Source organism: Pipra filicauda, unplaced genomic scaffold (assembly GCF_003945595.2).
Source record: "Pipra filicauda isolate LSUMZ 115617 unplaced genomic scaffold, ASM394559v2 scaffold320_size837821_pilon, whole genome shotgun sequence".
Lineage (NCBI taxonomy): Eukaryota > Metazoa > Chordata > Aves > Passeriformes > Pipridae > Pipra > Pipra filicauda.
In genome coordinates this window covers 283,799-427,977 of record NW_024104444.1, presented here as the reverse complement: position 1 = coordinate 427,977, position 144,179 = coordinate 283,799, and the positions used below count along the sequence as shown (strand labels likewise).

The 144,179-nt window shown below is 42.7% G+C and overlaps 1 protein-coding gene across 5 annotated transcripts; it reads left to right on the top strand.

Annotated features, from left to right (window-relative positions):
• Positions 1-48,564: 48,564 nt before the first annotated feature.
• Positions 48,565-116,963, top strand: KCTD1 (potassium channel tetramerization domain containing 1). 5 transcript variants are annotated; one of them, XM_027745995.2, is made up of 5 exons: positions 48,565-48,885; positions 83,343-83,521; positions 110,831-110,975; positions 113,233-113,538; positions 116,783-116,963. In XM_027745995.2, the coding sequence occupies exons 1-5, from the start codon at positions 48,820-48,822 to the stop codon at positions 116,939-116,941; spliced, it is 855 nt and encodes a 284-aa protein (XP_027601796.1). In that variant the 5' UTR covers positions 48,565-48,819; the 3' UTR covers positions 116,942-116,963. The 5 variants fall into 5 exon arrangements, with proteins under 5 accessions (XP_027601796.1, XP_039239647.1, XP_039239648.1 ...); XM_039383713.1 differs by lacking the exon at positions 48,565-48,885 and adding an exon at positions 48,912-48,978; XM_039383714.1 differs by lacking the exon at positions 48,565-48,885 and adding an exon at positions 49,286-49,361.
• The last annotated feature ends 27,216 nt before the right edge of the window (positions 116,964-144,179 follow it).

Here is a 144,179-nt window from a genome sequence, read left to right as displayed (position 1 = left end):
GTAAAACCAACCATATATGCTGGAGCCCAGTTAACATGCAAGGTGCTGTGCCACATAGCTATACATTTTCTTTTGCTCTCCAGGTTGTCAACGCAAAGTTGCTGCTGTGAGCAATGAACAAGCCAGTGCTTCTCTGTTTCAGATACAGATGTAGCCTTTGCTGCTCTGCAGGAGGATAAGCCCCAACAGGCAAAAGCTAAACACTCTTTTTTTATTATTTTTATTTTTTATTAATCTCAAGGCAATTTAATGTAAGCAAAAAGGTGCTACAGTCATAAGGAAGGTATAAGTCATAGCAGAAGCCAATGCCTGGGGGTCCTGAAAGATGAGCTCTGGCAAAACTCATCCCTGCTGCAGTGGATGTGCGATATCCCCAGCTCTCCACTCAAACTCTCTATCTCTGTCTCCAAGAAGAGGCATAGAAAGCATCTTGTGCCAGTGCCCTCCCTGTCCGTCTCCCTGTGTTTCCCTGGGGAACAAGGATGGACGTGCACCATTGCTCCAGCCCCTACAGGAGCCATGGAGGCATGAACAGGTGTCTGTCTCACTACCTGTGCTTCTGCAAGGGGTGACTTCTGGCAGAGCAGAGGGGCCAGCGACCAGAGCAAGGGCTGATATCCCTGGAGCAAGTGCAGCTGTTGCTGCCACACATGTGAGTGGGCACCCATACTTCTTTCCCCAGGGTGTCTGCCTCATTTGAGCAATAAAGCAGCTTCATGAAATAACATCTCTAAAATACCTTGGGATCCTTACACAGAAAGAACTAGAGAAAAGATGTATTTGTAATAAAAATTTGATGGGTAGCCAGGTGCATTAACATCCTCTAGTCACCCTCAGAAATGCTGCAGTGTAAGCAAAACAGGGCCTTGCCAGCTGTTTTTTACTAGCCCCTTCAGCATGCACACACGCACATACACACACCTGGGAGCTCCAAACTGCAGCTAGACAGGCCATTTGCTGGGGGAGGAAAACACAGCCTGTTGGCCCTTCAGTCAAAATTGCCAAGCAGGAGAAGCTGCAGCGAGTTCGGCTGCCTGAAAACCAACATCCATGAATGGTGGCACCTCTGGGAAAACCCTGGTGTTGTAGTAGAAGAGTAGATTACCAGATGCTCCCAGTCTGGCTCGGTACTCACATGAAGCAGGGACCTGGAGGTAAATTACTCTATGCTCTCTTTCTTCTTCCTCTGTCCCTCCCAAACAGGCATATTCTAGCAGGTAGAGAGGCAATCTAAGCTATCAAAGATGATGAATGATTAGTACTTATTCCTCTTTGAAGGATCTGCACTGTCTTTTATTGGGGTGAGAGGGGAAGAGAGGTGTGGTTGAGACTTTTGCACGTGCCCTTTGCAGACTTCAGGGTGATTTCAAGGGCAGCTTATGGCACAGGATATTGACAACAAAAGAGCCCATCTTGAATACACACCCTTAACTCACTCTTAATTTATATGCAGACCAAGCAGCAACATTATTGTTCAGCTGGGGGCATATTTAATTGCTGAATGTTCTGCAGATGTCTTGCAGGCTGTATAGATAAAGGCATTTAAGTTGCTGACTTACAACAGCACATCTTTCTTCTTTTAACATAAAAATTCCTACCTTCTTTGATGGATGTGGAATTTTTAGGACTGAAATCCTGTACTAGTCCTTCAGAATATTTTAGCAAATGTTAAACTTCCTGATACTGTGAGGCAGCAGCTAAACCCTGATGTCTTTTCATTGGGGAAAAAGATCAGCTTCATTACCACAAAAGCAGTGCTTTCCCATGATACGAAACTGAGGAAGGTCTATTATTGTTTGTTTAAACCCAGCAGTATGACTTGTCAGGCTCTAGCCAGACGCCGAAGCGATTGCAGTTTATTTAAGTGCAAGCAGTCTGCTCAGCGCTGAACAAGATGTACAAGGAGTCAGGAGCCTTGCCTCAGGGTGACTGCAACCCAAGGGCAGTTGTGCAAAGCATTGCTGGTGCCAAGGGTCCAGCACAGCTCCCCTTCACTGCAACTTTGTGAGGTGGTAAGCAATCCAGGCTCAGCCCTATGAACTTAAAGTTTTTGTCTATTGCAAGTTCATATCTTACACTTGAGGACTAAATACTGCATATTGTCTCTGTTTTCTTTTTTCTTTTTTTTTTCCTTAATCCCTCCTAACCTTCAAGAACAATCAGATTTACAGACGGTTGTCCCATATATTTTTTTAATGACACCTACAATATCCTTTCCGGCTTGTGCCACACCAGGACACCTCCATCCTAGTGACATAGGTGTCTGACAATTTGTCAGGGAGATAGCCATAAGTTAGGCAGAAAACTGGACTCCATTAAAAAAACATAAAAGCTGGGAGGAGGCAACTTGATGTGGCATGGCTCCTGGCAATGAGGAAGCATGAGTGCATACTGAAGCTTAGAAATAGAAAGTGATGTCCTCATAAAAATATGGCTTTAGGCTGGTGTGCCACTAGAAATTCTTCTGTCAGTTTAGAATATTTAGCTCTAAGGTATCTCTACTTTCAAATGGATCTTTTGATGCAAAATAGGCTGCGCAGACGGAGATAGTGTTGAAGAAGCGAGAGTTGCATTCGCTCCCAGTTATGCTTGGTAAAGTGAAGATTTTTAGATAGGTTTTTTGATCCCAAAGCATGGAGAGGGCAGGTGGGTTACCTTACCAGTGTGTTAGGTCTCTGGATTCTTCTAACTGAAATCTGTTACTGATGCCCGGGCAGCTAAATAATACTGAAAGTTTCAACACTGCTGGTTATCAGGGGAACCTCTTTAGCCTAATCTGAAAGCTCAAAGCTCCAGGCAACTGATTTTTTTTGCATTACAGGCTCTTTTGTGTGATGTTCCAATGCAGTATATCCAATCAATGAAGCCATATCACGCATGGTACCATCATGTGGATGTTTATTCCCCATGTTTTGTATTTGACTTGTTAAACTGCAAGAAGAGTTTGGGGAATAAACGGGAAAAAAATAAAAAGCAAACTCCTCAGCTCCCCTCCTGCAGAAATTTAAAACTAGCGAATACACAAGTCTCAGTGCTCCAAGAGAAATGAAAATGAGCAGAAAGTGAAAATAAATACATATGTATACACATGAACAAAACATGAGCCATAGTCATGGCAATCTGGGCTCCAATGTGCCAAACAAAAGGGGTTATTCCTCCAAGCAATTTTTGTGTCGTAAAATTTAGGACACAGCAAGGCTGGTTTATGATCACACTGTAGATTCCACTATAAAACTATACAGTTTCAGTACAGTAAATTCCACTGGACAATTAAGGCAGTCTGGTTTGGAGGATTTTAGAATAGCATCTTCTAAAAACAGTAATGTTAAGGATAGTCTGGTTGGAGAGAAGGGGTCAAGACTAATTATCAGGATACTCATTGTTCCTTTCTTCTGTAATTCCTTTCACACATACCCTTCATAATTTAAGTTCATTTGGGGAAATTACCAGAATTGTAAAGATTCTTTCCACATAGATTTTTTTTTAACATAACTCATAATCGGCCAGATCTTCAGATGAAATAAATCAGTCCAGACCATTTAATTTACAGTGTGCCTGTGTAAATAATGTTAAATTGATTTTATTCATTAGGATGCCAAAAATAAAGGTATGCAAAAAATTTTCCATGATGAAAATTCATTTACAGAGGGTCCTGATGCCTTCTGAGGTTTTGGCCTGGAAGAGCAGGAGCAGCTTATAAAAACTCCATCATTTTATAACAATTTTTATTTAATTTCTTGTGAGCTACTTCACTTTGGTAAAAAAGAGCTCAGCTCAACTCAAACCAATGCTTACGTTAACTGCATTTTTTTCTGTGTTTACAAGATATTACTTCCAGTCTGGTTTCTCCTGCCACTCTGTTCTGAAGCAAGCCATAAACCTGCATTTCCGATGCTGTAGTCCCTGGTCAGTGAGATAACTGTGACACAGTCATTTTCTCCCTGTCTTTTCACACAATCTCTCTCAATTAAGAACTCATGTTTGTATCAATATCTGTAACAATGGGGCATCCTAAAAAATAAAATCATCTTACCACTATTTATACATTTCCATGGAAGCAAAGTGGATACACAGTGGCCTCAAGCTCAACTAATACTGCTGTCCCTTTCTTGCATTAGCGCCCTGCAATGTGAAACTTCACAATGAGTTCACAATAATTTTCTTGATTCCTGGAAGATTTCATCAGTGCAGTTGTGACAGTGAGGGATGAAGCAACACTTACACATTCACACTGGGTATATTAATCTCATTTACAAGGGAAGTGTTATCCAAAATTAAAGGTATTGTCAACTTAGTAAATAAATCACTGCTGGAGTCATCTGGATGTAATCAGATGAGACCTCTTTTCTCTCTTAAAGGCTTTGGTGTCAGGGTAAGAAATCAAAAGGCACACCAAGAGGTGTTGATTAAATTCAGTCAAGACAAGCAAAATTTTCCTTCTTACATCCAGCTGTCTTACTCTCTGTATCTGCATGGTTCAGATCTGTTTGTCCACATTTCAGCTATTTTCAACTCATGTCATTTGTAAGCAGGAGGTAAGAAGGTAAACCTAAGGAGACAATGACTGCTATTCAGGATACTCAGTTAAACAGTGAAAAAGCAGTACTCTCCAGATAGGAAGACAGCAGAAAAGCAAAGAAATACGTGATTAGGAAACAAGGTGAGCCAGCTAACCTCCCATCCCAGTGAAGCAGAAATGATGGAAAGGCCTGCTCTGGTCTGCAGGGAAACTGCAGTCCCCAGGAGTCCTGGAAATTGTGCCAACACCTGACAAAATGTGCCGGGGGCAGCAGAGCACTGTCCACCTTTTGGAGTCCTCTCAAATCTGAAATGAAGCTCAGCACAACCAAACCTAAATAAAACTGCAAGATTTAGGTATTGTGCTGGTTTAAAGGTAAACCAGCAGGGGAAATGAACCCAACTCAAAAGAGAGATTATAAGTCAGAATAACAATTTAATAAAATAATACAATAAGTACGATTATACAGACAAACAATTGGTCTTAACCCACAAAACCCAAATGTATAACCCAGCACCCTGGGGCATGAACAGAGTGGTGTTCGTTGAGCCCCCTGAGTCCAAAATAAAAGGAGAGGGGAAAACCTGTTGGTGGGAGTGCTGTTGCAGTCTGGTCAAAAGTGGTCATTGCAGTCCGGTCGAGGGTGGTGGTTGCAGTCTGGTTGAGAGTGGTGATCTGCAGTCTTCCTCTGGATCCCATGAGTGGTTAAAAAAGTCCCAAGACCCCAAGATTATATATCCTCCAGTTCAGGTAGGAATGCCCAGTGCCTCCCTCAGGGCGGGGAGTTCCACAGTGGGTGTGAGGGACAGAAACATTCTCTTATCTCGCAGGCCTCTTAACACCCAGTTTATAGCCCGAGGAGTCAGGCTGCTCTGGGCAGGTGGTGTAAATGGTCTATTGATAACAGTTTCTGGGAAATGGCATGGAAGGGTATAGAATACACAGTTTTGGGTTACACCCATACAGTGATGAACTGGTCCCAGCTGCTCTAACTAGGACAGGCATTCACCCCGTGAATGCACACGGCATAACAAGGCACTAAGAAACCAGAAAAAAAAATAATAATAATAATAAAAACAACCAAATAAAATGTGTAAGGGCTGCGTTTATTTAAGCATCATAGCTAAGAGATTTATGAATCTAAGTGTGTTACAAACCCTATGCTCAAATGCTGTAACAAGTGACATTAGGAGGAATGCTTTTCATAGAGTCAAAGGTAATCTGGCACAGAATTACTTACAGAATTCAGTATGGCAATGGCAGCAAATATTTTACCTACTCCCAGCTTATTTTGCATGTTCATGCATGACTGGTTGGGTGACCATTTTTCTGAAATATCATGCTCCAGACATTCTGGAAGCACCAGCATTCCCACAAGCAAGGGTTTTCCGTTTTGCTGCTGTTCATTTTCACTTTGTGCTGGGGGAACATAACATGCATTTCTGTCAAGTTATAAGGTAGGAAGTATGCTCAAATGAATGGCCATCCTAACAACAACATCAGAAATAACTAATTTTTCCAAACGGCAAATTTTAATGGCCTCCTTAATCAGTGTAATAACAATATGGAGGCTTTAGGCTTCAGTTTCAAGCATTTAAACATGTGCCAAGTATCATTGCACTTAATGAGACTTAAGTCTCCACCCAAGTGTTTAGCTAGTTCAGTGACAATACAGGAACTGAGAAGTAAATGTACACTGATTAAGTCAGACCACTGATAATAAGATTTCAGAAAATAGTGACTGAGTAAAAACTTCTGAGCGTAAAGTTTAAGAGTGCAAAGAGTGCAAGGGAATAAGCAGGCTGAAGGGCAAAATAAAACCCTTAAAACCAGTGACTGACCTTGTTGCTATTACAGAATCACGGAATAGAATAATTTCAGCTGGAAAAGACCTTTAAGATCATCGAGTACAAACAGTAACCCAGCACTGCCAAGTCCACCACTAAACCATGTCCCTAAGTGCCACAGCTACACATCCTTTAAATACCTCCAAGGATGGTGACTCAACTACTTCCCTGGACAACCTGTTCCAATGCTTGGCACTACCCTTTCAGTGATGAAATTTTTTCTTATGTCAAATCTAAACCTCCCCTGGCACAACTTGAGGCCATTTCCTCTCATCCTATTACTTGTTACTGCGAGTGCAGACTGATTCCCCACCTCACTACAACCTCCTTTCAGGCAGTGGTAGAGAGCAATGAGGTCTCCCTTGAACCTTCTTTTCTCCAGACACTCTCAGTTCCCTCAGCAATTCCCCATCAGACTGGTGCTCTAAACCAGCTTTGTCGCCCTTCTCTGGACATGCTCCAGCACCTCAAAGTCTTTCTTGTAGTGAGGGGCCCAAAACTGAGCACAGTACTCAAGTATTGTGAGACATGTCAAAGCAGAAGCTGATTGGCATCTCCAGGCAAAAAAGAAACAGTAAAAAGTAATCGAATACCATTAGACTGGTGTTTACAATTCTCTCCACAGTCTGCCCAGCAGTCTTTCTGATTTTCTCAGTTTTCTTTAAAAAATAAATTATTTTAGGAAACTCAGTTGGAGAAAGCCATTCTGAAAAGAGCATTGATTGTATAGTTCATCATTTTAAAATTAGGAAATGCAGAAGCAAGGGGTTTATGCACACCTTTGACTCTACTGCTCACAGATAGATATGTGTTTATATATGCATACAGATATACACAGAAGAGTATTCAGTACTACTGCTCCTGTAAAGGAGTTCTTGTAAAGCCAAGTAATGTTTAAGACTTCAAAAAAATGGTAACATAACATATTTATTTCCAGTATTAAAAGTAATATGAGATTTCAGTATGTTTGTTTCCACAAGCTTACACTTTGGATCTGTGATATGATCCCCACAGTAAAATTAATTTAGAGATCTAAATAGAAATGAGAAGTACAAATCTGGGGTATTTAAATCTATAGGAGCATTGTTATTGACTTCAGTTTGACAAGGAGTACAGTTGTCAGGAAAATTATTTTTTCTTGGGATATACAAACCACTGAAGTACAACAAGTAACTCTCTGAAAAATCCAGAAGGGTGGTGTGTGGTACACATCTATTTGTAAGTTCCTCATTCCCTGAAGTGCTATGATACAAAAAAGCCAAGAATTCATTACAAGGAAGTTTGCAACTTAAATCTTTCAGTTAGTAAAGTTTTGCAACAAAATTAGTTAAGAATAGAAGATTTAAAACATACATAAAAAGAAATCCTGCAGCTGTATAGCTAAGACTATAGAGGGAAGTTATTGTATCAACTTTATTTCAGAAAGAGATTGTGCCTTTGTGATCTTACAACATAATTTCTCCTTGAAATCTGGCAAGCGTGCAAGTTCCTTTCACTAACGTAAGTCATCTGCACCAATATTGTAGAGTTAAGATGATTTATTTGGATTTCCTTCAAGCTTTTGACAAGATCCCTTGCAAAAAATCCTGTAAATGCTATACAGTAGAAAAGTAGTGTTGTTCTCTGTTGTAAGAAGCAGACCGGGAGACAGGAACTCCTGAGTTCTCATTGTATTTCCTTTGATCTATATGCCCTGTTCATAATATGCCTGACATTTATTCCTTCTATGGCTTTGAGCAAGCCATATAATCTCTCTGCCTCGTTTTCCTATCTTGAGGGGTACTGCATGGATTAACTAGTCAATGTTTGTAAAGCAGGTGAAAGAGTATTGACCCAATTCTCCCAGGGAAGCAGGGATACTCAGCTTCTTGGGAAGTCATGACCAATAAATTCTAAGGCGTGCTATAGAATATAAATACCAGAAGAAAAATCAACCCAGCCTTAACACAGGCTCCTTCTAGTTTAGTTCAGCTTGTTCCTGAAAAAGGCTGCACACACCAACTCCCCCCCCCCCCCAACTATTAAAGGATCCTAGGACATGCCCAGGGGTGTTTGACAGCCTTCAGGTTTTGGGCGTGACTGCTGCTGAGAAAGAAGGAGAATGGGGTGCTCCTGAAGAGGAGACTGAAACCTCTCTCCCCAAGTGTTTGCACTAGTGAACTTTGAGAGGAAAATAAACAATGAGTGAGTGACACTTGCTGATGGTACTCATTTGTCCCATGCAGTTGAAGAGCACTATGAGAAGCCTGAGATTAATTGGAAAGTGTTGGTATATCCAGAATTCGGGGATGACTGATGATCAAATTAAATTTATCTTGGATGAGTATAGGGGAATAAACATTGGCAGGGTTTCTTTGTGACCTCATTGCTTTTACTTTGATTTAAGTTTGGCTTGAATTTACTGCACAGTCACAACCAGTATGTTTTCATGTCTATCTGTATGATAGTATAGGGAAATAACTGAGGATCACTCCTAAGCATCGGTGTGGGTGGTTTAGCTGACCATTGAATTAAAAAGGCAAAGTGAGAAAAAAATTCTTTAAAACTAAGACAGAAATCAAAAGAGATAATATCATGGCCAAGCCGTTCAAAAGTGGCAGAAAATCACTAGGCAAAGGCAAAGGAATACTTTCTCAACGTTTGTGACCTTTCCTGATCATTTTAGAAACTGCTTTTCTCTGTTGACCAATGTCATAAGAGTCAAAGTGGCATCTGCTGCATTAGCAGCATTTTCTCCCAGGGAAGAGAAGGGTGGGATACAGAGGGATAAGCCAGCTTCACCAGTGTCAATGAATCTGCAGTAGTTGTTTTTCACTTTGGAGTAGCTTTTTGTGCACACAGGTATTGTAGTTAGAGCGAGAGGAGAAGGCTGTCTACTGCCTTGATGCAAGCCCTACTCCTTTCTTTACACCAGCAACTATGCCAGTGACATCAAGCCACTGACTCTTTGCCAGCACTGTTTGCTATTTGTATCTGTCAGGGGTTCATAACACGGATGTGGCCTTGGCAGCAATGCTTCCTTGCCGATGTGTGCTTACTTGTGAGTTGCCTCTTTTATGCCACTTTCCTTGAACTGTCTTTGGATTTATATTTGGTGATCATCATGTCCTTTCTTTTCTAGGATCTCCCCTTTACTATGTATATTCCATGGTTTTGTTGCTCACAAGAAGACTGAAGACTGGGAGAAATATCACAACAAAACCCAGAACAGTCTAGCAGGAGGGACTTCTCTCAACATCTGTCTTCACTGGTCAGGATGGAGAAAGGTTGCCTGGAGGTATGAATAGCACAATTGCCTTTGCATGAACTAGCACAGCAATTTTCAGTGACTGTGGCATGAGAGGGAGAGTTTTGCCAGATGAGTGTTTTTCCCTGGCAGACATTTTCAGCCTCTGCCTTAGGAGATGACTGTGTTTATTTTCACAAGCAGTCAACTAAAATCCTCTTTAACTTGTAGGTCTCTTCATGTCCCCCTAGCAGCTGTGACAGGACCAGCAGGGCATGGATTAAAATATCAACAAGCTTCTGGTAAGCCACCATTTTTGACCAAGAAATTAAGAAATAAGGATTGTGATGAGGCCACAAGGTTCATACCCCTGAACTGCTATCGTTACCCAAAAAACTACTGTTTTCTATCACTACCCAGTGTCTACAGGTTTCTTACGTAAAAAAAAGGTACTGGGACCTTACTAAAACATTACTAAAAAATTACAGCTGGGATATATATACTATACATGGAACCAAGAAGAAAACACATAGTACCTTAACATTTATGCACCTTTCCTCCCTTGCATAAACTCATCCATCAAGTATGACCAGAGTAGCCCAGCTCCTACAACTCCCTGCAAACCCAGGAAATGACAATGATGTAAAATCGGTATGAGGTGAAAAACTGCTGGTTTTCAGGAAGTGGCTGGGAGAAAAATATTATTGATTTAAAAGTGGATTTCTCCAAATTATTCTAAACTGACAAGTACCACTGCTTTCCATGTATTCCAGTTTCTACAAAGAAAGAACAAGAGAATGCTAGCAACACCAGTTTTTCAAAGCTCATGTATAGTGTTGAAAGCATAAGGTAATCTCTGTCACACAGAAATATAGTACAAATTGTAACACGCTTTTGTTTTGGAAAGGGGTTGTTTCAGACAGTTGCTGCTTCTTTAGCAGAAGGTATCTCCTTCAAATGTCCTTTTGACAAGATGTACTTGCTCCACAATGAGTCTAGAAAATTAGTCTGGTTCTAAAATCTGCAGATCACTCATTACAATCAGTATCTGTAAGTCTAAAACCTTGGAACATACTGTTTCTGAAGGGTGGATGAAGTGATAGCCCTGTTCAAATTCTGTGATCTGCCCCTCTCTTTATCCAGATCGGCTACAGACCAATATATGCACTCATAGACTTTGGGCTACTCAAAACACAGACACGAACACAGATTTCACAGCCTGAGTTTCTCTTGAAGCTGCATTATGTATCCCTCTGAAATATTTCCTCGGTTCAAACGGATGGTTTATTGGGTAGAAATTCATACTTCAAATAACAATCTCGATGTATTGCCATATGATGCTGATATCACACATTTTCTGGAGGAGTGTGTTTAGAAATACATCTCTATTGAAAGAGAGTGCTGTAACATCAATGTCAATTTTCTTTCTAAAATCTCATGGTACGGTTGAGTAACACTTCTGAGAATGGTAGTTTTAATGTTAAAAATCCAGGAGGGAAGATTCCTGGTGTGTTTTATTATTTAACAACACCAAATACTTCTGCTCATTGTCTCTGTGTATATAGGTGTGCTCAGGGAATCATTTTTATACGTAGGAATGCGGAGAGATTCTGACACCCAAAGGATGCACAAAGAGATACACTAACATAAATTTCTATGGTGCCCTGAAGGTACTTCTGTTGTATTATAGGGCTTCTCATGAGCAGCTTTGGCTCGGGCAATAGGACCATGAAGTAAAACCGAGTGTTTCTGGACTAGATGAACTGGGAATGAGGCAGATTATACTACCTCTAGAAACCATATTTTCTGTTATAGACTACTGAAATATAAAGTGACAAAACCAAGTTGATCAAACATTTATTTTTCTCCACATCGATCTCCCTTCTCCCCCAACATACACACACACACACACACACACAAGCACACTTCATCCACTTTTCCTCAGTGTAGTCTTTAATTAGAATGAGTGCAGTGGTTAAATCGGAACGATTTTAGAGCAATTTGTACAATCTCTTGAGCTACATTATCAGTTATGCCCCGAATTCTGCATGCTCTATCGGAACGCTTAGACCAACTGAAGTTCCTTCCATATTCAACTCTGCTGGTATTTCGCATGAGCCAGCCCAGAAAAGCTTACCATCACCATAAGAGTGCATTAATCCTTTTGTATTGACTAATCTGAATAAAACATCTGGCTTGGAGAGAGGAGAGAGGTTTCTAATGTGCACTGGGGAAATTCAGTCAAAATAAAAGGTAGTAGGAGAAGAAATTAACTCTGACTTGCCTCTGCCCTCACTGGTTGTACAGAAGGAGTCCTTTCTCACCTATTTTGCAGCAAAGACAGGTTTTCTGTACAGAAATATCTGAAGGCAGGAAACAAAGCCAGTTTGGTACTACCCTGTTGTGCCCCCTGGGAAGCCTCTGCAATCACCAAGCAAGCAGAAGAGCTGCTTCTCAGGGGAAAGAGTAACTGTGGAGGGAAGAGAAAAGCAGAGAACATCAGAGAAATGCAGAGAATTTCCCGAAGTTCATTATAAATGCATATGCACATTAGGAGGCAATGACACCAGGGTTCACATTTTCAATCCTACACACTCAAAGGCAATATTCTAACCTTTTTAACCTATCCACAAGTGTCATGATTTGTTAGAGGTCTTAGCATCTCTAGCTCCCATCTCTGGCAGAGGGATTTAGGAGTGCTGAAGGCTTCTGAAAGACACCCACAGAAGAGCCCCAAAAACCTGGAGAGGCTTTCTGTGAAAGTACTCTGTGATCCCTTGACTACCCACACAGCCTGTAAGATTATCCATAGCTTCACAAGGGAGCAAGAAACTCCCAGGAGATTTCTGTACATTAAAAATTTATGTTTCTAGAGAAGGGAGTTCACTCTGGGAGTTTTCATACCAATGATAAAATTACATAAATGAGTTTCATGTCCCACTCTAGTGATGCTGTTTCTCCTTAAAATAGCTGCTCAGACTCTGGTGTTACTCTCTGAAGGAGGCAACTGAATGAGCTTGGAGTACAAGAGATCTTGGTGCTGTGATGCAAATAGAGACAGCACCTCCTCTTACAGTGACTAGTAGGCACAACTGTCATATCTGGGCATCTGAGGCCAGAGCTAAGAGATGCACAGGGAAATCCATCGCTCCTGTTTCTGTATGCATTTGCATTGCCTAACACAGGGACAACCACACAACCAGGGATTATAGTAGGATGTGGAAATAGTTTTGTTCAGCTTCTTTTTTTTTCTTTTTTTTTTTTTTGTTAACTAACAGCAAAAGGACATAAGTGCAAACAGGATATAAGGACTACTTAGAAACAGGGTAGAAGCACCTGCTGCTGCCTAAGTTGCCTTCCTATAGCAGACCTGATTCCCTGTTATTCTCACAAATGCAGAAGGGATGCTGTTGCTTAGGCTACTTCACTGTTTGGTATGGTTCACACTGTTCAATCCATTTCACAGTTAAATAACAAAATCTATTTCTTCAAATACTGCATCAAAATGTTACTGGTAATAAAGAAAAAATACATTCTTTTTAACATTCCTTGGGGAAAACAAATCTGGAGAAACTGTGTTCATAAATCTCCCCCTTCAAATGCAATGCTAAAAAACCTTTCTATTTTTCTAGAAGAAAAAGGAGCCACTGACAAAATATAGGCAACTGTTGCTAGCTTTTTGTTTCCACACTGAGCTGCTCTTCTTCATATTTTTGAAACAAGACTGCTGCACATACGAATTTCATGGACTGCAGAAAGGAACATTTAAAAGAAGGTTAAGCTGACATGGGGGCCTTCCTGAGAAGAGCCCCTGTACTTGTTTCCAGACAGGATTACAGCTAAATCAGAAATAACGCCCTTTAGCAAGTGGACACATCTGCAGCCACTGGAAAACCTGCCTCTTCAAAAGCTGCAATTTTCCAAATTGGTAACATTGACAATAATATGTAAAAGCTACTATAGTTTTCTAGAGGCTAATTATGAACAGGTGATGATTTGAGGAAAAATTCAGAAGTCAAATATTGAGCTCAGTTTGAGCTCATTAAGGTTGCTATTCAGCATCAGTAAAATATTCATAATCTACAAACACGGTGTAGTTTATATAAACCTGTTTAAAAAAAGATAACTCCAAGTAAAATGGAACAGATTTTGATTTAATGTGTTCTCTTTTGTATGCAAATTACCTCCAAGCAGTTAGTAAAGGTAAACGTTGCTAACTTATTTAGATATATGTGGCAGCCTGTATGGGTTATATTTATATCTTGTGAACTCCACCAATGTCAAAAATACATCCCTAAATCAGAGTTTGACCACACCAGCAGTAAATTCAGGCCAGAGTTTAGGCAGCGAAGGCTGAGGATAGTGCAGACTGTGAGAAGAAAGAATAAGCAAAGACAGGGGCTCTCTCCTCTTCTGGGGAAGTACTATGGAAATGTTTACTTTGCATGTGAAAAGAGATGCAGATAGTACTTCAGTGGAGCAGTTAACACCGACTTCTTTAAGAAAACCTCGATTTTATTCATGTGCCTGTATATTTTGGACCCCCTTGTAGAGGAAAAACCAGGCTGCAGTACTATCTTGATATAAAAGTGGACAAGCGGAGGCAAAAATATCTACCCAAAAGGGCTTGCAACTACCCCAGTGGGCACTTGGCCCTATCCCACGAATGTGATGTGAGACATCAACCGTGATTTTCTGACTTGGTGATGAAAGTTTTACCAAACAAGCCTTCTTGAGATAATATTTTTTTTTTACTCTGTCTGAAAATACACATTTTCTTATCAAGTGCTGACATCATCTGATAAATTCTTTGCTACAGGTAAAAATAACAGTACAAGGATGTTTTTCACATATTTCAAGGGTACCACAATGCTATTTTTCTTCACCGTTCACCATAATAGCCATTTGCTAGTTTGAAATTAAAATTTGTTCCTTTACTGATTATTTTTCTCTGTATTATGCAGGTTGCTAATGAGTGCCAGGCTGCTGGCATGGCTTTATTTATTTATTAGAAAGAGAAGAGCACTGAAGCATTTAAAAGTCACATACACAGAGCCATAAAAAAATTTTTTTGTGGTGACACATTGTAAGACAGAAATAAAGTTAGGTCAAGATACAGGTGTACTGAACTTTGCAAACTCTTTATTTCATCTGGGTGGAAAACTGAGAATTTTCTTTACTGTGTTGGAACTGACAAACCATGAGAATCTTTAAGTTGTTAAACCAGCTCTAAGTAGTTTAAAATGACTGTGCTCAAGCTGCATAACATTAGTAAGGGTTGCAATGATCCTGTTTCACACAAACCCAGCTGGGGAAGGCATATACGGTTTTCCTCTTGCGTGCTACTAGTTTTTGGAAGAATATTAAAAATAAAATTTGAAGACCAAACCGCGTTGACTGTTTCTTGGGTCATGTAAGTGTGTGATTACTTAGTTTTTCCTTTTAATTTCTGTCAGCCATTCCTGGTTAATTAACCTGTTTGTTCTCGCATAACAGAATGACAAGGCATTTGTAAATGGTGTGATTCCTTTGTGAGAAGTTCTACCACGTTATTAGGCTTATCACTTAAATAGAAGAGGAAAGACAAAAAGAATGTATTGTGTTGGATGTGTTTTTAAGCAAGAGAATTAGTCATTCCTTAGGCTGCAGCAGCTGCCTTAGGAGAAAAAAACGATTGTTATATTTTGCATTACTTTCTTTAAAATACCAAAAACATGCCATAAAAAGCTAATTGCAGATATTCTCTGGACACGTCTGGTTCTATTCAGGGGCTTTATTGGGCAGTTTTGGCCTCACTGCCTCGTCTTTCTCCTAAGAAATGTCAGCAAAGTCCCTGAATTAATGGACTGTGAAGTGCTTAGAAACATACCGTTTCACAAAAGTATACGGCGGGGATGTGACACTAATGGGAGGTGACCCGTGGGTTTATGACAAAAGAGTCCACTCTAACAACAACAACAACAACAACAACAAATTAATACGGCTTCTATGCACAGTAGCTTTGAACAAAGCAATATACAGTGGAGTGGGAGGTGAAGAAAAGTAGAATAAGGAAAAACTGATCAAGAATAAGATTTGTAAATTATCTGGTTATCCCCGGGTTTGTCATCTTCAGGAGAAGAAAGCTGCAAACTCCAGGGTAAAGCAAATTAAAAAGACAAGGCTCCATTGTAATCGGGTAATTGGAGAGGGAAACTTAGTAGCATTTGGAGCGATGTTACATGAACTTAAGTGGTAAATTCCTGGATTTGCTTACACAGATTTATTTTCTTTTAATTTTGCTGCTTAAAAAAATAATATACATATAAAAAAATAAAAAAATGCAGTGCAACTCCTTCAATCTTTTTGCAATTCTGCATGGTTGAACATTTGAAATGAGTTTGTGTATCACCCCCAGGCATTGATTCAGACTTGATTGGGGCAAAGCAGACTCCATGTGCTTATTTTTATACACGTCATTTGGGAAGTTATATAGCCAAGGGAACAGAAAATGTGTTGCTCCACTGCCAAATTATCCCATATCCCTCGATCAAAACGGGAGGTGATCCTAATCAACAAGTTGTGCGACCTTAGTGCAATGGCAATGTCAGGTCAACTCGGGAAAGTGAAGAGACAGATCTAAATACAAATAAAAAGAAAGAGAGAAACAGAAAGAAAGAAAGAAACAACCAACAATCCTTATAATTATCATCATCTGCTGCTTTTCCCTCTTCTGGCAAAGAAACACTCCATCCATTTGCAGAAATCGCCCGCGGAAACGTTACATCAAAACTAATCACAACGATTAAAATCAGCTTTTCTGTGCAAGAGGAGAGTAAAAAGCAAGTTGGAGGCTGGAATGAGACTGTTTTTTCCAGCAAAAAATCTGAAAAAAAAATACACTCGATATATATATATATATATCTTTCTATATGCACGTTTCGAAGGAGATCAATTTTATGCCCGTGTGATCAGTTAATTTAATTTAACTTTTATTTCGGAGATTGATTCAGACTGGAGGTAGAGACATGAGCTAATTGTATCCTGATCCTTGCCTTGAGGGGTTTCAAAGCCCTGGAGCAACTATTCTCTGTATTTTGCTCTGTCTACCTTAGCCAAGCTATTGCATTTCTCTCTGGTGTAGCGAGGAGAGCAGACCGCTGCCGGGAGAGAGAAATATCGGAAGTGTGAGTTGGGAGGGGGTGAAGGGGAGAACGAGAGGGGGAAAAAAAAAAAAAAAAAAAGGAGGGGGGAAATTAAAAAAAAAAAAAAAAAAGAGAGAGAGAGAGAGAGAGGCACACTGTCGGCTCCGATGTTCCAGGTAAGGGCTGCTCGGGATTGTTGTTGTTTGCAGCGGAGGGTGCGGAGGGACTCGGGCGCCGCTCTCGCTTCCACGCATGTGCCGGGCGCTCGCTCCCCGCGCGGGGACGCGGCGCGGCCGCCTCGCCCGCCGCGCTCCCCCGCGCAACCCCCGCGCAGCGCCGCGGGGAGGCGGGCGGGAGCGGGCAGGGAGGGAAGGGGGGAGCCAGGGAAGGAGGGAGCGAGCGAGCGAGGGAGGGGGCTGCGCGGCGGGCGGGGGGCGCCTACTTTCCCCGCCGCCGCTGCGAGGGGGACTGAGGCGGCGGTGTGTGCGGGGCGGGCGGAGGGGTGCGTTTAATTCAGAGGCGTGTGTTTCCGCGCGGGGGTGCGCGGCGGGCATTGTTCTCCGGCGGGCTGCAGGAGGGGGCCGCCATTGTGTCTGTGTGTGTCTCTGTGTGTGGGAGACCGAGAGCGGGAGGCACCTTTCCCCCATCGCCGCGGCCCCTCCGGAGCGCCCCGCGGCGCCCTTTGCTGCCGGGGCGGCGGAGGGAAAAGGGAAGGGCGGCCCCGCGGTCGTTCCCTCCGCACGCGGCCCGCGGGGGCCCGTCGGGACCGGCCGCGCTGTCCCGGCCCCGCTGTCCGACGCCGGCCTGGAAGAGGGAGCCGGGTCCGCCGGCTGAAAAACCTAAAAAAAAAAAAAAAAAAAAAAAAAAAAAAAAAAAAAAAAAAAAAAAAAAAGACATAAAAAAAAAAAAATTAAAGCCGCCCGCCGCCTGTTTCCAATCAGCGCGGTACAAGTTTATGTGAGCGTGCCCCGCGGGCACCGAGCGTGCTCGGACTGCTCGAGAGAATTAAAGATGGGCGAAACGCTCCCCTCTCTCTCTCCTGAGCGGCGGGGGCTGCCGAGGCACCGCGGCTCTTCCCGACGCGGGAGGGGAGGGAAGGGAAGGGGCAGCATCGCCTGGGGCGCCGCGGGCATCGCCCGGTGTGCGGGGAGGGGGCAGCACCGGGCGGGCTCTGGGGCTGGCGGCTCGAGTTGTTGTTCCCAGCCACGAGCCCGGAGGAAAGGCAACTTTCCAGCTCCATCCTCCCCCGAGCGGCCGGAGCCGGGAGCCGGGGGCCGTGGAAGGGGGCTGGGCGCTGCGGGCGTGCGGAGTGGGGAAACTCCGGGATGACCCAGGGAAGTTGGTTCCTTGTGCACGCCGAGGCCAGGGGGAAAAAAAGAAAGAAAGAAAGAAAGAAAGAAAGAAAAAAAAAGTGTCAGTTTAATAGTTGAGGGTTGGGTTCGGCAGCGCCTGCGGAATGATGCTCGGCCCGCGGAAGGATGCAGGCCCCACGGGTCGGAGGCGCTTGACGAAATTTACCCTCGCCTATTCAAAATGACTGCGGTGATTTTGGTGTATTAATTGCGCCCGAAGCACAACATAAAATGTTCTAGCACACACTAGAGGTCCCTCTCAGAGCTGTCAGACGTTAGGGTGTTTTCAGGTTGGGTTGTTCTTTATTATTTATTTTTCCCCACTTGACCTGTTTGAACAAAATCGACTGTTCCTTCAAATGCCAGCGCAGCGTACATTATTCAAATAAGGGTGAAGAAAGATTTGCGACTTTTTTGTTTGTGCCCTTGTTTTTTGGGCATCGGTGGGTCAGTTAATAAGCTGTGCTCTTAAAATAATGTAAATGCGATTAATTTCATGCAGTAATTTATGAGTTTTGTTTGAAATATCCTCACAGTTTGTTGTTGTTGGGGCCAAGTTCCAAATCTCGTACTCGGTTTTCTCATGTGAATCCTGCCACAGAAGTAAACAGCATAAAACTTGAATAAGGATTTCAGGCTATGGCTTGTGGTTGTTAAAAGAGAAACATGCAAGCAAGAAAAAAACTAAGTATTAAGATTATAAAGAGTCAATAAGGTCATGGAGGCGACTAAAAATGATTGATCCTCAGGAATTTCCATATCCAGACCATGTTAGGGAGCTAACTAGTCCCCCCAGTCTTCATGTATTACAAGCAATATTATCACCATTTTACGGATGGAGAAACTGAGAAATAAAAAGAAGGTCACTGACTTGCCTGAAGCCATATAGCAAATAAAAGATAGATCTGGAATCAGCTAGGACAGATTTAGATCTCTTGCTGATTTGCACTGCTATAACCATTGATTTCAGTGGAATTCTTCTGGATTTAAGTCATGTTTGGACCTTATGTGTTGCTCTGTCCCTTAGAAACACTGACTTAACATAAATTTGGTGTACATCTAATTTTTAAAAGACAAATTACTGTGAGACTTTAGGACTCTGTTGGTTTTTGATTATTCTTATTTTTCCCCATACCAATTTCATTTGTCACATCAGCATAGTTCCCTGATTGGGGTTTAGTATTTCTTTTTAATTAACAATTTCCTCATGTCTAGTGCCTTGTTACTGGTTTCTGAGAAATGCATCTTACTAGATGTCTCTGAATGAAACCTTGGGTTTGGAACACCCTGAGAACAAATGATTTTGCATGAAGAAGACTTCCATTCATTGCAGATCTCAGGCAGAAATGAAAAATTGCATGAACATTGTGTAGTAAAAAGAGCCAGTCTATCACCCATGTAGAGAAAAGGGTGCATGGAGAAGTCTTGCTCACATAGGCTTTTTATTGGATTAGGATAAATTTATGTATGGAGAAAATGCGATGTGAAAGGAAATATTCACTGATCATAACAAATGTTTGTACATTATTCAAAGTGGGGTCTCTCACAATTAACAAAATACCAAATCTGCCAGTCACAGTCAGATAGCATTTCACATGAGACCAGCTGGAAAGGAATGATAATTTTTGCTTTCTGTATTCCAACTACTTTAGAAACATTTTCAGGATACCATAAAGCAGACACAGATGCACAGATTGTGATTATGGTGCTTTACTCTTCATTTATTAATGTGTGCTGGTATATACAGACTGCCACCACTACAGCTTAATATAAAGTTCCTGCTTTTGTGTAACTACTCATCAGTTGGATTTAGTAAGGTACTGGTACTTCAGGGAGCTGATAGCTCCTCATTGTTGCTAACATCTCTGCAGTGAAGGTCTGACCTCACATCTTAATGTGTGGGGAAGCAGATACAAAACATGGTTGTAATTTAAGACTATTCCACCCCCTCCAGTTTGAGTTTATATGCCTGAAATAGAAAGCATTTAGGTGGGAATTAACCCCAGAAAGTGCATGTGGTTTGTTCAAGACCACGTACTGGCTCCCTGGCTGAGCAGAATTTTAAATGGCAGAGCTTTAGCCCTCTTTCTCATGTTCCATGCAATAAACTACTGTACCTCACTTCCAATATGTGTTCAACTCTTCTCTGGTACTAGAGAAAAAATAATGTGATCAGAGGCAAATTTTAGCAGAGATGCCTGCTGTTACTTATTTTGGATCCTTTTACACTGTTGCAGCAGAGCCAAGTTGGATCTCCTTCCAGGAAATAAATTTAGTTAGTTGTTTTTTTCTGACAGAAACATAATTCTTACTCTAAATGGGATCTTTTCTGTTGGTCTGTGTTGCACTTATGTTTTCTTTTTACAGCCTGGGTAAAATTCATCTCTGGTATAGTGCCACTGACTTCTGTGTTGTTTCACAAAGAATTAATTAGCCTTTCTGTGTTAAAATACAGATTTCTGTTGTCCCACTTTCCACAGAATACAATTTCTTTTCTTTTTAAGAAAAAAGTTTGATGTTCGAAGGAGACAAATATAAAATGCACATCTTCATTTTTATTTGTCCATCTTTTCTACTTGTGCAGGCAGAGCTATCTCTTCTTTCTCTACTTCTCTGGTAAATTAAAATGAATATATATGTTTAGAGAATGTCTATAGGTGGGCGAAGGGAGTAGCTACTATCTCCCTAGCTGATAACGCCTTCAAAAAAAACCTTAACATATGTGCAAGCCATTAGCACATTCCACATTGATGAAGTATGTTGTAGCTTTAATAATCCCGGGTTCTCTAATGTGTATTTTAAATCATGCGTTTCATCCGGAAATCAAATAAACAACATCCCATATCCAACTGAACCAAAGCTGATGCTGTAGAACGTTCAGTAGTTGTAAGCCCCTGTTTATGAAATGAACGGCTCACCTGATAACCTTCACCTGATAGCTCCTCTTCTCGCTGCCTACCCCCACTGGCGATGGAAGTTACGGTTTGATGTGGTTGGCAGGTTAGCGCAAATGCGGCTTTGCAGGTGGTTTGTATGTAGCCGAACTCTGCCGGTGAGGGATACAAAGCTTAGGAGTGCCTGTTGGGGCAAAGGACAACTCATCCCGACAGATTATTTAGTGGCTTTTACTCAACTGGTCTTCCTTGCCCAGTTCTCTCATGAATAAAGAACAGTCTTAAGAAAAACAAAACAAAAAGTAACACTCCAACACCCTTGGAGCAGGGTTGCTCCAAGATGATAGGGAAATGAGTTCTGTCTCACACAGATTAATAGCTCTTTCTGCTTCTCATTCTCAAACAAGGCCTTTACAGCTGTGGTTGTTCCCCCTCAGCCAGCATTTATGACTCAGTTCTGTCTCAGACCTCAGGTTCAGTATAGGCATGTATAGGTTTTCCCTTATTTTCACTGGTGTAATTCAGGATGATTTGCAGGACAGCTAACATGCAGGGCTGTAACTGGTAGTATGCAGGCTTAGGTGTGTGCACCCCACTTCTGACTCTGATTGTGGTTGCCTCTACCAAGCAGGCAGCTGGTATGGGAACAAAACTGTCTCCTACTGCTGTAGTAGGTTTTGCCAGACCTCGCCTGTCAATTTTTAGTTCTCACGGAAGAACTGTGAAGCCACGTTGTCTTTTGGGGAGGCAGAAATGATGGGAGGTTGTCTCAGGAGAGGTATCCCCAGCAGACATGAGGAAATGCTAACACTTCCACGTAAAGCACAAATGAAACAATCTAAAGCACAGTGTGCATCCCCAAGCATTCATCTTTGAGAAAGGTGAGGTTAAGTGGAGCTGCAGCTAGAAAGACGATTGGGGAATGGAAGGTCTGTCTTTTGAAAGGAGATTAGAAGAGGCATTAGCAATGTGTAGTCTGGAAAGTGATATGACTATTCCCTGTAAAGACACAGGTAGTGAATCCCAGAGGGAAGAGAAGTAGCTGTTCAAGCTAAATGGCAATAAACATGGATATAAACTGGGACTGTTTAGCCAATAGTTTCTAAGAAACATTATCTGGAAGATTCAGCATTGAAAGCGAGACCTTAAATTTAGTAATACTCTGCTTTGCACATGTCTTTAAAACCAGGCCTACTTGGAGAATATTTACAAGAAAAGCACTGCTGGTACCTCAGTGACATTAGTTGTGGCCAATAGGCTACTGTTGACTGAGTTTTTTCATCAGTATTTTTGTCAGTGGAGAAAACGTTTAGTTTTTTTAAAGAAAATACACTTTTTAATATATATATATAAATAATTGCTCAAGAAGCAATTTCCATACCTGAAAACCACTATTTATTTTGAATGTTCATTAGACAGAAATTTGACAAAGACCATCTCATAGAAAATTAAAAAAAAAACCCTGAATTTTTCCCAGAAAAAAATCCTCAGTCATTGTCTGCTTCTATGAGCAGTGAAAATTTTGCATAAGTTTTGTCAGTGGGAGGAATTTCTGATTTGGCCTTTAGATAGGATCCTTAATTTCTTCTCAGTTCCAGCTGCAAAATTATTTCTATAGTTCTTAATTTTTTTCAAGTTAGACCTTTAATGCTTACAGGTTTCCTAATATTTTATCTAGTGGCATTCATTTTATTTTCAACACACTCTATAAGGAGAGGAGAGATTTAGTAAAGAAACCTGAGCAAAGAGCCCTTTTCCCTTTTTTTCTCACCTTCTTAAAACATTAACTTAAAAACATCCTCTCCATCATCCAGTCACCCAGCCAGCTTTCTGCACGCTTGTTTGCTTGTATACCCATCTTATAAATCCTGGTGGGGCAGCACCATCTCTCTTGCTGCAGCAGAGCATTGCAGGTATTCAACAAGTAATTAATAATAACTCCTGCTATCAGTGTTGCCAGGGGAAAGAGAGGAGAGGAATGGAGAATAACTCCAAACAACTGTTGGAAACCAAAGTGTTGGAAACCAAAGCTGCTAAGGTAGAGCACTTTGCCTTAAAACATATTTATTTTGCTCTGTGAACTGAACTTGGCTGTGGCATTAGATGGAAGAGGTGCATATCACAGTTAACAAAGGGAGTACAAGCCCATCAGCATGATCACAAAGCTGTCAAGGGAAGGACAGAAGAGTGCCTTGATTGCTAGGACCTGGAGAAAGGAATGAAATGGGGTTCTCTAGCTAAAATACCGATGCCAGTCTCCCCAAGGTGTCCTGCTTTCTAAATAAGCCAAGGCTTACCTAGAAGTTTAGTTAAATTGCCCTAGAAGAAATTGATGGTCCATCCAGTTCAGCACAGGGGACCAGCGCCGTATAATTCAGAGATGGTTATCATTTCTGTAGCCCATTATGCACCCATTACACCAAAGCTTTTCTAAACACTGAAGAGAGATAATCCATGCGATAAGGACCACTCACTCGAGGTAAACAGACGTTCCTGGCTTGTCAGCAACAGGCAAATTTGACACCATTTGTCTATAGCAGCCTGTTCTTCTCTAAGTGGTATGGCAAGAAAGGGGTTAGAAAGGCTTAACATCTGTATGGGAGGGGGCCTATGGTGATATCAAGGCAGCTGTCCCAGCTGATGGCTGTGGGGGAAGGCATGAAGACCATTACAGAAGAAAATGAGGAAAGGGCTGACTAGATTGGCAGAGGACAATTTAAACCTTGATTATCAAAGGGAGCTCAGATGCAAGGAAGTTACAGAAAGCCTTGAAGTCCAATGGAGTGACTCTAAGAGAGTCAAAAAAGAAAGCTGGGCAATTAGGGCTCCATTCGGTGTAGACAAACAAAAGGCTAATGGTTTTGCCCTAGACATCCAAGAGATGGTCATTGACTAGATCAAGGTGGAATCTTACATGGATCTGCAACTTGGCTCTGGAGAAAGAGGGAAGGGGGGGGGGGAAGGTGGCTACAAATGTGAGCTCAGGGACAGAACGAGACAGTGCAACCTTCCATATCCTCCAGATTTTCCTTACAGTGGCTTCTGGTTCAAAGACAGTTTGGGATTCCTGGAGGCAAAACGAGGACAAGATTTTTGCCACTAACAGAAAACTGAATTTCTAAGGCTGTTAATGCTGTTCCAAGGAAGAGACTTCCTGAAAAATATGTAGGCAGGGGTATTCCTGTTTTGGGGACGTATGAGAAAGCAGTTGTAGTTTTTGCTGGGCCTTCTGCATGTGAGCAGCTGAGACTCAGGAATAAAAAAGTTAGCTCTTTCTCAGGGAGAGAGGTGGTTCTTTCAGGGGAAAAATGTAGCTTTGAAGAAGTATTTTCTTTAGCTCAAAATTCTGTATTTGTTACTGGCTATGTACAATCTTTCCTTTCTTGAAGTATTTACATCAGTGTCCTGCAATTGAGAGTTCCACAAGTTGCTGAGAGATAAAGGGGAGAGTGATATCCTTATCCATTTATAAGCTAATGCTTTTTTAAATTCCATTAGGTGCCCTCTTGTTTCATGAAGGGCATCTGATTTCTCCTTCACACCATTCATTACTTTATATACCTCAGTTCTATCATTTTTACTTGTTTTCTTTCTAAATGAAATAGTTCTGGTCTTAATCTTTTTGTTTAGAAATACCCCCACGTCTCTAATCATTTTTGTTGCCTCTGGCTACCTAGTGTAGCTATCTATCACTTCCATCATTGCGTCTCACTGGATCTTTTAAAGCTAGTTCCAAAGTCATCAGCGTGAAAGAGACTGAAGGATGGTCTTGTGGTTAAAGTACATCACTGAGACTCCAAAGTTCTGCTTCCAGATCTCCTGCCCTATGACCTTGGGCTAATCACTTGGCTGCAGAGATCCACAGTTTCCCTTTTAGTCCCAGAAAATAGTGTGGGAAAGTCTCAAGCAAAATATGAAGTGTTTCTCCACGTCTGGATGGAAATTATTATATATGCACAGCCATAATAAATGTAGTAGTTTTGATTGTTTTCCACAAGGCAGCTGCATATGTGTTGAAATTTGTAAGTTCTCCTGAACTGATTGTATGGTGCTTGACTGTTTTCTATTTGTTACACTCCTCTGATATTAGGTTCCAAACAAATTCAATTAAGTAATTTCTCTTTGTTATTTTATGGTGAACTTCCTATGGAAAGTATGAGTTACAAACAATTTGGGCCATACAGACACATGACTTTCATGCATCCTTGGGGACTTGGAAAGTCAGCACAGTCCTGATGAAAGTGAAAAACATGATCACATTCTGACTTTTTACACGTAGGACACAGCCTGTTCCTGGGAGGTGCTGTGAAGCCCTTACTCCCACTCATACTTCCCACATGTGGGATCAAGACTAAGGTATTCCTGGCTTATCTCCACTCTAAACGTACTAATTATCCACAACCTGTCAAAACTCTTACAAGGAACATAAGACTCACCCATCTGGTTCCCTCCTCTGACGTTTGCAGCGAGGCCTGACTGTTACATATTTCTAGCACCTCTATCACTCTCCAAAAACCTGCATCAAGTCTGGGGCACCTTACTGCCTGTGTGTGTCATTTGGTGCCACGTTGCTTCTGGCACACAGGAGTCTGCAGCACTCAGGCTGGATGTACATGCTGTCATGGCCCCACGCTCCAAGGGATCGCACAAGCAAACGCCTTCCCAAATGTCATCGCTTGCTGCAAAACAGTCGTGTGTCGAGCACGGGGAGGAGAGATCTTTGAGGTGTCTGAACTATAAAACTTTTTTAAAACTTCTTGTGCAACAAAAGGTGCTGGAAGAATACACTTTGATAGGATGCTACTCCAGCAGAACAGCAAAAGCAAGCTGCTTAGATATTTGTAGCATAAAACTAAAGAAAACTACATTCTTATTGAAACTGCCAGTTTTCTTGTTTGTTTGCTTATTATTTCCCTTGCCCTGTAGCTCCTTTTTTTGCCTTGATGTCCCTCTTTCCTTTTGTAAGCAGACAGTCAGCTACTGCTCTCACAAATCCCCTAGACAGCACTGCCTGCTCCTTTTGCTGGTGAGCTCAAGCCTCTGCACATATTCCTGCCCTGGGAAGTTCAGTGCTCTTGTGGTCTCTTTGAAAAAGAGCCAGTCCTGGAAGACTGTCCTGATAACCCCAGTCAGGTCAATAGGCTTGTTTGTGTGATTAAGGATAACATATAAGGATGCTCAGGGGTGTTGGGACATCAAGAATCTTTGCAGCTTTAAAAAAGGAAAAGGGTGGTGTGGCCTTTGGTGGGGCTTGGAGTGTTTTGTTTCCCTTATGCCTCATAGCTGGCATTTTGTCAGAGCCTTCTGCTCACTAACATTCCCATGACACATGAACACACTCAAAGAAAAATTTTCTGTGAGAAATCAGTTGGCTTCATTAACTTTTCAAAGTTTAGAGCTGTGGTCCTCTTTGCCCTTCTCCACGGGTTGCTGGCCCTGCCAGATTCTAATTGCTTATGTGAACATTTGATAAATCTCACTGTGGACTACATCTACTCTTTCACCCAAGCAGTCATCACGCACATTTCCCTAACACTTTGAAATTATGCCTGCCAAACATTTTCTGATGTAAAGTTAAAAGTCATCTATTACTGAAGTGATTTTTCAGCCCTTGTGGGCATGTTTTTCTTTTTTTTTTTCTTGTGTAATTCAGATAGTTTCAAGCTCTTTTAAACAGGCTGCCAAGGGTCAGTTTCAAAAAAATAAGAATTTTTTTTCATTTTTTGTGCCCTAAAAAGTATGTTGGTGCTATTATTCTCTTCTACACACCTCCTTTTAAAGCTGAAGTCTAATGAATGTAATGTTGCCTTACTGCTACAGCCACAGAGAGCTTAATATGAAACTGGAGATTGCTTCTTCTTTTCCTGTAGAGGTGTCAGCCCTGCCACATACATCAGGAGGGACACTTCTCCCATAGCCACAGCCAAATAGGCCCCATACTACCATGCTGAAGTTGATCACACTCTTTCTGAAGTGACAACTGCTGTGTGTGGTGGCACTCATGCCTACTGTGCTCCTCAGACATCCTAACTGGGGATGTGGCTTGAAGGGTGCACAGTTCCCACCTGGCTGCCCCACACCGACTTGCAGGGAAGGGAAGCAGATTCTTTGCCAAAGCAGAACTGGGGTGGGACTGGATCAGGCATCCAGATTTGAAACACTCCCAGATCCCCCACTCTGAGCTGGACCTGTGTGGATTTGGTTGCATCTTTGCAGTCCAGTGATTTGGTGTCATTCATGGCCAGCCTCTAAATGCAAAACATTTGTTCATATTCAGAGCATTGCCTGGCCCTTTCCTAATTTTTAATTTCTGTACGGATCATACTCCTCCTTTCAGTGTGTGAGCAGAAGGCAAGATGTTGCTTCTTTCCTGCCTGATCCTCTGGTTTCCCCCCTTCTCAGTGCTCTGGGCATTTTCCTTTAAATGCCTCAATTTTTCCTCTAGGTTCCAGAGCTATGCACGGATTTTGAAACCGATTAAAGCAGTTTGTCCTACCATGGCAGGGAGATGCTAAAACAAAGCATGTGTGTCTCTTGGTCTTAAACCAGAATTTTTCTTACTCTTTTCTCAGTTTCTTGTTTAGCAAACATGGTTAAACAGGATTGTGGTGTAAAAAAAAGCAAAGCAACTCTTCGCTTTCTAGAGAGCACCAGCCTGACAACACATCCAGCTTTTTTCCAGAACCCTGCTAGTGCCCTTGAACTTACTGAAGCATGCTACAGCATCAAATGGTCTGACCGATCTGAATTTGTCATTTCCCTTCAAAATGCCTTGGCAGGACCTTTGTTTGAAATTGCATTTGCCACTTGTTTCTGTCACAACTGCATTTCATGGAGTTTCTAGAAGTGTAGAGACTTGGGTCTGGGCCAGTCCTAAATAAAGAAGCTAATACAAATACTCCTCCACCCTGGTGAAACACAAGAAACACAAAACATCATATAAAGCCGTCTAGGGTGGAGATAGAAATCTAATAACAAGATAACACTTAAACTGCACTGCAATTAAAATATAATCCTTTAAATTTCTTGGATTTGGAGGGAGGAGAGGGTTGGAAAGAGGTACAGAGAATAAAAGGAGTCAGAATTGAAGGCATTACAATCTTTACCCTCAACATGGAACTACTTAAGCATACCATAATTGCATCACAGAAGGTATGCATACCCCGAAACCAAAAAGGAAGTAGGAAGACAGGAAAAAACAAACAAAGTACGATGAACCAAGCAGGTAACCTTCAGGAAAAGGAAATCTAGCCCTGGCTAACCCAAAAGAAAGGAACATAAATTGGCAAGGGAAAATGAGAGATGGAAAATGGGAGAACTGAGAGGAAATTTCAAATGCAAAGAGACACATCTCTACAAACAAATGAGAAATTTAAATACCTGAAAGAGAATTAGTGGATTTGCTGGATCAAAGGGGCAGTTAAAAATTACAAGATACAATTATAGAGACTGCATTATATCCTCTCATCAGTCTTTGTCGATTGAAAATACATTCATTCTCTACATATTTTATTTAATTACCATAGATGGGTGCCTGTCAAACATTGAGGTATCAGAAGAGAAACTCCATGATTGACATGCTAAAATAACAAACCTCCCAGAGCAGATGGCATCAATCAAGGCTGATAGCTGTTAACAAAATCATGCAAGTTTACCTTAAAAATAGACTATTCTGCTGTACCAAATCACTGGAACACAGCATGTATTTTACTTTAAAATCAAGATCATCTCAGCCAAATGAAAAAGAAAGAAAGGTTGAAATACAAGTTAGCAAGTTCTAAAATCTGCTTAATGCTAAGCATGACTGATTCAGTGACAGTGAAGCATGCCTATTTTAACTTCCTAAAAAAATCTTGAAGATCTCAATGAAGCTGTGGGTTATGCAGAACCATTTAATATAAATTTTAAAGGAAATCTCAGAAAGTCGTTGATAGGTTTTCTCAGAAGATATTGTTAAGAAAATCTAGTAGTCATGAGGTGAGATGCAAAATTCTGCCCTAGCATCTGTTTTACAAAAGAAAGCAAGTGCTGCAGGAACGAAGAGTGAAAAGTTGGCAACGAAGGGAGTAGAATACTTTGATGAATTGTCAGAACAATGGGTTGGGACATATAGAGGTAAAAACATTGTGAAAATTATCTCACTCCTTAGTAGCCCAGGGGAAAACAAGACTCTGAAATACTTGGGGACCCAAATACACTTACATAAAGAGGAAGATGGCATTAATTTTGTTGCTTTGCCAACATGGAAAGTGCCAAATATGAGTAGAAATATTTTGTGTTCTCTGAAAACACTCTCAGGTTATGAAAAACCTCTTGAAACCTCTTGTTTTCTGTGTCATGTAAGAGCAGAGCTGCAGTGGAAGGGTCAGACTGTGGTGCAGAGGCTCCAGGCAGCACCAGGACCTGGAGGGCAGGGAGAGGGGCCTCCCATAATGCAGCCAGGTTCCTCTCCCTCTGCTGGACTGCTTCCCAGGATCGGGGAGGGGTACAAAGCCTGACCTGCAAGGAGACAGCGTCTGAGACATGTGAACTCTTCTGGTCACACCGCTGAGCAAAAGTTAGAGTAAACACAGAAGGGACACAAAATGCACCAAAAGAGCTGGTTTGTTTAGAGAGAAGACATCATTTACCTTTATAATATTAGGTAAATGATGTAACAGCTGAGAAAAGAAATTATATATTTCATTTTACTCTTCCATAATATTAGGAAAATCTTTCTGTAGCAGTGTTAGTTTGTAAAAAAGAAACTGGTCCTATTCCTGGAAGACTCAGCTTTTCTAAATTTTTGCCTAGAACCAGCTGTAACATATTTCATTTCCATGTATATTTCCTTGCCTTTGCAAACTGAACCAGCCAGGACAATTAGCTCACAAAGATCAGAAACAGAAAAAGTAACATAAAGCCGGAAAGTCTAAAGCTGGTAAGAGGAATTATATTTTGATACTAAATGGAAACTCCCTGATGCAGGAGGAACCAGATGACCTTTAATGGTCCCTTCCAACCCAAACTAGTCTGTGATTTGATGGTTCTGTAATGGACAGCAAATATCATTCAGCTCAGCATAGGCTGGCACAGTAAGGTTCATCTGGGCTGGTCCCTGGGACAGAGACAGGATAGAAGGCTGTGCAAAGACAGGACTTAGTGCCTGACAACAAATCTGTGATCCCTTTTTAAGGAGAACTGTACTGGACCCTTCGTATTATTTTTCTATAAAAATTGCTAAATTTTGTAATCCAGAGGTTCCTTTCACTGCTCTTTTGTATCTTCCTTCCCTTACCCCTGCAGCGATCATGTTCTGCTGCAAAAAGTGTTCAGTTTGGTATGAGTCATTTGAAATGTGCCAGTCCTGGAGTGGGCAAGAAAGAAGTGGAAAGGTACTCGAATAAGGAGAAATCTTAGTTTATAGAAATGAATAGGACATGATTAAAGCAGAGAATAAGTTCCTTTCATCTCACAGCAAATACAATATTTGTGGGATGTCGGGATTATGAATTTCTTGTGAGTGACTGGAGTTCAAAACACTCCTATCTGTAATTTTGCAGCTAGTGGCACTTCAGGGTCCAAGAGTCACCAGAGGAAATTACAGAGAGGGAAATAATTTAGAGAAGAAGCTAAAAGTTTATTACGAGACAAATCACAGTGGAGAAATGGAAGATAAATTTTGTTCCAACTTGCAGTACATGCTTTAGTCTGCAAGCTAAGAAATAATAATATGAAACCTCTCTGCCTAACCTGATCTACAAATAAAATCAATTTAATTCCTCCACCTTTCCCTGGCACTAAAGAGTAAAATGGTAGGTGAATTTTAGGTGATATTGTCAACACTGAATTTTTTTGTTACTTATCTAAAACAAAACAAAACAAAAAGGTCACATTTTGTCCTTTTTAATCAGTGTTCTCAGTGGATGCTTCTGTTCTTGCTCTTACAGAGTATTTTATAAGAAACTGTATTTGAAAGCCCAGGATTTGACTTCTGTTTTATTCTATGCTAACCTGTGAGAGTTTGTAGATGCCAGGCCTTACAGAGGCCACCAGAAAATACGAAGCATTCAGTATCTGATGAACTATCCACAAGCGCTTTTACAGAGACTCCTAGGGTAGCACCTCTTGCTGTGTGTACATGAGAAGGGGAAAGGAGGAAAGAGAAAAGCCACATCACAGTTTTCTGTTCACAAGAGCAGACTGTGTAGTCGCTATAGCTCAGTGCACATCTTTAAATATATTCTGGGTATTAATGAGTTTGGCAGTCATGTCTGCCAGTCACAAAATAGCAATCTGCAAGCTGCTCCAAGAATCCCTCCCTGTGCCAGGGTTTTGTGGAGGTAATCAGAATCTCACAGGATTAGACACACTGGACAAAACCAACTAGATTTAGTTATGCATCGTGAGTTCCCTGTTTCCTAGACTGTCTAGTACATTTGTAAATAGATGCTCTGCTGAAGGCATTAATAAGTGCTATCAATAACTTCTTCAGTCCATAAACTGATCACAGAGTAGGGTAAAACTGATTCCTAAATGGAAAGCACAACTACATCCCAGTAGACTGGCAAACAGAACAGCAGGAGTCACTGTCCTAAGGCAAAGAAATGAATACCAGGGACTGTCCAGAAGTTAAAATTGAGCAGGTGAAACATTCCCTAGTCACTCACAGGGAAGGAAATGGTTGCTTGGTACACCATGCATTTGTGAATGGTGGGAAGGTTATAGCTAGGCAGATAAGCAGGGAGAAGTGCTTCTGTGCTCCATTCTGAGTGAAATGAGAGAAACAAGTTTCCAAACCACACAGATTTAGCTGGACAGTCAGCCATGAAAGTTGTGGATGTGTTTCCACTGTGCTCAGAACCTCTCTTTCACTATGAACAGATGACACCAAGGGTTACTTTAAAACCATGATTATTTGAATAGAATAACCACAAATCAATATAATGATAGTAATGATAATGGCCACCTCTCCCATTGCATTTTTTATGAGCAGATTTCAAAGTTTATAAGAAAAAGAGGTGTTTTACTTTGGATACATTTCAGAGAGGGGAACTGCTGCACAAAAGATGGAGTGACCTATCCAAATTCAGCCAGGAGGCAATTGGCTGAGTCAAGAATAGAAACCAGAGTGCCAGCCCAATGAGGAAGGCATCCTAAAACAAATGGAACCAAACAGAAATAGGAACAAAGTCTTCGCATTTCAGCAGTAAGAAGCACCAACTGCCTTATTCACCACTTCTTTAGAATATTAGCACACACTGTTTTTTTTTTAAGATGAGTATTCAATTAATTACTAAGCTAGCTCTGCCGTTCCTCTACAGGATGAAAACAAACACTTAAACAAGCCTCTCCTGCCAACCCCACCCAACACCTACTCAGTTACAACAGATGGATGAGTGCCACAGACCAGATGTCAAAATGATACCAAATTTGACACTGCACACGAAACTGTAGCATGCTGCAGAAAAGAACCGCTCCCACGGTAACATTATTTAAATGCCAGATTGCACTGATCCCTGTTAGAAGTGATGTGCACATGACCAGACAGCAAAGCCTGTAGTCGCTGCCACAACCTCCTGAAATCTTTCCATCTCTTTTAATAGTCTTGCCTAAATTTTGTTGTCTTCCATGGGTGGGAAGATTTGCAGAAAAAGGATACAGAAATACCTGGCTGGAGTCCAAGAGGGATGAGATGAGTGTCTCCTCTCCTTGGAAGAGTTTGATTACACCTGCTTTTGTAGTGCCTAGTAAACAGGGCTGCTTAAAGTGCTCCTTGACGGCCTTAGACATCAGCCTTGAAGGACAGGTGACCTCTCTTCTGAGAGATTGTCTGTTCCTGAAAGATGGAGAGATCCTGATGTAGCATGGACACGGATGTATGTATGTGAAGAAGGTGTAAAGCTTTGACATTTACATTTGACATTACATAGGCGGTACCTTCATTCAAATGGTTTATATGTTGTATCCATCGACTGCTGTGGGTCTGACGCCTTGCGTGTTGGATAGATGGCTCAGAGCTACTGGACTTACCAAGGAAATTGGTCACAATGACCTGAGCCAGGTGAGTTCCCCTGGAACTGTGGAGCATCCATAGTTGGTATAGAAGAGTTCAGATGAACTTCAGATGGGCCTTTGCAAGCCTAGTTTGACTTCACCCAGAGCAAAAACCTTTGGAAACAGAAACTTGCTCAATGGGACTGGCACACTCATGCGAGGGACTTCTGCCATAGTCTGAGCAGTTCAGATAGGAAATGTGTACAAAACAGTTGTCTGATAAGAAAAGCTGTGTCAAAACTGAAGCTTTCTGCTAGAACTCGTGAAGGGGAAAGGTTTTTCAGTTAAACTGAGTGTACAAATGACCTAGAAGTAACAAAAGTCTTCTGATTTGAGCAATTACATAGGAAAGCCTGAACACCTGGAAGCTGTATGAGAGGTCCTCCCCTCCAAACTAAAAATGGTTTTCCTTTTGTCCTATTGGGGATTTGAAACCTCAAAAATACCTTTACCCAGACTTGCACCTGTAACTGTCACATTGTCCCTATGCTGGAAGAAGTATTTTGCATGCAGGAAAGGAAGTCCAGGGAGATCATGGATGAAACTGTTTTACTAATTTTAAGTTTTAATTGCTGAGTGTCTGTCTTTTTCAGAATATTTAACATTTTTTGAGCATTCTGCTTCAGTTGCATGCAATGAGCTTTTACCTCTTTCACAAATGAGATCACAAATGATTATAGTCAGGTGCCCACAGCATAAAAAAGAGGGTCTTCGTGCCCGCTTTGTTTGGTTTAAGTGACTAGTCCAGTATTCTAACATAGGAACTTTGTGGCAGAGCCAGGGATATAATCAAAGGATATATCTTCAGCTCCAGGCAGATCTGCAAACAAACTGTCAGACTACAGATGCCTATTCAATGAGTCGCATCCATCCTGGGCACTGAATGAGGCAAAGGCCCTGTAGAAAAAGGAGAATGTGATTAGATCATTAAGTGCTAAAGAAAATGTGGCAGTAGAAGAAGCAGCATACCCATGCTGGCTCTTAATCTAATTAGTGGGGAAATGGTTTTATTGTAGATGGGCTGTATGGAAGACTCCAGTGTTGGGTGACTTGTATTAATGTCAAACCTTTAATTTCCTGAGCAAACTTACCATGTTCTCTTTAGTGCCCACAAACTCTCAGCAGCATAAGAGAGTCAGAATTTATCTTCAGATCAAAGCTTAATCATGTTCCTGCTGCCTTATCACGTTCTCTTTATTTTCAGCACATGTGTGGGATCACACAAGGCAGGCATGGCCTGAAATACCAAGGCACTATGTGTAATGTGATAGCTGGATCTTGGCAGAAAAGTCAGGAATTGTATACAATATTCTGTAAGATCTTTGCTTTTTACCACTAAGTAAGTGGTAAAGAATATAATCTGTCTCAAAATCCCTACAATATATCTGTGTATCCCTGCATTTTTGAGAAATCCTGATACTATGTCCATAAGGCATGTTAATTGCTAACTGACTCCAGAACAATAACATGTTAATGCAAGTTCTTTGTAGATATTGGACCTCATTACTATGTTCCTGTTGGAGCAGTGACCTCACTGTTTTGGTTTGTATTGCATCTACACTGTCTAACATGTAGAAATGGAGATACCAGAGATTTTTATACATGAGTATTGAATTCTGTGTGCTTTAGTAAAGGTTTTTTATGACACACAATTTTGTAAGACAAAAGTTGGCAGTATGTTGGTCTAATTCCTAAGATGGAGGGCAGCTTCTGTGATCTGACCAAGATCAAAGTGGTGATGCCCACTTGTAGCTGCACAGCAGTTGGGTGGTGGGGTTTGCATCAGAGAGGTGGCTCATGTAGGTCATCTTCACAGCAATGCAACTGTGCTAACAGTGATGAGACTCTATCAGTACAATTGTTGATCAAAATAAAACGAAAACTTTTCCATTAATCAGTCACATTAGTAAAACTGTCAAGAGTAGACAAGCCCTGATATAGTAAAGGAAGCCTAGTAACAGAGGACAGGAAGGGACATGGGAGGTCTTTTAGAGTTCTGTTGTTGATCATTTTGTACTAGTTGATTAGCAGATCGCTGTAACTTCTTGTAGTAAATATTTTCTTTGTGACAGTTATGTTTGATAAAGTGTTGGAGAGAACAAGGAAAAGTAAAGAGCACTGGGCAATGCATATCAAGTCATACTGATACAAGTTGAAAGAGGAGGCAGAGGAGAAGTTCTGAAAATATATTGGAAGGAGAAAAAGCAATGGAAGTGTAAGGCAGCAAATAGCAAATCGGGGAGTTACTTGTCAGCTGAGATAGCTGAGAAGTGCCAAATATGTGTCTCTGGACTGCTCTGAATTCCCAGTGGAGCCCCCAGTCAGAGTTTGAAATGTTTTCCATCAATGCACTTTCCATTTCATAGTCTGTCCCCAGAGCCAGTTATCTACCCCCTGTCATGCAACAGCCCTTCAGGAGCCCTGGTAGATGGCAAGGGGAAGGGGCATCTAAGGCCGTGGTTTCTGTGGCTCAGAAGACTGATTTCCCTTCATTTAAGGGTTTATATTTTTCACAGTTCTAAGGATGATTGCTCAAATGTTCTTAATCGTGTGTGTGCTTGCCTGATGGGAAACGTGCAAGAGCATTTGGGGACTGTGGCTTTGGTACATGGCAAATGGCAATTAACAGAACAAACTCTGCCTCTAGCAAATTAACCTTGCCCAGAATTCTAGAGGGTTTGGGGCTTTTTGTTTATTTGGGTGTTTTTGTTGGTTTTATTTTGAAGTGACTTTATTTGCTAAAATGGAGGAAATTAAGGTTATAATTTCAAAACATTTGCAAGGATGGACTCCTTCTTCCCTGCCACATGCAGTTATTTTTCAGTCCTCCTTTCCCACTTCTGTTTGCCTAGGCATTGGCCTGCATCCTTTCATGTATATTGCCTCTGATGTCTGACTCATTATGGCAACAGAAATGTTGATGCCAGACCCAGAAGCAGTACTTAAAAACCTGCTATTCGTTCCCCTTCAAGCTCAAAGCTAACCCAGTTTGTGGCAAATGAACGAAATGCAATCATTTGGCACCTTGTCCGTGCATCAGTTTGGAAACATAGGACCTTTCTCCGCTGCTTTTCTGTGTCTTTTTCTGTTTGACCAGGCTGTTATAAAGACCACTAACTCTAGGGTGTGGAGGTTAATGCTTGGAAAGGAAATGACTAGTTTATTTCATTCTTTCTTGGGTTACCAAGCCTCTTCCCTCACCTTCCAGTATATTTCCCAGTGCCTCATATCCAGGAATGAAGAGATTCCTGGATTTCAAAGGGAAAAACAATCAGCTTTTATGTTTGTGATGGAAGATAAATGGATAGAGAAGTAGTACATGGGAAGGTAGAACAGGACTTGAAAATTATTGCAATCTGAAAACTCAAAACCAGAAGTTCAATGAATACACTGTTTAAAAAATAATTCAGGCTTTTTCTCCTTTTTCTTGCTTTATTTTGGAACATCATGTGGTCATGAATACTTGAGATCGGCAAGGACTGGGCACTGTTCTACCCAAACACTAGCAAGAACGCGTGGCTGAAGTCACAGAGATTCACACCACACATGGCTGGTGAAATCAGTACTGGCAGGACAGCAGCGCTTGGTTCTACCTTGAGTAGAGCATCACAGTTGTTTGCCACCATGTGCCCAAGGTGAGGAGCTGGAACCTCCTGAAGAGGCAGGCAGGGTTATACAAAAATGGAGGAACTTTGAGAAAGAGGGGGAGGACCATCCTGTCTTTCCCACAGATATTACCGCTGCTTGTTCAGCTGTTTGTGTGGCCCCATAGGAACAATGGAGCAGCCAGGGATTCTCCCAGAGAAGTGTGGGAAGTCATCCATCCTGAGATACAATCACAACTCAGAGAGGAAGTGGTTTTTCTTTTCTGCTTTGAAGCTGACAGCCATGCATTTTTTTTCCTGCTGGTTTCCAAGGGATTGCAAATGAGAAGAGATAAAGCAGAAGGAGGAGATTGTAGAAGAGATGTTCAGGGTAGCTTCGCTTATCAACTTAGTGTATTTTCTGCACTACTTTTCAGTGTCTTTCATCTTTCCAATCCCCACTAACAGGAATCTAGGAAACAGTTAAGTCAGCTGGGCATGTAACTCTGCTGATTTTCAAAGGAAGGGCAGGTGGTGAAGGAGAGGGTATGAAAGATAGCATGGCGTGGTGAAGGAGAGAGTGGAGGATGGATGAGGAGAGAAGTATTGTCCAAGCTGGGACTGATGTGCAGCATTTCCATTACCTGGGTGTGATGCAGAAGGGAAAGGGGAAAAACTAGGGAGTTTCTCATAGAAGAATAACAGCAGAAAGAAAAGTACCAGGCCCAGGACATTTATCAGCCAGTTTTACCAATTCAAGTCTGCACTGTCAAGAGTGACATCAAAGATAAATTTCTCCACAGTTTCTTTTGATTGGAGTGAAGAAAGAAAAACTAGTATATTTTGTACCTCTTTGGGGGTTATGAAAATGTGAGAACCTGTCTCAAAACCCAACTTTTTGTTCACTTTTGTTCACCCTTGGGGTGAAGTGACCAAGTCTGCTGAAGGGAACTGCAAGATATGTGTTGCTTGGCACCACTGCCTAGAGTCCTTTTCAGTGTCCCAGGAGAAATCCTCTCTTGTCTCTGCAGGCACAGCAAATTTACTTAGCTTTGCCCATGACTTCAGGAGTTTGATTTGAGAGAAGGTTGCTGGAGGTTTTGAACAGAGCTGACCTGAGGCTCTAGCAACACAGAGGCTGCTGAGGGCAGCAGATTGCCTTGAACAAATCAGCTCTGGCCCCAGTTCTATGTCACCTGTGCCAGAGCTCTAGAAATGAGCCTTGCTCCTGCTGCTGCCTTAACCAAGGGAGAGTCATTGCTGGGAGAGGAAAAAAGTCAGATCCCACCTCTTGTCAGCTGTGGGATGAAGGAAATCTGGTTTTACAGCATCATTTTTGTGTCTCTGTCACCTCTCTTTTCTGTGTCAAATGTGCTCTTGCCCTGAACCATCTCTACCACTGCCCTTCACTAGGACAGCAGAGTTCAAATTTAGCTGTGCTACTGAGAATCATTCACCTGTTTTGGGTATAGAGCTCCTGAATATGCCTATATGTGCCAAAGGATCGTTGATGGATCAGGGCTATAGGAATGCTCCCACAGCGACTCTTTCTATCCACTGCGTCTGCTGATGGGAGAAAACTGCAGGCAGCCAGACCACATCTTCCTCTGTTAAATGCTCCTCTCAGCAAAGTTTAGGATGAATTGCACACAGTTTGACAACAGGATGGCTTTAGGGCTCTAAGGGTTTGGCTAATTGCCAACAAAATTAGAGGGCACACAGGGATTGTTGGAGGAAAATATTCTTTTGTAGTCCAACTCCAGTCCTTCAACTTTTCATATAATTCACTATTGTTCCATCTTATTTGGCTTAGTTAACCCAGCCCATCCTGGTATCAAATCTTTTCTGATACAGCTGTGGCAGTGGTTCAAAAGAAGCAAGACAGGATGCTTGCTAATGGAGGAAAGAGCCATCTGTTTGGTCTGGATTTCTGTTTTCTTTTATTTTTCTTTTTTTGGGTGGGGAGAGGTCTTTAATCAAAAGGAATGTCAATGGTGAAATTTTATTTCTCTCTGTTATGACTTCGCAAGTTATTATGTGTCATACTGGTTGTCATGATTCCAAGATGAGTTCCCCTCAATATTGCTGGTTTTGCTAATGTAGTGGGAGATTTTCTAGAGTTCCTGCTCTCTCCTAGAAAATCTTCATGACCCTGAGCTCTATATTAACAAGGGAAGATTAAGGTCTCACATATATCATTGGGGCATAGCAGCAGTCTTGGCATTCTTGCTGTTTACTGAAAATGTCCTTTAAAAATATGATAGTAAGTTGAATGATGGTTGACTACAGAGAGCAAGGGGGCTTCCTATTTCTTCCATGAGGAAACTAAGCCAAATATGTGATGCAGATTATTCTACCGGAATGTTTTTAGCTCTTGTGCCCAGATTACTAATATTTTCCCCCAAGGTGTATACATTTTGCAGTGAGCACAAACAGAGTGGCATGGATCACCAGAAACTCTCAGATGACTGCAAACAGATGAGGCTGAATTCTCCTTTTCCCAGTCTATTTGCTAAGCCTTACTCTGTTGGCAGATTCAGTAGAGTCAACCCAGGCAATGTCAGCCCAGAACAGAAGGATGTTCTTCATGCTTGGTGGCACAAAGAACAGGTGCAACCAGTGGTCTTAGATTCAGGGGTTTCTGTTTTCTTGCTTTTGGAGTTGTTCTTAAAGCACTTTGCAGGATTAGGTAAAAGGTGCTTTGTAATAATAGGGAATTTCCACATGACAAATGTTTCCTCTTCATTATCCAGCCAAATGTCTTCAAACTGGTTATGCCAATACAATTACTGCCCATTTCTGCCTACTGTTTTTGTGACATTTTACACACACTTTTAGTACTGTGTAAAGCTCTTATGTCATCCAAGCCAGAAGTTTTATTAACTTCTTTTGTTTGTTTACTTATTTACATTAGTATGTTTTCAGCTTAAGTGATTTTTTGCTTTCATTTGGTTTTTTTTATTCTGGTTGAAAATCTAAGTTGTAGAACATTCACAACATTTTCTGTTTGTTTCATGTCCTTTCTGCAACACAGAACAAATTGAAAGGAATGATTCTCTCTCTGAGGTTAAAATGAAGGGTAAGCCTTTCATATAGGCAAGCAATTGCTTGCCTACTACCTATTAAAATAATCACTTATGCATAGGACTTTGAGAAACTACTACTCTAGGGCCAATATTTACAACCTTTCATTAAAAAATGTATTATTACTGATGTACTATGTGGAGGAGACTTGCCTAATACAAATACCATAGTGCTTATGTTCAAATTGTGATGAAAAATGTTGCTTTACTTTTTGGAAATGTTCAGAAGGTGAAAGCTCTTCTTATTTCTTTATTTCAAAATTCTTCTATTGACTAGCAGATAAAAAGTAAAAACACTATAAGCTTTCAGGTATTACAAAATATCCAAAAATACTGAAAAGTATTACGTTTAGGTATATTTGTTGTTTTAACAACAGTCACGCAGCTCTAGATAAAGAGGTCCTTCTAGATAAAGATGGTCCTTCAGAGAGCATGCACAAAACCAGAATTCAGCATCCTGTCCTTCTGAGCAGGACGGAGAAGTGGAGTAGTGGCATTTGTCCATGGAATTAGGAAGAACCTTCATGCAAATTCAGAGTTTGTGGCCAAAAAACATGAAGAAATTGAGACCTGACAGAGTTGCCCCAAATGGAGGTAGTTTGTAGCTTCTGTGTGTTGCTGGTACTACTGCCAAGGGCTGGAACTCTCAGCCTGACTTTCTAAAACAGTACCAGGGCTTCTTGGACCTCACACAGCTTAAAAGCCAGGCAGACAGGTACCCCTGCAAGGGTCAAACTTGTTCTGTTGAGCAGACAAAAAGCCTCTGGGCTTGTATCCTCCATACAAAAATATTACAGCAACCCCAGTAAGTGAGAATGACTATAAAAGTCCCAGGTGGACAGGCTAGCCCATGAGCATCCCACCATGTGTTTCTGTCATGATATAGCACCAGAATAATTTTTTGGTATAATTTTGGATATGAACAGGAAGCACACCAGGTAGGTTTCTGTCTGTGGATGCTAATTAGTGCTGCTGACCTCAGTAGGACATCGGGATTTTTCTAGTTTATTCAGCAGAGTGTGGGGTTTTCTCTAGTCGGCCCTAATTAGCCCAGGCACTAGTGGCCAAACTGAAATTTAGAAGCCAAAATCCTGTCCCTCCCTGTTTGGGATCTGACAAACTCATTTGAAGCAATGGGTTAACAAAATGAATCTATAACTTCCTTTCAGAAAGACTGCCTGTCCCCAAAAACCACTACAAATTGTTCCAGATACTTTGATCCCTTTAGCTTCACAAACAGAACTCCTGTAATTCTGCCTCTCCACTTAGATATGACTGAGATTCCTAAGTACTTAAACACCGCTACTTTCTGATGGAATAAAACTAGTTCTTAGGGAATATTACTAAACATTTTAGTGTAAGCCAAACCCAGTATATCTTGCTGCACAAAAGAAAAGCTTTAAAATTTGAGAACTCCAGTGAAAATAGAAGAACTAAGCTGATTAAATGCCCTGTCTAGAGCTGTGCAGAACAATCCAAGTGTAACTGCTGAAAATGCAGTGAAATTGTGGGAGATTTTGGTAAAGTATCCAGAAGGTCACAGTCACATCTAGCTAGTTTTAGAGAAAAAAAAAATGCAGTACAGAAAATGTAAAGCACAGACAGAATGTATTTCCCTTCACTCTTCTACAATGTGCAAGAAACGCCAAAGGTCAGCCGTTCAGAAGAACACCGTGTTCACTAACTCTAATTTAATTATCTACATAAGCAGCCATGTTTGCAAATGCCTAAGCACCAAGCAACTCCCATGGAAACCATATCAGGTGCAAGCCTGTTTAAAAGTACAGCTGGCTTAAAATACCTGTACAACAATTTTTGAATGCAGAGACCTTCTAATAATCAAAACAAAGCTTTTAGTTCTGAGAACTCAAATCTGGATATGAATTTCTTGAAATAGTTCTTGGTGATTCTTTGACTCTTCTAAACATATTGCCAATGAGGTAGCAAAAATGGTTTGTGTAGGATTTGGATGGTGATTTTTTGATAAAGAAATTAGATGAGGTAAAGAAGTCAGTAGAGACTTGTTCCAGAAAACCAATTTAAGTTACCAGCTCAGTTCTCAGAGGTGAGTTTATCTGGGAAATCCCAGGAGTTCCAACCACCTGTCTTCAGAATAAAATCGTAATCATATCTTAAAAATCACAAGGATTTCGTCTTCCTAAAATTACAAAACTGTGGTTCTCCACCTGATTTCCAAGTTTTTACAGAGTTTCAGAGTTGTCTTCCAAAGACTAATTTTCGACCCCTCTGTTCCAGCACTTGGAGGAGGAAACTCCAAACCCATAAAATATCACGAGGCTGTGAGATTTGGCAACCCTGTTATCAAGAGGCTACTGTCAAGGCCAAACCCATAGAAATGATCTTGAAAGAAAGGCCCTGTTATCTCTCACCAGCTCTTCAAACTATCCAACCCCCAAGAAACTCGCAATTGGAATAGGATGCTGGGCTGTTTGGAAAGAGATTAAATTGTTCACAGCTGCCTGGGAATTAACAAGCTTCCTCCTCTTTATGGTGGAATGCAGCATATTTCTGAGCCAGGTGGAGGATACCATGTGAGGTTCTTGTAGGACCTGGAGTTGGCACAAAGAACAACATTTTCAAGTCTGCACATATATCTGAGTTACCAGGGCTCAATAATAATTTTCTGGCAGATTAGTCCTGCCCTACAGCAGGTTTCTGTGATCACTAAAGCCAGAATGAAAGCAATGGGTCTGGATTTCACACTTTATATCCTTCCACACTGAAGCTTTGATTTTAAAAACTGCCTTTTTTTTTTTTTGCTTTGACACTAATCAGCAAGAATGAGTCTGACAATTCACAGGTAAACAGCAGAGTAAACTGTAGGGACAGGTCCACAACAGGCCAAGTGACACACTCCTGACTTGGAGGAAATTATTCAGAATAATTTGATAAACCTTTGCCAAGATTGCTAATGGAGAGATCATGCACTGCAAATTGCAAATGTGACCTTGTTTCGTCCAAGGCAAAAGAAGAACTTATAATTTGTTTGTTGCTTATTTTAACAATGCTTATTGCTCCTAAAAGCAGGGTCTTTACTAACAAATAACAACCTGCTTGTATTTAAATAATTGAGTCCGTGAACGTGCAAAGTGTTGGCTCTAGGATTTTTAAAATTATTTATTTGATGACACTTTTAGTTCTGGGAAAAGAAACTGAATTTTAGCCTTTATCATCAAATAAGAAAACTTCTATTCAAGTCCAGCTCAACTTTTCATGGATAGAAAAAGGCAAAGCTATTCAAAGCACAGTACAACTCAGGGATGGATGAAAAAGCTTTATACTTAAGCATTCTCAACAGTTGCAGAAGTGGTTTGTTTGGGGGGTTTTTATGCCAAACTATAACAAAATACTGATGGTTACCATCTGTAAGAAGGTATTTTTAATGTTGTATTTTCTGATGTTGAAAAACCAAGAGAAGTACATCCAATGCATCTAGCCTTTTTCACTAAACTTTGTAAGTTTTCTTTATATTTTCTCCGAATCATTTCAGTTTTTCTACTTTTCCAGGCTTTACCCTCTATAACTTAATATACAGCAAAATACGGGTGCAAACTGCAAAGAGACCTGAAAGGTCCTCCATGGCTTCTGGCTTTAAACCTTAAATGAAAGTCCTGACAATATCCTGGAGCTTTTTCCCCAGTTTTCACCTGAAATCAGATACAGTGGCAACATTACTTCATGCAAATGCTTTTGCATAAAGCAAAATATTTTTTAATATTCTGCTGTGTGTTTTACAACTTTTTTCTTGGTATGAATCAAATCATGCTGATAAAGGATGTGGGGGATCCTGGCAGTAAACATTATATACTTTTTTTATCACTGTACTCTTCTTTCACAAGACCTATGAATTTATTCCCTTCTACTCAAGCACTGCTTTACAAGTTAGTGTAACAATTCAACAGCAGTGGAAAGGTAGGTCTGGGTGACAGCTTGAGTGGGGCTCTGATGCTGTTTACCAGTACGGTTATACCCTCTGTGGGCTTCCTTTGAACTCACACAATTTTAAAGTTGCTTTAACTGGGTTTATGTCAACCCGGCTGAGATAACTCAATTCAGAAAAGAAAATCCAAGAAGACAGACCATTGGTGCTGGGGTTTTTGCTACATAAATACCTGAAAGGGAATTTCCAAATTCATGATGACACAGACATAATACTGGTGGAAAAGGGGAATAATCAGTTTATTTCAGTCACTAAGTCAAAACAAAAGTATATTGACAGTGAATTCATGGTATAAAGAGGCTTTAAAGCCACTAGTCAAGGGCCAGAGGAAGATTCCCTTTTTCAGGCTGGGCTGAAGGCCAGCTATTGCCCTATGTCTTGAGGACCCTGAGCTCTGAGAAAAGCCTGGTATGAATAAGTTTTGTGGGGTGTAAAGCCCTACCTCTGGCCCTGCATAGGAACAAGTGCAAAGCACACCTCATGGCAACACAGAAACCTCAGAACATGCAATGGGGATGGTAAAAGGAACCAAAATAAAATCCATACAGTACAGAAGAAAGTTGGAAAGTGCACTTCTTCAGAGTCTCATGACATTACATTTTTGTTTGGATTCAGTTTTTTCCTTCCTTTTTTCTTAAAGGAATGTTTAAGAAGTTTTCTTAGCCAGATCTTGTTGTCACATAACCTCTCTTCCCTCCCTGCATTTCTAGACCTCATCCAGCCCAGGGTGACTTCCAGCCTGAACTTTTAGCTCAAAATAAACTTTTATTGGAAGATTAAGATCAGGAAATAGGATTTCAAGAACTCTGCGTCCAATACTGCATTAAGTTATGCTCTATTACATAGTACTAAAAACGCTGTGCGAAGTGAAAACTTAGACCTACAGCACCTATAAACAAGGCTTTGTGGTTTCACGGGGATCTCTCTCTTTGGAGCTCCCTTTCTTGAGTTTCTGGCTTGGTCTTTCTAAATTCCCCTCACCTCCACGTGGAATTTATGGACTCAGTTGAGAAGAAATAAAAAGTGACCAATTATGAGCCTGGATGGAAAGAGCTTTTTCTGTCCATGGAGAATAAACATTATGCCACTAACACACTGAGTTTCTTGGTATCAGCAGTTCATAGAAATGATCAAACAACTGCTAGAGCAACTATAACCAGCTACCACTGTGCCACACAGACCAGCCAATTTGTTTCAAGTGCCCTCATCACCACAGAAGCAAAGATAAACATAAACTGAAATACAGCTAAATAAAAATATTAATATATCTCCTGGCAACTTACCTCCAGCACACTTTAAAAGACCCTTAAAACCTTTATGCAGCACAATGCAATTTATTACCTGCCTCTCTCCAAGCTGTCTGACAATGTAGCTCTTCTACATTTTTGGAAGCAAAAAATGCTTCAGCTGCTTGACACCGAAAATAACGGTAATTCACAAAGTCTTGCCTTTTAATTTGCCAAGCACTGGACATGTGCTTTCTTACAAAGATGATGACTCAGGTTTTCTCTGGTTTATTTTGAAAACGGAGCAATCGGGAAACAAAGCGTGGCCTCAGCAGCAAAATATTGCTTTTGTAAAAGAAAAAAAAAAAAAAAGCAGCAGTCGAGTGAGTAACGGCAAATACCTGTGGGGGGAAAAAAATGGGAGCGTACTTGGGAAATACGCTTTCGATTGGCACCAAAGAGCTTTGCAAGGGGGCTGGCTTGATGCTGCCTTCACATTTCACAACGTTTTGGTAGTAGCTGGTGCTCTGATATCCGCAACTACTGGTAACATTTCATAATATGACAATCTAAGAGGTGAAATAGCTTTTGTATTTTAAAATTCATTATGAACAGCTGCAACTTAGCGCTGATGGATACATCCTCACTTTACTAAATCAATGTCTCCTTTGTTGAGTTATATGAAGCCGTTTGCCATGCCAAGAGAGGCTAAAAAAAAAGGAAAAAAAAGGTAAAATAAAGGAGATTTAAAATCTGTTGAGTACATTATATGTCAGCATTAGCTGTCATATGAAGAAGTAATGAAACAACTAGAAATATCACATGCACAAGTGAAAGAGTAAAATAAAAACAGAATTAGCATTTGAAGTGACAGTTCTGAAATGCTAGAAAAGCTTATCTCAAAACTGCATGTTTCTGGGTGGGAGAAGGATTTCTAGGACATGCTTTTTCCCTAACTGAATTTTCCAAGAGTCCCAAGTGTTATTTGCCTTCTAGTTCTGTAGTGTCAATATGGATTTCTCATACTAATTTCCACATAGCCTGCCTCTACAGTGAAAACATCTTGTGTTTAGAAAACATATTAAGACATTTTAAGAACATGTTTATTACATTTAAACTAAAAGTAAAAGCGTACGTGGAGAAAAAGTTATTTTCTTAAAAAGATGCCAGGTGGTCAGCCTTAGGGTTAACCCACGGAAGCTTGTTTTAAACAACGTTTTTTAAAAAATCTTTTTTAGATGCCTATACTGAATCCTGAGAAGCAACATGCCCAGTGGATTTTCTTTTTTGTTTTTTGGGGAGTATTTCAGTTTAGTTTGTAGTGAAGCCTCATGATGAAACACCTACCAAGACACACCAAGCCATGAAGGTTTAGGTGGCTGTAAGTGAAATAACCACTTAGAGAGGCTACAGGAGTACTAAAATGTGGTAACGAGAACTACCTTCATTATAAACCAACTAATTCCTGGAGAAGGTTTTTTGGTTTTGTTTTTTTAACCTGGGATGCTAATTCTGTGGCATATGAACTGATCTTCAAGTATGCACAAGGAAGGATAATCCTTAGCGAGGCCAGTCTATTATTAGTGTTTTGTGGGTGTTACATCTTCTTTACTGACAGCAGTAATAAAATATTCTCCAAATGCGGACGGGACCTATATGAGAATCAGCCTCAAATCTTGAGTCCTAGGGGAGAATGCAGAATGTTGTCTATGCCTGCACAGAGCTCTCATCGGAATAAACCTCTGATTAGTGATGTGGAGGGTGGAGTAGATGTAAATTTAATGTTACATGCCAACTCACATTAGACAACCTTGTGCAACTCTGGCAGTTATGGAATGCAGTTTGATTACCTTATCTAACTTGAGAGCTTGAACAATAGGATTTAAACTTCTGGAATACAACTGACTAGGCTAAATGTTATTTTTAGGAATGTAAACAGATAGATAAGTTAACATGTGTGTGATTAACTTACATGTATAGGTCATACAGGTGTATATATACCTTCTGTGTGTATCTTCCCAATTATAGCAACTGCAGCACTCTAAACACCTCACTTGCTACTCTGAATTCCCCTTGGCTGCTGAGGTGCTTCCAGTTGATGTGCGTAATATGGATGCTCCGTATACATTTTTCCCCTCCAACCTAACTGTGAGTTCTTTATGTCCTTTATACTTACTATTAGTATACTGGGCAGCATATTCTTCTCCAAGTCTGTCAACATAGTTCACCTCCTGTAATCAGAAAATGGTGATTAAATGAACATCCAAGTACAGAAGCTGTCAACCTGGTGTTCATCTTTTTTTAAAGTTAAAAAATATTCAACTACTGTTTGCACTCATATGGCTCTGAAAAGGTCTTAAAAAAGGGGGCTTCATCTCTTCTACAATCTTTAGACAGAATCAAGATCAAAGGTAAATGTCAATCGTGTAACTTTTAGCATTTATGGGAGCAATAAAGGAAAAAAACAATCTCTCTAGAAAACGTGTATGCTGCAAGCCCTGCAGTTCTCTGTATTCTAGCATAGGTTGTAATAGCCCCTAAAAGGACCCTGTCTGGGGCATTTAGATCTTAACTGCAAGGTCTTGTTCCTTTTCGCTATCTGTTTCAGCATCTGGTCCATCTCATGGGAAGGTCTCTGAGATTCTGTTTCAGAATTGGGTTGCAGATAGAGTAGGGCGGGGAAAAAAACCACCTTATTTATATCCTCTTTACATGCATAGGAAAACAAAATTTCCAGAATTTTACATATCTGCCATCGACCTAACAGAGAATATAACCCGCTCCCAAACTACAGAGCGAGCACAACTTCTGTAGTGTGTGCAACAACTTTGACCTCCACGTAATTACTCCAGGCTTACATCAATGTAACTGTGCCGGGTTTCTCTTCAATTATTTCCCGGGAGTGGCAGACTCTCTTCCCGCATTGCTTATTTATTTCAAACTGGCCTAAGTTGCTCAACAGTTTGGGCATCCCTTCTTTGGGATCCCACGTTTCTCCGAACGGAGAGAGCTGAGGCTGCCCCGGACGCCCCGTCCCTGGCCGTCGGTCTCGGTCACGGCGCTCGGCGCTGCCCAGCACCAGCAGACACCGAGCCCCCCCAGAGGTAACTGCCCCCACGGCTGGGGCCCGGCGCTGAACAATTGCCTACGGATGAGTAAGCAGCAAATGTGGTAACTCAGGCCAGCAGCTCTACAATTAGGGCTATAATTTCAGGTGTAGCCAGCAGTCGTAATGAATATTTATTTAAACGTACCAAATAAAAGAAATCGCCCGGCTAAGTGGCATGGGGAGCTCCGCGGGGTAGTTTGGTTTGGGTAGTGAGGGTGCTACCGGCAGGGAGCCGCTTCGTCCCCTCCTGTCGCGTCCCGAGTGGGACAGGCTCCCTCTCCCCGCGGCGCGCGGCCGTAGGCTTATGCCCTCATTCCTGCCCGAGCCCAGCCTGGCCAAGGACCCTTCCAGGGAAGGAAGGGTAAGGCAGTGTGCAGCCAGCCGAGCTCCCCGGGGGAGAGCCGGGCGGCGGTACGGAGCGCCCCGCCGGCGCGCACGGGGCGGGGGGCGCGGAGCCGGCGGGGGAGAGCTGAGCCAGAGTTCCGCGCCCCCGCCCGCGCTGGGCTGCTTCGGGGCTCCCCTCTGCCAAAGCCCCCGCAAAGTGGCCTTATTGGGTCAGGGAGCTCCGCACCGCGGCGCGGTTGCGGGAACCCCTTCGGGGTTTGCCCCGTCGCTGAGGAGGGCAGCTGAGCAGAGCCCAGGAGCGTCGGGAGGCAGCGGCGGCACGGGGGGGCCGAGGGCCCTCCGGCTGCCCTTAGGTCGGCAGCCCCAGAGAGTGAGAGGGCGGCCCGGAGCGCCCGTCAGCCCCCGAGTCCTTATTTCTCCCTCTCCGCAGCCAACCTCGCCGGCGCTCCCGCAAGCCAAGCGAGCGCCGCGACTACTAACTGGCTCTTCCCGGGCGGACTCCAAGCCGCACGGATGCAAAGCCCCGAGCGTCCGCCTCCTCCCGAGCCCCTCGACCGAAATCCAGGCGCCCGACTAAAGGTGCGAGGTTGGCGGCAGGCGATGCCGCGGCGGTACGACAGGCGGGGAACGGGGCCGGGTCCTCCGCCCGCTCCCCGGCAGCATCCTATCGAGGTCTGAGCCGTGCTGTGGACAAGCACAGTCTGAGTCTTTTGGGTGTTTGGTATTTTTGTTTGTTTTGTTTCGCTTCTCCGGTTTGGATTTTTTTTTTTGTTTTGTTTTTTTTTGTGTTTTTTTGGGGGGGTCTATGCTTTTAAGTTACTGTGGAATGAGGAGGTGCGAGGCGTCGCAGCTGCTCGGTGGCGGTCCATCCCTGATGAAAGAGCCGCTCCGCACACGGAGTGCTTTCTATTTCGGGAATGGGGAGGTGGGACGGGCGCCGGGGGTGGCGGAGGGATCCCTCCGGCCAGGGGCGCACCTGCCCCGAGGTCCCCCGCCGCGCCCGGCGCCCGTGAGCGCTGCTCGACGGGACGGACCCGAGGTGAGCGGCGGGCGCGGTAAGTACCGCTCCCTTCCCCGCGGTACCCCCGTAGCGCGTCTCAGCCTCCTCCCCATCCATGCCAACCCCTCCCGCCCCTTCCCCGCCGCCGCCACTGGGAGCGCGGCCCCTTTAAGAGCCCGGCTTTGCCTCCCGGTAGCTGAAGGTCATTAAAACACAAAAGCGCTCCAGCGCTGCGGTCCAATATAGCGCATGCGCCCTGCCCGAGGACTGGCAGGGAGACGGCAATATGGCGAGAATGCCTGGCAGCGGCGGCGGCGGCGGAGAGTGGAGCGGCGGCGGCGGAGGGGGCGGCGGGCGCGGTGGAGGCGGCGGGAACAATGCGGGGGACCGGCCGTCCGGCCGCGGCGTCGCCCCCCGCCCGCACCGCTACTGCAGCGCCGGCGAGGAGGAGGAGGGCGAGGAGGAGGATGAGATCCAGGAGGTGCAGATAACGGGGGACGAGGAGGAGGAGGACGGAGCCGATGGGGGGCTGCTGCTGGACGAGGAGGAGGAGGAAGAGGAGATGGGTCTGGAGTGGGACGGCGAGGAGGAGACGGAGCCGCTGCCGCCCGCTCCGGGCCGTACGCCGGGCGGCGGCAGCAGCGGCGTCGGGGCTGCCCCGGGGGGCGCCGCGGCGGCTGCCCCGGGGGGCGGCGGCGGCGGTGGCCCCGGGGGGGCGGCGGAGGACGCGGAGCTGGAGGCGGCTCTACTGCTGCAGCGGCCGGAGCGGGCGCGGCTGAGCGAGAACACGCGGCTGGCCACCCGCTACGCCGTGCGCATCTTCCGCGAGTACCTGAGCGAGAAGGCGCAGAGCCCCGACTTCGAGACGATGGACAAGGGGGCGCTCTGCCGGGTCCTGCGCTCCTTCTACGCCGAGGCGCGCTCCAAGAGCGGGCAGCTCTACTCCAAGTCCTCCCTCATCAGCATCCGCAGCTCCCTCAACCGCTACCTCAACGAGCCGCCCTACTGCCGCACCCTCGACCTCACCAAGGACCCCGAGCTCCGCGCCGCCAACCTCACCCTGGCTGCTGTCATCCGCAAGCTGGAGGAGCAGGGCGCCGGGCCGGTGGTGCAGAAGCAGGCCATCACCCGCGCCGACCTCCGCAAGCTCTACACGTGCAGCGTCTTCAGCACCCAGAGCCCCTTCGGGCTCCTCAACAAGGTCTGGTTTGAGACCTGCATGTACTTCTGCACCCGGGGCCGGGAGAACCAGCGGGAGCTGGAGGAGGACTCCTTTGGGCTGGCTGTGGATGAGGACGGACGCAAGTTCGTCTACTTCAAGGCGCTGGGGCCCTACCACAAGTCACGCTCATCCTCATGGAGCAAGAAGCGGGCAGAGAGCAGCGATGAGGAGAACTTGCCCCGCATGTATGAGACTGGCACAGAGTTCTGCCCCTATGCCAGCTTTGTCAAGTACCTCTCCAAACGCAACCCCCTCTGCAAAGCCTTCTTCCAGCGCCCACGGGACCACTGCAGTGAGGGTGACATAACCTGGTACGAGAACAAGGCCATTGGGAAGAACCTTCTGGGTACCCGCATGCAGATGCTCTCCAAGGCGGCCAAGCTTTCCAAGACCTACACCAACCACTGCATTGGTGCCGTCTCCATTGCCACTCTCAACAGTATTGCTGGCATTGGCACCAAGCTGGGAGGACTGCAGCCACCCCACCACCACCCCTCTCCCCACCACCACCACCTCCTCCACCCCGCTGGCGGGGGCTGCTACACCCCTTCTGCCCTCAATGGTGGACCACGGCCCCGGCCGCCCACTGCCAACCCTTATGTGCTGCCCAAAGATGGTGATGCTGCGCCAGTGAAAGCAGAAGCGGCCGCGGTGGCCCCGGCCAAGCGGGCGCTCTACGAGGCGGTGTTCCCAGCGGGGGCTGCGGCCGGCGGTGACGCATGCGGGCCCTCTGCCTCCCCCAAAAGACTCTGCCGCCGCCCCGCTGAGCCCCTGGACGCCACTGCGCCCGCCGTGGTGGTGGTCTCAGTGAAACATGACCCCTTGCCTCACCTCCTCCCCGAAGCAAATGGGCACAGAAGCACCACCTCACCCACAGTAGTTTCACCTGCTATTGTTTCCCCCACACAGGTAATCGGAAAAAGAAAAAAGAAAGGAGAAAAAAAAAAAGTGGCAACCCTTCACCCTGTCCCACGTAGTCTGCACTGTCCCCCTCCTTTCTTCCCCAAGGCTGGGCACCGATGCACACTGCCAGCCTGGGGTGGCTCCTGGAGCCACACTCACTCGTCAGGCACCCAAAGAGCCCAGATGCGAGTTATCCACCTTGTTTGCCCCTCAATTCCCTCACCCCCCCGCCACTGGTCTGGTGGCCACTCACTGCGTGCCTGGGAGTCGGGCTTGAGTGGTGCCTGGGTGCTGTCGTGCTCTCCCTCGGCGGCAGCACCGACGGCTCAGCCCTGCGGGCTCCCCATTTCCCTCCTTTTTCTTTCTTTCCCCCCCTTTTTTATTTATCTTTTTGCGGGAGATGTGAGTTCTGAAAGTCGGGCCAGAATAGTAGATAGGGTCATCAGGTATCATTAGTGTGTGTGGTGTTCTTGATGTGCTAATGAACTATTTGAATAACCTCAAATGCAGGAAACAGCCGGGAGAATACTCAATTACACACTAGTAATGAGGGTGTAATTTTAAACTTCAGAAGTTAACAAGAGGGTTAATATGACAATTGCATTCATCTTGTATTTGTTTATTTAAAATAGCTCTGTTTCCTGGCAGTGATCCTCTTCCTTTTTTTTTTCTTTTTTTTTTTTAAAGGCAAATTGGCTTTACGTTGCATTAGTTACCATAGTGGCAAAATATACAGTAAGAGCACAATTAAACAGGTTTAGGTGCAGCTTGACTGTGGAACGCACCCAAATTCAATAGGTGTGTTTCATTGAGGTAAAACGGTGTTGTCAAAAACGCTGTTGAGCTGTGCCTTAATGCGTGCCTTGCGGACCCCCCTCTGCTGTGTGCCAGCACGTGCTCGTGCCTGCCCCCCCCATCTCCCCCAAAAGTACTTTCCTCTTGGGTGTTTGAGCGCTGGAGCTAAATTACTTCAATTAAAGATTCACTGCACCTCTGCAATTGGCTTGAAGTTTGGAGGTCGTTCTAACTAAATCTATAAAGCGTATGCAGTTACGTTGTGCCCCATAAAATACCGTGTTTCAGGCAAGAACTTTACTGCTGGCTGCCTTACATGATTACAAAACCTCTCTGACATTCTTGTGTCAAGTAATAACAGGGATCGAAGCCGTCAGCCGGAGAGCGTGGCGCTGGGCAAGCACAGGTATATGACATGCCTGAGCTGTTTCCCAAGTGGAAATACCAGTTCTGGACAGACTGACCCTTTCAAAGAGTTTGCCAGCTAATCAACCAGCCCGAAGGCTAATCGGCGTGGGGGGAGGGAGGGGAGAGCAGGGCTTCCAGCGAATGCCTGCATAAGCGTCTGTGTTCTTTAAAATACCTGTGACCTCTCCTTTCTGCAGGGAGGCTTTTTTTGGACCACTTCAGTGGAGTACTGTAGCTTGATCTCCTGCTGTGTGTATCTGGTGTCTGTGGATGGCTTAGAGGCTTGATAATGTGAAGATAATGTTTTTGTTCTAGCTCATTATTTCAGGTAAAAGCTAATGCTCTTTGCTGTATTTAACCCTAGACTCCTCTTTCCCTTGCTTTTAATGACCTTGAAAGTAATTTTGAAACTTAAGGCATAGTTTAGCTCTCTAGGAGCAGCAGCGCATGTGCGTATGGGAAGGGGAAGAGGGAACTGGACAGAGCAGTTCTGATGCAGTCCGTGGTTATGGAGCATGCATGTCTTTAACCTGTTAAATGAGGTGTCTTGGTGCTTTCAGCCATCAGACTGGAGAACTGAGTCTCCACCCTGGTCCACAAATCTCTTCACACTTGCAATAAAACTTAGGTGAGGAGAAATCCAGCTGCTGTACTGTGTGTTACAAAGGTGTGCTTCCTTCGTGAAGCATTTGGAGCTGTAATTCTCATTAGCGGCAGGCTATGGGGAGAAAGGGAGAAATAACTAAAATAGACTACACAGGCATCTGCTGTTTTCTTAAGTGTATCAAGAAAGAAAATGAGCATTCGGCAAGGATACTACACAGTGTGGGGTTTTTTCAGTAATTACATAGAAACGTTCACCTCCCTTCACAATTGCATGAGCTAAACAAGATGCCCAGTCATTTTGGTAGCTGAATCTTGCCTTTGCTACAAAACTCATTAATTTAAATCTTCAGGAGAAAGAAAAGCGTTTCTTTTTATTTTTTTTTTCTTTTTAATCACCAATTCTTCTTGTGTCAATTTTAACTTATGCACTTCTGGGATGTGACAAAATGAAAAAATACTGGCTGTGGAATGGATTTCCTTGGGAGAATGTTAATGCTAAACTTTTTCTCTCTAGCTACCTTTTATAATAGTTACACTAATCGAGGTCCAGGGCATTTCCTGGGGGAATTAATGACTGGTTGGGGTTAATGGCCCAAGGCATTGCCTCAAGCCATCGACTCTCCAAACTGGTCATTAATCCCCAGGAAATTCCCTGGCCTTCATCATTATTGCTTAATTATAAACACAGAGTTTCCAGGCCTTTTTACTGAATACATCTCATCAAGTGCTATGACACTAAATTCCACTGTTAACAAATATTACTGATTCCTTAAAAACATGAAGGTCATAAGCTTGTGGTTTATTGGTTGTCTTTATAATTAGTCTTACAGGGAACAGATTCTGCTGCACTCATGGACTTGTGCAATACTCCAGTGAAAAAGTGATGGTGTGATATGTGGGTTTCTTAGCATCTTTATACTGCATGCTTATTTTTTGCATTTTTTCAATAGCATTGATAGCAGTAAGCAAGGTATGGAAAAGGTTAAACAAAAGCACTCAATGGGATGTCCTCACTTTGCACTAGCTATCTGAGCAAGACTGTTAATTTTATGTTTTTCTCTTGTAGTTGCTCCCATCTTTTGCTTTAGCCCCAAAATGTCTTTTCAACACTGGGTTTGTAGAAGCCTCTTCCAGAGCTCGAGAAAAGTACATTAAATGTTCATCTTAATGCAACTATTGCTTTAGGTTGCAGCTTTGAGAGTAGCATTTATAGTGTATTTTAAGCATGCAGCACTGTGCCATCGTGGCACAACTTTCTTTTCAGTCTTTATTTGCTCTAAGTGTAGCAATTTTCCTGCCACTGACAGCAGTACTTCAGTTCAAGTTGATGACAGAGGGATGTAATTTGGCTGTTGTTCATCTCTCATGTTGCTGAAAGATGAACAATAGCTAAAGCTTTAACTTTTGATGCTACAATATGGTGGTAGCTTTGGGGGTTTATAGATCTGGTACATGCTGAACTTACTACAGTCGTAATACCCAAAAATAGGTCAAGGGAAATAGTTTGGCCTCTGCCATGAGGGAGGAGAGTTGCCTGTCACTTTCAAATACTTTGGTTATGTTGGTTCTCTAACTTGTTTGGTTTTCTCTGGGCTGCCTGGGAAGTTTGTCAGTTATTAAGATATCTACCAAACACTGGGTTATTAAAACCTGAGCCATGTGGGTTTCTCTTGGCTGCTTTGGCAAATCCTTAAATGCTTTTTTCCCCTCCTTCTTTAAATTCAGAGCTGCCCTTTTTGCTTTCCTTTGATCTGGCACATGTCTTTTTGTTGCCTTACACTCTCTTTGAAGGGCTTACTTTGACCCGAACCAGAACCCTAGTTCTGACTTCTTTGCAAAAGGCAGAACAGTAGCACCTGATGAATATGAGTAGGCAGCAGGCACAACTGGGAACAAATCAAAAGTAGCTGGTAAGTCTAGCTCTTTTTAGTCTTGGTTTTTTGGATGTGGATAAGAATCCTTCTGCTTGATCTTTGAGCTGGGAACAACCTGCACTTCTGTTAAATGGCCACAAAAAAGACGTTCTGTACAAATATCTCTACCCAGAATCATCACTAGGTGCTTTCCCAGTATACTGGGCAGGAGAACTCATCAGACATCTTCAGGGAAGGATGCTTAGGATGGTGGTGTTAGGATGCTAGGCTTTATTTCTACAAGGGTAATACATGGAGCAATATCCCTATCTTAAGGGCTTAAAGTACAGTAGCTATTAAGACTTATGACTGCTAAATACCTTGTAAGTTCTTGTAGCAGTACTGCTGTTGATCAGGTTTCAGAGGTTAGTGCTGGCTGCCCTACTGCCTACTTAGTGCCCTTCTCTTTGATTAATGGATTATCCCAGGTTGCAAGAAAATCCAGGATTTTTTGATGTCTTTTTTAAGAGAAGTACTGAGCTTAAAATCCTAAAAACATGGGGGTTAAGGGACCTTTAACCTACATTTTAAGAAACCGTAACTACTGTGAAGGGTACTGTTTGTTACTTTGGTACTTGTGGGTTTTAAGTAAGGAGATTTGCATCTGCTACTAAGTTAGAGATGTGGAAAGTGATTAACTGTAGAAGGGACCTGTAATAGCCAATAGTCATCAAAATTGTTCTGAAATCCTTGGGAGGCAGGGGGTGGGGTAGCAGTGGTGTCAAGTATGGTCCCCAAAGATAGCTTTCTTGTCAATCTCCATAGTGAAACATGAATTATGAATCATGGCTATTGCTCTATTTGGTGGAAGTCAGTGCTGTTTGTAACTGAGTGCTTCTAAACATTGTTGAAGAGAGATAGGGTTTTTCTTTTTAAGAATATATTCTTTTTAAGGATATCCCAGGCTGTGTTCCTCATAACAAACATGAGACTTGGAAGGCATGTGAATCTTTCCAAAAATGGGTACAAGAAAAACAGAATAGAGATAAGCTTAATGATATCATATACAGCTTTGGAGGCAGTACCTACACTGAAAGGAGTGAAGGGAACTGTTTTTTCTTTCCTAGGCTGAAGTTGGTCCATTTTGAATCAGCTGTTAGAGAGGGAGTTGATTTAAGGTGACTGGGGAGAGTATTTCAGAGAAGATCCAAGAATGGTGTTTTGATACACACTCTTAGAATTGTGGCTGTGGAGTTTAGAAGTCCACTACTGTCTTTGTAGGTCCTCTTGGTTGCATTGACATATGTTGGAGGTAATAAATTGTGTAACTATTTCAGATGGTGATTTCTTCTACTATCACTTTAATTTTCAAAATATTTTTACTTTTTAGAAATTAGACTGCTTTTATTTAGTTGCAGAGAACTTGATGGTCCTGCCTTCAGGGAAGGTAAAAATGGAAGAGGTGATCAGCTTTGTTCAGCTCAAATAAAGATGACCTTTTTAGTACAATTAAGAGCAAAACCAGCATCATTGAAGTGCTGCTATATTTTGACACTCTTTTACATTCTACAGAATGTGAAATGACTATATTACTACCCTGTGCACATGAAAGATAAAATGCACAAGCTTAAAGGCAGCAGAGAGGTTGTTTTGTTGTTGTTGGTTTTTTTTTTAATAAGAAATCTTCTGTGATTATTCTGTAAGAGATCTCCCATTGCCCACTGCTCTGCTTCTAGAGAGCAAGAGATCAGAAACTGTTCAGTCTAATTGGTGAGTCTGTATGACACAGAGCTGCCTTATTTCATGTATGGTGTAGAAATAAATGAGTGCTTAAACCCTTTGAAACACACCAGTACTGCAAAAGCCATAGGCTGTAATTAAATTGAATGTGGGGTTGTATTGTCTTGTGCCTTTGGCTATAAACTTGATAACAGACCATGGTACCCCCACTATTGTGTTGGAAGCTGGAACCTAATTAGAGATGTTGTAGATTTTCAGTCACTTTCGAAGTCCTTCTGTTCATCTTTTCCCCTGTGTCCTTTCTTTTTTATTATTTTGCTTTTCTGTTTCTGAAGCAATAAATGCACCCTTCTTTTCAGAAGGAAATTGTTAAGGGCATGTAGCCAAATATGTATGTGCAAGATAATTTTTTATCATATTTTGGATTCAAGGGACAAGTGTTGGTAACTGCATTTTATCTGATGTAGAGGAGATTTATTAGTGTTGTGATAGTAAAAATATATAATCATGTTTCCAGGGAGTGCTTTCTAAGTCTCTTCTAGGCTTTTGAAGGGGGTAATAAGGAAGGGATTGGAATTTCTCATAATACCTTGATCTAAAAGTAACATTGGAAGACATACGATTGAATTCTGTTCTGGTTGTTTTTTGGGGATTATCAACAAGGAGAAGTGGCTCTTCTGGGCTTTTAGACATTCATATGCTTTTGCACTGAGCCAGTTTTAGTTAGTTGATCTGGAAACCTTCAGACTTACTAAGGACTTAATCCCCTATAAGGACAAGTGCCTTTGTCTTGTAAATGAATACTTCCAATACTAGAAATTGCAAAGTTGTAGTGCACAGATGCAATATATACATTTCTAATAGATTCTTAGTTAGTTGATATGTGACCAGTTGTATGCATCTGTATACTTCTGTAGCTGGGACAGATCATTTTAATAGAATGGAAATGGAGTGAAATTTTAAAACTCTATTCACTTCACCCATGTATGAAGACATTTTCTTTTTTCACTGTATGTTTAGGACACATCTGCTCTTTATAGCACACTCCTGAACTGGTACCTTCTTGGTACTTCTGATTTGCTTCAAGTCCTAGCCTGAGTGTTCTGAGGTGTTTCTGGTACTTAAAATGGGTCATGCAGTCTGGGTAATGAATTATTGTGTAGCTTTTGGCAAGAGGTAATCAGTGCTCTTCGAACAGTGGTACCGGCTGTATGAAACTGATCCTTCCCCAAGGGGTAGGAGATGGGGTTTGAGTGTACACTTTTTTGGTAGTGGAGGTAGCTCACAGTGGAGGGAGGTTGGTTGGTAGGTGCTGTTCAGGTATCACAGGCTAGAGCACTTTTCTGTGCAAAGGGAGGAGGGCAGAAATCTCTTTACGGGAGGTGAGGTGTGAAGCTGAATTTTGGCTTTCTTTCTGTTTTCATATCCCAGAAGTCTTATGGAAGTGCTGGGGTGATTTCTGAGCTGAACTTACTTCTAGCACAGCACTTCATTTCCCACTCTCCTCCTTAAAGTGCCCAGGGACCAGATCTGATGATGCTATCATTTGTTTTAGTTTGTTTTTTGATATGGGGAGTGGGGGAGGAAGAGGATGGGTAGCTGAAAGTCTTATGCTTGGTAGCTCTAATGGAGCCACAGCTCTCTGGCTTCTTTGCAAGTTGGCACCTGTGTATGCTGTTACTACTTCTGTGTCAGTCTGTCAGAAATGTAATGCATAAGTGAATGACTCCTCTAAAACACCGCTTTATTTTAAGCTCCTTTTTTTTTTTTTTTTTTGTGATGTGTGTCCATTTATGTATATTTAAAATTAAACATTTCTGGAAAAATTTCAAGACTGATTTCTCAACACCCTTCAGCTTAATCCTGAGCTTTTACTCACCACAGCGATATATATATAGCTGCTTATTTTGCCGTGTTGTTTTTTCTCTGTATGTTTCTAGTAGGCTTCAGAAGTGGCAGAGGGAGATTGGCCTGCAGTAAGGGCAGCATGTGTCTGATGCTTTGACTTTGAGTTATTAAGGCCCAGTATAATCATACGGAGCTCTTACACTGATCCAGGGTGACCAGATGGGAAGCTTGCCCTCATCTTGCTGGTGTGAGCTCTTGTTTCATGGATGAGGTGTCTGCAGTGCACCTGAAGGAACAGCACCGAAACTCTTGGGCTCAATAGGAAAGCATCAGTGGTTAATTACCGAGCATCCTCTGGCTTATGGCTCCCCTGGAGAAGCAGCAGCGGAAGCATGTGGTGAGCACAGGTGTGTGGGTTTAGCACAAAAGACAAGGGGATATCAGCTCACATTGCCCTCCTCACCTTATTTCTACTTGGAGTGGGTTGAGACTATTTTCTTCTTGTTCCTGAAGTGGGGGAAAGAGGAGAAGCAAGGAAAGTGAAGTGGACTTAAATAGCTTCCTTCCTTCCTTCCTCCCTTCTTACAAGGGCTGGCTGTTACCTGTGACACGCTTGATAAATTCCTTCCCTTGTATTGAAATCACCTGGTTCCGAAGTATGTGAGTCATCTGAAGTGCTGTAATTAACCCACCTAGTTTTGATGCCAAATTAGGAGGACGTAACTGAGAGCTGGGTCGACAAGTTGGAAAGTGTAAATGGGAGCACAGATGTCCTAACAGAATCCTGTGTCTGTAGTACGAATGGTGTGTGAAATTCAGATAAAGAGGAAACATGCTTAAATTGGTTGCCTTTTTGAGCGTTTCCCAGTGTTTCTAATAATTTTATAACTGGCAGCATTGGCTAGTCATAAAGGATGCTTGTGACTCCTCATCTCAGCTCTTCCTCCTCATCTCAGCTATGACAGCAGTACTGGCTGTTTGTGGTGATCAGGAAGTGATGCTTTTTGTAAGCCTTTATCAAATTGATCGGTATTAGTTTCCATCCTGGGTTTAGAAAACATGCTGTGTCTTTCTTGTCATAATACACTAGTTTCTGGAAACTCTCCCTAGACTGTTGCAAAACCAGGTTCACATTTCTGCTCAATTCTTTAAAATGCTTTTTAGGGGATTGGGGGAAAGTAAGAAGATGCTCTAAGCTTGTGGAGTTTGGCTAATCAGCAGTTCAGAAATAACTGTTCAGCTTTTCAGTCTATTTTACACTTTGTCGTGCCTCTTAATTCAGTAACCCTTAAGTAGGTATCTTGCTGATTATCCCTTTGAAAATACAGTTTCTCTGAAAAAACCCACCACTTCCTCTGAAATCACACACTGATCAGTGACTGGCAAACTTGAGAGTGGAAAAGGAACTGTTCTTTGAGGCAAAATGGATAATGCAAAGCTATGTTGTCCGTGAAACCAGGTGAGGAAAACTAGGTTCTCTAGAACTGACTGATGTTAGTAGGAAAACGATTTTTTTTTTTCCCCCAGCACAAACACTTTAAAAAGTGATATTCCTTAGCAGGGATGGCAATGCAAAATCCCTCAGCCTTTGAATCTGGCTCTTTTGCACAAGTATAATTTGAAAATAAAATAGGCAGAGTGGGACTAACGTGGTTTGTGTCAGACTCAAACTGCTGCAAAATCAGCTTTCTGAAGCTGCTGCCAATCCAAAGCAGTATGTGTAACACAGTTACAGTTTGATTTTTGAAAAGCAGAAACAACTTTAATGTTCTTTCAGAACTTTGTAGTTTTTCCTTCTTTTTGGGGCATTTGACACACTTCCAAAGCAACCCTATTACTGTTTTTATCTCTTTGCAAGTTACCTTTTTTGGGGGACTTTTAGTGTGTTATTTTTGACATGCACCCGCATTTGTCAGTTGGTTTCAAGTAAAATACTGAGTCTTTCTGGTATCTTTTATGTAGGACTTGAATGCAAATGTTTCCACTGAAAGTACTTTTAGATACAAGCTGTTCCCTTCAGTTTTAGGCATTGAAAAGTATCAAAAATAAGGAATTAAAAAAAACCAGCAATGGAAAACCAAGTTTATTGTAACTAGAAACTACAAATGTGTCAAAATGGGTATTGCATGTAAAATGTACGGTGACTCAATATAGTATTAGTTGAGTTGCTAATATGTTGTACTGGTATATGGAAGCAGCACTAGACTACTCTGTAACTGGTAAAATTATCCCCATGGTACAGAGGAGGATAATTCAACCCTTCAAAGTTTACTCTTGTAATTCATTAAGAAAAGATTCCTTAAGCCTGTGCTAAAGTAGAAATTTAACCAGTCAGTTTTTCTCAGTATGGTATATTAGCTTGCAAAGTGCTAATGGACATATTTGGGATCATGAATATAGCAGTACGTTAGATTTGCAGTACAGGGTAATGATACTGTACTAACTGTTGCTGTCATGTAAAACATGCAGCAGATACCTTCAGAAGTTCATGTATGTTGTTTTGATTGTTGAGAGGTACCAAAGCATCAGGTCAAATCTGTATCTTTCCAGGAAAAAATACAATAGGTGATAAGTATTTTTTTTCTTTTTTGTTTTTGCAAGGCCCATGTCCAAATTTTTGCTAAAACAGCAAAACACACTTCTCCTCCTTCTGTGTTTGGCAGCTTAGCTGACTACTGTAACTTATTAAGGCATTTCTATTTCTGTAAAGTGCTACACTGCTTCCACTGGACACTTTTTTTGCTACAAGTTTATGATCTTACCAGTGTTAGTTTCTGTAAAATGCTCTGGTATGGTGGTGTTCTGGCATTGTTCTGTAAAGGTTTCCAGCAATAGAGCTGCAGCAGCTACCCTACTACCCTAACCCTCACAGCAGCAGCCTGGCATGGTGAGTCCTCTGGGGCCCCATCTCTCCTGTAGGGAGTTGGTTCAGTCTCCAGCCAAAGGAACGCTGCCACTTGAGCAGTGACCACACAGCCCTGCCACGGGGATGATGGGCATTGCTGCTGCCAGCCCACCGCTCAGGACTCTGCAGGTCTTCTCAGGCTTTCCTCCCAAAAAGGGAACCAATGCTGTAAGAAAAAACTAAAATGTCTTTTTTTTTTTTGGTCCCTCCTCCCCGATCTTTATAAAATCAAAAAGCTCCAAAAAAGCCCCAATCTGAAAAGCTTTTATTCTCTTTACCATTAATGACAGTGGTCTGGAATAGCGGTTACCTATTTTTAGGAGGGTAGGAGAGCAGATATGAGCTTTCCAACCTATCTGGAGGCCAGAAAGCAAGGGTTGAATAGCTGTGTTAGCAGAATTTTGATGCAGAGTATGGAAATTTTGTGAGAAGAAAAAGATGGAAGTAATAAGTTGAAATGGAAAATGAGGAGAGGAAAGGCAGGGTGACAAAACCTTATCAACTGTCTTGTTGCAGCATATCTGTTTGGGAACCAGATTAATTTTGTATACCAGTGTGCTTCTGCTGGATTAGTTTAATGGATTCAAGGAGTAGGAAATAATGTCTCTGTTTGGAGATGGGCTGAAATTGGAGGAAAAAATTAGCAGGGGGAAATCCTTCTCTCCTAATAGTAAATAAAAAATGTAGTAGTTGCTCTGAAACAAAATTTGATCAAGGAAAAGATAGACCAGAGGGATGGCAAAGAAGAACTGTGCATTTTTTTTTTTCTTTAAATTAGAAATGCTAGAGGAAAATATAAAAGAACAGCGAAGGGGCAGGGAGGGAAGTCTTAGTTTTCTTCAACTTTAGAGTCAGTTTAAAAAAAATAAGTAGTACTTAAATTAAGTACATTGTATTATTGCCTCTTATGGGAACTAAAATCTAAAGTTTTTTTTCTTAACCTTAAAAAATGTGACATTTAAGCCAGTGATTTCCTGTAGAGTTTTGTGTCAGAGTAGTCATTGGTTCTTGGGTACATATTCTGAAAGAAATCCCCTGTCAGCACAGTGGTAAAATGGCCTGTAACATTGTGTTTGGTTTTATGCCTAATGGACAATAAAGTAGTTTCCTGAAGCTACTTGAAATACTCCTTGTAAACTAAAGTGTCCAGATCAATTTCTCATTCACATCGTATTAAAACTCACTGAGGAAGTTGCAAAAACATATTTTTGATCAAAGCACTGCAGAAGCTTGTCATATACTCTATTAATCTTTAAGATACTTCATAAAATTCCTGAGAAGAACCCCAGTGGGTTCCTGCTTTCAAAGACAGCTTCATCCCACCTGGATGCCAAACAGAGAGAGCAGCTCCACTCTGTGGTGGGAGGGCATGTAGGAAGTGTACATGGTCGAGGGGAAACAGTTGGAAAGTCTTGGTTTTTTCCCATGTTTATCTGACTCTGTTTCCTAGTGGAATAGTAGGGTTGTTGAATTATTGGCATGAATAGCTGTCTGCATCCAAAATGGCTTGTGTATGCTAGTCTATTCTGTGTATGTTAATGCCTGTATTTCTGTTGTATAGTCAGTTCACGTTACATGATAACCTTAAATGCCTCGGTGGTGTGTTTGATCAAAACACTTTTTTCCCGAAGGAAAAAAACGTAGTGTCCTAGCTCTGAGCAGCCAGGAATTTCTCATTGGTTCTGGTGGTAGATGGCTGGGTGCTAGCTTTTCGCAAGCCATTCTTGAGAAGAAGTTAAGCTGCTATCATACTGTACTTCACTTTTTTTTTTAATATATTTTAAACTTCTATACAGACTCTCTTCACATCTTTCTTCTGTCAAGTTTCTTCCTATGCATTTTCGTGAGTAGGAGACTCAAATCAACATTTACAGGGTCTACTTCCATGCTTTATATATGCAGCTACATCAAAATACATGGCTATGCACTTTGTAAGAAACTTATTCAAGGGGAAGTGTTCATCTGATCAGCAATATCTGCTTTTTTGCAATGGTAGGGTGCTTTGAGCACTGTTGTAGAAACAGTAGGATTGTGCTTTGGAGAAATTGTCATACATGTTGTGACTTGAAAATTGTGTCTTACTGTGGAAAAAAAGTACGTGACAAGTGGCCACCACAACATAGAGCCTCCCTGGAGCAACAAGTGCGCTGCCTGTATGCCAGCAAGACAGTACCATGAAAGTAAGAAGCTGTGTTTCAAGAGATAGGAGGTGACAGGGTTGGACAGTGCACCAGCTGATGAAAGGCAATAAAGAGTATACAGGCTACATGACTGTGATGTTACTCTGCTTGCACTAGTGATCTAGTCCAAGAAGGGGCTGGGGTGGGGGGAAAAGTGCCCACCTGTAAAAAGAGAAAGTTGTTAGCTGTTCTTAAAGTACATTTTTTGGTGACTTGTGAGAAAATTAGCAATCTCAGTCTAGATCCTAGTGGACAAGTATCCTTGCAATATAGGCCACTAGAACTCACACTGATTGTCCCTCTTGTTGGCAGCCTGGGTGGTGAAGAGCTGCTCTGGCCCCAGAGGTGAGCTCCTGACAGGCAGGACAGGCTGACAGCCACAAGAGAAAGCTTGCTCTGCTGGTGGTACATTGCTATCTGGATGGTCTGCTGGGCTGTGGATGTGATGTTATCTAAAAGCAGCAGACTTCTGTACCAATTTAAGTGGAAAAACAAGACTAACGGCCAAATTTGTACTCTTTGTGTCTTTTACTAATTGTGAAAAATAGCAATTTGCTTCTCCATCCTCCTGGCTTTACCATCTTCTTCGTATCACTCCACTGACTTTTACTTATGGCTTCTTGGCTCTAACAATTTCTTAATGAAGCAGACAATTATATTTTATTTTATTCTGTATGAGCTTCTTCTCGTCATTCATTCTTGTTTCCCTCCACTCCATTTCTACTCCAGGCAAAATTTATTTACAGTGGAGATGGGCTGGATGTGCATCATTCCAGACCTATTGTAAATGACCCTACAGATTCGCCTGCACATCCCCTTTTCTAACCTAGAATGCATGCAAGGAAGGTCATATGGGGCTGTCCCCATACCCCATCCCCAAGTTAGTGGCCAAGAGCAGATGTCTGTAGAAGAGAACAGCAATGGACACACAGGTGGTGCTTCTCACGCGGGCGTTATAAACATGTCTGCCACTTCCCCCTCTGAGGTGGAAGTGACATGGCAGAAGCACATTAATCATTAAAAAGCAGATATTAACAGAGTCACATTGGGTCCATGGGATGAATGGACCCCTTTACATTTTCTTCTCAAACTGTTTTGATGGGAATGTTGATTACAGACAAGGTAAACTTGTTTGTACTTCATTCATTAATAACAAACTATAAACTGCCCTGCCTCCCCTCCCCACAGGCAAGGCACTTGAGGAGATGCCAGACAATTAAAGTACTTAAGACAGTAATTACAGTCAAATATACAACAAAAATAAAATCACTGCACATGATTTTTTTTATGCTCGGTTTTGTTCTATGCTTTTATTAAACCGCAATTCTTGCCTCACGATTGAACAGGAATTTCTCAACTGGTAATACCAAATTGTTTGACAAGCTTGCTTTGGTTCATCTGTGTATTTAGTTACCTCTTTGATGGTCTTGCTGCTGAATTCATCCCAGCTCAGACTCCTGCGTTTTAGATGTATCTTGCTATATAAAGCTGCCGTACCTCTGAGTCTTAGCACCAATCAGTAGAGAGGTGATACCAATGCCGTCTTGCAGCTTTTCCTTTCCTATTTTTTCTTGCTGGTTTTCTTACTATACAAGGAGTAGTGTCTCTGATTACTGTGATGCTTAGAAGGGAAGACTGAATTAAGCTGAGGTGTTCTGTTGGCTTCAGATATTTAAATTGGAGCTGATGCATTTTAAACTTCAGAAATTAGCGTCCACAAGCTTGACTTGTGAACCTATTGAATGAGTTAGCATCCTGCAGTAGAAACTTGTGTGTATGCCAGCTCAACATATTTTTAAGTGAAATTCTTAGTGATTTCAATATTCCAGATAAAGTACACTTTAAAAAGACAGAAAGTTAGCTATAATGAGATCCAGCTGGTGTGCATAAACCTTTCACATCGCGTTACATAGTTAAGTTGGTAAGTAACGTATGGGGAAAAGTTCCTGTTGCTTGTTCTTTTGTACTGGAGTTTTACAAGGCTATATAAATACTGTAAGAATTTAAATGGAGGAAACACGGGATTAGAAGCAAACAACAGATGATATATGGTACAAAAATGTCATAAAGCAAACCTGTAATATTATCCTTTTGGTACTTAATATTAAACGACTGAAACCTGACAGTGTTCTGAATGTCACCTATGTTACAATAGCTCTCATAAGAACAATTTCCAGTTGATTGGTTTGATTAACGTGAGTAGTTTAAAAGTAGGTCGTTTTATGCTGGATGATATCAGAGTGTGGATTCCCTCTGAGTAATGTTTTGACTGGTCTTTTTATTCGGTAAAATCTGCATCGCTGTGGTATTCAAAGCAGAGGACAGGCTCACGGGCTCCTTACCATAACTTAGCAACCTGTTCTCCTTTATACAAACTGTAATTACAGAAACATAAACTACATCTTCATTTATTTCAATGGTAAGAGCATGGGAGAGGAATGTGGGAAGGAATTCTTTGTGCCGCCATCAGTTTAGTTGCCTACCTTGCAGTCGTTTCATAAACATCCTAGAAAGCTCCTGAAAATACTGAATGTGGAATGTGCCAAAAGTGGTTAAAATGAAAAACTTTGTCCTCTGACAGACAAGCCCTGGCAAATCTTAGCTTGATGTTACTGCCCTCGGCTGCCCTCCTCCTTTGTGGAAGGCTTTTGCTCCCTTGTGGAGTCAGCAAAAGGAACTGTGTGCCTGCACTTCAGCAGCTACAGCAAACCTTGGTCAAGGGATTATTTTTTGGGTGCTGTCATTGTCACCAGCAAATTGAGTTGCCATACTTAGTCTGTGAACTGGAACAGAGGAGGCAGGAGCATGTAGTCTGTATTGCCAGTTTTGCCATGGGGGTGGTAGCCCTGGGGAGAGGAGTGGTTAAAAAAGAGTAGTCCGAAATTGCACGGCTATTTGTTGCATGATGATGTCTAAGCCCTCAGCTATCCTCATTTAAAGGGAATGGTCAGGGAGGTATCATAACATATTTAAAGCTTAGGTAGTTGCTCTTATGAAAAGTGTAATTTACAGTAATTGCCACTTTTAATAATGAACTGATCTATTTGACATGGCTCAATGCCCGCTAAACAGTTAAATTGACAACTTAAGATGCTGTTACCAATGTAAGTATATTGAACTTGATCTGTTTGGAAGATATTGTGGGGTGATTTCTATAGGTATATCAGGCTTAGGCACCCTTCTACAGAAGGGAAACTAAATTTTGAACTAGAAATAAACTTTCATTAGCTCAAGATTTATTCAATTAAATGTGAAAGGAACATTCAGAATGTAAGTGAATAATAAAAAATTTCTGGTTTTGTGGGTTTGTAAGTTCTCATAAATCAGTCAGCAAGTTCCCAGTCATGACAACCACATGTCCCATACTCTGACATTGCAGCCACCACGAAACTCAAGAGAAGGATGTAATCAACCCTTAATAAGAGTGGCAAGCCAAATGAGTAGCATTAAAAAAACAAGGTGATGTCTTGCAGATTTCTGACTTAATTTTTTGCAGGCTGTCAGGACACTGACAGACTCTTTAAATCTCTCTCACTTTCCTCTGTGGGTTCCCACCTTGCCCCTTGGTAAAGCAGCAAGCAAAAATCTCTTATGGGGCTTTGTGTGGGGACAAATGGGCTGAAGGCCTTTAATAGCTTATAAACAAGGATTGACATGGCTCAATATTTTGTGGTCCTTGCTTTTAAGGAAATGCTCATGTAAAATATGGAAAAGAGATAGGTTAAAAGTCAAAGCAGTGATGGTGAATGATCCTTTGTTTTTCTTACTGCTCTGGGGGCTGAGATCCCCACTGCTCCTGGCAAAGCCAGCACGAGGAGCAGGCTGCACTGCTCAGAGTCAGCCCTGACTCAGGATTTCCAGCAAAGGTGAGCTCTAGGCAGGTAACACCATATCACCCAACTGTCCTGGATAAAAAAATGAGGATAGGAAGCATTGCTGCTCAGTAGTCTCGGATCACTTGGCAGTGCTATGCTTCTCACCAGCTTCTTGCTGTGTACAGGACCTGTGAATAGCCAGCGGACCTGCCAGAGCATTAGGAGCAGTGACTGAAGGTGCTGATGGGGATAACTGAGTGCCCAACATCTTGTGTGCTTCTCCTGTGTGATGTGGTCTCACTAGAGGTGAGGTGAGAGCTTACTTCAACCTTGGCTTCAAGCGGCTGACTCCAGTGCTCTGCTGGCCTCTAGTCAAATGCTGGCCTGAACTGACCCTGCTTGGTTTGAGATCCAGAGGGATCACAGTGCAGCAGGAATAAGAGGCACTTTGTTTTCCCTTGTAGATACACCGTGATTAAACTTGGTAGTCATGAGGCCAGATTTACTGCTGTGCTCTCGCTGTTTGGCACTGCACAACAGCACAAACACCCAGAGAGCGAGCTAATTTGATCCGTGTTTCCGAAGGATTGTGAAATTCTCCTTCTGTACAGATTTGCAGGCTGAATTTAAAGCATGATTTATAAAAGGGGCCTTTTCTCTTAGAGTAAATGTGATTGCCCTTTCTGTAGGGCTGCAAGACAAATGTTCTTAGTCTGCAAGGGAACTTTTTCAGTGTGCTATCCTTAGTGTGGTTCTGGCTCATCTTCCCCGCTGTACACTTCACTAACTTAAAGCTATTTAACTGAGATGCAAAAGAAAAATACCGTTTTTTCAGCATTTGGGTCTCATGAGGGCATACAAAAAATATAGCGCAAGGCAGGCATTTGTTTTGCGCTGTTCAGAAGCTTTCTAACATCCTCCAAACTGTGCTGTGATTCTTATTTTTGGTCAGTTTCCTCTGTCTGCCATTGCAAGTAGACTTTCTCTTGCTAATCTGTTGCCTGAAATACTCTTTGTTCAGGAAAGCAAGTCTCTTTCTGTTGTAATCAGGGCTAGGAATTCAGCTGCAGGGTCACTCTTGGTGCTATAGAGTTCACTGGCCATGTTTTGCTTCTGGCAGTCCTAGCTTTGGCCCCTTTACACAGATCAATGCCAGGCTAACCCCATTTATTGCTACTACTGAATCAAAACTCTGCTTCTCCTATTTAATTTAGCTCAAAATAGATGTAATGCAAACAAGCGTCAGCATGGCAAAAAAAACAGAAGAAGGGGAGGAAGAAAAAAAATGCACTCAGGGTTTTTTTGAATTAAATATACTAAAGGGTGCCAGGCTTCAGATGGGAAGAATTAGTTGACATTGTATCATTAGACCCTTTATAAAAATCAATTGTCATCACTGATTCTAATTTGCATGTGAGCATTAGAGTTTATCTGCTTGTCTTCCATTCCCTTTTTGTGTTTAAAACCATTTCTGATGTAACTGCTACTGCTTAAGCTCAGCCATGCATTCAGATTTCTGCTGGGTTTCTTAGTCCCAGAGGAACTTCCTGGCTTGCTTCGTTGTGCCCTGACTAGGTGAACCTCCATCCTTATTACTAGATACCACAACGTCAGCATCCTAGAAACTTCCAGACTTGCTTCTGGTCAAGTGAAGTTGGTGTTGGCAGGAGTGTATTATTCTTGGTGAAGCTACTTGCTGCTGAACACTTTGTAATGCTCATCACTGCGAGATGGGTTAAGAGGTTTTGTTGAAGCAAATGTGTGGCAGGCAAGACTCCTGTGGCTATCAAACCCTGTGACTGTAATATAAATTTTTTCTGTATCTGTGGCACACCTCAATATGAGAAAGCATTGGGCTTCTCAGCACCTTACTTGAATTTTAGATGACAAGACCTTTATGGCGTGGTTGGCATCCAGCTGTCTTTCCTGACCAGGGCTGGAGTTAGGAATTCCACTTCTTGCCACACCTCATTCCACACTGCTTGTCAAATATGTGGAATAAGGTGCACACATACCCTCACCCATTGTTGCTTTCTGGATTGAAGTTCTGTTCATTGTGTAAGGCAGAGCAGGTGGAAATGATGAGGGTTAGTGTTTTTGCTGAAAAACAAAACAATCTTGCATCACATCCTTCCACTCTAACCCCTCTCCACACGGATAAACCTCTCCTCAAGCTATTCCCCTTCAGTTTTTGAACTCTAGGTTGGTGTTCATCAGAAGTCAAGCATTCAGTTGAATGTGTTTGTAATGGGATGGAAGATAGCTGAGACAATCTAAAATTCAGGAATTGTTGCTGAACTTAAGTTCTGTTACAGTCTACTAGATGATCACCAGAAAATCCCCGAAACCTTTCCTGTTTATTTCAAATGCTCTTTTATTTCTGACATTACAGTTCTTCTGTTGCTGAAGCCAAGCTTCTCAAATATTTGTTCTGAAGGGGAGACCTGTCAACTTAAATGTTTGGCATTTTTGGAGGGCTTCTTTTGGGTTTTTTTTGACACCCCCCCCCCCTTTTCTCCACTCTTCCCAATTTAATGCCTCCTCCTTCTTCTGTTTGCTCCTTTCTTTTTCTTGCAGGGCTTTGTTGTTCCAAAAGGTTGGTTTTCCCACTACCAACATTCACTTGGTGTGCCTGCCCCCTTTCCTTGCCCTTTGCAGGAATGCTAGTGCCTTGGCCTCTGCTTTCCTCCCCTTCCGCACTAGGGAGGGAGCTGATGGTTTCCTGCACTGCTCCTGGATGGGAGACAAGCATCAAGTAAAACAGCAGGAGGACAAGCATGAAATGAGACACAAGCTCTAAGGCCTTCCTGATGTTTCACTCAAACTGACATGGTTCCAGATAAAATCCTTTGCAGTTATCTCCCAGACTTTATCTGGAATTGGTCTTTAAAGACTCCAAATGTGTCATGTGTCCCTTACAATTGTCCCTTTATCTGCTCCTTTACCTGTCAGCTCTTCTTCTTGTGATGGTTTCTTCCACTTTTCATGTCTCTACTGGAATGTGGTGGGTTTTTTGCATATGGTTTTAAAAATTTATTTCATCATACTTGGTGGTTGTCTGTACCTGACACCTTCTCATACTTTTGATACTCAAAACTGCTCTTTAAATGATTTTCATTTTTTTTTTTTAGTTCTTTTTTCCCCAGTCTTGATCCTTCTTTAAAGTTGTTTTCTTCTCTATTGCAGAAAACAAGTGTAGTTCAAAACTGTCAGTTTGGGCCTATAGAAGATGTTTACCCTTAGCAGCATGGTCTTACTGGTTTTTATCACTCAAGATATTCAGTGAGTTTGTAAATGAAGTCTTCCCCTGCTTCCCCACAAACCCAACAAAAGATTTCAAGTCTTATTTTGAATGACCATAAGTTCATATAAAGCTTAGTGCCTCATCAGCAGTTTGAATTACCTGATCTGAGCCTTCTGGCAAGGGCCAGCTTCTCCAAGAGCCCCGTTAGAGAACAGCCTAACAAAAGAGACATTTACTTCGTATCTACATGCTTATGGTGGTTGCCACAGCTGTGGCAAGTGACAGTCTGTGTCCAGAGTTGTCTCACTTGATTTCTGTATGTTTTGGAGATAACTGTATTATGTTTATCTTTCATTTTCTTGTTGAAGCAGATGTTTGTTGTTTGAATTTTGAGCTGTCCCTTGGAATCATCTAATGATGTGATTCTTCTCTGTGCCATAACATAGCTATATCTACTATCAGTTTATGTTAATGTGTTATTTTGAATTTTATTGAAATGTGTTGTACATTGGAGGCAATAAAAGCCAATAGATAGAGAAAGTGAGACAGGCATTTCTCACTGATTGACAGGCATAGACTTTTCTGCTTCTTTAAATATTTTCATGTCTTTTTGTTGCCCAACAACTGATTCTTTGTGTTTTAGTAATGACCAGAGAAGAATAAGTGCAGATTTAGAAGCAGGCCGTGCAGTCCAAGGAAGTGCATATTGCATGTAATGTAAATTTCATCCGCTCTTCTAAGGTTATATGTATGATCTGTTTTGGCGTTGGATCAAGTAAAAACCTTCTAATATAAAATAAAGAGTTTGCTGAGGTAGTTAGCAGAGATTGTTCATCTACAGTTAAATAGTGGATTGCTGCTTCATGAGGTTGGCGGGGGCAATGATGGCTTCTGTTAGCACATGGTTATATAGATTCAGGGTTAATCACCCTTGTGGGCAAAAAATGCTAAAATTAGCTGCCAAATGGATGTGTTTATCATATGAGCTACAATGACTACTTGGAGAAATCCCTACAGGTTTGAAAACAATAATAATCAAAATTGTATTTCTTAGCCATGGATCTTAGAGTATCTTTTACATATAATGGAATCAAACGAACCAAATCTAAAATATGCTTTGTTCATATGCCATATGGTCGTTGTCTTGCCAAGCACTCTGTTTGCCTGCCAGAGCAGACTCCTGTGTTCTTCTTTCCTTGAATCCTGCCCTTCACACTAACAAAAAAAAATTGCTGCGTGACCCCCGTAGTCATATGCTCACCATTACCTTTTCCCCTTCATCCCTAAATACTTTTCCAGCATTTAAGCAAACTTCAAACACCCAAAAAGAGGTAAAATGAAGTAAAAACCTTTGTGCACTACTGCTTTGAAGGAGCTTTTTGAATTTAGCCACAGCTGTACTTAGCTTAATTCAGGGCTTCAGCCCCTTCCTACCAGCCACTCAAAAACATACCGGCTGCTCTAAGGGATTTAAATTCCAAAGATGGACAGATTTTATTATGGGGTGGGGATAGAGCAGTATCTGGGTCTCTTATGGTTTTGGGTTCAGGTCCCATGCACCACATGGATAGCCTGTTTCCAGAGCTCTGGGGAGAGGTGCTGTGTGTTGCCTCATATGTGTATTTTTAGCAGAAGGCTGTTTCCTGACCCCATACAGTGAGCACCTGTGTGGTGTTATGCTGCCTGTCCCAAGGTATTAAGTAACCCACAAGCATTTTGAAATAGGTAATGATAATACGATTTCTCTCGTGATAGCGTTTGGGTTTTTTCATTCTCCTGCTTGTTGTGAAATCTGTAGGCTGATAATTTCAATGGGAGTTATGAGAGGAGAGTAAAAACTCCCAGCTAGCCCTGGAAATGCATGGGATCATCGTAGAGATGGGTAAACACTCCCTATTGCAGTCCGTCTTAACAAAGACTTCAAAAAAAGCCCATCATCTCAGCAAGTTCAACTTTTACCCTTTCCTTGCACTGTTCTCCCTCTCGGCAGGTCTCTATCCCTCTGCTGGGGTTTTGATAGATTATCATTTCTGAGAGACAGGGATGTTGCTTTGCTAAGTTCAGCTTCAGAGACTTGTTGGGAGGGGAAGTAGATGAGACAGGAAGAAAACAGAGCAGTGACACAGAGCTCCTGAATGTCAGTTCTTTTTGCCCATGGTGTTTCATCAATACTGGAGCAAGGGGTGTATAAGATTACAGTTTCATACCCTATTTCCAGTTCTCTACCAGACTGAGCTGTAACTGTCAAAATTCTGGTTTTGTTTACATCTTCATAATAAATTAGATAATTAAAAGTGTATGGCTTTAAAGCACTTCTGTGCCTTTTTTCTGCAGTCAGGTTATAGATGAAGCTGTCTGTTTTGCTAGCTAGTCTCATAATTACCAAGTGGATGCAATGTCTTCAACATTGCAATTCCATCTGAGAATATTTTATTATTGGTTGCTGCAAGAAACATCTGGAGAGTACTTAAAGCTCTTGTGTGTTTAGAACATTTCAAAGACATGGTTTTATCAGATCCTTGTATTTTGTCCCTTTCCTCTTTCCTCTTCATATGGCCAGAAGAGCTAATAGAGACTTTCTTAAGCCTGGTAAGGTGATTCTACATACAAAATTCTTTGGATAGTACAAAGTTGGGGGTTTTGTTGTCTGCATGGTCAGCCTGAAATAGATAATGTTCTTTGATACATTTTTGGACATATCTTCTCTAGATGGGTCAGTGTTATTTCTTTCTGCTCCTAGGCAAATTAATAAACCAAATTTAAAAGTGCAGAGGGAAGCAGGCAGCTGGCTGATTCAAAGGGAGAGGCTATGTTTTTCATCACCACCCTTTCAAAGCCTCTCTGAATCAAAAGAACCATTGGATTGCGAAGGCAAGACCTATGCCACACCAGAAGCTCCCAGTTCAGCAATTTTCCCAGGGTAAAATTATAACTCATGTTTCCTCAGCACAGGCTGTAACTGGCAGCATTCCTTCTACTTCTAAGGGTGAAATTGCTGGGGGGGGAACAGACATCTAATGTGCCTCTAGAAGTTTTACAATGGGTGTTAGCCTCCTTTTGTGGAAAGGTAGATGTTCTTCTGGAACATACCCAAGGGCAGGTGCTATTCAAACTGGAGTATAAATTGACTTCAAGTAAGGCAGTACAGGCTTATTTTTGTTTAGTTTGTGAGTCAAATCTAAAGAAGAAAAAGCCATTTCTCAAATTGTAACAGTTCATGACAACCTTCCAGTTATCCCACTGAAGTCTACCTTTTTATGGGTCTTTAAAATCTTCAGATACAACTGCAATTCAAGACATTAATCTTTATTCGGGTACTGCTGATAGGATCTTACCTTGCAAACAAAACAGTCAGATTTTAGCAATGCTTGTTTTCTAGTGTTGCTTCTCACCAGAAGATTATTGGACAAATTACAAACTTGGTCCAAGAAGAAAGTTACCGGTTGGTTTCTTTCCCACTCAAATCTGAACACCATTTGTAAGGATTTGTTTAACTTTACATTCAAATAAACCAGCATGGTTCTGGCAAACAGAAGTCCTTTCCTTCTAAACCCAGGAGGGAGTGGTTTTTTTCTTTTTCCTTGTCCTTTTCTTATGTAAAAACTGTTACAAAATATGTGGAGTGCCTGCTAGAAGTGGATAAAAGGCAACAGCACTTGAATGAAAAGTCTGACTAAAAATTACATTATTAATATATCTCAACCTAGAAGTAGTCTATCTGCGAGCAGTTGGAAGATGGATTCCAGTGTTCCCCTGTTCCTTCGCGTATCTGTTCCTGGTCCAAACCCCATGTACATGCATGGAGTGGAGGCGTCTGTCACACTCCTGGCTTCACTGGTGCAGGAGATGAACTGGGAGATTCTCCATCCCTTACAGAGGCAATGGGAGCTGTTGACTGCTCTGTGCTGGGCTATTCCCAGAGACTGGGGAGAGCTGACCAAGTGGCTGCTTCATTCAGGGAGGAGGTGTAGATTCTGAATGGAGCCCCTGAGCACGTAGCTATGTTATCTGCAAAGGAGCTGGCAGGCCGCATCTCTTGCAGCAGGGATGAAATGGTCCAAGGTATTTGGATCGATGCTGCTCGCTGTAATGAATGAAGCCTTGTATGGAGGGGATCTAGCCTGTCATCTCTGCCCTTTTTGTGCTTGTTTTCCTATGAAGTACAGGTAAATTCTGCTACCCGATGTTTGATAGAAGTACGAGAAGAAAAGCGACCTATTTTCCAGATTTAAAGGAAAGTAAATGAAACTGTCCTCAGGGCAGCAGAAGCAAAGACTTTTGTGTCAAGCTGTAGTGTTGTGGGCAGGACTGCCAGGCTGCTAAAGGCTCTTCAGACCTGGCAACCTTTCCCAGGGACTGTTCATCTTTTAACAGCATTTTTGGTTTGGGTTTTTTTGTTAGTTTTTTTTGAGTAGTTGGTTGGGTTTTAAGTGTCCACAATAATTGCAGCCTCTCTCTGCTCAGACCAAGGGATCTCTTAGAACTTACTGGCTTGTTCCTGCAGTATTTGACAAGGTCCCCTTTTGCATGTGAGAATAAAGAAGCCTGAGTGAAGGTCACTGAGGCACTTCTGCTATATACTTCATGAAATATTTTGAACTGGGCATGTCCAGTTAGCGAAGGCTGAAGCTGGGGAGTTATGCTTTTGTTTGGTCACTCCTAACTCACTTTTATTCCTAATTGAGTAGAAGCTGGTGCAGAACAGACAAGCTGTTGGTGGAGTGAGTGTCCTGAAATGCTGTCTATCCAGTCTGCTCCTGTCATAGGACACCATTAGAAGCATCACAGCAGGTCTGTTGACCTTTGGTTCGATGTCCTCCTGCATCTAAACCATGTCCTCCAGCATAGTTAGGGGATCTTTTTGCTTGCTGCATCCTGGGGTAAACACCCTGTGATTATACAGTGTTAGGTGGGCAGTGGTGTGCTGTGCAGTAATTGAGAGCAACTTTCAAATCCGGTTTTGCTTGTGAATTAAATGGGTGCTTTCACTGAGTGAGAATCGAATCAGCACATCTGAAAGCTGTAGAAGTTGTCTCCTTCCATTGAGAAAGCAAAAGTGGCTTATGGAAGCGTGTGTATTTGGGGATAGTGAATCTGGGCTGGACCCCCAAGTTACATGTGGTTTTTGTGGTTTTTTTAATAGTACACTGTGTTGGACGTATTCCAAAGATCCTGCTTGTGTTATGGGCTTAAGTTAAGACTTGCTTGACCCAAGCACAGAAGGGATGCTCAGCAAGAAATAGGCAGGCAGTGCAGAAGAACAGAGCTTTACTTGCAGGGCCTGAGTATAATAAATGACAACATTTGGACTGTCCTCAGCACTGCTTAACCAAACAAACAAGGGGCTGAGTTAATCTTACAGTAAGAGTACAAACTTATAATACATCTTAAGGGAGGTATTAAACTTTTGTCTGCAGTTTTGATGCTTAGGAAGATCTTCAGAGAAGTTTTATAAGCATTAGAGAAGGTACATCCTGTCTCTGTAAACTTGACTTTTTCCACTTTTTTTGGGCTCACTTTTACTGCTGCACTGATATAAGTACAGGTCTTCATTTGACTCCTGCCATTATCCATTAATTCTTTTTCTCCAGTTAGGTCTCAGTGACTAGTTTCTGTTGGTATGGTTAGAGCTGTTCTGCTGAAGTTAGCTGTGTGCTATAGACTTGGCTACTGGACACTGGAATTAAAGTGTCTTTAAGCTCTTGTCCAAGGGTGGTTTTTTACTGTCATGCATCTCCAGGTAGGCAACTTTCTCCATCCAGCACAAATACCTCACTTCCTTCAGCCCCTTGCCTCGCATTTGGTTCTCTGCACCTGTGTCATTTATTCTAGGTCCCGATCTGCTCTGAAATCCCAGCAAGGCTCATTTTACCAAGGAAATGCAACCACAGTCTCTCCAGCACTTGCAGCACCTAGCGAGTGTATGTGCTCAGCAGTGCCAGCATCTCAAGGAGGAGAAGGCTGTGAGCAGCCAACATTTGGGATGTGCAGCAAGGGACCCCCATCTTGATGGGCCAGATCAGCACTCCACCCCAGAGCCAGTGCTTCAGGGACAAGGAGAAAGTACCAGTTAAAACTGTCCCATCAGGTAAGTGCTTCAGTCACCACTGCTGTAGCCACTCTGGTGTGACAAGAGGTGCATTTATCAACTTTGTAGGCCTGATCTGCATTTGGACTATTGCAGGATACAGAGAGCAGCCTAACACGGTTACTGACACCTCCAGGAAAGGGTTTCAGCCAAGGTTTTGTTTCATGCTGACCTATACCTTGTATGTCAGCTATGATGGACCCCTCTGGGTATCTCTGTCCCCTCTCTCAAGCAGCCTTGTGGCATCCACCTTTTTCTAAAATGCATTGCTGTATATATTTCTGCAAATAATACTGAGTGCTGCAAGCATGGCACTTGTGGTGAGAGGAGTGAGCAGCTGCATGGCATAGTTGCAGGTCTTCTTCTGCCCTTGGGTGCCTCAGCTTCCAGCTTCTCAAGCTCTCCATTGTATTTTACTGTCTTGTATAGGATAATTTGACCTTCTGTCATATGTTGAAAGACATTCAGAGTTTAAAATGAGGCTTTTCTTTCAGAGATCTAAAATATTAATTCTAGTACTATTGTTGAGTCTCAGGGGACCTGGTATCTCGGCTTGCTGTGCCACTCAGTTGCAGCTGATTGTGCTTTGGGCCCATTTCTCCTGTGACACTCAAACACAATTGTTCTGGAGTTTTGCCTTATGAACATAATTCCTAATGTTCAGACTCAGCAATCCTAAACCTTGCAGCTGCAAGAGGAAGGCAGTGGGATTATATTGATGAAAGGCAAAACATGACAGTGCAATCGGCATATTTTCGCTGGGGAAAACAATGGGCTATTTCTTTGTTTTGCAGACCCAGTGGCAGCCATAAAGCCCAGCCATGTCCTCAGGGAGCACCAGCCACTGGTGTAATGGTGAAGAAACAGAAGAAAAGATGTGAATGTGCTCACGTGTAAAGACTTTTTGACAAAGATCTGGGCAACTTCTTTGTGCTTCTGGGCTCTTCAGAATGAAGGTGAAGAGAAAGCACCGTGATGGCATGCACACCTTGAGACCAAAATGCAGTTTGTATGCTCTGTGTTGTGCATGGAGTCATCTTTGACCATGTTGCAGGTCTATGTCTGAGGGCCCAGCACAACCTGGTGTCATCTGTGGATGCAGAGTACCAGGGCCATAGCCAGAAAATATGATGTAAGGACTTCACCAGCCCACAGAGGTGCCCATGGTGGCAGTTTCCCCTTCCAGCAGGACAAGCACCTGGGCTTCTTGGACACATAGTCTCTGTATATCTGCCTGCTTGCTACACCTTCCAGAAGTGCTGTTTGTACTGTACTGATATTGTTTATGTTGAATAAATGCTTTCTCCAGCTTCTTTGTTGTGGCAACTGTTTTTGCTGAATTGAAAAAAGTGGGGGGTACTTGTTTAAGCATTGTGGTAAGATGTGACCATGATTATATTTTTAATCTTTAATGAAATGTTTGTTTTGAAAAAGTGTATCTTCAAAATGGGGACACTTGTGCAGGAGCCAAATCTGACAGTAGTCCTAATGTTCCTGGTTTGGATGAGGGTCTTGAGCTGGGCTTTCCCCATCCCACAAGCACCCACAAGCATCAGCCTGCTGTTTATTTCAGAGTGCAGGTGCATAGCTGTTCATGATACTTGAGCGATTTCTGCTTTGTACTGGAGGAAAAGAGATTTGTCACCAACTTCTAAAGTTTTTTTGCTGTTTGGATTCATTCCCTATACAGTGGGATGTGTGTGTGTTCAGAGTTGACTCTTCTGCTGGAGGTGGCTGATGTGGATGTGCTAACAGCTTTTTCCAGCTCTTCTGGGCACCAGGCTTTTGTAAGGAGAGACATCTCTCCAATGGCTTTCTGTTGTGAAAAAAGGATAATGAACATAGGCTGATTTGATGCTTTAAAATAAACTACTGCACGATTATTTTTCTAATGTCTAGAAACAATAAGACAAGCTTGTCCTCACCTCCCCTCAGAAAAATCCAAGAGAGTCTGAAATACATAAATTTGAGTTTCTCAGCAGAAATAATTGCTTGGGCTGTGACAGGGAACATCCAATAACTAATACTGAGTAGCATATATACTCTTGCATGAGCTGGGCTGGCTCACAGCAGGGAAGATGTTGGCTATAATAACCCCAACCAGCAATGTTTTGACCTGCAACCTAAAATGATCCCCACTTCCAGTGAGTCAAGTAGAATGTACTTGAATGTCAGTTCTTCTGTGTATGAGCTCAGGTTGTCTTGTAGTGGCATGTTTTTTGTCAAGGTTTCAGACTTAAGAGGGGAACTGAGATGACTTTACTCAAGAGCACAGCATGTAAATAATACTTCTGACAACAGTGCTAATATTTTGAGGGGAAGAGTAAGTCTCCTGTCTCTTAAATTTTGTACACTTAGGACACTGTAATGACTCACATTCTTCAGATATCTCTTATTTCTTCCACTTGCTACCAGAAAATTGATATGGTTCCTATATTATTCTTGCTTGGTAGACCAGTTGCGTGAGTGCACATCTCAGCCCTGCAACTACTGTGTTTTTTCAACCCAGGTGTAAAGGCTTATTCTTTAACAATATTCTTGAGTGGAGTTGAGGAGAAGATGGCATAGAAGAAACAGGCAGGGAGGAGAAGAGATCTAAAAGCTCTCCTCAATGACCCTCAGTCCACTTTGGTAGGAAAACTAAATCATACAGATTTTAGTAAATACTAGGAGGAGTAGTTCAGGGAGGGCTGCTTTTGCTTCTGTTAAGGCTATAAGAGGGCTTCCCTAGAGCAGAAAATGTGAAGCAGGTTCAGATATACTCAAAAGACCTGTGCCTGTGAACTACTTGTTGTGGAAAGACTCCTTCAAATATCATCAAGAAAGTGGACGAGCCCCAAACTGTGCTAATAGAGCAGTGTTTCTGATTGCTGAACCAACACTGAAAAGTTTTATACAGCCTAAATGCCTTTAACAACCTGCCTAGGACACAGATTTTGACTCTTTTGAGTACATAATTTCAGTAATACATTAAATCTGAGTGGAAATGGGAACTAATTTTTATGAGAAGCTGTTGGGGGGGGATCATCTTTGAATACTAAGAATGATAAATGTTTTACAGGGTATTTGAAGTATTTTGGTTCATGGGAACTGTTGTAAAACTGACAATTTCCTGTTCCTACTTAATTTTTTTTTCTTGTAGGATAAATACTAAAATATTTGAGAAGAAAAGCTATCAAGTGACAGACTGTTGACAGGTCAGGAAGGTCACTGGTCATCCAGCCACTGCAGGTGCTAGCCCTACTTTGTGTCCCACTCATGAACAAAGCTGATGCAGTTCCTGAGGCAGACAACAGCCTCTGGGATCTCCCATGTGGGAACAGCCGTGGCTGAGCTCTGAACCCAATTCTGGGTGCATGTCTCACCTGCCTGATCTCAAGAAAGGGTTCTGAAGAGCTTTTTGATTCTTTTTGTTGTCAGCTGTTCTGGATAGCTTACTAGATCCCACTGAGTTTAGTTTCTATGACTTCCTTCTCTCCTCCTGTAGTTCTTTCTAATGAATTATATTTGTAGTCACATTAGGTGGTAGAAGATTAATAATTTACCAGCAGTACCGTGTTATTACCACTTTTTACCAAAGCTTGTTCACTTCCATGTTTGCAGTAATCTGATGCAAGGCACGTGTTTCTTCAGAGAGACTGTTTGTCCCTGTGTTATCCTTTCCATAGCTGAACTAAACAGTGATTTTAACTAATGCAGTGATATAACTTTGGTCTGTTAAATGCCATACCCATTGGATGGTGACCTTCTGTGCTGTGACTGTGATATTGCATTGTGCCACATTAAAAAAACTGGGTTTTTTTAAAGTACCTGGTTCTCCGAATCCCATTTCTGCTTTAATTTCTCTGGGGTAACTACAGCAGAAATACCATTGCCTAATTTCAAAGTGGTCTCCAAAAGAGTAGTGAACTGGTTTTATCCAGGGAAATACGCTTTGTGAGCTAAGACTGGAGCAATCTCAGCATTATTGTGCTTAATAACTAAACATTGAGAAGATGAGCATTGTTTCGTGAGATGCAATAAATGCAGGTAACTCGAAGAGGAAATGTTGAAAAGGAGCTCTCTCTGAAATAAGAGAGCAAATGGTTTTATTATAAAGCAGTTTTATTTCTTGGGAGTTTTAGTAGGCAAACTGTGTAAATGGCAGATTGGTTCCAACTTGCGTTTGGAAACTGGTTCCCTTTTCTTATGTTTTATGGAGTTTTTTGCCTTGTAAAATGCCCACAGTCCTCCGACCTATCTCCTGTCCCGGCAGTGGTGTTCGTACTACACATTCTTCTACTGCTTTGTACAGCCAGTGCTATCGCAGCTATGCTGAATGAGGTCCCAGCCTAACTACAATATTAACCCTGCAAATCTGTTCATTTTCTCTTGAGCAGCCCCAGGCAGGGTATACAGGAGAATGTGTCCAATTGAAAAACTATTACAGACTCGGTGGTGCTGCAGTGTGTTAAATTGCAAGAGAGCTGTGTTTTTTCTGCCAGAGAGGATCCTGCTAAGGGAGATGGTGGTGTCTGTCTCATGCAAGTTACAGAATTTGTTTTTCATTTTAGTCTCAGCTTTCGTTTGTGATTTTATCTTTGTTTTTGCCAAACCATTTGTCTGCTTTTAAGCACTGAAATGTGTTCCTCAGACCTGCTGCTTTCCTCCTGCTAATTGTCCAACACATTCTCTCCCCCCCACCCCCAATTTGTATCAGTCCTTGCCTTCTTACTTTCACCTTTCGAGTTGTTGTTTTTAATTTTTTCTTCATTATTTTACTAAATACCGTACTGCAGATCAGTAGCATCTTGGGTGGTGGTTGTACCACATAGCATTTGTAGCAGACATTAGTTTTGCATAGCGTGTGTACCTTATTTTGTCTGGACTTGTCTTCTTTGCGCTGCAGGCACCTCCTCAAGCAATTGTAGTGATTAAGCCTGGTATTTCTGCAGATTTATATTAACTTCTGCTTGTAAAGAAACAGAAGAAACCCAACCCTTCCCCCCCCCCCCCCAAATCTAAACTAGATGTTTTTCTTCATTCCCTTCGTTTTTATCAGTGTTAGACCTTACCTTGCTTGTGTGTATGAGAGAAAATTAGTTAAGTACCTTGTGGTTTATAGATGCCTTTTGTTACATATTACTTGGATTTATTGTGCAACGTTGGCCCGTAAATCATATCAGTCAGACATTTTCCTGGCTCTTGTTGCCTTTATGGTTTGAGTCTTTTAGCAGCCGTGAAGAATGGAGAAATGATGTTTTTGGCGGCGGCGGACTTCGCTAGTCCGAGTGCCGTGTAACTCTCTCTCACGGCAGCGCTCCGCTGTGGCGAGGTTTGCTGCCTGGCTCTGAGGAGATGTTTACAAGGAATCCATTTCTTTGTGCAGCTGAAAGACAGTGTTGAAAGAACAAAGAGAGTTTTGTGATGAAGTGTATCTGACTTCTCGCTGCTTTGCTTACCTTTTAAATGTAAAACTTAGTCATTTGCAAGGGCTTTTAGTTCTCAGGGCATCCCTATAAGATTCCACCCCGTGTGGGGCTTTCCTTCAGTCGAAAGCGGGGCTGTCTCAAAACCGCTCTCGAATGCATTTCTATTTTAATCCCCAACTTTGCCTGCCGCCTGCCTTCCTGGCTCCAGCTCACCGCCCTGCCCTGCCCCACCCGCCGCGCAGGCGGCCGCTGCTCCGTGCTGGCGGTGCGGCGCTGCCTTTGTGACTAAAAGTTGGTTTCATCAGCAGAGCATCGGCTCCCGTTCCGCGCTCGGAGCTCGCCGGCCTCGGGAAGCCGCTCAGACCTGCAGCCTATGTGGGGCACGCGGGGGCAGCTGTCGCCATACGTGTAACTTTTAAATGGAAAATGTCTTTCTCAAAGGCTGTCGATGTCCAGTGGTCTGCAGTCCATGAGCAGTTGACTAGTCCAGGTGTTTCTGCTTCTGTTCCCGTGCTATGTGAATTGGGAATTCGAGAGAAGAGTGTGCAGGATGGAGGAGTTGAGGGTTTGTATTTCTGTTCTGGTGGTATGAGAGTGACAGAGGGCTTGGGAAGGAACGGAAAGTCTACCTGGGGTTGTCTTAATTAAGGAGAATATTGTTCTTGGTCTTTTTGTCTGCAGCACTTTCTGACGGGGTCTTTATCAACTCAAAAATGAGAGTGACGTTTTTCAATGATACGGATTGACTGTCACGAATAGTATTCAGGAAAAACTTGTTTTATTGAATGCGATTTCTATTTTGTGGGGTTTTATGAGTGCATTTTGCCCCACTTATTTAAAATGTAGCAAGTTAAAACTCTTAGAGCTAGATTCATTTTAAAAACTGCCAAGTACTTGTCTGTGCTTTACTGAGATAAAAGTCATAATCTAAGGCTATGAGACAGTGCTATTGATTCAAGACTGTGGGGTTCTGTGAGGTTTTTAAGGAGATCATTAACCCAGGTCTATCTCTTCACAGGACAGTCGGCCCAATATGTCAAGACCTCTGATCACTAGATCCCCTGCATCTCCATTGAACAATCAAGGCATCCCCACTCCAGCACAGCTCACAAAATCCAACGCACCAGTTCACATTGATGTGGGTGGGCACATGTATACCAGCAGCTTGGCCACGCTTACAAAATATCCCGATTCCAGGTAACTTTAAAAAGCTTGTTCTGCATGTCTTTGGCAACTCCTTTTCTTCCATTTCATGCTGGCATGTCCTGGGGTTGTCTCAGAATGATGAATTTAGTTCCTTTTGTTTCAAAATTAAATTAGCTTTCTTTGTTCGTAGGCGGTTAGAGACTGACTTTTCCTTCCCTGCGCCGCTGCGTTTCCAACAAATGGCACTTCTGCAAATCCCTGTGTGTATGTACTAAAATAAAGCTGTTAGTAAAGAGCAGTTACTTTCTACTACCTAGGATTCTGGTTTTATGCCAGGACACCCATTCTGTGGTTTGTTACATTCAAAAACTGTAGTGATAATGCATTTAAGCCCAAAGGTGGGGGTGTTTGGGTATTTGTTTTGTTTCTTTTGGAGCAGTAACCGCTCTCCTGTACTGTCAGCATGTAATCTCTGATGTGTCACTTGAGGTGAAGGCAAGGTTGAATGTAATAAAATATAGCACAGTATTAAATGAATACTTTTTATGGAATCTTGGGACTTGTCTTACCTCTCACGTACCTTTTGAATGAAGTATTTGTGACTCTGGTAGCTTGCTGGTATTAAGCAGCTAGAAAACTGCTGCACATGTAAGGAAATGGTGTATGTACAGCAAAGAGTGCATCTTTAAGAAAACAACAGTGCATTGAACAGTGTGTGTGGATATTAGATGGTGGGGTGGCAGACAAACACTGTAGTGGTGCTGTCATTCTAAGAGTTGGTTATCAGATAGCAGGCATTGATTCTGTCCACTGTATTAGTCTATACGTTGCCCTTCACCGCCCAGTCCTGCTCTGGAGGGAAGGCAGTGTTACATGTGTGCTCTTTTCAGCATTTGCGGGGGAGGTTTTGAGTTTCTTGATCCCACAACTCTGACCTGCCTTTGCAAAGGGTACAAAGCATGCTTCATGGGATGTGATTTTGTTCAAAGCCTGGGTTTCACTGGTATTACTGCGTCTGCAGCATCGGCTCATAGTATTAAGTGGACTGAAGTAGTGCTCCTGGTAGACAATAGGAGCTGAAAGGGATAGAGGAAGAGAACTGTAAATACAGGTATATGGAAGAGAAACAGCTGAGTACATGGTCTTTCTTATGACAACAACCCCAAGGAAGGCCAGGCAGAGGGAAGTAAAAGAGAAGCCATGCCAAAGGCCAGATCTGCCAGGAGAGATTGAAGCAACGTCTGGAAAAACTTGAACTGTTCTTCGAAAACCAAATCTGTCATTTTGGGGAATTTTTTTAGGAGCTCCTTGTGTTCAGCTACTAGTAGTTGTGATTACTTAGTGGATTTTTTGGTAATTGGAGCAGTGATGGTGACTGACAGAGTTGTCTGTGCAGTATGAGAGGCTGCTGCTTCAGTTTTCATGTCAAATTCACAGAGACAGTATATTATTTCAAGTGAAGAAACACTAAAATGTCTTTCATAAGTGTGTATGGTGGCAGTGGAATTTAAACTTAATATATTCTGTGTTCCATTGAGCCATTGTAGCACTTGAAAGTGAAAGCTATGCTTGTAGTATCAAAGCCAGTTTAATAAATTAAACATTTTAAAGCTCTTCAAACATAATTTAAAGAAAAACCAAACTCTGAGTTATAGTCATTCTGTTTCAAGTCGTTCTGACATGTGTTTGTGTTTCAGTTCTGACAGTGTCTTTTGAACCTCTTGATGAGTGAATATTTCCAGTGTAGCTGTTAGAACCTGGAATTCCCAGCCAATTCCAGAACTTGAGAGATTTTTTTTAACATTAGCAGCTTCAAAAGAGCAATTATTAAACTCATTTGAATGTCAAGACAATGGCATGAAGCAATATGCCAGAAATCATGATATAGTTGTTTGGAATTTGTCTGTGAGATTTTACCATAAAGTTGTTTTCCAGTGGGGGGTTGGGATGAGGGGTGTATATATATATATTTATTTATATATAATGAGTGCTAGGCAAAAAGTGTCCAGTAATATTTGGACATTAATACAAATTGTTTCTTGGAGCCTGACCTGGTCAGTTTATATCTAGAGTCTAACGTTGTTATACAAAGTTAAAACAAGGTTTTGGTCAACTTTGTTTGTATGTTTCTTTTTCTGCCCAATATCACATGTCTGAATGATACCTAAACTAAGTCACCACCTCATAGATATTTTTGGGCTAGTTGAAACCTCCTGAGACTTACTGTCATATGAAGTATTGTCTATGAAAAATAAGGTCTGATTATCTTACCTGAAAGAGCACTGCTCCGGGGATGAGTCAAGGCATAGGTTGCAAGCTCCAGCATCTGACAGGTTGAGACATGAAAGTCATTAGGTTTCTGACTCGTATTACATGTAGTCTAAGGGCCAGAAGCCTAAAGTGAACCTTTCATCTGTGGGCCAGGTACCAGAGTCATCTTTCTTTGTGAGATTGAAAGGGTGATATCCAAAACAGCAGCTTTGGAGTCATTATTACTTGCTGGTGTGAAGAAGACCTTTTCTGATAGAGCAGTCTCTGCTTTGGAGCAAGTATACTCTTCTTTCTCCTTTGGGCTCAAGAGCAACTCATCTTGTACCTCTCTATTTTCTCCTCCCTGGATAGTAGAGTGGAAATTGGAGACATTACTTTAAAAGAGAGTTCCTTAAATGATATCAGGTGAAGACTTGTAGCTCGCAGGGCTCACTTTCCATAATTTTTCTGTTAGATCCCTCAACCTAGTTTGTGCCTTGAAATGCAAAATATCTACTGACAGGTAGATATATTTATTCCTCCAAAGAAACCCTGGTGTGACTGTAAAAGTGTCTTGCCGCTGCTGCTGGATCCCTGCCCTTTGCTGTGGAATGACCATTGTGGGCTTCTCTCAAATGCTTTTGTGATTGAAGAACCCAGGGAATTGGAGCGTATCTGTGGTTTGGTCAAAGGCTGACACAGTGAAGCAATCCAACAGACAAGCAGCTTATCTTGTTCTGAGTAATCCTAGAATTTTAAATTCTGAACCTGGAGTAATGCTTAAAAAACCCCTCAATTTAAAAATCCAGTAGCATATCATTTGAAAGAGCCCAGTTATATTCCGGACCAAGGAGGACCTACTGTTTTCGCAAGGAAAATCCCATATGAATACTTTATCTCATCAACAGGCTTCAGGTTCTCCCAAGACACCAGTGAGACCATGCCTCAGACATTATGTCATGCAGCTGAATAATAAAATTTACCAGACTTAGGCTTCAAGAAGAGGCAGTTTGAATCAATATATCTACCAGGAAGACCTAATGTAAGGTCAGTCTGCTGAAATAAAGTTTTCTTTGAATGCCTGAGCAGGGGGCAGGTGTCCTTTTATGCAGCTCTCTCCACCAAGATTGTAGACCTTGGTGCATTTACCCATATACAGATTGTTCCTTCTGTTGTGAGTTACTGACTGACGGTTGTTCATATGCCAGTGTGAATGGACCAAACAAATTGTTTGTATTCTATGAGGGATTTTAGAGTTTTGGAATTTGTTCTGGTTTGTTCTGGGTCACGCCTTCCTCTTCTCAACAGTCTTTGGTTTACTTTAAGTTCCCAGATCTTCAGGTTGATATTTGGCAACACACAGAGTTACCTGTTAAAGATTTGTGTGCACTATTTTTTTATTATTATTATTACTTGGATTTTGCAAATGAAGGGGTTTTTTTTAAAAAAAAACACTTTATTTTCCACTACCCAGGAAAAAAAAAATTATTCCAGGGAAGATGGATCCAAGATGAGGGTCTGCTAAAGGAGCCTTTCTCCCCTGAGAGCTGAGGCACATGCACACCATCCCGTTGTTCTGTATCATCACCAGAGAGTCTGATGAGAACAGGTTGAGGCGTTAGGATTTATGGTTATGAGCAGAGGAAGCACTGGCCTGTTAGTTCTGATACTTAAACGTGAGCAACCTACTTTCCTTCCAATGCATTATCATCTTGCATTATGATTGAACCCTTTGCTTGGAGCTGGCATTCCTACATCTTGCAGCCTTAATGCTGCCTGTATGGCATCTACCAGAAGTTGTTGTGTATCAGGCTGTGACAACCTCAACTGACTATCAGAACTAAATGGGAAGATGTTTAACTTTGTTCATATGAGCATCAGCTGTCTGATATCTCTGATATCAGCAATATCAGCAGTGTTGTCTATCTCATGTGTTCAAAGCATTTGAACTTTTAATTAGTTCTGTCCAAGTCATCTGGTACAAATATTTGCATAACGCCATGGCATTGGATTGCCACATCCTATATTCCCATTTAAAACATTGTATATATTTCTTTGTACAACCTTTTGGGATATCTGCTTGTGTTACTACATCTCCCATCTAGAGCTACTCCCTGCATATGAAGATGGATTCTTCTTATACAGTATTTCACAATACTTCCAAATTTCTGCCCAGGGCTATTTCAGGTTTTCGTATGAACCAATCCATTCGTGTCCCAGTTTTCTTACCCAATCTTTACTCTCAACCCTCAGGGAAATTAAATTTCACATACTTGGATCCAGTTAGGACACTGGCACTTTTTTTATTGGTAAGGGTTTCTTTTGCATCAAGAGCGCAGAATTATTTAGGAGAATACCCAGACTGTCCTTGGCCTTTTTTGACAGTTTGCACGCACGACTTATACTTACACAACCTTCATAGGTTGTGTAGATAAACTTTCAAGGACATGGTATGAATCAGACAGGTTAGCACTGCTTGCCTGTTTCAGAGCTCCAGTTTCTATTGTCTGCAGACTGTCCCCACTTCCAAAACAAGACACTGACATGGCCCTTAATTCAAACTTCTGCAGATTGCAACACCATGCTGGAGACTTCTGGCTCTGTAGGAGATGTGCTGCTGTAAGGGTGGTCTGCACTTTGTATAGGGCTCCTTCTGTAACACTTCCGTGAAAGCAACCCTGTCACAACTTTCCTACTCACCTTGGATAGTACCTCTCAAATTGCTGTAAGTTATGCTAATGACTTGAAGAAATAAACCCAAAATTTGCTAACTTAATGAACATTTGGGGACATTTTTTTAAGCAAATATTGAGAGAGTGGGTGTTACTACATCTTTATTTCCACTATTCTTATTTGGATTCATCTTCCTGAGAGGTACATCTCTATCTGTGAAGGTATTTGGTGACCTTTCTGGAGTAGCAACATCGAAGTCTGATGAGGTGGTGATACTTAAATCAACGTGATACTGCAGTAGCTAGACTACAGTAGGCTTGCAATTTTTGAGAACAAATATTGTGTTGCAAGTTGTAAAGCGAAAGCTTCCATGAGAGTTTGCAGTATTGCTGTACACCAGCTCTGTCTGCTGTATTAGTATGAATGGTCCAGGTCGCAGCTTTTTAATATTTTGTAACATTCCTGGCGGGAGGGAAATAGGCAGAAGTAGTTGGCAGAGGCTCATTTCAGTCTTCATTACCTATCCTGTCTTACTCATCTAATTATTCACCTTTTGTGTTTCATCATTTGATCACTGCTTGTCTTGTGGCAAGGGAAAGGGAGGGCTTGGGATAGGGAAATACATTGACTCTTGCTGACCTGTTCTGTGACCCAAGATAACTGATTTAACTTTGAGCTTCAGTTGCTTCCTACCAAGGTTAACATAAAAGCAACTTGTAAAGTGCTTTGGGATGATGACTGAAAATGTAAAAGATTACTATCTCTAAGCATAAATAATTATAGATGCCAGTAACTGAGATAGAAATGGTTTATGATGTTGGTATCATCAGTAACATGTATTAGTAAAAAATGAAATGTTGATTCATGAGGACCAGACTCAATACAGTTAGGCAGTACAGTTTTTTTGGTTGGTGTAACCATGTATAGAGACTTGAGAAGAAAATAGAAACAGAACTGTGAATGATACTATACTTCATGCCTATTTCCAGAAATCAGAGAATTTACACAACTGATACTGTAAAGAGAAATTTTTTGTAACATACATCTGTCAATAAAGAGCTCAGAGGGGTATTTTCTGGTCCTAGCTGAACCAAGATTAATTGTAGCTCTAGGTATATGAAGACAAAGCAGTGAGGGAACTTCAGGTATATATTGACCTAATTTTGCCTCAATTAATGATCACCACAGATCAGTCATCACTGTCACCTCAGCAGAAGTAAATATTTTCCAAATTGTAGTCCTGTAATATGTCTAACTTGCAAGGTCAGCAAGTTGCTGCTGTTGCTCGTAGCTGGTGACTATTGAAAGAAATATCACCATCAGATTAGCAGGTCTTCACATCTCCTGGTCGGTAACTGGTGGTGAGTCATCACTGAAAGGGACCATGGAGTTGATGTCTGTCTTCCTGCTCTAAATGCCAGTAAAAGTGGGTTTGTGTATTATTTATTTGGAGGATAAAAAGTAGTGGTTTGTGCTTGTTTGATGCTTTTGCACTCAAATGTATAACATTACAGCAAAATCAAGATAGCGAATTGTTAGGGTATTCTTTGCACTTAAGAAGACCCAGAGAAAGTGGATTTGCAAACTTATATCACAGGGGTTCATACCATGCTTATCTATGGCTACCTGGCTATGACAGTGTGTATGGAAATGTTCAGAGGAATACGCATCTACATTCGGGAGTCTTGGAAAGGTAAAGGCTTCTTCTTATTTCTGAGGCTAGTAATCCTCAGAAATAACAGTCATTTTTCTTGAGGGGAAAGAAGAAAATCCATATCCATATCATCGGTATGTACATTCATTTGCCAGTTGACTGACGTGTGTTTGTATGGGTTGGATCAACCTGTAAGTCAGGGAAAGGGCAGGGGAGGTTGTCAATAACTGTCTCAAAGGTCTGTGTTTTGAGAAAGCCTTTCATTACAAAGGCTGCTTGATACCAGCTTGGTGAATGGAAATCTGTGGGTAAGAAACAATTTGTTACAATGCCTGCACATTTCTAGCCAGTACTGTGGCTTCATGAACTAGACTGAAGGCACCCAAGCAGTTATTTTGCACTCTGCCTGACCAAGAAAATATTTGGGAAGATAAAACAAAATACTGAGTCTATGGGTCTATGGGCAAAAGCCGATTAGAAATTGAGGTGGCAGTGAAGTATTCTGCTTATTGGTCATTTCTGGTAGGGCCCGTGTTTAACCATAGTCGTGAGGTTCAGTGGTTTGTTTTGCCTTTTGCTTTACTTACTCCTTGCACTCAGGAATCTCTGTATGTTAGCACAAGGTTCTCACTCTGCTCCCACATAAGCTGTTTGTACTTCATTGGTCTTTCATAAATTGCAATGTAGTTGCTAAGCAAATTGGCATCTAGTACGTACGTAATTGCAAGAAAACATTTGGCTTCCAGTTCTACCGTCAACACCCGTCCACCTCTTGGGTGTGTTTGAAGCTTTAGGATATAGATTCCAACTTCTGGCTTACTTCTTTCTGGTAATGATCAACCTCCTGGCTGGGTTTCATGTATACAAGTGTGCTTGCCATTTGGGGATGTATTTGCAAAGGTTGCATACAAAATGGTGAAAACTGCTTAGGACACAGTGGTTATCTGCAGTTATTTTAATGCAAATAAGGCACAAATGCTGTGTTGGCCAGGGGAATGACACCAGTTCCTGTTATGTGAATTTTTCCTCTAACTTAACCAGTCTGCAGTTTATTCAAATGTCATAACCAGACAAGCGTCATCTGGCAAGATTTATTTCTCCTTTTGTCTTCTGTTCTCAATTTTTCTTTCCCCTTAGTCTACAATTCTCAAGATGTCACTGTCTCTTTGACTCTTGCCTTGCAGTGTCTTTTTTTCTGTCCCTGTTCTGCTCTGAGCATCGGCTCTACTTCTGTCATCTAAATTCCCTCACTGCTTTGTCTTCAGTTCTTTTTCATCTACATTTTTTTATCTCTGTTGAAAAGGGCCAGAGCTCACAAAGGTCATAAGTGATCTTTACCTGACCAAATCAAAGCACATTGCTTGCTTGCTTGTCCTTTTCTCTACACACACGCTTGGTTTTCTGGCTCCTGTTAATGGTGAGCTTTCTTTGAGTAGGTGAGCACCCAGCATATTTTATAGATATCTCAGATGATGCTTTGGCTCTTGGTGACATCAACTGAAAGGATTCTCTGAGACTCACTGCTCTTGATCTCTTCTTTCACTGAGTCTCTGAATCAGTAGTCAAATAAATTGTTTCTAGCCCTGATGCGTACATTAGCTTGGGTCTGTAGGACTCTTCCGGCACAGTTGTCTCTCCACCTCATCTGGACAATTTTCTAGGCACTTTCAAGGCACTTTCTGCCTGCTTGAGAGAACCAATGGGCTTTTGCAACAGTTTGAAAGCATTTAAGCTCAGCTTGTAGCTGCTACTCATAGACTGCTTTGAAGGGGAATGCCTTTAGAAAAGGAATGGGCTCGCGGTCACTTTCCTACCCAGTCCTTCCGCCATGCAGCCCTGTGTGTGTAGACACTTGAGCCAGCTCAGGTGCTCAAAGCAATATAGTACGTCTCTCCACCTGGACTCGTTTATCCTGCTTCCAGCAAACTCAGCTGTGCTGTGTCTGGTACCCAAGCTAATTACTGGAGACCTATCTTTTATGTTTCTACACACTGCTGCATTTTGCAGAACAGGCATTTGATGAAGGAGAGCAACACTGGCAATTCAGTTTCTGTGAATCAAAACCTTTCTGTTTGCAAAGGATTAAAAGAGGTAAAAGGGGAGAGTAATACAAAGAATGCAAAGGTTTTGCACATAAGATGAGATGGTCGAGCAACACAGTGTTAAATGCAATGGGGCATACTTCAGTAGTTCAACAATTTGCAAAGATAAAGATTAATTCTACCTCCTAGACCCCAGTGGGGTTTTCACAGTAAAATGTGACAAGCCTGTCAATCAAATGGTAGACATAATTGTTCTTTAAGTGACCTATTAAAATCCCATTCCTTTTAATTAAAAATTGTGTCTGTGTTCTCGCACAGGCCATATTTGAATGGTAAAAACTCTTTTCATATGAGACACGTTGCAGGTAGAGAGCTGTCACAAGCTGTGTGACACACATGTGAAACAGGAGGAGTGATTGAAGTCCCAGTGCAGCAACATTTGGCTTGCCTTTGACTCCCGCTGACACAGAGGGAGATGGAGGGATAAGCAGCATCTCCCAGGTCCACACCCAAACCCTTCGCATTCCTTGCCTAACAAATTGCTTGTAGTTGCTTATTGTAGCATAGAAAGTTATAATATACAACATTTTCCATAAGTGTGTCACTTCAGAGCAAATGATGGATTACGTCCTTCCACACCCCAAAAGTTGTTCTTTGTGCTGTAATTAAAAAATAAATGTTGCAATGTTGAATTGGAAATATTTTGTGCCATACAATGAATTTGTTTTGTTAGGTTGCCTGGATGTAATTGCAACAATGTCAGTGCATTAAACCCGTGTCATGGGGTAATGGTTTCCTGCCACTACGCCAGTGCCAAGGACTGCTTTGCTTAGCAGCTCTATTGCTGTTTATCTCCATCAGCCGTAGTGATCATTTTGTTTCCGCAAAACTTTTTTCTTATTTTGTTCCCTGTGTGCATACTATAAATCATAGTTCTGTTCGAAAGCCAGCCTCAAATCCCAAACACTAGGAAGTGCTGCCATGCCAGAGAGTGGCTCAGCTGGGAGCTGGTTTTAGGTTCACCCAAACTCGTCAGTGATGCGAGGGGAAGAAGGCGTTCCAAACCATGACAGTCTGCTGGGCCCCTTCTACCCATCTGAAAATTGATCCCTTTTAAACAGTTTAGAGGGCCCTCGGGGTCTTGCAGCTTACATAAAAAATGAAAGCCCTTCCTGTCTTAGAGCAGTGCAAGCAGTCAATACGAAAGAGAAAAATGATCTTTTAAGTGTATTCCATTGAATCCATTATCTCGAGGGCCCGCGCATGATACTTCATCAAAACATCATCGTCTTGGTGATACATGGGGGAGAGGGTGAGGTGGCGTTTGGGGGATTTCAGAGAAAATGCTGCAGTACTCTCAGTGCCACAGGACAGACTAAATATGATACAAGCCAGAAAATGAGAGCTGCAGAAAAACTGATATGTTCCTTCTTATAACATATTGAATTTTGCGTGTTTGAAACAAGGATATCATTCAGGAAAAGTTCTGAATGTTTCTTTTGTAGGTATGTAAGTCCTGTTGGGCATCTCATGCAGTAATCGTTTTGCTTCCAATCAGAATACAAATTTTCAGATTTTCTCTTTTAATTACAATGGTAAAGAAAATAAAGGAGGAAATAAATATCGGTGTTTGTACCATCAATACACTCTACCCTTGTTGTGGGAGGTAGTGAAAGGGTTGAACTGCTCTATCATGAGCTGAATTGATGTTGAATTTGTAGTTCATGTGAGCAAGTGTCAGAATTATTAAGTTTTAAATGCTTTTTAAATCTTTTGTATGCCTGTACTAATGATTCATATGTTTTTCTTAGACTAGCATGAAAGGAAAATAATTGATTTCTCTTGTTCTGAGTTTGCAGTATTTATTTAATGGCACAATGGAGTGTTCTACCAGATTATGGAGTTAGGAGCTGATCTTTTGCTGTTGGTGTTTCCTTACTGAAAATAGTAAGGATGTTGCTCCATGTAGATGATAGGCAGTAAAACAGAAGTAGATGGATTTGTTTTCATTAACTAGTATCATCAGTAATTCAGAAGGGCTATTGAAAAAAATGCATTTTTGGAAGAGAAAGGGAACAACGAAGAAGTAGTATTTCTGAATGTAACTGAGCTGTCAAACACACATCCTTTGGGGTGTCCTCCATTTCCTTTGGTGAAAGCCTTGCTTAAATAAACTGAGTAGTAGGCAGTGGGTGTGTGCCTTTGCACAACAACATACACCCAGGTGCTTTGTTGGCCAGAGTGATCCTAAAGGCACAGTGCTGTCAACATTCCTAATTGGTTATTACCCAATAACACACACCCTCCAGTGTCTTGGGACTACAAAACACTTTTTAACTAGCCTTCCTACATGAATAATGAAGCACTTCAAATATTCATCCAATTATAGTCAGCCTCTCTCTTGGCTAAGGATTGCCAAATGCAATTGGACATACTTTTGACATAGAATTTCAGGCTATATCTATGTTGGAAGGGTTTAGTCATAATTCTTGACTTCTGGGGAGAGATTAGATAACACCATGATGGTAATTTCTCCAGCCTCAAAAGCTATTGTTTATTCACTTTTGCTATGAAATTCTAGTTTACTAGCAGTATAATGTGGGAGTTTTAAGAATTTTTTTTTATCTACTTGGAGCTTGTCACATGAAACTGTTCATGTTCTGTTTGAAACAATGAGATGGTTTGCTTTTTTCCCAAGTGCTGTGGCTACAGCTGCATAGGACTGAAGTTGTCATCAAGCATATGAAAAGCAGACATCTATCACATGTACTTTTCAAACGTGTAGATTGTATTTATGTTCATCTTATATTTTTTCTGAATATTTTGCTGCCCATCATGATTGGCTCCTGATATGCCAGTCACTGACTTTTAGATATGCTTTTCTCATGTCTTGCTAACGTCCTCAAAAACAACGTCCTTATCCTTTGCAGAGTATTATGATTTAATTTTACTTTACTAGCTTCTCCCGTGAATAAGCTCCTCTGAATATTAATCTTCCCCCCAGCCTTTCAAAACCTGACAGAAGTGGTGTGCCATACCCCTGCTTACACCAGCTTCCAGCTCCACTGCAGTAACACTGTAGGGAGTCACACTGGCTGCATCATGCTGACACGGAGAAAAGCTCTGTGACAGTATCCCACTTTGTGGTGCAAAGGAGATGCACGAGTAGGGAAGTCATGGCAAATGTTAATCTAGGAAGATCTAAGTTGATGGAACGGTGGCAGGAAGGATACCTTCCTGCTTTTCTTGTTTCCCCCTTGGAAGACCTTATGGGAAAGGGAAAGGATAAAAAGTGCTGCTTTTCTGTAGCTAAAGCACAGTTGGAGGCTCCACTTTTCATCAGGCATTCTCATTTTCCCAGTTTCTAATATTGCTGTCTCATAAAGCTGGGCCTTGGGCCATGCCTCTCATACCGGCCTTCTCTTGCTTAGTAGCTAACCCCGATAAACTCATCAGCAGAGCTACAATTGCACTTTCTTGCTTTTACTTTGGATTAATGGTGTAGCTCTCTGAAACTGAATGGATGCTGCTCTCTAGACCACAGAGGTCTGGTTGCAGGTGAGCGTTTAATTCCCCTCTTGGGAAGTAGAAATAAAAGCCTTAATCAGGAATGTTTCATGCATCTCTCTGGGTAGGCTCAACAAAAGAAAGGATGAAAAAGATGCTATTGAAAGTCGCTGCTGTCTGGTATCATTACAAGGCATAAAGCACTGGTTTGAAAATAGAAACAGCTGATATGGGTGTGACTTTCAATTGTGCTTAGCTTCCATGTGGGTCAGTTTATTATTTCCTATTAAAATGTGAAGTAGTTAAATCAGAGGTGTAAGCCCTTCTTCCTTCTCTTTATTAATGAAATCCTGGAAATACAATAAACATGAAGGGCCCTGGGAGTGATGAACAACATAAAACAGGTTTGGTACCATGTAAAAACTGTAAAGCTGATAGTGCAGTTCCTATTCGAAGAAGAAGAATTAGTCATGTTGTTCTGCAGACCTGACCCTGATCCTGCAGAAGCTCTTCTGGGCTGTGCCCGGCTGATTCACATTGGGATAGCTCGTCTGTGGCTCCTCTGGGAGTATTTCTTCCAAGAGCCCTTTCTGTCACTATGAAGGACCACAGAAAGGGCTCTGTCTCTTGACCTTGCATGCCAGAATATTTTTCTTTGCAGTGTGCTTCCACTGGGAAAGGTGAGTGGTGATGAAAGCTTTATCAGCTGGAAATTGCAGAAGCAGAAGAAAATAAATGGGGTGAAGTCCCAAAAAACCCAGTGAAATCTAGTTCTGATAAAGGTCAAGTTTGTTGTAGCACATTCTGACTAAATGTACATCTGAAAAGAAGGCACATCCATCATAACAGAGACTTTATTTTCCTCATTGCTGTCCTGATATTATTCTGCTGAAGTAACAGAACATGTGGGGGTGGTAGGGCGGGTAATGTGGGGGGAGCCAATGCCCCTGGTCAGAAGTGACTCCACGTGGTTCAGCCAGCAGGAATGTGTTCCTGTCAGCTTTCTCTGCTTCAGAGTTGAGGTGAAACTCCTTCTTTGTCTTGCCTGAGTACGTAGTTATAGTAAATAATAAGCCAGTGATGTACTCCCAAAATTAGATGTGGAATTTAATTTAGCCTGTGTTTACAAACTGAGTAGCAAACATGCCTTGTCTGACTTTGATCCCGCAAAGTAGCCTGAGCTGCTGTCCACAGTCATGTGCTGGCTGTTTCTGTGCTCCTCAGTATTGTTTAGCAGAGGACTTGCCTTGAAGATCAACCAACCCTTGAAGTACCGTGGAGAAATACCCCTTCCTTTTGTCATCTGTTGTGAGGCTCAAGTCTTCGTAAACGCTTCTCACCAATCCCTGCAAAGCTGTCTCTGACTGCCTTTGTGTTACCAGTGTGAATATGGCAGACTCGTTCTTTACAGCAGTGTAAATCCCCAGGGTGTATCTCTGCCAGAGATCTTTTAACATCAAAGCAATGTAGATAGTGGCTGGTGGCAATTAAAGGCAGCAGAGATGGCTGTCCACTGCAGCTCGAGCTCTGGGTGGGTTGCAGGATGCAAGGATGGAGTGGGGCTTATGGGTGCAGCTGATGAGCAGTAGAGCTTTGGGGCAAGCATCTGATCTCAGGGGCAGCTGCAAGCAAATACCTGTTGTCTTTCTGCTTTTGTTGACTGCACTGCTGCAGTATCAGTGGTAATATCACAGAGCCCAGTCTGACCTCGGGTGCCTTCTCCCTCCTGATAAAACCCGTCATGAAGCTGGTGCTCAGCAGGTGCCTTCTGCTCCACAGCCGAGCAACTCAGGTCCATTTTGTCTCCTGCGATTATTTTTTTGGTAGTCATCTTGTGGTTTCACTCAAGGAAAAAAAGCTGTGCAAAAGTGAGTGGCCAAGGACTGCACCATAGGTTTCCATCACAGGACTGCAAGCTTAATTCAAATAAGTGTAGACTTTTGTGCATGAGGTGGTTAGCAATATACGATTTGGTGGTCTGACTTCCTAGTCAGAATTGGTTGTTTTAAGACATTGTCTTTCTCCAAACTTCTTCCCTTCATTGTGCTAATTGGCTTCTGCCTGCCTCTAAAAAAGTAGGTTTTTAGGAAGGTAGTGGAAAATAATCAAAATCATACTCTAGCCCCAAACTGTTTGTTGTAACACTAGTAGCTTCTGGAGAGATGGGGCTTTGATGAAACACTGCAGCTCCTGATTACCCTAAACTATTTTCAGTCTTCTGCACCTTTCGATAACGTGGTTCTGTAGATCTCCTGCGAAGATAGTGGAAAACAATTTATATCTATGCCTTGGGGTGATGAAAGGAAAAAAAAAACCCAACCCAGAAATCTACCAAGACACCTGGATTTCTGCTAAATTAAAATTTTATTATGTTCATGTATAGAGCAAAAAGCATTAGTATTAAGTAACTACACAAGTGGAGGGGACAGTGCAAGGTGGTTGTAATATGGTTTTTTTTCAGCAAACACAGAGAGGAGGAGGTCTTCTTGAAACAGTTTTCTGTCACTGAAAATGCCTGTATTGGAACTTGCATTGTTCTAAAAAGATATAGGTTTGAAATTCAGTGTTGTTAGCTCTTTTTTCTTCTTGTTGTTAGCCTTTTGGTATTCACACCCACTTGGGTGGTTGATCAGGGTTTTTTTCGGTATTAGCGCAAGCTGCAACTTAATCTGTTGATATGAAAATTGTGCAGTGTTACCAGTGTCTGTGGAAAAGGGCAGATGCAGTTGAAAAAACTCCTTTTTTCCTCTTCTTTTAATCCAGGGGTAGTTAAATTTTGCGCTTTTTAGAGAAAAGCTTTACAATTAAGTGAATTAAATAATGAAAACCTACAAACTCAAGCAGTAGTAGGCTGCTTCATCATCAGCATCTTTCTGCTAGTTTAAAAGCAGTGCTCAGCTTGGTAGGCATCTTGTTGTTTATTAGCAACCTGGAATTGCCACAGGGAAATTCTGACTGTTGGGTTGTGCTGGTTTCTACCAGAAAGATCACAGCAGATGTAATATATATATATATCCTAAGTATTGTAAATCCTCCAGACTGATGGAGTTATGCTTATTTGACTGTTTCTCCACAGATCATTTCCCGCTTGTTTGCCTGCTCTCAGAATTTATTAGTTGCTATGTGACAGAGCTGTTGTAATCTTTCAGCCATGTGATCAGTGGCGTACGAGGTGTACGTGGAATGAGATCCAGTCCTGTGTGGGTGGGCTACCCTCCGTGGGAGTCTGTGTCTGTCCGTAGGCTGTAGCTCGGTCCTAGAGTCAGCTCACTTCAACACCCTGCTAACATCCTTGAGGCTGACTGCCTGCATTTAGGAAATGGGGATCCTAACACACTTGCGGTATAATATGACTTTGGATGACGCTCTCCTGTAGTGAAGCTGCAGCTCAGGAAGAAGCTAAGAGCAGTCATCTCCTCTATGTGAGGGTAACCTGAGTTGCAGGGTAAATTAGTGCTTAAATTAAAAATGTTACAGGTTCCTGCACAATTTAGGAGCACTACAAACTATTGCTCTGAACTTAATATCATATAAATTTGTGATTTTTTATTCAACAGAGCCTGATTTTTTTTAAATTGAAATTAGTATCTAGGAAGAATAGTGTTAGATTTTGTTTAATATATGAATTTTGGGACAGTTAGTTTCTGGTCACTTTGTGAGTGAGATATGCTTACCTTGACATGGGCAGCTACTGCCTGTGCACAGTTCCTGACTGGATTCCTGTGGCTGCTCCAACAGAGCACAAGCCTGCAGTAGTGTCCCTGTGCCATCCTCGCAGCCCTCTGGGATGCCCTAGAGTATCTCAAGTGGCAACAGGCAGCTGAATCACATCCTGGATGTTGTGTATTAAAGGCACCATGATGTAACATTTACTTTTGTCATGTGGTATTATTGAGGATTTCACTGTTTTCACATATGTGGATTAATTATTGCTTGTGTCATTAGTTCATGGGGCTATGTTGCTTCTGTGCTGTATGTCAGTTCTCTTCCTTTCTCCTCTCTCTACCTCCTCCACAGAATTGCATCTGACCTACTGTTGGGTTTGGTATGGCTGCAGGGATGATTACACCATGACAGCATCTAATTTAATAAACAATAAAGCCACTGTTTTGTATATGTAAAGTTTGTCAATGGAAATAATGTTATCTGTGTGTTTTTTTTATCACCCCACCACCAGCAAAATGTTGAGGTGTGGCTTTGGCATTTCTAACCTGTGCAGTAAGCATTATTTATTGCTCAGAGCCACTGTCTAGGATGTTTTAGGTGGACTTTCCTGTCCTCTTAACTGATTAGCACACAGGTTCTGTATGAGCTGATTTGTTTAATGGTGTGATTTTTCTAGTTACTGAAGTGCTTAAATCATTTGAACTTCTAGCATAGAACCGTTTAAACATGTAAATATATGGGTAGGAGTTATGCGGGTAACAGAACTTGGTTGCATTCACCCACAATATGGGTATAAACACACCTCTCTATGTAGACACATGGATGTGTCCACACTAGGAATCACAGCAATATAATTGTAATGTCTGTAAGTTCAGCCATAGAATCACAGAATGTCAAGGGTTGAAAGGGATATCATCTTGTCCCAACCCCCCTGCCATGGGCAGGGACACCTTCCAGTAGACCAGGTTGCTCAAGGCCTTATTCAGCCTGGACTTGAACACTGCCAGGGTTGGGGCATCCACAACCTTTCTGGGCAACCTGTTCAAGTGCCTCACCACCCTCACAGTTAGAGTTAATCAAAAGAGCAGTGTACTGTCCTGCGTTTCTCATACTAAATTCTGTGCTCATCACACTCGTTGCTTCCTTGCTTCTACTGTGTATGCTCTGATGCTATCTGGATTGCCTTTCTCAAAGACTTTGTAATCTAGGATATCAGCCTGAAAGTACCATTTTCATTCTAGGTAGAGGAATCTCTGAGCAGGTGGGCTAAGTAGTAAAGGAAAACACAAATATTTGAGAGAATCGTAATAAATGTGCGATTTTATAGCTGGCCTTGCAGCTTCTCTAGTTGCAAATAAAGTCAGTTTTATAGGAGAAGAACATTATTTGAGCAGCCAGGCTGACCTTTGTTTGTAGTTTCATGGTGTATGTGTAATAATACCATCTCTAATACATTTGCCTGCCACTGTGCAAAGAAATGTGTTGCTTATTTACTAAACATGTCATCAGCATCTCCTGTTCCTCTTCAGTTCAGCATGTATCCTTGGGCTGTATTTTCTGCGTGTTATTTGAGTCCTGTTCTCAAGAGTCATTCTTGCATGCTTTCTTTACAACGTTCCTTAGTCTGGGTACCTTCTTGCTTCACTCAAAGGAGGAAAAAAAAGTAAGGCAGGTGTGCTTAGTGGTAGCATCACACTAGAAATGTGGCACATGCTTGGACAGAGTTAATTTCTCCTGGTCAGCCCTCATCTGCCTTACCCGTGTTCCCTTGCTGCAGCGCCTTCCTCATCCGTTAAACCTTCCATTCCAGCAGATGAAGCAGGGGTCCTGTGGGCAACAGTCTGCTAGGTGTACAACCCTGGCTTGTCCCCAGCTGACGTGCCAAGTGGAGAGTACTGTGAGAAAGCAGTAGGTCATTAAAGACATAGTCTAAAGTCTTTCATACAGAGGGAGGTTTGCAAATGCAAGTTGCAGGAACATCTCTAATATCTGACATATCTTAACCTGTGGAGTTGGTTTTGACTGCCTTAATAATGTTCTTTACGTGTGTATTTTTTTGTTTCCTTTGTCTATTCCTATACGGCTTTAAAAAAACAGGCTGAACACCCTTTCTACCTTCCCTGGCAAATTTTTCTTTGGTCAGTCCAAGCCCAAGATCAACAGCAGGGTTAAGACCCACTAATGTGTTTTACAGGCTTCTGCTGCACAAGCTAGCAGCGGCAAATTGTTGTCCTCTGCATGAACTGCACTTGAGAAGGATGTTACAGAATTTGTATGTGACTTTCATTGGTATTTATTGAAAGCAGAAGAGCAAGGATGTTTGGGAAAACTGCATTCTGGGCTCTGGAGGATGGTGTTTTCTGGGGACACAGGCACAGATGTAGAAGTTTTAGAAGCATTTTTTCTCTCTGAATTTTATTCATTAATGAGAAGTTTTACTTAAGCTTCAACATGACCTCTTTCTCTCGGGAAGCAGTCCCCAAAGGTTCTACCATATAGCACACAGAAGTTAGTTGTACAGTCTCCTGCCTTCATGGGCTGCAGTGCAGGAGGAGCTTGTGCAACTCTTGCAAAGGGAAAGGCAAGTGTGTTCTTGTCCTGTCTATGAAAACGTGTTGTCCTTTCTCTTAGAGAAGGCAGCAGTTAGCAAAACAACATAGATGTGATTTCTGGCTACGTAGTCAGAGTTGCAAAGATCTTGGAAAGCTCCATTCATTATGGTTTCTTTGCAAGGTTTGTCATTTATAGGGAAAGAGGTTCCACTCATATGAAGTGTGATACCTTGTTCACAAAGTAACATCCTGGAAAGGGACAGAGTTAGGGATACCATAGAGCTTCTTGCATAGCATATATGTACTAAACTGGGGTCTCTGCTGAGACTGAATCCAGAACTATTTTGCTGCTATTTTTCCAAGGCATTTCAGGGAGAATCTCAGAGTGTTTTCTATTTGCCTGTGATTTGTGTTTGGAATTTTGATGCTGAGTCTTCTCAAGGGTACTGAGGAAATCTTGAGAGCTAATAGTGGTTTGAATGAAATTCATGAAAGCTGAGGGGCAAACTTGATGTACGAATGAATACATCAAAGGATTTCCTCCATTCTGAGAAGGTTTTTTGTTGGTTGTTTGTTGTTTTTTTTTTAATGTCATGAGTAGGACGAGAAATGGCTCTGGTAGCTTTTTCTGAGATGCTTTAACAGTGTCTTTGCTTTGTGGAATCTGCATTTACAGGTTTATCTATAGGGATTTGAAGATGGGTATTGTTAACAAGCTTTTTTTTTTTTTTTTTTTTTTTTTTAAGAAAAGTTGGCAGGCTCAAAGGAACCTGAGTTGAAACTAATATGTTTTTGCATTTTACTTAAATGTGATCCTAGGACACAAGTTCCACTTTTTTACATTGCTGCCTGTGAAGGAGTTCAGTGTTCTGAATATATAGATTATCATGGCCTTTGGGATGTTGTGCAGCCACCGGTTTACCTACTTTTCTGGCTTTTGGTATTGAAAGATAAACACTCCTGTTCTGCTCCTATCCTCCATTATCTGTACTCACAGCAAACCTGACCATCTTAAACATGATTAAAATTTAATTCAAAAGTTATTAGCTAATTATGACGCAAAGTACTTAATTTGCCATTGCACCCTAATAACTTAAAGGTACTCCTGATAACTTGGTAATAACCGTATCACAAGCAAAAGGACACGGTTGCTACTAACTTAATAGGCAGCTTCCCTCAAGATAAAACAAATAACATACCTCAATGAAATCGGATTCAAGCTTAGTAAAATTATCTTGGCAAGCAAAGAGAGTATTTGTTAATTTTTCTGTGAAATGTTATCATTGCCAAGAAAACTTGGTTACAAAAAACAGAGATGGCAAAAGTATTTGCATGAATAATTGATTTAACATTTCATTGGTTTAAGTGATTTTAGGAAAAGTGGTTTTGATATGCTCTGGAAAACTAAAAAGTTTTTAAGGACTTATTTGCAAGATACCAAACACTGTAGGAGATGTGGGGCTTAAATGCTTGTAGTCTGTTCTTCAGTATATCCAGTGCTTGAGCAAGCCTGAAAAAAAAAAAAAAAAGAGCAAGGAAAGATGGCATTGTAAAGAGTAAAATGCAGGTGGTCAAGCTGTGGCTATGAACCAGCAGGCATGCAGGGGAGCTCGTGTGTGTGGCTGCTTTATTGCCTGATGTCCTCACAAATACCTGGAGCAAATTTCCCCTTGTGATGAGAGGGATGATGGCAGGTATCTGCAGCCTCCTCCCTGGCTCTGAGTCTCGGTAATTGGTCATGTGGGGTGGGTCAGTCAGAGACCTGGCCTGTCCTAGAGGTGTCTCAAAGTCCTAGAGGAAGAGAGTGGCTAAGGTACTGATCTGTAGATAGTGGTTTGGCTGAAGGAACAATCTATTTTGGGATTGCAAGACTTCAGTTTTGTTCAGTCACTGAATCACAGAATGTTCTGAGTTGGAAGAGACTCACAAGGATCATCAAGTCCAGCTCTTAAGCAAATGACCCATACACCTCTTCAGAAGTGTCAGCAACTTCAGTGTCTGTCAGATGGAAGAACCTTACTTTCTGAAAAGTGATGGGGATTGTGGGGATGAAGATCCTGGTTTGAGGTGGGGGAACACCTGGTGAGCAGAGGATGGACCCCTCTCAGCCACATCTGAAGCCTGTAATGCAGTCTAGAGGTTCGGGAGGTTTGGCTGACACAGTATTGAAATTGCTTTTGAAGCACTTATTTTCCCAGCCTTGTGTGAAAAAATGCAGATTAGGTTTTAGCCTGTTCCTCTTATCAGTCTGCATCTCCCTAGTATACCAGAGCAGAGAGAGAAGGAATATGGTAAACAGAAACTCCCTGGCCCATTCGCGGTCTGGGAGTAGTGCTCTCCTGGCCTCACCCTTGTTGCCATCGTACCATGTGGGAGATGGTTTCCATCTGCCCACAGATATCGTCTTCTGGTCGTGAGTCACTAGCTCTTGACACCCCATCCCAACTATTTATTCCTCTCTTTTCTCAAATGTCAGCATTTCTACAAATGCCATTTGGCTCTGGGTGGATGATGGTCCTAAGTTTGGGAATGGGGATTTGATCATCCCAGGAGAAGGCTGTGACAGAGCCTATGTTTTTTGACTTGCTTCTGTTGAACATTCAGGCACCCCGCACCCACCAAATTGACTAGTCATCAATCAGTATGTTATGTACATCAGGGAAGTTACTGTATCAGCTCTATGTCATAGTGTAATTGTTAGTTCTGCTGTGAATCTCCTAGGTAGATGGGTCACCTGTTTAGTGGGAAAAATACAGGTTTTAACTTTTCTTGGAAAAACTTCTTTTTCAGTAAAAACAGAGATTAAGGTGCTTCTGCTGACTTGTGGAGCCTTGGCCATCAATTTTTCAGTGCACCCCAGTGTCCCTGTGACCCATGTATCCACTTTTGGTCAGCTGTCCTTAAGTTAAATGTCTTGCATGCTCCATGATCATCTGTGGCGTAGAAAGACGTAGTTTGTTCTCGTGTAAGTAGCATTCCTGCAACATGACTACATGATGTTGTGCAATTTATCCTTTTCCAGTTAGTGTGTCAGTTTGTCCGTGTGGGCTACATCCAGTGACTATTAGTTCATTTTGTAATATGTCTGATTTCCTTTCATCTCTACTCCTGATGCTGCCTCTGATCAGGCAGGTTACAGCAAATCCCATGTTTCTCTCTTTTTTCTTTTTTTTTTTGTCTCTGATGCATTCCCTGATGGTACCACGTCACTCATCATTTCAGATCCTTCCCATCTGCTTCTCACATGCTTTGCTCTGTCTTTAAGATTATTCACCTATTTTAGTCTATCTCGATTTCTTCTAAATGTTTTATTAACGCTCTGAGCTTGCCCCTACCGTTTCTTTTACTTTCATGCTGAAATAACAATCTTAAGATGTTTGAAATTTTCTCCATGTAAATTATTCAGTTCCTTAATCTTTAGCAAATATTTCCGCAAAGGTTTGACATCTGTTTGACTCAGTATTGGGCATTCATCTGTTCTTTAAAATGCCATGTAACTTTTTTTTTAAATCTCTTAAGAACTGGTGTTTTAATACCTCTGCCAGTTCATTCTTCTTTCTCTGTCATTTTGGCTCCTATATAAATACTTTTTCTATAGAAGGTTTAATGAGACTTTAGGTTTTAGTACATTTTTCCCCTGTTACCTGTGCTTTATAATAATTGTATTCATGCCTCTTCTCATAATGTAGGAACTATCTGTGCCAAGGAATTCCTGAGACTCATGGACATGAAACCTTAAATTAAATGTAAGAAGGAAGAGATAAGAACAAATTATAATAGCACTGAGAGCAAGAGATTACAACAGGGTGTTTGGTTAAAATGCGGTTTTCATAATATATGTTCCTGAAAATTGCGAATGTATTCTGTTATGTTTATGAGCCAACTTTTGTTATGCAGAGTTATAAAGGTTGCTATGTATTCGGTCTCTGTGGATCCAAATGATGTGAGGTATTCAAAAAAGAAGAGCAGGTTGATACTGTCAAAGTGGTCCTCTGAAAAAAAGAATAGAAACCTCATCATTCTCTACTTGGGTAGGATAGCATTTCTCCCTGGCGTGGATCCCTCTTCAACTGTACTGGCTTCTAGGGGACAGTGCAAAATTGTATAATTTAGACATATGAGGAAGTAAAATTAAATAGCCATGAGATGAGCATACCATTAAACAGATCTAATTTATAATGGGCTCTTATGCAAATTGCCTTTGAGCTTTCAGTAAAAGAAAATGAGAAGAGATTAATAAGGACAGCTTGGACTAAAAAGTTGCAGAGAAAAAAAAAAGTAAAAACCTGTTTCAGCTCACTCTCCACACACCCCAGAGTGTTAAATAAGCATTCCCATTAGCCATGTAAATATAATGATGTTATAATAAAACTTGCACTTAACTTCTAAGGGCCAAACTCCTAATCACTTTGCCACAATGGCTCCAACCAAGTGAGTAAGATTTCAAATAAAATACCTGTTCTTTGCCATGTGATTCATTACTGGGGGGAGAGAGATCTGTTTTCATGCGTATTTTGCTCTTTGCCTGCTGCTGAATATCCAGCCCCGGTGAAGTCTGAGGCAGTTACTTGCCTTGCCATTAGGATGGAATTGCAGGTGCCAGGGCACTGTGGATGCTCCTCCTGCTGCACGGTTCCCTCCAATGGGTTAATAAAAGGACTTGGCACCAGTTTTGATCCCTTTTTGTTGTTCTATGAAAGACATGGGGGGCAGGGAAATCTAACAGCTAAGGAACTGTTGAAAGTAGTTTATTGCAAAAGATTTTCAGTTACTTTTGAGTTCATAGTGTTCTCTGATAAAGAAGTTAAAATGAGAAATAATATACTGAATATATTCAATTGTAAGAAACGTTTATTTTCTCAGAGAAAAAAGAGGTTTATTTCTGCCTTAGTTTGCAAGTGATGTAATATTCTGCATGCTTATTCCTTTGATTACAAAAGGGAAGAATTTTAGCTTTGTCCAGTGAAGCCATGCAGAACTGTGTCATTTTTCTTGGCACTGAGTTTTGCCATAGTTGTCTTGTTTACTTCATATTGACCATCTTGTTCCTAATTGTTGCTGCCTTCCCACATTCTCAGCTGAGGCATAATATACTAAAGCGAAGTCTTTTCCCTTTATGTGTATAATAATATATATAAATATTTATACACTGAGAGAGCAAAGTTATAAACATACTGTGTATACAGTTTTGCTGCAGACTGAGTATATTTTTATACTTGAGAAGCAGGACTTGATTCTGAAGAATTTGAGAAATCCTGTAAGCAATGTCATCTTCCCGTGCTAGCTTCTTGGTCTAGAAATGCTGTTATGGGAGTGCTGGTGTGTGGGAAGAAAGACCCATCTCTGTAGTATTTTATGGAATTAGAACAATGATCTTTTACATACCCTGTTGTTTTTTCCCCACTAAACCCAGGCTTGTGGCTTGGCCACACACCAGGCTTGACCCAGGTTTGTGTCCTTAAAGTAAAACCAAATTCTCGATGGAAGCAGGATTTTCCACTGGTTATATTTTCAACCCTTTTCTGACAGTGGAATATGATACTTAAAGCCACAGACATTAATTATTACCCATTGGAGGTCGCACTTTCAACCCATGGGACATTAATTTTCTTGATACATAGAAATTTTCAGCCTGTTAGTTTTAATTAAATATTTCAGAAGCACGTTTTCGTGTAAATGGACTGCAGTTTCTTATCCTTTACCCTTGATATTTGGCTAATTCTGCATATAATTATCAGCTTATTTTGCAAGCCTCCTTCAGAGCGTTTTCCTATTTCAGAAATCCATTTAGCTGTTATGTATTTGTCATTCAAAAAAAAGAAGGTGTCTTTGCCAACCATCAACCAACATTGTCAAGAAGGAGATGGGGAAAAACATCTTTCAGGTGTTCTTGGGAAGTGAAATTCAAATAATTAAAATAAGAATGATTTACCAGTCCTTTCTTGTGCCAGCAAACTGGTGTCTCTTAAGCATTTATAATTGCAGTGTGAGACCAAGCAGGAGTACCAGCAGAGCTACAGGGAGGATGGATACTCAGATTGTGTCATATAAAAGAGGTGCCAACTGAGGCGCGGGAGGGAGCTTGCCACTGCCTCTAGGAACCCAAGAATGCGTGGTGAGGCTGGAGGGGGAAGATGCTGGTTGTTCCCTGGATCCTGGCATAGCCCAGTCTCCTCTCCTGATGGGGTGTAGCAAATGCAGCTTAGGAGCAGGACCATGTCACCAGATTTGGATCCCATATTATCTCAAGTTTTTCCCTGAAGGCCATGTGAAGGTTGCGGGAATCTATGTTTTTCCATCTCAGAATGAAAAGAAAGCTTTAATTTTGTTTACAGGAGCCCCTCTGCTGGGGGTCTACCCTTCCAAAGCTGTTTTAATATGTGAAAGTGCAGTTGTGTATTGCAGAGTGATCCTGGGGAGGGGAGCCAGAAGGGAATTGGGACTTTGCAATTCCTGGGGTTTTGCCGCTGCAGCCGAGCACTAAGGCAGTGTTTTCAGTTAATGCTTCCAACCCATACCCAAAGCCTTTGAGGTCCCAGGTAGCATTCCCAATGGCTGTGTGCTCTCCTCAGCATTATGGTTTTGTCAGAAGGCTCCATCCTCTGATAGTATCTTGCTCTTCTCTAAACAATTAATAAAATGGAGACAAAAAGCCTAGAGGTTTAAAATATGTAATTATATAAGTAATTTAGAACTAGGAAAATGCTGCAGAAAGCAATTACAATTATACATTTCAGTAATGACTGACTTGGCCAAATACATGTTTTGTGTGTGAATTCCATGATAGATTTCAAGATGACTTGCTTGAGTATAGGGAAAAATTAATTCTAAATGCTGAGTACTTCCATTTCAGACATAAAATGTGGTTCATCTACCTAGTCAACAGGAGCCTGTATTATATGGACTTTCGCAGCTTAAATTTTGAGCAGCAGGGCAGGCAGTAACAAGTCTTCGAGGAAGAAGGCTTTTGAATAGTTCTAAGGGATGGCTTTTAAAAGAAATGTTTTGTACTTGATCATGCTGCAAAATATATTTCATTCCTTATATGCTATGGATTTCATGTGACTTGATTTGATTCAGGTATTTATTACAGAATTGTAAATGGCCAGCTGAGGTTAATGGGGTTTTATTTCCTAGTCTCCTCTCAGCCGGTGAGAAACTATAGATGAGACTTGTATTCTGTTCAGAACTTGTATATGTACCTGCTCAGGGCACAGACATCACTCCAAACTCAATTTGGATTGTCTGTGCCATTTTCAAAGGGAAAGTGTGTGGCTGCGGGTGCAACACTGTGCAGAGTCACCTGGAACCCTGACTCTCTGCAGTTCCCTGAGATGCTGCTGCAAGCCCTGCTGCCTCCCCCTCTTTGGGAACCACTTCTGTCTTTTGCCTCTTGAACCCCTCCTGGAAATTGCCTTCTGCTGGCCAAGGGATGCGGCATCTCTCAGCATGGGATGCTTCATGCAGCCAGGAGAGCTCGTAACCTCTGAGTTTCTGGTGACTTTTTTTTTTTCCGACTGGGGGTGAGGAATGGTTGTTTATTCACTTCTTTTAAAACAAAAAGAGTATGCCATGACTGTTTATTGTGCTTGCTCTATCCTTTTTTCTGAGAAAATAGACTTGTACCTTACCTATACCACAAACTGAGTGTGATCAGGAAATAAAAGTGTCTGTTGGTCCCCTACCTTTCCATGCTGATGTCTGGTAATACTATTGTATGCTCTCTAGTAAACTGTGGAGGTTTTGCTGTGCTGATTCTCAAAACAGATTGGTTATGTTGGGAAAGAAAACTATGTATGAACAAGACTTTCCTTTAAAATATTGGAAATGTGGTATCTGCAGAATATTACAGAATGTAGCAGGTTGTGACAAAGCTCTGAAATTGTGCCCCAAATTGTTGGCAGTGTTTCACATGGCGTGTCTGTTTGACGTATCACAAGTGAGCTATTTCGAGACCATTTGTTTACAGTTCTGGTGTTGGAAAGATTCAAAAAGTACTTCCACATTGCATGTACAGGCATATGAGCAGGCACACAAAATTAGACCTACCAGTCACTCCTGCTCATTTCATTGGGAAACCACCAGTGACTCAGGACTGTTTTGCAAATGCCCCAGTGTAGAATTGAAACATTTATTTCGTGTTACTCTGAGGGTTTTGTTTGGAGTTTTCAGCCCTTCCTCTTGCTCTAACTAAAGCTGTTTTGAGAGACCCACATCCAGAAATGTATGTGCACCCAGAGGTTGATGCTGCAAGGCCTGCTGGCAAGCAGAGGCTCTCTAGGTAGCTGTGTGGTTCTGGTGGTCAATAGGTGGTCTCTAAAAATTGTGACATTTTTCTAGATTGTTATAGAGAGTTCTGATTGATACCTGCCACAACCAGTTAACTTTTACATTAAATCATTAGCTCACGTTGAAGTGTTATCTCTTTCGTACCCCCATCTTCATATTCCCACAATGTGCTGCCCCTCAGCTGTGCCTGCCTTAGCGTTGGTTGCAGTAGTGGTATCCAAAAGGTGATCTGGGTGTAAAAAACAAACAAAAACCAAGCAAACAACCAAAACAAACTTATTTCCCAGGTACAGTTTCCAAACTAGATGAAGTTCACTGTGCAGTGCTCTGGAAAGCAGAATGAGTCAATCAATGGTGTTGGAGCATCTAGAGTGGATGGGGTGTGCTGAAGGGAGCAATCAAAAGAGGTGCCCAAAATAATTGAGGGAGTGTCATCTCATGAGACACAGATTTGGGCAGTGAGGTGGGTCCAAGAAGCTGCTACCCTGACTGCTTTTCTTCCACCTCCCATCCACTTCCCTGGCTGTGCTGCTTGGAAGTTCCTGAGGCCATGCTGGAAAATGTGGCTTAAACCATAGTTTGAAAACAGCCCTTTTCTTATGGAGCAGAGCCACAGAGCTGCTTCGGTGAAGTATGTGTGGGAGGGTTTTGTAGCGTTGGGCCATTTGAGCAACTCTTGAGCTGAGTTTGGTTTGACTCTGCTACTCTTCTCTTGTTTCCTCTCCAGAATTGGCCGGCTTTTTGATGGCACAGAGCCCATTGTCCTCGACAGCCTCAAGCAGCATTATTTCATTGACAGAGATGGGCAGATGTTCAGATATATCTTGAATTTCTTAAGGACATCGAAACTCCTCATTCCTGATGATTTCAAGGTGAGATTCCAAGGGACTCGGGTGTTTTGCATGATCCTTGGTAAACAAGGATCTGGTGTGTAGTCAAAAGAGAGAGCCCCAGACAGGGAAGAGGGACTTGCAGGGTATGGTGTTTGATTTCATGTACATGGCAAAAGTAAGCATGGAGTTGCTAAAGTGGTATCTTCCTTTCCTAGAGTGGCATCAGTATTAAATTTTCCCCTCCTGTCTCTAGTGTAATGAAGCAACCTTGCCAGGTTTGACCTTGGGAGATTAAATATTGTAGGATACTGATGGAAACAGAAAGGATGTTACAATCTGCAACTGACTGCTCATGAGCTTGGCTGATTACTTGTCCTCTCATCCGTTTTTATGCTTCTCCTCTGATTGCAGCAGCTCCAGTTTCCACTCCCACACTGAAATTAAGAAAATGATGTGGGAATCACAGTATTGACAAAATAAACTGCATACATGGTAATATTTGAGCATTAAGTCATAGAATATTTTCTCTCTCAGACTCTTGAAGGCATACTGCAAGTCTAATTTTGGAATTTGAGAGAAGTCAGGGATGAGTAGTTCCATGTTCATTATTTAAACTTTATTAAAGATCCTGCTTTTTTTTCTTTTCAATGACAAATTTGTGGTAGTTCACCGTGTTAGACATTAGTCTGCAGAGGCAGAGCTTCAGACTGCATGTGATGTTTATCTGCTAGTTGGTATGTGGGTGTATATGTGGTGTCAGAAAGCTGGAACAGATCTTTATCATTACTTAATGAACACACATCAGTGCAGCTGGCTGTGCCCCTAATTCACTGTGGGAAATACAGCAATTGGGATTGAACAGGAGAAGTGATGGGGAAGGGTTAGAGCTGTTCACAGTGGTATGCTGCCTTTTGTCCCGTGTATCTGAGACAGCTTTTCAGGTGTTTGGGGCGTAATAGGTGTGAGGTTGAGTTCAAGAGCTGTATTTCAGCAACCTTAGAGTCATCTGCTGTAGACACATCCTTGTTGCTCCCATGCGTGACAAGGGTAGATCTCCCTGAATAATGTGGAAGTTTGGAACCAGCTGATAATTTCCCTCTTTTGAAGTCTTAGGGCATCTTTGTGCTGCTCTTGGCACTTATCCTGGAGGTAATCAGAAATATGGGAAAAGGAAAAGCCACCTTTCATACAGTATTAAGAAATTACATGTGTAGAGCCTTTTAAACACATAAATGTACTGTAGCTGTGCCGAAATTAAAAATGCAACTCCTGGCAAGTTCACCCAACTATGATGTTCAAAGGGGTGTCTTCCCCAGTGGTGCTCAAAGGTGTACAAAAAAATCAGTGATTAAAATAAACAGCACTTCATGTTTCTTAGAAATATATAGAGTAGGTGATGTTTTTTGTTATGCATTAAACGTAAGCAGTATTTTAAGCTTGATTTAGGTGTCCCATTCACATCAAGTATGTGGTTTCTAGCTCAAATTCAGGACTATATTGATTGTTAGCAGTCTTCTCTTTGTTTCTGTTTTTCCTAATTCTCATGTATCGCTTTTCTCTGTATAAATATTTTCCAACTCTTAAACCTAGAAAAACAAGATTTTTTTTTAATGTTTTTTAAATTTAAAAAATGGCAGTAGGCAGACTCCACATCATCAGTTCTAAATTACTTCTGCGCTGGCTATGCCTAGAAATGCATTCTCTCTGCTCTGGCATTGAGACAATATAGTAAACAATACTAGTGGCAAAATGGGGAGGTATTAAAAAATACTTAATTTTTAAAATGCAGTAATATGTGCAAACATTATGCAAATATCAGAATCATTTTACACTAACAACCATTGCAGGCGCCCTCATTTACATTCTTATACCTGTTACAATGCCTGCTAGTGTTGCTGTAAGACCCGATGGATCCTAGTGATGAATTTTCTGAATCCTGATTGAATTCTGTTCCATCTGTTCAATGAGGTCATTATTCTGTGACATCACTATAGGGATAAAATATGGGGAAAAGTGAGATTTTTTTTTTTTCCTGGATTTTTTTGCAGAAGGGAGTTGAGCAAGCATAGCATCTCCCTCCCCACAAAAGTGCTGCTATACTCAGCCCGTTTCAAGTGGCTAATGGTTATTTTTTCCTTGTTCTGTTATTTTATTACACTTCCTACACAGTAATTAGTAGCTATGTCTGAAGGGTTCCAGACCTAGAGCGGTGTTGGCCTGAATAACCATATACATTAAGTGCCACATTAGCAATGCCTCTTTCTTAATTGTGCACAGTAATGCATGTGTCTTTCAGGACTACAGCTTGTTATATGAAGAAGCGAAGTATTTCCAGCTTCAGCCCATGCTGGGAGAGATGGAAAGGTGGAAACAGGACCGGGAGAGTGGCCGCTTCACAAAGTCTTGTGAGTGCCTGGTGGTGCGGGTTGCCCCAGATCTTGGAGAGAGGATTACACTGAGTGGCGATAAGTCATTGATAGAAGAAGTGTTTCCAGAAATCGGCGATGTGATGTGTAATTCTGTCAACGCCGGCTGGAATCACGACTCAACGCACGTCATCCGATTTCCACTGAACGGATACTGTCACCTCAACTCAGTTCAGGTAGGAAATCACATATGCATTTTTTGAAAGGGAGCCTGCTGGCCAGGTACCAGTGGGCTGACCCTCGTCCATGTCACTGGAGTGTTTTGGTGAACAAAATCAGCTGGAGGCTTTAAGCTAGTTATTTGCTTCTGTGGGTCAGGATGTCTTTCTTGATTTAATTACATATATTCCCCAAATCTCTTTGCAAGCAAACTACAGTAGTGTTAAAATTTTCTGTGGTCTCAGGAAAGACCCTTCGCTTTCACTTCCAGTGGTTTTTCCTAAGTTTTTATGGCATAGTAGAGGCCTGTTGGGATTGATAGGACAAGGGGTAATGATTTTAAACTACAATAGGGTAGATATAGACTAGATAAGAGGAGGAAAATTTTACAGTGAAACACTGGAACAGGTTGCCCTGAGAGGTGGTGGATGCCCCATCCCTGGAAGCATTCAACGTGAGGCTGGAGAGGGCTCTGAGCAACCTGATCTAGTTGAAGGCATCCCTACTTATTGCAGAGGGATTGGACTAGATGACCTTTAAAGGTCCCTTTCAACTATGATTGAATATAGCAATGTCTAAAATGTCTAAAATACAAAATGATTAAGAAAAAATCTGGGAGATAAATGTAGGTAATTTCTGGAATAATTATAACAGGGTCATGTGTTTTGTCCTTTGTTGGTTAAAAATAACCAACCTCACACACCTGCCTGCACCTAGTTAGACGTCCTGCACAGCCGACACTTTGGAGTGTGACCACTTCATATCTGGAATCATCACTAGCACAATCAATGCTGTTAGGTTTGGACACACCTCCTAAACACTACAGACTCATGAGAGAATTCTTATAGAGAACAGGTTTGCAAGCTAAACTTGGTGTCTTTTCATCTGCCAGGTCCTCCTGTCCAGGTGGAAAATCATAGAATCATTAAGGTTGGAAAAGATCACCAAGTCCTGCTAATGCCTTAGAATTCTGAAGAATTCTAAGGCATCACAACCTTTGAACAAAACACCACCATGTCAACTAAACCACAGCACTAAGTGCCACGTTCAGTCATGCCTTGAACACTTCCAGGGATGGTGACTCCACCATTTCCCTGGGCGGTCCATTCCAATGCTCAACCACCCTTTCAGTGAAGAAATTCCTCCTGATGTCCAACCTGAACCCCCAGCAGCACAACTTGAGGCTATTTCCTCTTGTCCTGTCACTAGTTGCCTGGGATAAGAGGCCAACCCTCACCTGGCTACAACCTCCTTTCAGGTAGTTGTAGAGTGATAAGGTCACCCCTGATTCTCCTTTTCTCTAGATGAAGCAAGCTGAGCACTGGGGCATGGACTGAAGGCTGGCCAGGCACTGCACTTGTGCTAGCACTTAACATAAGCGTCTGGTAGACCTGTCTAAAACTATCTAGATAGGTCTAGATAACTCATGTTATGCTTGGACAGTTGTCTCTTACTGGCTTTGCTGTCATACTGAAACATCAAAATGGCTTTTGTCATAGCCATTAATGCAAATTTAGAACAGCCTTGGATATAGGATTACAGCTGAAAAGGGATAGGACTTTCAAGGAGGGTTATTTAGCTACATGTCATATGATAGTTCTCAAAGGACTTGTATCCTTCAGCGTTTTGTCACTTATTCTGATGCTTACATTTTTGTTTCACAAATAAGAATTGCCAAGCATATTTACTGATGTGAAAAACCTGAGTCAGAGTGGCAAAATATGCACAGGCTTCAAGAGAGATGATGATCCCACATTAATAATGCTGCATCTTCCATTTTGGGGGGACATAAGCATCTCCCAGTCCTAATAAAAATGTGAGACAGGACAGGGACTACCAATAGACAGTCTAAGCAGAGAGTGAGGTACAGACCAAATGTTTTGTCCAGGGCTGTGCTAGTTTACAGAGTTACTTCCCCCACGTTTTTTCTCAGGACCCAAGCTCTCCTGTTCTATCTAGGTGGCTTACACTGAGATATTTGGGGGGGCAGGAGTGGGAATTTTGGCTTATGTTGCTAAAAGCTAAAGAACAGGGTAAACAAAAATTGCACAGGTGTGCAATTGGTGTTTCTGAGCCTCTTTTTCCAACCCTTTCTTTTTGATATGTCTGTTGTGTAATTAGCCATGCTCAGGTAATTTCAAAAAACATTTGCCGACCTGGAGCATTTTATGTAAAAACACAGCATGTCTTTGAAGCATTTTTAAACCACAGCTTGCTTCTGCACCCACCATAATCCTTTGCAGACTTCTGCTGTTCTGCTTGCCCGTGCTGTCCCAGCACCCCTGCAAGCCAATTTGACAAGTGGTGAAATAGCTAGGAAAGCCTTGGGAGGCACCTGCTCCCAGCACAACCTTGGTGAGCATCGTCCTGTTCCGCTGAACAGAGGGTCCCATGTCCTGTGGGATCCAGGAGCATTAGCCTCCTCCTTGGGGTTGGTGGCTGTCACAGCTGACCCTGGTGAATCCCTGGAAGAGTCTCCTTCATAGGTGAGGCAAAGGAAGTCCAGGCAGCAGAACAGATGATCATAAAAGTAACAAAGAGTGTAAATAAAGGAAAGAATGTCTCAGACCTGCAGTTACGGTAAACCAGTGTGAACATAGGTCATTTAAAAAAGGTGGAATAGTGGTGTGGAAGGAGACCATGCTCTAAGCAGCCTCCTAAGCACTGGAGCCAGTGCTGGGAGCTGAGGTCTTTGCACCATCATTTGTTGAGTGAGCTGTGTTGGGTGCATCCCCCTGCCACTCCAAGAGCCCTGCCTGTCTCTTCTTTTTAACTTGTGGATATTGTTTTTCTTTTTTTTTCTTTCTTATTTTTGCCATCGTATTTCCCACTGGAAGCAACACTCTGGCTTTGTGAAAAAGGAGGAAAGAAAGTGAATAAGCAGAACTCATTAGTTCCATAATTAAAGTTAAAAGGTCTCAGATTTTACCATAGGTAACTGTAACCACAAACCTTCAGAATCGCAGTTGGTTTTTAAGTCTCCAGTAAATATCATGATAACTTTTTTGAAATTATGACCATGGTATCTACATTGTCACCATTTAGTTGAGAAATCTGCTCACGTTGGCTATGCAATCCTTCATTTTTCTTCTTAATTGCTCAGTGGCTATAGTTGGCAGAAATCAGTCCAGTACAATTAGGCTGTGTAACCACTTTTGTTTCCTAGCTGAATCCATTTGAAAACACCAGTTATTATCATTGGACAGCAAATAATCTATTTATTTACTTATATATTAGTGTTTGTTTCCTCTTTTTTTGCAGGTACTTGAGAGGTTACAGCAAAGAGGGTTTGAGATTGTTGGCTCATGTGGAGGTGGGGTGGACTCTTCCCAATTCAGTGAATACGTACTGAGACGAGAACTCAGAAGGACATCTCGTGCACCTTCTGTCATTCGAATAAAGCAAGAGCCTCTGGACTAAAATGGACATGTTTCTTTATGCAGAAAAAAAAAAAAAAGAAGAAAGCAAAGAGGAAAACAAAAGGGGACATTTCATGTGCAGTTTGGACTCCAAACAAGTCCTGGAACTAAAATTGAATAAAAGACGCATTTATATCGAATATAGAGACCACACCTGAATTCATATGGGAACACTTGGAATAGTAGTGATAATAATAATAACCTCAAGATATAAAAGAAAACACACACACACATAAAAAATATGTATGTATATGTATGTCTGTACATATATATATGTATGTATATGTCAAGGGGTAGGAAATGCAATGAAAAAAAAGTGGTAGATGAGGTTGGTGCTGTGATGGCCATTAAGTGTCCTAGGCCCTACCCGGGCCCACTTAACGGTGTACAAGCCATTGCCATGGGGGGTTCATAGACTACTCTTCACCCATTTTCCATTGCCAAACAGCCATCCACTTTTTAATGTGTACACACCTTGATTCAACTTTATTTGCATATGGAGGTTTATGTCTGTCTTTTTTAGAGGTGGTTGGGCAGGTGTTCAGGAGATGACCATCCATGGCACTGGAAAGCTTGTCAACTGAATTTTAAATGTAGTTTGTACAGAAGTCGCACACTTTTTGTCTGCCCTCACAGATGTGAAAGGTTAACTTTTCTTTTGAATTAGTCTTTTTGTTGTTTTTGTTTTGTGTTTTTCAAAGGGGGCCAGAATAATTAATATTTGGTAGAGATGCTCTGGTTTGAATCTGCTGCTTTCCTACAATTTTTTCAAATTTTATAATGTATTAAATACAATAAACTCCTGTTTAAAAGAACAAGGGTCTGGTTTAAGCCAACAGAAGCAGAGAGGTGGGACTGCACTGCACTCCACCGTGTGGAGGGGTGGCCACTCTGGCAAAGCAGTGAGTAGGCAGTGCTGCCTGCGCATGGTGGAGTGAGTTAAAGGCAGCAGAGGCTGTTGAGGGATCTGTCTGGTGGCACATGTGGCTGGTATTTCTTCAGCACTGTGTCTTTTTTAAGTTTTGTCTCAGTTGGAAGAGAAGCTGTTGGTCAAATGTGACAATAACACCAGCTCAACCCAGGGAAACCCATCAGAAAAGGACACCTGGTTCTGTAACCATCAATGTAACAGTGACTCCTTGCATCATTCCCTCCTGATTAAGGAGTTGGTAGCTTCAACTCTCCAAGCCCTTGCCTTGCTGAGTGTTAGTCAGCCTGTTTGGTTTTAATGTTGTTAATTTCCCTCGTTTCAAGCCATTGTTCTCCTGCCTAGAGAGCGACAGCTCCTTGTGTCACGCCGTCGGCTGCGCTGCTCTTGGTAGCAGGCAGTAGGTAAGTCCATGTCCTGCACTGGATGTCCTGCGAATTGCTCTCCTGCAGCGTCTCACTGAGGCCACCTCTGCAGCCACCTGGTTCAGGCCTCTGAGGTTTTGCAAAGGCAACATATCAACGATACCACTGCACAGACCCTTCACAGGTTGATGCTTTCACCACCTGAGATGCACCAGCAATTGCCACCTTTCCTCCAAAGTATCTTTTTATGCAATATTACTGAATATGAGTGTGTATTCATCCTGGTATGAAAATTTCTATCAATGCGATGGTGCTCGCGTTCCATTAATTTTGGTGACACTTTGCTATTTATTTAAGAAAAGAAAAAAAAAGAAATTGTTAAATACGTGTAACAAGGCTTTTAATATACTCTGATAACTAAGAAAAAAGTTACAATTTTTCTGGTTTTCATTAAAAGACGTTAGGGGACATCCTTAAATAACTCTCTGGCAGCACATATTGTTGGTTTTGAAATTACTGAAATGTGAAAATGGGTGAGGGAGGGGGCTCTAAAAAGTAAGGTTCATTAGCAAGTTGTTAGATCTTCAATGTGATGCTGATCTGTCTATTCACAGTACTGAAACAGCTGCCTTATTGAAAATGCTTGTTTTCAATTAGCAGCAATAAGTCCTCTTACAAAATAAACAAATGCTTGCTCTTACTGCCCACAATTTGGTTGTTAGCTTGCATAGAGGTCAGAAATCTAGAACCCTGGGAAATAAATATTTTTTTAACAGATATTCAAACCATCTCAAGTGGTATGAGATTTGTCATGTCCGGTAAGATGCCAGTCCCCGGGGGTTTGAGAGTACGTGGGTACCGGTGCAAGGCGACGTGATTCTTCAGAGACTGCTGCAGAAACCCTCCCTGCACTTCTAGGTGGAGCCTCGCTTTCTAGGGCCTCTGCAGTGGCCCCGGGGATGTTTACACTGTTCAGCCCAAAGGTACTTTCACATCCAGACCTGCCCTGCTAGCCACCATGTTTACATATGGGCACATGCTCCACTGCAGACTGGAGCTGGGGGGGCGTGCAGCTCCCAAAGCCAGCAGGTTGTGCTCAGCCAGTGGTTTTGCTTGCTCAGCATGTACCTGTCCAAGTCAATGACACTGAGGATACCTCCGTGCTCCTCCCAAATCCTCGGCTGACCAGTCATCCTCCCACTGAGCCTACATTCGTTGTTGATGGAGTCAAAAATCGCTCTGAGCCCCTGAATGTAAGTGTCTCTGCAGTTACAATGTGGTCTAGGAGTAAGAGGTCATGAATATTCGAAGTGATGGCTGATGAAAAATGTATGCAGGAATAAGCTAGCTGTAGATATTTAGAGAGCAAATGAGATTAGTCCCGTTTGCAACTGAGGTTTGGAATCATGTGTTTTTAAAATGTTCTTTAGAAAAGCTGCTCAACAAATGAGCAATATATCCAGGAAGGCAAGCGAGTGGGGGGAACCAAGAAGGACCAGATTGTGCTCAGCTTGTCTCTGGAGGTTAATAATTTTGACATGTACAATAGTTTAAATTTATCTAATTTTTTATTAAAAAGTATAACTCCATTTTATGCAATTAGTGGTGCTGTATTTAATAACAGAGGAAGAGCGGCAGTGAGCAGTAGCTACAAATGTTGTACTTCGGCAAGCTGGTTAAGCAGTTGCCAGGAGCACTGCTGTGCACGTGCAGAGATTGCAGATGGCATCCAATGCCCTGTCCCACAGTGAGACACAGGCAAAGGAACTGGGTCTTCACCTTCGTTTTTGGTATTCTGAATATTGAATTTCTGCAATAATCGTCGACCCAGGGTTTAGTTCTTCCCCTATTGCCTTCTTAATATACCAAACAACTGCGTAATGTAAGTATGGATCCTGACATGCTTGGATGAACCTTAAAACTGTGAGTGTCCCGTTGAAGACTGAGCTAATTTCCTCTGCTCTGGAGACAGTGAAGTCCTGCTTAGTCACAAGGTTAATCTCTCTTTCCGGAAGCAGTACTTGTAAATAGGTGCTTCTAATTTATTCTGTCTCCAGGTACTTATTGGCCAGGTAGTCTGGCCCAATGAATGTTTTTCCTCTCTGTTGCCACAAGTCTATAGAAGAAAGCTGATCATCTCAGTGCTTGACTGGCACAAGCAAGTACAGCTGAGGCATTGTTTTATGATGCCTGATAGAATCCATAATGAAAACCAGTGGGGACAACTTACCTCTGAAAGCATGAAAGTTGAGCCACCCATTCAATTATTTTTCTTTATGCTGAGCAGGCACTGATTTCAATTTGAAGAGAAGCGTTTTGTTCATGAGCATAATTTTTTGCAGCAACCTTTAAAAATTGACTGCTATACTAATTAACAGGGTTTTTACTGCCACCCAAAATGACTTTTCAAGTGAATTCTTCTTTAATGTTCACGTTGTATGACTTGAGTAAGGAAAGGTTGGATTTGGGGGTCTGAGAAAGGAATTTTTGTTGATGGATGGTCCCTTTTTCAGAGAAATAAAAGCATTTATTTCCATCTGTCATTTCTTCACTGCAGAATTCTGTATTATGAATTATTTCTAGGGACAACTGGTATTTGTATGTCGGCATTCATGCTGCCTGAGGTTTATTTACAGTGGAAATGAAACCAAGACATCCTTAGGGCCTGTAGACCAGTTGCTTGTTCTCAGACTTCAGTTTGAGTGGTTTATTATTTCTTGAGGGTCTGGAGGGATCACCACCACCAAAAATCAATATGTTGCATCAGGTCCCTGTGTTGGCTTTGGCTGCTATCCCATTGATCTGGTTTTTGAAGACCCCAAAACAGACTGAGCATATGGGATCCTTTATTTGAGACTGAAACTGCTAAAATCATATCCCTACTCCCCTTACAAAAGAAAAAAAAAAGATGCAGGTACATTCACAGTACACAAGTTCATCCTCTCGTAAGCTGAGCTAGCTCTGCTAGGTGGTAACTAGAATGCTACATCGATGCTGGAGGGAAACCCTAGTGCTAACCTGCTGAAGTATCTTCAGTTTGCACAAGGAGGGGCTCCAGAAATGGAGATGCCCCCTGACAGATGGGGAAAATTCCACATTTTCTTGAATCTGTAATTTATTTTTTTTTTTACATTTGTTGACAGGACTTAATACGAGTCCTGTGCTCCTAAAATAGTGAAGAGTGTATTATTTTGCAGATGATGTCAGAGATTGTGGGCCAAATCCCACCTTCTGCCATCTGCACTCATGGTGAACTTGCCTCACACCCAGGTTAGGAGTCAAAGAGGTACAGTGTGGTCATTGACTGTCAGTATCATTGCATCGGCAGCAATAGTATGTCATCTCTGTTACCTGTCACTTCTAAAACTACAGATTTATTCCACTTCAGGTCAGAGGGAGCGTGGGTTGATCAGACTCTTCTCTCTCAGGCTCACTGAAGCCCTCTGTACATGAGTTCTTCTCTCTGGAGAGGCTGTTGCTGGTGTGAACAGGCTGGGGTTTTTTGCTTCTTGGGGAGCATGAGGTGTTGGTGACCTTGCCCAGCCCATCGAGCCATGTCCTGTGGTCCTCAGAGCATAGCTCTGGCTTGATGGTTTGGGGAGAGATTGAGGGAGGGAAATTTGTCTCTGTGCTCTGGAGTTTGGACTGATAAATGATCTCATCTACAACCCTAAATGGTCTTCTGGCTTCTGTTATGTAGCTTGTCAGTGTTGTTATTAATTTTCCTGAGGAAAGTGCATAATGTGGGATGGCTGGCCTTGCTTCCTTGCCATTAGGATGCAGTCTAAAAGGCAGGAAGACATTGACTTCAAACAAAAACTGCATGTGCTGAAGTCCCCTAAACTCATGAACTGCACTCATTTTGACTTCAGTTCAAACCAGAGGACTTAGCGAGGATCACCAGTGGATGTTTGATACTTTCTTTGATTGACCTCCAAGAAATTGCAAAAACAAAAGGCAAAACAAGCAGAGCATGGATGCTAGTTTGGAAGATCTGGAGCTGCAATTTCACTAATCCCTGCTGCTTCTGAATAAATGCTTCAGTTCTGAGTAAATACTTTAGTTCTGTGTGCCTCACATTAAAACCAAAAGCAGCTGTGCATTTCTTTCCCTTGCTTTCTCCAGTTCAGGAGGTTTGTTTTTCTTCTCCTCGGGGCTGTGCCTGGGCATCTCAAGAGTAATAATTTTGGCCCTAAATGCAGTGTTTGGTCTCTTCAAAGCATTGTACAAACCTTCAATTAAACATCTCTCTACCTCTAAGGGAAGAAAGTAGCAATAAACTTACCTTGCAGCTGGGGACGCTGAAGAGGCTCGACTGTCACCCACTTGGGTGGCAAACTGCACATCTGGAGTCCCACTTAGCTGCCATGCTCTCCAAAAGCTCTCTTGAAGTATAGAAAGAGGTTGGAATCGATGAGGCACTGTGAAATATGGGTTTTTTTTTTAAAGCTGAGAGTTGCGAGCTGCTCAAGCAAATAGAAGGCATGCCTGGGATGTCTGAATAAGCTTAAAAGGTAACACTACAACCATGTTAGGCTTAATGTACCTTTTGGGTTTTTTTCTAATTCCTTCCAAAGTGGGAGAAAAATAAATAAAATAAATTTTCTCTTACCTTTAGTGTTTTAAGTAAAGTCTATTGATGGTCTACATCATCTTCTTTCTCTGGCTCAGCTCTTCAGTAGGGACTATCATTTTCTGTTTGTTTTGGTTCCTTTATACAGAACTCAGGCATTAAAATGGGAGGAGGGGAAAGCTTCAGTGTAGTTTGTGAAAGAGCTTTGTTTATTCACATAGTGGTCACAACAAAATCCTGACACATGCCAGGATGGCAGGAATGTTTTTCAGGTGTGGTTGCTGAAATGAGGCAAGGCATGGCTGGCTCCCAGCTTCAAATGCTCCACAATAAAAATGACAACAGCAAGAAACTAGGGCTCAAACCCTCATGGATTATCTTCCTCCTTAAGCATCTGCTCCTCTTTCTCAGAGTTGTAGCCTTTAGATGAGTGGTTTAAAAGCTGTGCTATCATCTCCACTGTAACCAGTGCAGCTATTCCAAAAGAAAGCTGCTTGGCTCAGGGACAGCTGTTCTGTAGAAAAATTCTCTTCTGATGCATTATTGATAGATGTAAGTTAAAGCCATAAAGCTCGCAGCTTTATCGGGCAATATCTACTAAATCCTGGAAGCATGTAAGATAACCTAAATGTAATCTACTGCATACCAGCTCCTTCAGTGATGGATAGCACAACAAAAGCAGGACTAATGAAAAATTAATGAAAACAGTTACTTCCATAAGAAAAATGATCTGTTTTCTCCCACCTTTGTATTGATTTTAACTGGCCCTGTAATTGGAAGTGTATAATTTTTTCCTAAGGTAAAGAGGATTGAGGGTGAGGGAGAGCGAGTGTATAATTCTATTCATGTTTGTGACATGCTTTCAGGCTACAAAAACAAAGCATTTTCCTTAGGATGTTGAAGCCGCCTGTGAATGCAGACTTCAAGCATATTTTCTCAGCTCAGGCAAACTGCCATGCTGTTTGCCTGAAACCAGATATTGCATGAGCAGAGTACTTGGCATACTTTGAAGGCTAGCAAGGAAGTACAAAGAAACAATGTTTAAGAAAAACCAAATACAGTACATGTAACTTCATAGTTTTCACATGTTTCATGTGTTCAAGTTCATTCCTGATTGATCTGCCACTTTCTGAAAGGGAAAAATCCTCCATTGCTCTTTGGAGAGTGAAGGAATGTCAGGCTCCGAGGAAGGACCTTCTTTGTGAGACCAAACCCATTGCACCACATCGTTCATGTGCCAGCTTGGCAGAGAATTCACGGCCACATGTAGCCTCAGCCTCTTCTCACTAACACATTTAAACACAACTGTCTTTTTCACTAAATTTAATAGAGCATTTCTGTCTTTTTCACCATACCACAGCAGAAATCAGCCAGATCTGTGGTTGCTGTAAACCCTATTTTAAATTATTCTTAGGTCTTTACCTGCTTACTGTTAATATATCCACTAAGCCCAAAGGGCAAAGCTGAGATAATAAAACAATCAGAATAGCATATAGTTTGTTTTGCTAGTGAAAAAAAGTGCATTTTTAAAAAGTGTTTAGTAAATGCTGCTTTCCTGTTCCCTGTTGTGTATACTACGGGTCTTTTTCTAATCTCCTCCATCAAAGACATGATACAGAGCCATAGCATGATGGGGAGCAGGATGTTTCTGCACATGTTAGTTGTAAATGCCACTCTTTATCTTTGTGGTTTTTTTCTAGTCTCTTTTAGTTGATATGCCTTCATTTAAAAAGCACATCTATTTTTTAACTTGAGAGATTTGGCCACATCTTTGGTTGTTGCTTATTTTCTTGCCTTTCTTATTGGCCTAATAGCAGCTGCAGTTCAAGATGAACCACTCCTTTCAGTGCATGCCTTTAAAAATTAGGGCATTTACTCATTCTCGATGTTTGGATTGGCTTTATTTTTGCCTCAGCAGCCTCTGCTGGTCCAGCCTGAGCTGGTGCTCTGCACAGCAGATGTAGTGACTGAATGTCATCGGTGACGAAGGGCCCCTTTGTGATGGTGTCCTCCCCAGCTCAGGGGGCCTTTCTGTGTGAGTGAGAGCTACAAGAGCAGCACCAGTGAGGAGAAACAACCCAAAAAATTACGTGGCTGTAACCCTGCAGCAGCAAGAGAGGGCTGCAACCCAGGACAGCACCAATACTTACTGTAGGGGGCTGCCCACACTGCAGGGCTGGGAGGGTGCTGCTGGCAGCACGGCGTCCTGGGTGCCCAGGTGTCTGCTCCACTGGCAAATCCTCTGAGTCCCCTGGAGATCTTCAAAAGCTATCTGGACACAGTCCTGGGCAACTGGCTCAAAATGGCTCTGTTTTCACAGGGGGGGATGGATGAGATGATCTCTAGAGGTCCCTTCCAGCCTCAGCCATTCTATGTTTTCTGTCATTTCCAAGGAGACTGGACTGACTGAGATGTGAAAGGTTCCTCAAGGAGAGTGAAATGTGGCCCTACCCCCTTACTTGGTGCCACTGTCATATTGTCTGGGGTTTTAATTCTGCTGTCTCTTTTTTTTTTTGTCCGTCAAGAGAAATCTTTTACATTTTTTTACAGTAGGGAGCAGACTGAGGATTCTGTCCTACTGGGAGTTGAAAGCCATCAGGTGCCAGTGCTTGGCTTGATGTAATAAAATATATTTAAAGTATTACTCATGGAAATCCTGTGAACAGTGAAGCTGCAGCTCCTAATTACACCGTTGCTGAAGAACAAACAAAGAAGAGCTTCAGAAAGGTAGATGCAGGGCTTTTTCACAGCTCTCTTGTAGGGTCCCAATTTGGGAAGACATTTCAGGGGATGCTTAGTGGTCGTACAGTAGAAGTTTGGTCTTTATTTCAATGGGACACTCGCAGTACTGAAATTGTGTTTATATTTCCATACCTCGCCAAGTTAAGACATAGATGCCTAAAGAGGGGCAAGAACACGCCAGAGAAAGCCTCCCCAGATTTTGTTCTTCCTGATTTCTTTTGTTTGTTTTACTGATTGCTGGGCTAAATATTGATTTTTCAGCTCTGAAAAACTGAAGACATAGCATCCTCTTCTGCCATGTTCTCACTATGCTTAAAAAGAAAAAAATCACTCCATGACCGCATTTTTCCCCTACAAAAATGTGAGCAATTGGCACAGCAGGTTCTTAGTTCAATATATATAATTTATTGTAAAATGTATATAATTGGTTTGGCAGGCAGCAAATGCACCAACACAAGCATAAACCTTTTTATGAATCCATATGTAATACTGGATGTTGATGGATTATTACTACAGCAAGATGTCATGTTAAATAACTGATGCAGATGTACAGTAGCAAATTAGTGAGTTTGCCATTTTCATTAAAAAAGGAGACAAACAGAAAAAAAACCTTTTCACATCTCCATTATTTATTGGAGTTAGGTTTTTTTTAATACACTCACTGCTGGAGCATCTGGGTGTATTAAACAGCTGAATTCAATATCACATTAAGCTAAATTGCCCACAATGGGCAGCTGCCTCATTTCACTCATCTTAGAAGTCCAAAATGTGTTTTCTGAACCTGAGGCATTTGTCTCCTTGCCGAAGTGGTGTGTTGATTAGTATTTCACCAAAGGGAGGGAGAAGCAGTGGGGGACATGTCCCTCTGCTGCTGAGACCCTGGCCAAAACCTTCTGAGTGCAGGAGAGAGGACAGGGACAGGAGGAGAGGTCAAAACTGTGCTCCCAGCTTTGTACGCACGGACCTGGTTTAAAACCTGGTGGACAGGGAGCACCGCGTGTTGTCACTGAGCTGCTTCGTGGTTGTGGGGCTGGGTCTATGGGGAGAGCTGCCCTCCTGGGTTAGCTCAGAAACTCCTAAGTCTTCTGGTTCCCAACTATCTATGTGTCATGTAGGGGTGTAGAGGTAGCACAGGCTGCAGCTCTGGCTGCCTGCTCAGGCCAGGGATACCCCCCAGTGCTGGATCGTGGGCTGGGAGCAGCAGGGTGGTGCCAAGAGGGGTGTATGTGTGTGTGTCAGTGCAGGATGATGTGCTGGAGAAGCCACCTGGGTCTGCCTTGCTCACCATGCAGCATACCCCTCCCCTGGGCTCTTCAGTCCTGCAGGAAAAACAGGGTCTCCTGCAGCACCTGTCCAGGCTTGGTCCCTGGGGCACGTCCAGCAAGGTGGCCAAAATAAGGGGACCCCCCTCCATTCCTTCCCTGCCCCATTACCCCTACATCTTTTTCCATAGAGACCACAGACAGCTCAGACATTTTCTGGCCTCTCTGGAGGTGTCTGTACTCCTCAGAGGTGTCTCTTCCTACTGTCTATGAGGCTCAGACCCTGATGTCAAAGCCCCTCAGTCCGTTCCACACCCAGCACCACCTGTGTGTCACACAGGTGTTCCTTCACTTGTGTCCTCCTTTTACATCTTTTTTTGGCCTCTCATCCCCATGTGGATTTTCCCATTCATTTCCCACCTTTTATATCTTCCTCCTCCCTTAGCCCATTTTTCATCATCTCTTTTCAGTTGTCTGTTTTCTTTCTTCTCCTATAATCCTGTACATTTGGATAATTTTCATTTGGACTGTTTAACATAACCACTAGATTTGTGTTTTAGCCTTGTTTAGCAGGTTGAAGGCTCCCTTTTCTATCTTATGTTCTGCATTTTCTTCTCCCTATTAATATGTCAGGATTTACAAACTTGGGATCCAACTTGACTTCAGTGGGAAGTTTCACCAGTGATTTCCATAGGAGAAGAGGAAAAAACATTCAAAATGTCCCAATGTGAGAAGCTAAACCCAAGTGTCTGCATTTGTCTTATGGCCAGATTTCCCAAGCCACTCCATGCTTTCAGCATCTCCTAGCTCCAAAGAAACCTGGGAACCTAAGTAGAAAGAACTATGTTTCTGAAAAGCAGACCAGACTTTCTTAGGTTACAGATAATGGAGGCATCATCCTACCTGTTTTGGGCCAATGTGTCAGAGCAGGGACCATATCTCCAGCGTGTCTCTTCTACATGTCATGCCCAGTCCTTCTGCTACATTTTTATGTATCAGTAGAATATTTGCAAGGAAGGAGAAAATCTTTTTTGCCTTCCAGCTTCTTTCCAGGGGCAACTTGTAGAGGTTAACATGTTCCAAACAAGCCAGAAATGTCTGTCCCATCACCTAGGTTACACACTTACATTCTACCCAGCCGTGGTGCTGCCCCATGGTGATGTTCTGAGCATGTGTATCCGGTAGACATGCCGAGGCCATCCCTAACCAACAGCTGTGATGGATGAAGTCACTCAGCCACAAAGATAATCTACCAAAACCACCAGTAATGTACATTCAGTGATATGCTAGAAAATATACTTTTGCTGCCAGGATTTATTCCATGACCTTGCTCTCTTCAGTGAGCAAAGCAGGGAGAGATGTGAGGGATGCCTGCAGGAAGCCCACTCAACTTCTACATAACCTGAGATGGCTGTACTGGCAAAGCACTGCTAATGCATCCCTAGAAATAGGCAGCCATGGTTGTTTCCAACCTCGGTGTGTAGAAAGAAAGTGCTCCAATCAAATTCAGATGGTTTTTATTCTTCAGTTGCAAAACACCTCAGAAAAGGATCCAAACCAATCTCAGGAGTGGAAGAAAAACGGAGGGGCAGCTGTTTTTGAGTGAGGCTCCTTTATCAGTGTCTGTTCAAACCCCTTCTATTCCGGAGGAAACTTCCCACTAGAGAAAGCCTCCTTTTCCAGCTTATCTTTTCTGCAGCTGTCACTGAGCTGCTCATTGTGAAGTTACCGGCACCTGTGTCACACCACGGTGCAATCTAGAGGCTCCCACTCTTTATTTCAATGTAAATATTTTTTTTGTTGAGAAACAAAAGGGCTGGAAAAAGGGAGGTTATGGGAATACTCAGGATGAGATAAGGAATCTAAGGCAGAAAAGAACACACCAATTACCTCAGCTCACACGCTCATCTGCCAGATGAAACCAGTTTTACCGGCTGTTGCCCAAAGGCAAAACACCACAGGGCTTCTGATGTCATGTTGGCCTTTGGTTATGAGCCCGGGTAAATGGGTACCTGGCAGAGAGAGAAAAAGGGCTGTGCTGCTTAATGCCAGCTTCATCTATTTATGTTCGTCTAGCATCAATTAAAAATATCTCTGTCTCATTCTGCCTGCCTGCCTGCCTGCTAGTGTGGTATTTGTTTTCTTTCCATAGCACTGCAGATTGCCTTGCCTTACAGCTTACAACAGTGCGAGCTGGCATTTGCCTCTGGCAGGGCAGAGGACGAGAAACCATTTCACTTTCATGCTACTTTTCCTCCGCTCTGTCTTCTTGCGGAGCCACGAAGGTGTTTGATGTGCCAGTTGTTGTGGAAAGGTGATGTACAAGGCCAGGGCTATTGTTAATTTGCAGTGCTTCAATAGCATTAGCTTTTTCCTTAGGATTTAAATGGAATCAGTGGCATTGCTGGGACAATAAAGTGCTGTAGATCTGAACTGTGTTCTGTGTACTCATCTGCCTCTTTTTCTTTGTCATATTAACCTTCTTTTCTTATTTTTTTTATATCAGCAAGACCCAATGAAGCAGATTTTATGTTGCAATAATTCTGCATGTTTTGGTTATAAATTTCCTGAAGCAAAGTTCGGGGTTTTTTCATATAACTATCAAAGCAAGTGTCTGCTTCAGCTCAGAGTGAAAGGGACATTTTACACATAAAAGTTCATCAGTGGGTGGTAAACAGCTTCTGTCCTAATACATATTGCAAATACTTTGCTGCAGCACAGACCAACAGCTTTGGTGCAATCGGTGGTATCTTACCGAGACACAACAGTTCCCTGTGCTAGTTTGCTATCTTGGGAGCCTAACCAGGGTCTGAGCACTCAAGAAATCCCAGAAAAATCAAGTCTTTTGCCTTGTTGCATTACGAAAGATATTTCCAGTCTCCAGTTTCTCCTTGTGTTGTCTCTTTGAAAGCAAATAATGCCGCAAAGTAATTTAAAAACAGAGGAGGTAAAAATCAGTAACTTCAGCAATAGCAGCATAGACAGTTTCCTCCATCTCAATCTCCCATCTAGATTTTCCAAGCAGACTCGCAATTTCAGTGGTTGCCTTGGCAGGTGCCCAGTGTGATACGCCTGAAAGCAGACAGGCTGTCTGAGAGCAGATGCACAATGATTTTGAAAAATCAGGGTTCTTCAAGAGTTCTCAAGTTGATCATCAAAAACTACTAAATATTTCACATTTTTCTTCTTCCTCAGTGTTGCACACCCTTAGAATGGCAAATGTTTTGTGATCTGAAGCCAACACAATAGCATTGGTGTATCACTGGCTTGCAACAACTTCTATTTGAAGGGATGTTTTAAAGCAGTCTGCAGCGCTGGAAGGTGGTTTTTTCTGTACTGCTGCTAGCTAGGATGTGCTGATCTGAGCACTCGGTGGCATAATTTATTTATTAGAACTTCATACCATTTTTTTCCCCCATTGACACAGGATTAGAATTAAACACCCTTAACTGCACGAGATGAAAGTATAGCTTAGCTCATTCAGGTACGTCCGCATTAGATACGTGTGTGAGGGATTGCTCTCCGCTTGCTTGATCTTGCATTCGTGTACAGGCAAAACTCCACCGAAACGACTCGCCTGAGTCGGATATTCAGATGAACCATGACTATGTCCGGAGGTGGTGGCTATTGGAACAGACCAGGGCAAACCTTTGCAGCCTTTGATTCTCCAAAGAGCCATCAATAGCTGCCATCAGTGATAAGGGGGATTGTCATTAAGGCTGAGATCCTTGGGAATGCGTCGGTTTCCTGGCCCCATCATTTTACCTGCTCAGCACAGTGCTGCGCCAAAAAGCCTTGAAGCTTGATAACTCACCTCTTCACGAGCTGGTGAAGAAGAGATGCATTCCCAAGTCATGCATCTGCCTGGTCACTAAGCGCTGTCTTTTTCTCCCACAGAGGACACCACTACTGAAAGATTCTGGCCAGGCAAGAGGCACCTCCACAAATGGCTGTGGCACAGTGGGAGTTTGGAAATTGAAGAAGCACTGAAGCAAAACTGAATGCATTGGCAGCAAGTGGGGTTTGCATTCAAAGACCCATTGGAGGTGTGCTTCGCTGGAGATGGTGCTTCAGCACATGCAGATTTTGCATGCCCCCTGCCCCCCAACCCAGGGAAGCAAGGGAATGCAAGGAAAGACTGTGCTGGAGGCACAAGACTGCCGCTGGAAGCATGCCTATGGTCATTTGGGCTGAATCCACCTTAAGACTTTGATCATACCAGTTACCAAACCTCAGGCTAAGGGGAAATGTTGGTACCTTTCAGAGATACTGCCTCTTGCAGAGACAGCCCAGGCAGACAAAAAATGTCTGTGTGTCCAGCTTCTGGTGCACAGTAACAGTTCACAGGGTGGCATTTGGGGAGCCACAATGCTGAGAGCAGCCCTCGAAACCCACAGGACCAGAAAGGGAAGGGAAAGTATCCCCCAACAAAGGTTCATTGTCAGGGAGGGAGTGTTGGCTGCTTTAGGTGCTAGGAAAAGAGCAGGTGCACATGGAAACCAAGCAGGCAGGGAAGGCATCAGAGGCATCAGAGTGAAAGGTTTCTCTGTATCCAGCCACTGCCATGGGGACACGGTTGACCCAGCCCTGAAAAATCCTGCTGGGCCAGACCCTGATGCTGAAGGCAGATTGCATTCTGCCACTCCATCATTAAATTTTCTCCTGCTCCATCAAGCCCTTTCATCCCAGTGTCTGGGCAGACAGGCATGAGGTTGAGTTTGGGGTTCCAACAGGACAGATGAGGGAAAAGGGCTCCAGAAGATACCACTTTTGGGAGGGAGTTTTCCTGCACCTCTGCTTCCCTTGGGGTCTCTGCTGCCCTTGTAGCTGTGGTTAGAGCAGTGGGAAGTGGTCACCATCCTGGTCATGGGTCAAGGATCCTGCTGGTCTTTTTCTGTGAATGTAGTACGGAGAAGTCAGAGTCGGGAAGCTGGTGTGGTGGTTTGAAGCATGTGTGGTGAAGACTTGCTTGAACTGAGTGGAGTCTGAAAGGGTCTCGATGGGGATCCAGAGGGTTTTTTTGGGGGAAAAATGTTGCCTCTGAGAGTCCTTAAGCTTTGTGAAGCATGGAGGTGAGCACAGTGCTCTGAAAGGAGCAGGAGGGACGGTAGTGGGCTACATCCAGCAGGCCACTGCAGATGTGGACTTCCAGGGAAATCAGCCCCTACTGTTATCTAAAAGGTGAATGTTTCCCCAGGAAGGATCACAAAGGAGAGATGAAACATGCGTCTGCTGGAACTATCATTGCAGAACTTTTTGCCTTTTACACCAGCTACTTTGAAACGCAACCTCGTCTTGCTTTGTCCTTCAGACTGCCAAGTAGTCCCTCCTTTTGCGATAACTAACTTTTGTCTAACTAACTTCTGTCTAAATTAACTTCTGTTTGTAGGTACTTTGTCTATTGCTCTCTGTGCGTACATTACGTGGTGACATATGATGTAGTGATGACACTGAAACCAGCTGTTGATTGCCCAAGGTTTGAAAAGGTGGCCTGGAATGAAAGCTATTGTCACAAAGACCTGCACACATGGGTTGGCTGGTTGGTTGGTTGGTTGGTTGATTGGTTGGTGATTACAGACTATGAAGGGATGAGCTGGTAGAACTTGGGCAGTTTTATTGCAAACACTGTGGTCAAAAGTTATGCTGTAGATGTTGAGGTTTCCTCGTTCATGAAACTTAAAGCACATCATAGGAGAAGCCGCCATGTTACTAATGCTTGCAGAACTGTAATGTATATGAAAGTACTTCCACTGCTCCCATCTCCCCAGAAATAAACAGAAATTAAAATGTACTCTGAGTTTGCACACACAGAATCATTAACTTTGTATAGTTAGGGACTAAAGGGAGGGAGGGAAGGGGGATTTTTGGTAGGGTTTTTTTCTTCTTTTTTTTTTTGCCCCGGGCAAAATTTTCAACATTAACTAATTAATGTTTATAAAGCACTTTGCATATATAGTGCCTTTCATCAGGGGATCTCCGAGTATTAGATTATATTATCTTGAAGGCCCCAGGCCTGTGCATACTAGCCCTATAAAGTATTAGCCTTATAAACTTTAGTAATTCACTTTGGGTTTTTTCCTGGGGTTTTTTTGGTTGGGTTTTTAATCTTCCCTCTTCTGAAAATGTGCCGAGCATTTTGGCTGCGTATGTAAAAAGGCAGTAAAAAGAGTGATGTCAGCCAGAATGACCATATGAAAAATCGGGCCCCATAATGAACTTCTCAAATCCTCTAATTGCCAGAGTTGGGGAGTAGCAACTATGCCAAACTAAAATTCAACTATAAACCCCACTCATCACATGTGCATCAGGAGGAGGCATCATCACTGCTGGGGGAAGCAGCTCTGATATTTGCTCTGGTGATGACAGTGAGGGTAGGGAAAAAGGGGAAGAAAGAGAGACCTCTGATCTCTAGCAGCATCAGGAGGCAAACCCCTTGCTCCAGCATGGGGCTGAGCTGGTGGCTTTTCTGTATCACATTAAGTTTCTGTTACTGGTGGCTGGGAACTGGGAAGGCAAGGATAGGCATGAAAATGTCCATGTTTAGCCCATCTGGAGTGTCTCCATTGCTGTCATCCTTCTGGGCAGAGGCAAGAGGCAGAGTACCCCAAAGCCAGGCCATGCGAATCTCCCATGTGCTAAATATGAAAAGCCTGCTTGGGTGTGGGCTCACTAGATGACTCAAACAATTACTTAACAATAGCTGCTTGCGTGAGCTGGCAGGGATGAAGCCAGGTTCACAATGGAAAAAATGTGTGGGCATCTCGGCTCTAGTGAAACACATGGAGAGCAGACTTGCTGCTGCATGCAGGAACTACCAACAGAGAAAGCAAGGCCTTGGGGAGCAGAAACTTGACAGGGACAAGGCAAAGGATGTCTTTGCCTTTACTTGCACATCTTACAGGTGGAATTCCCCCAGCTGAATTTAGCTGGATAAGGACTGCTACTCTGAGGGCAAAGGCTGAGCAGCAAACCCAGTCTTTGAAGAGTCAGCGGTATTCAGAACTCCAGAATGGAGCCATCCCCTCCAAAGCCCTCTTGCCCAGGCCAAACTACTCTTGCAGCAGAAAAAGTTCACAGTGAAGGATGAGAAATTCCTCCCCTTCAAAGGAGAGGAATGTTCAGCAGGGTGATGGGACATGTAGCTACAACCAGACAGTTACTTCTTCATAAAAACAACCTTTTTGTTGTTGCTCTTCCAGAACCTGTACACGTTGAAGAACTTGATGGGGAGCTTGGAGTAGGTAAAAGTGCTTACTTGCAGCTCATGGACTGACATTTCGAGTCCCAAAATATCCACTGCATGCCACTCCCAAGTGAGAGACAGCTGGGAGAAGTGTGCAAGAGGACTGTGGGGAATGGCTCTCCAGATGGGGTATGGGCAGCATCTGAACATGGAAAATCATATGAAGAAACCGAGTCAGTAGGTTTGTAATGCAGATAGGAGGCTTGGCATGCTAAGCCTTGCACCTGCACTGTGTGCTCCTGGTCCTGAGGAAGAGTGGGAATGCTGTTGACCTAGAGCAGCATTCAGATGGAGATGCAGTTGTAGCACAGCTCTTGCTGGCAGGGAACAGGCAGAGATGTCTTCATTATGGAACTCCACACACTCTATCCCTGGAACCAGTGCTGTGGGAGACTAGGAGGCCCAGGTCTTGTGTTAGCAGATGTCCTAGGAAGCATGGCCCACATGGGCTGCTTTGTTGTTGCAAGTAAGAGAGGGTTGTGAGGACCAGCTGTACACCGAGAGTGAAGAGAGAGCTAATTTTCCACCTCTGGAGACACCACAGTGCAGAGAGTCAGCCTGGGAGCAGCCAAAGCTCTCATCACCTTGATCCAGAACAGTGTAGGCTGATGTACCCTATGTGACCCCAGTGAGCATCTGTTTTTTTCTCTCCCACTCAGATAGCTGTGGTTGAAGAGAGAATGGGAGAAGAGGAATCGAAGCAAGAGCTACACTGCGGTATGGCTGGGTCTGTCCTCCTAGGCTCTGACAGTGTCTTCTCCTGGGATCACCATGTGTGCTGGACTCATTTTGCTCTTTCAGCTTCTCCTGTGCTACACACACTGTCTCCTGCTGACAAGTGTGTATTTATGTTGGCAAATGAGTTCATCTGCCAGATAAAGGGCCTCTAACAAGGCAAGCAGGCACAGTTATGATGTGCTGCTGCCACGACCTGTGTGTGTACACGTTACTTTTACCTCTTCTTTGATGTAGACACTTCACTTACAGGTCAGGCTAACACGCCTGGTCCTTCAGGCCAGGATACTCTCACACTTGCTTGTTATGCAGCAGCAGGGAGTGCTTGGTGCTATTGGTATCACCTCCAACCTAAGACAAGTGCAGATTAATCCACGCTCATCAATAGGGAGCGAGGCACCTTTCCCCTTTCACAGAACTCAGGGAGCAGACATTGCTGCACCAGGCCCTGAGGAGCCCGGAGCCGGACGTGACAACTCACAGGTAATCACAGATGGCCTGTGAGTCATTCCTGCCCTGAAAGCTGACCAGCTTTTGCTCATCATCTACCGTTGCAAGAGCTGCAGTACTGTTAGATGTGAGTGGTTTCACTACCCACTGGTTGCTGCCCACCCAGTTGGAAGTCACCTGTACTCCTCTTCCACAGGTGGGTGGTACAAGTGCTTTGGAGCTAAATATCATGCTTGGCTTGAAGGAGAAAGGCTGTGAGGTTCTACCCATTGCACAGCCACAGCTCCACCCCTCACCGAAGCAGGTGCACTGCCAACTGCAGTCTTCAGCATCAGCAGGTCTGGGAGAACTGGGGTTCTTTGGTTGCTCTTCTCATTTGCATGCAATTCCCTATAACTCCTGAATCCTCTCCCTGTGACGGGTAATTTGCCTATCCAACAGGAGATCAGGAAGAGCCATGCAGCCTGGGATTTCCCCACATTTCACACCAATGAGTCCTGAAGGATATGCTGCTGTAACTGTGAGCTGAGATGTAAGAGCAACAAGGAGGCAGCACATGCGGATGAGAGAGGCTTCTCCTGAAGCAGAAAAGATGTTTGTTCCAGTGCAGGGAGGCAACATTAATGTGTGTAGACTTGGGTAGACCATCTCATGGTGCTGTGTAGGCAATCATCTAGGGAGTCCTCTCCCACCCTATTGGTCCTTCAGTGGGGACAACTGTAGCTAAGAAGCTGCAGTGTGACCAAATTGCTCACAAGGACCAACATCATGGTGCTGGCAGTAGCTGAGGGACTCCAGAGGGATACAAGAAAGGACTTGCAGCAAAGCTGACTTTGCAAGGCTGAGTTGGGCAACAGCAGTTTAGATCAGTTATAGATCTAGAGGCCCTCAAGTGAGGCAGGAGACAGAGGAAGCTTCCCTCTCCTGCCAGCACATCCATATTTGGAGGTGTGGGTGAAGGCTGCTCATTGCCTGGGGGCTCAGGCACCAACAAATTGGGCCACTTAGTCTAGTACTGGGGAAGTTCGCCACAGCACTCTTTTTCTCAGGTTTTTAGGGGGTTGGGTAACTTTGGGGGAGCAGATATTAATTCGTACCCCCAGATATCTTATAACAAACTCTTGCATAGTACAGAAAACAATTCACGTCCATCCAAAACAGGTGTTGCAGGCAACTTTCCCTACCTCAGGCAGTGCTGCATTGGTTTTACAGACCAGGCTATGCACATCTTTAGACTATTCAAAGCTGTGTCTCTCTCTTATCAAAGTCTGGGAGACTAAACAGAGATGCCTCTTCCTCACCAGCTATCCACAGGCAGGAGACTGACCCTGGTGCAAGTGGCTGTTTTTCCCCACTGCAGCAAGATGAGTATTGAGGCTTGGACGCTCTTCCAGACAGCTCATCAGGAATGTGAGAGAGTGGCAGTGATGCCCCACAATGGAGGACAGCACAGCAACAAGACTGGCTTAGGGGATTTGAAGGTTGAGATGACCATCTTGGGCGCCAGCATAGGGAGGATGGGTTCCTATAAGCATGTGCAAGCCTCAACTCCAGCCCATCAGCACTCTCTCCCCAACGGAGGGCATGCAGCTTCCCCTAGGGCATTGAAAACATGGAGGGAAATACCCTTCAGAAACGGCCCAGATTTCGTATTTGGAATCCAGACCACCAATCTTGTGATTCCTGGAGATCTGATTCATGCTTTTTGAACGTGTGGGTTTGGCAATCCTGTGCTTGCACTTACAACGATTTCCCAACCCCTTATTTTCCCCAGAGGTGTTCTTACTTTTCCCTATTTACTCTTGTATACATGAAATAAACTGCTTGGGGGTTAGGGGAGTTGTTACCGATAGCAAAACTCATCTGTTAAATTCACAGTGAGTTGCTCACTAAATAACACCAAAAAAATCCCCCACGACTTTATAGTCTAAACCAACCACAGCAGATTGGAGTGACTCCTCATGGCTTTTGCTCTGCCTTGGGGTGGGATACATGGGGCAAGGGCTCTTCTCCCCAGGGAGCAGGAGGAAAATGCTGTCCCTACACTGTAGTCACACTGGGGATGCCAGACAAGGGAAATGGATTATTTGAGGGATAGGGAGGAGAATCGGAGCAGTTATGGAAGCTGAAGAGGAAGGCAAGCTTTTGGGCAGAGCAGAAGTGCCCAACAAGCTGTGCAAGACAAGGGCGGGAACACCCATTCTGGGTATTGCTGATCTGTGAGCATTTCACTCAGGTTTCACCAGAGCACAGAAGTTAAAGCCAGCCTGGAGAGTTCCTGGAGGAAGTAGACAGTTCCCTTCATGTTCAAAAATCATAGATTCATAGAATCATAGAATGGTTTGGGTTGGAAGGGACCTGAAAGACCATCTGGTTCCAATCCCCCTGCCATGAGCAGGAACACCTTCCACTTAGACCAAGGTTGCTCAAAGCCCACTAAAATGCAAAACCAAGGCAGCTGTGGGGGCAAAGGGGCAGTGGGATAGAGATCCAACAACACAGAAAACAGGTGGAGGGGATGAAGGGCAAGAATCAGAAAGAGGAGCTGGGCCACTGCACCTGCATGTCAGCCACACATGCCTGGGGATCTTTGTTCAAAGAGCCAGGGAGTGTTTATGCTGCATCCTGGTGTCAGGAACTCAGAATCACTGAATCGCAGAATATGCTGAGTTGGAAGGGACCCACAAGGATCATCAACTTCAACTCTTAGCCCTGCACAGGACCATCCCCAAGAGTCACACCATATGCCTAAGAGTATGATCCAAACATTTCTTAAACTCTGTCAGGCTTGGTGCTGTGACCACTTCCCTGGGGAGCCTGTTCCAGTGCCCAACCACCCTCTGGGTGAAGAACCTTTTGCTAATATCCAACCTAAACCTCCCCTGACACAACTTCAGGCCATTCCCTTGGGTTCTGTCACTTGCCACCACAGAGAAGAGATCAGTGCCTGCCCCTCTGCTTCCCCTCATGAGGAAGTTGTAGACTGCAATGTCTCCCCTCAGTCTCTTCTTCTCCTCTGGGCTGAACAGTTGCTCCTCATATGGCTTTCCCTCAAGGCCCTTCAGTATCTTCATTGCCCTCCTTTGGACACTCTCTAATAGCTTAATGTCATTGTTATCTTGTGGTGCCCCAAACTGCACACAATATTCAAGGTAAGGCCGCACTAGTGCAGAGCAGAGCGGGACAATCCCTCCCTTGACCAGCTGGCAATGCTTTGCCTGAGGCCCCCCAGGACAGGGTTGGCCCTCCTGGCTGCCAGGGCACTGCTGACTCATATTCAACTTGCCATCGACCAGGAACCCCAGGTCCCTTTCTGTGGCACTGCTTTCCAGCATCTCATGCCCCAGTCTGTACAAACATCCAGGGTTGCCCCATCCCAGGTGCAGAACTCAAGCCCCTGACGTATGGCTCACCACCCACGATGGAAACTGGCTCCTCAAGGACACCTCCTCAATAAGGGACGTGCCTGAGGAGGTTCAAGGAGCACCCAGGGAATCGGCTGGCTCAGCGAGGGCTCCAAGCCCCCAGAGCCAGCGGCCCCCCCTCCGCCTCGGCCGAGAGCCCCCGGGCCGCAGCCTGGCACAGCCGAGGGGCAGGGCAGTCCCGCGGCAGCCTCACGGGCGGGGCCGGGCCGGGCATGCCCAGCGGCCCTGGGGCAGCAGGGCGGTGCTGGCTTCTCTGGGCCCAGCGCCAAGCAGGAGGCTTTCTCAAGGGAGCCTCCGCCAGCACAGCCCCACCGCCCTGCCCGGGGCTGGGTCCCCGCGCAGGAGCCGCCGGCAAGTCAGCGCCAGCTCCCGCCGTCCACTGCCCCTGTGCCACCCACCCTGCCCCAAACCTGTGCTGCCTCGACTTCTCCCATGTGTCAAGCGCCGCCCAAGGCAGGTGACAGCTACACAGGATTTTGTAAATCCCTTCTTGATCCCGTTTTTAAATCATCTCTGTGTTTCTGAGAGGAAAAAAGAAGAATCATCAAAAGAGGCAGCACCCTGCCCCTTCCACTCTGCAAGGGCTGGGTGGCACCTCTCCGGCTTTCTCCCTTGGAGTCATCTCTCCTTTGCTCCTTGGGGTCACCTCAGCTTCCCTGCTCCCAGCTGTGGCTCAGGACTGCAGAAAGTTGAGCCTGTTATGGAGAAAAAGCCTGAAAAGGCAGACGTCTAGCTCAGGAGACAGAGGAGCCTCACCCAGGTACAGGGAGGTCTGGAAGAGTCTGGTCCCTGCAAAGTTTTCTTCCCCACAAAGTTTTTACTTGATCATGACTACAGAGAAAAAAAAAAAAGTAAGAAAAAAAGGCTTCCTGACTCACTCTCTTCCCAAGACTGCCCTAGCCTGGGGCATTTTCCCTGCCTTGGGAAGTGTTGCAAAATTTGAGCTTGCCCTGGAGGTATCTCTCACTAATTACTGGATATCCTGGTTTTGTGTAAGGACACAGGCAGAACCTTCCCACAGGTTCTTCTTTACCGCATGGGAAAAAAGACTCGAAACTGATTTCTGTTTCAGCATCCTCAGCAGACTGCTGTGAAGGGTTGATTGCACACTCGAGGGGATCTCTTTCTGGAGCCATCCTCCTCAGCTCTGGGGCATCACTCACCAACAGTCTCTAAGAAGTGTGGAATTTCAAAGGCAAAAACAACCTTACTTTTAATATTTGCCCTCTATACCTGAAGTTTGGGTCACTTTCAATTTTTCCCCCCCTGTAATAAAGAAGGCTAAAGCTTTCAAATTAGAAGCAAAGACTCTGAGAGCTGTGTGAGATGAGGCCTCTTTGAGTTCGCACCACCCGCCAGCCAGGCTGCAAAGGGCTACGGAATCAGCTTGTGAAAGGCAGGGTGCTGAAAATTACAGACCTGACCCCCAGAAGAGGTAGAGCAACCCTGATTACCAGCTCAGCTTGATGCAAGGCAGATGTTCACAAGGGCTGTAAGCCTCCAGCCGTGGTTTATTCACATCAGTAGAGGAAAACAGCTTCAGCTCTGACATGTTGAATAGTCCACACTGTATCTACATGTCTCCTGGTATATCTACTGTATCTACAGACCTTATGTTCATTCCGGCCTCTTGTTTCAGTGTCAGGCCACCGAATCTCATGGACAGCACGTGGCCCCCGTCCTGCATCCCACAGTGATTCAGCTCTGTGCCTGGACTGCAGCACGGGGCTGCAGCTGGCCATAGTCCTTGCCACTCCTTCAAAGAGAGATGAGATAATTACAGAGGGTTTTTCCAAAGTTTAAGAGACATGAAGTTAAAAATGAAAACTGCATTGAGAAGGAAGCAGCAACACAAGGATTTCTTCCTCGATGAGTCTGCTTCATTAAATACATAGCCTGCCTACACATACCCACCTTGTTTCTAGAAAGGCCCTTTTCTGTCATTTCTATAAATGAAAGCCTCTGCCAGAACACATGTAGGGGTATCACTGAAGCTCCTGGAGAGAGGAGTGAGCTCTGTTTTCGATCCTCTGAATGCCTTCTCCTTTTCCTACCCTCCCTTCTTGAGACTTCCCACTGATCAGTTTTTCTAAGGAGTCTTTATTCTCTGCCCAATTTTGCAGAAAGGTATCAGAGGACTTTAACACATTAAAACTTGAAACCTCTTAAAGAAAGAAAGAATTTATCTCCTTCCTCCCTCTCTCTCTCTCTGCTTGTTGCTGGAGCTTCACACCTGGGAGCTGCTCTAACTCAGTCTTTAAAAGAAGTAGGGTACTTCTTTTTAAAAGTTACTTAGCCATCCTTATACACACAGCGTACATGTATATTCACACATAATTACTTGGAAAAAAATACTTCCTTTCTCCCTTCCAGCTTCTAAGAGCAGAAATAAGAAACACCTTAAAATAACTGTAAATAATAAGCCCCGTCATGCTAAATACTTCAAAGTGGAAGAGCAAATATCTCAAGCTTGGGGAACTACATGTAATTATGAATTAGCTCTCAAAAACAGATACAGATGATCTGTCAGATAACTTTTCATTTCAAATAGATTTAAAAATAATATGCCTTGTGATCTGGTAGAGAGAGTGAATGCTTACTGATAACTGCAGTTGTTCAAGCAAAGCCTGTGGAGCGGGAGCATGCATGCCGAGCTGCTGAGATGGACTTTTTTGCATAAGCAGTACCTACGCAGAGGACCCCCCACCTTTGCTCCCTCTCACCAGGGCACAGCCCCAGGGGAGGCAGTCTTTCAGTGACACTACTGATGGGCAAAACTTTGGAGAAACACGTATCAGCCACCCCCTGGGGCCTCTGCACCACCCAGTGACCACTTGAATCACACAGGACATGGCTCTAGACCCTTTGCTACTTCTGAGACTGACACAGGCTGAAAATGAGATACATGGAAGAGCTGCGGGAGATGGGGATTGAGGAAGAGAACGGATGACTACCTCTGATAGGGTATCCAGCAGGACCTTTAGGTGGCTCTGCCATGGAAACATCCCTTGGAAGGTGGGAGGTGCCTACTGATGCAAGGACCTTGTAGAAAACCCTTGACTGAATTAGGACTTCATGGTAGAAATCTTGGCCACCATGAACATCAACTTCCTGCAAAGACCTTCTCCCTGCACAGAAAGTAGCAGTCTCAGTGCTGTGAGCTGACCTGTGCCACCACCTCCTTCCACTTCAGAGTAACCATTTAAGTCCAGGATGGAGATCCTTTTCCTCCCTCCTTCACGCAAAAACCTTTTCAAAAGCAAGCTGCTTTTTCAAGGGAATCTGTGAACTGTGAAGAAGGGGATCCTGAGGAGAGACTGGGTAGCAAAGTTAGCAGCTAAGCTGGCAGAATAGCTACAGAGAGCAGGCAAGAAGTGACCAGCTCACACCTGTAATAGAAGAGGAAAGAAGAGGCAGTAGGAACAAGGACCGATATATCAGAAAAGACAAAGTTTATTGCTTATTCCTTCAAAGTGTTACAAAGCCAAATGGGATGCCTGTCTAGCTTACAAAAGACCTGCACCAAGTGAAGAACTGGCACTGTGGCCTGCAGACAGGCAGCCTTTCTACACAATGACAGTGGGACAAGCCACTGACACATGGTAATGAGCCCAGAACCAAAAGTGGCAAAACAGAGAGGTCTGGTGTGCTACATTCTTCAGTCTTGGTACTCAATTTTGCACCCCTCAAAGGAGTAAAGCCTTCACTGCAGATTGTAGTTATTTCCAGAGCTGCAGGCTCCAGCCGTGAGACCTGGGGTAACAATGGCTGGATCCAGCTTTCAGAGCATGTGTAGACATCATGTGTGCTACGTGCAGAGGGAAGAGTGTGCAATGCTTGGCCTCAGGAACCCAGCAGCCCTCATTTGAAAAGTTGCTGGGAGCAAGCCCATTTCACCAAGTCCAATCATTTGGACTGTCTGCCCCTTCGGGAAATCCTCATTTGCTTTAGTATTTCTCTCTTCACCCCAGTGATTACAAATGAAGAGGAAAGCAAAGAACAGAGATGAACCTGGAGAACAGCTGACAGCACTTTTGCTCAGCACAGTGCACTCACATGGCAGGACACAGGTGCCTACAAAGAGAGGGGGCCTAGAACAACTCGATGCAAACAGTAGCCTTAAGCTACTCGTGTCAAAGTGTCCAAGAGAGTGCAATGGCTTTGAGGAATCATCTAGCAATGTCTCATGGTCCCCCGCTACCTTCCTCATTAAACCTCGAACAAAGCTGCAGGGTGTGTTAGTGCACTCCAGCTAGGCTTTCCCAGGGGGAGAAGGGAAAAGCTGGAGTCAAAGACAGTGCAAAGGGCTGGATTCAGTGCTAAGACTTGAAAATGGCAATAAAGGGGAAAAGCAGCAGTTGGAGAGTACAGGGGCCCCTTTTGTCACCAAGTAACACACAAAACTTGTCATACTATGATGCTAAGACAGTAGTAGTCAAGAGCAAACAACAGTTTTCCCCCACAGTGGTATATAGTGTTTTCTCTAAAGGCTAAGTACTTGAGTGGCAGGGATAGTTGCCCAGCCAGCTCAGTGCATCAGAAACAGCCACTAGGCTAGCTGGCCAGCTGGAAAGCAGAAAGTGCCTGGAGCAAGCTTTGGAGCCCTCCCAGCACTGATGGCACAGACAGTTCTGCTGCTAGGTTCCCAAGCTTGAACATGAGCATACTAGGAAGTAAAAGGCAAGGGAGCATGATGGCAGGTTTTGGCTTCATCACCTTATGACTGGGATTTTAGTACTCCCATAAAGGGCAGGAAGACCGGGAGAAGGGGGGAAGAAAACCCCTGGTCATCTCTCCTTTAACTCCTGATGTGGCTGAGCAAAGCCCAGGTATCTCCTAAGTGCCACTTTAGAGGACGCTATTCTCAGAGGCAAAGCTGAGCTCAAATGAGAGGTGGGATGAACCCTTGTTAAGGAGACAAATATTTTCAGTCTTTGCACCAAGGACGAACCTGTCCCTGTCTGAAATTAGGCCTAAATTACCTGCAGAAAAACCTTTCTAAAAACATCTGCTACTCCTTACAGCATAGAAATTTTGGGTTTGAGGGGTGTTTTGGGGTTGGGGTTGGTGTGGACACAGGGGAAAGAGGTAGGACACAGGGAGAATCTACTGCTGAGAGACAACTTGCTCTGGCAGCAGTGAAAGCATATGATCTGCATCACAGGCCACAAAAACACCTGAATCATCTATCATACTTTCGATATATCTATCAATTAAATTATTTTCTCCAACATCTTTCATTTGCATTTTGCATTGGGTTAAAGAAGATGAAGAGGCAGGCAATATGCAGATGCTCACTGTGGTTCTCCAGCCTGCACTTAATTAATTGTAAGTTGCTTTAAAAATAATTTAGGACAGTGCTTCCACAGCGCATTGCTGAAGTCTGAGACACTTCATGTTTTCACTTCCCAGAACACGTGCAAAGCACTTACCTCTGCCCAGCTGTTAAAAAACCCCACAACCCAGTCTCTGTGCTGACTCGGAGAGGGAAATCAAGAGGTTGCTTTTCTCACTGC

Excerpts from the sequence above, each read along its gene's own strand:
- KCTD1 (XM_039383712.1), top strand. The coding sequence starts at position 49,593 with ATGGCGAGAATGCCTGGCAGCGGCGGCGGCGGCGGAGAGTGGAGCGGC. Across the intron at positions 51,438-83,342 it reads CTATTGTTTCCCCCACACAG|GACAGTCGGCCCAATATGTC; the intron begins GTAATCGGAAAA and ends ATCTCTTCACAG. Across the intron at positions 83,522-110,830 it reads ACAAAATATCCCGATTCCAG|AATTGGCCGGCTTTTTGATG; the intron begins GTAACTTTAAAA and ends TTTCCTCTCCAG.